This window comes from Triticum dicoccoides, chromosome 3A, assembly GCF_002162155.2.
Source record: "Triticum dicoccoides isolate Atlit2015 ecotype Zavitan chromosome 3A, WEW_v2.0, whole genome shotgun sequence".
Lineage (NCBI taxonomy): Eukaryota > Viridiplantae > Streptophyta > Magnoliopsida > Poales > Poaceae > Triticum > Triticum dicoccoides.
Window position 1 is genome coordinate 183,315,121 of NC_041384.1, and position 144,179 is coordinate 183,459,299.

Here is a 144,179-nt window from a genome sequence, read left to right on the forward strand (position 1 = left end):
ACATGGCCAAAGAAAGTTTATCCCTACAAAATCATATAGTTTAGTCATGTTTCATTTTTGTCACACAAGAATGCTCTCATCATGCACAACCCCGATGACAAGACAAGCAATTGTTTCATACTTTAGTGATCTCAAACTTATAAACTTTCACGCAATACATGAGCGCGAGCCATGGATATAGCACTATGGGTGGAATAGAATATAATGAGGGGGGTTATGTGGAGAAGACAAAAAAAGAGAAAGTCTCACATCAATGAGGCTAATCAATGGGCTATGGAGATGCCCACCGATTGATGTTAATGCAAGGAGTAGGGATTGCCATGCAACGGATGCACTAGAGCTATAAATGTATGAAAGCTCAACAAAAGGAACTAGTGGGTGTGCATCCAACTTGCTTGCTCACAAGACCTATGGAACTTGAGGAGGCCCATTGTTGGAATATACAAGCCAAGTTCTATAATGAAAAATTCCCACTAGTATATGAAAGTGATAACTTAAGAGACTCCCTACTATGAAGATCATGGTGCTACTTTGAAGCACAAGTGTGGCAAAAGGATAGTAACATTGTCCCTTCTTTCTTTTTCACTCATTTTTTTGGGCCTTCTATTTTTTTATGGCCTTTATCTTTTTTGTGGGCCTTCTCTTTTTTTATGGCCTTTCTCTTTTTTATTCCTCACTTGGGACAATGCTCTAATAATGATGATCATCACACTTCTATTTATTTGCAACTCAATGATTACAACTCGATACTAGAACAAAGATGACTCTATATGAATGCCTCCGGTGGTGTACCGGGATATGCAATGATGCATGAGTGACATGTATGAAAGAATTATGAACGGTGGCTTTGTCACAAATACTATGTCAACTACATGATCATGCTAAGCAATATGACAATGATGAATGTGTCATAATAAACAGAACGGTGGAAAGTTGCATGGCAATATATCTCGGAATGGCTATGGAAATGCCATAATAGGTAGGTGTGGTGGTTGTTTTGAGGAAGATATAAGGAGGTTTATGTGTGATAGAGTGTGTCATATCACGGGGTTTGGATGCACCGGCGAAGTTTGCGCCAACTCTCAATGTTAGAAAGGGCAATGCACGGTACCGAAGAGGCTAGCAAGGATGGAAGGGTGAGGATGCGTATAATCCATGGACTCAACATTAGTCATAAAGAACTCACATACTTATTGCAAAAATCTACAAGTCATCAAAAACCTCGGCGCTACGCGCATGCTCCTAGGGGGATAGATTGGTAGGAAAAGACCATCGCTCGTCCTCGACCGCCACTCATAAGGAAGACAATCAAATAACACCTCATGTTTCAAATTTGTTACACAACGTTTACCATACGTGCATGCTACGGGACTTGCAAACTTCAACACAAGCATTTCTCAAATTCACAACTACTCAACTAGCATGACTTTGATATTATTACCTCCATATCTCAAAACAATCATCAAGCATCAAACTTCTCATAGTATTCAATACTCTATATGAAAGTTTTATTATTCTTGGATGCCTAGCATATTAGGATTATTTGAGCAAATTACCATGCTATTTAAGACTCTCAAAATAATATAAGTGAAGCATGAGAGTTCATCTATTTCTTCAAAATAAAGCTACCACCATGCTCTAAAAGATATAAGTGAAGCACTAGAGCAAATGACAAACTACTCCGAAAGATATAAGTGAAGATCAAATGAGTAGTCAAATAATTATGCAACTATGTGAAGACTCTCTAACATTTAATAATTTCAGATCTTGGTATTTTATTCAAACAGCAAGCAGAGCAAAATAAAATGACATTCTAAGAATGGCAAACATCATGTGAAGAAGCAAAAACTTAGGATCAACCGAAACTAACCGATAATTGTTGAAGAAGAAAGGTCGGATGCCAACCGGGGCATCCCCAAGCTTAGATGCTTGAGACTTCTTGAAATATTATCTTGGGGTGCCTTGGGCATCCCCAAGCTTGAGCTTTTGTGTCTCCTTAATTCCTCTCATATCAAGGTCTCGCTAAATCTCAAAAGCTTCATCCACACAAAACTCAACAAGGACTCATGAGATAAGTTAGTATAAACCATTGCAAAACCTTATCATACTCTACTGTAGCAAATCACTAAAATTATTATTCAACATTGCATACTAAATGCCTCTGCATATTTAATAGTCCTATCCTCAAATAGAATCATTAAAGAAGCAAACATATGCAAACAATGCAAACATAACAGCAATCTACCTAAACAGGATAGTCTGTAAAGAATTCTGCAACATCCATACTTCCCTAGCTCAAAAAATTATGAAAGAAAATTCCCACTCTAGTAAATTTATCAGAGCTTAATAGGAAAAAGGTTTCAACATTTTATCACATTCTGACTTTTCTAGGGAATTATTGCAACAGCGGTAAACTTTATGTTTTCAAACAGCAACATGTGTACTTGTAACATAGGCATAGTAAAGGCTATCAATGCCACTTTTATTGAAATAAAAGATGAAAAACATTGTTCTAAATAACAGCAAGCAAATCCTAACAAAATAAACTGACGCTCCAAGCAAAACACATATCATGTAGTGAATAAAAATATAGCTCCAAGTAAAGTTACCGATGAACGAAGACGAAAGAGGGGATGCCTTCGGGGCCATCCCCAAGATTAGGCTCTTGGCTGTCCTTGAATATTACCTTGGGGTGCCTTGGGAATCCCCAATCTTAGGATCTTTCCACTCCTTATTCCATAGTCCATCGAATCCTTACCCAAAACCTGAAAACTTCACAACACAAAACTTAAAGTAGAAAACTCGTGAGCTCCGTTAGTATAAGAAAATAAATCACCACTTCAAGGTACTGTAATGAACTCATTATTTATTTATATTGGTGTTAAACCTACTGTATTCCAACTTATCTATGGTTCATACCCTCCGATACTACTCATAGATTCATCAAAATAAGCAAACAACACATAGAAAACAGAATCTGTCAAAAACAGAACAGTCTGTAGTAATCTGGATCAAACATATACTTATGGAACTCATAAAATTATCAAATAAATTGCTGGACCTGAGGAATTTATCTATTAATCATATGCAAAAATATTTAACTAAATATCGCTCTCCAAATAAAAATGGCAGCAGTTCTCGTGAGCGCTAAAGTTTCTGTTTTTTACAGCATGATCAACAAGACTTCACCCAAGTCTTCCCAAAGGTTCTACTTGGCACAAACACTAATTAAAAGCATTAAACCACATATAAACATAGGATAGATGAATTATTTAGTACTAAACAGGAACAATAAGCAAGTAACTAAAATAAAGTTGGGTTGCCTCCCAACAAGCGCTCGTTTGACGCCCCTAGCTAGGCATGCTGATTTCAATGATGCTCACATAAAGGATAAGAATTGAAACATAAAGATAGCATCATGAAGAATATGACTTAGAACATTTGAGTCTAACCCACTTCCTATGCATAGGGACTTTGTGATCAAACAACTTGTGGGAACAATAATCAACTAGTATAGGAGGGTAAAACAAGCATAACTTCAAAACTTTAAGCACATGTTCCTACAAGCATATGTTCCTCCCTCATAATAATTTTCAGTAGCATCATGAATGAATTCAACAATATAACCAGCACCTAAAGCATTCTTTTCATGATCTACAAGCATATAAATTTTATTACTCTCCACATAAGCAAAATTCTTCTCTTGAATAGTAGTGGGAGCAAACTCAACAAAGTAACTATCATGGGATTGAAAATTGAAATCAGGATGACAAGTTTCATGGTTATGATTATTCTTTAAATGATACGTTTCATCACAATAATCATCATAGATAGGAGGCATGCTTTCATCATAATAAATTTGCTCATCAAAACTTGGGGGACAAAAAATATCATCTTCGTCAAACATAGCTTCCCCAAGCTTGTGGCTTTGCATATCATTAGCATCATGGATATTCAAGGAATTCATACTAACAACATTGCAATCATGCTCATCATTCAAATATTTAATGCCAAACATTCTAATGCATTCTTCTTCTAGCACTTGAGCACAATTATCGGAATCCTTATTTTCATGATAGATATTAAAAAGATGAAGCATATGAGGTAACCTTAATTCCATTTTTTTTGTAGTTTTCTATTATAGACTAAACTAGTGATAAAACAAGAAACTAAAAGACTCGATTGCAAGATCTAAAGATATACCTTCAAGCACTCACCTCCCCGGCAACGGCGCCAGAAATGAGCTTGATGTCTACTACACAACCTTCTTCTTGTAGACGCTGTTGGGCCTCCAAGTGCAGAGGTTTGTAGGATAGTAGCAAATTTCCCTCAAGTGGATGACCTAAGGTTTATCAATCTGTAGGAGGCATAGGATGAAGATGGTCTCTCTCAAGCAACCCTGCAACCAAATAACAAAGAGTCTCTTGTGTCCCCAACACACCCAATACAATGGTAAATTCTATAGGTGCACTAGTTTGGCGAAGAGATGGTGATACAAGTGCAATATGGATAGTAGATAATAGTTTTTGTAATCAGAAAAAATAAAAACAGCAAGGTAACTAATGATAAAAGTGAGAGTAAACGATACTGCAATGTGTGGAAATAAGGCCTAGGGTTCATACTTTCGCTAGTGTAAGTTCCCTCAACAATGATAACATAATTGGATCACATAACTATCCCTCAACATGCAACAAAGAGTCACTCCAAAGTCACTAATAGCGGAGAACGGACGAAGATATTATGGTAGGGTACGAAACCACCTCAAAGTTATTCTTTCCAATCAATCTGTTGGGCTATTCCTATAAGTGTCACAAACAGCCCTAGAGTTCGTACTAGAGTAACACCTTAAGACACACATCAACCAAAACCCTAATGTCACCTAGATACTCCAATGTCACCTCAGGTGTGGGTATGATTATACGATATGCATCACACAATCTCAGATTCATCTATTCAACCAACACAAAGGACCTCAAAGAGTGCCCCAAAGTTGTACCGGAGAATCACGATGAAAAAGTGTGCCAACCCTATGCGTAGGTTCATGGGCGGACCCTGCAAGTTGATCACCAAAACATACATCAAGTGAATCACGTGGTATCCCATTGTCACCACAGATACGCACGACAAGACATACATCAAGTGTTCTCAAATCTTTAAAGACTCAATCCAATAAGATTACTTCAAGGGGAAAACTCAATTCATTACAAAAGAGTAGAGGGGGGAAGAAACGTCATAGGATCCAAATATAATAGCAAAGCTCGCGATACATCAAGATCATATCACCTCAAGAACACGAGAGAGAGAGAGAGAGAGAGAGAGAGAGAGATCAAACACATAGCTACTGGTGCATACCCTTAGCCCCGAGGGAGAACTACTCCCTCCTCATCATGAACATCACCGGGATGATGAAGATGGCCACCGGAGAAGGATTGCCCCCTCCGGCAGGGTGCCGGAATGGGTCTAGATTGGCTTTCGATGGCTACAGAGGCTTCTGGCGGCGGAACTCCCTATCTATTATGCTCCCTGGTGTTTTTAGGGTATATGGACATATATAGGCGGAAGAATTACGTCAGGGGGGCCACGAGGGGCTCACGAGGTGGAGGGCGCGCCCAGGGGGGTGGGCGCGCCCCCTTGCCTCGTGACCTCCTCGCAGATCCCCCGACGTGAACTCCAAGTCTTCTGGGCTTCTTTCCTTCCAAAAATGAGTTCCATGAAGTTTCAGGTCAATTGGACTCCGTTTGGTTTTCCTTTTCTTCGAAACCCTAAAACAGGGTAAAAACAGAAACTGGCACTGGGCTCTCGGTTAATAGGTTAGTCCCAAAAAATGATATAAAAGTGTATAATAAAGCCCATAAACATTCAAAACAGTAGATAGTATAGCATGGAGCAATCAAAAATTAAAGATACGTTGGAGATGTATCATTTATAAACCATAGAGAAGTTGGAATACAGTAGGTTTAACACCAATATAAATAAAGAATGAGTTCATTACAGTACCTTGAAGTAGTGTTTTGTTTTCTTTCGCTAACGAAGCTTATGAGTTTTCTGTTAAGTTTTGTGTTGTGAAGTTTTCAAGTTTTCGGTAAAGATTCGATGGACTATGGAACAAGGACTGGTAAGAGCCTAAGCTTGGGGATGCCCAAGGCACCCCAAGGTAATATTCAAGGACAACCAAGAGCCTAAGCTTGGGGATGCCCCGGAAGGCATCCCCTCTTTCGTCTTCATTCATCGGTAACTTTACATAGAGCTATATTTTTATTCGCCACATGATATGTGTTTTGCTTGGAGTGTCAATTTATTTTGTTAGGATTTTCTTGCTCTTATTTAGAACAATGTGTCAAAACCGGCGGATCTCGGGTAGGGGGTCCCGAACTGTGCGTCTAGGCGGATGGTAACAGGAGGCAGGGGACATGAAGTTTTACCCAGGTTCGGGCCCTCTTGATGGAGGTAAAACCCTACGTCCTGCTTGATTAATATTGATGATATGGGTAGTACAAGAGTAGATCTACCACGAGATCAGACAGGCTAAACCGTAGAAGCTAGCCTATGGTATGATTGTATGTTGTCCTACGGACTAAAACCCTCCGGTTTATATAGACACCGAAGGGGGCTAGGGTTACACAAGGTCGGTTACAAAGGAGGACATACACATATCCGTATTGCCTAGCTTGCTTTCCACGCCAAGTAGAGTCCCATCCGGACACGAGACGAAGTCTTCAATCTTGTATGTTCATAGTCCAACAGTCTGGCAAAAGGATATAGTCCAGCTGTCCGGAGATCCCCTAATCCAGGACTCCCTCAGTAGCCCCTGAACCAGGCTTCAATGACGATGAGTTCGGCGCGCAGTATTTGTCTTCGGCATTGCAAGGCGGGTTCCTCCTCCGAATACACCACGGAAGAATTTGAATACAAGGATAGTGTTCGACCCTGCAAAATAAGTTCCACATACCACCGTAGAGAGAATAATATTTCCACAAACCTAATATGCTGACACGTTTTGGCAACACTACATTACGCCATGGCCCGGTAATTATTCGAACCGTTTCCTTTAATTAGCCCCGCACACCATGCGAGGCAGTTTCTTGACACGTCTTGTCAAAGCAGAGATCGTGTTCCCCTTATTACGGGATTCTCATCAATACGGGCGTGGGTAACTCAACCGCGCCATCGATTACGGCGCTTGGGGGATAAGCGAGTTTTACCAGGCTAGTGGGGGTGCATAGTTTCGGCCGTCCATATAAGGGGATAAGGATTCACCTTTTCATCCACGCCTTCTTCCTCCTTTGCTCATCCATTTTCGCACACTCGAGCTCCAGCGCCCAAGTCCGCATTTCCCACCTCGACCTTCTCCAACTATGTCCAGAGCGGGAGGCAGGTGGATGGTCTCCTCCGTCACGAAGGGACACATCAAGAAGCTGAGGAGAGCCGGATACCTGCCCGACGACATCGCGCACCGGCTCCCAGATGAGGGGCAGCTCATCCCCACCCCCAGGCCCCATGAGAGGGTAGTGTTCCTTACCCATTTCCTCCACGGACTGGGATTCCCTCTCCACCCATTCGTCCGGGGGCGCATGTTCTACTATGGCCTGGATTTCCACGATCTGGCCCCGAACTTCATCCTCAACATCTCAGCATTTATCATTGTGTGCGAGGCCTTCCTCCGCATCAAGCCCCACTTCGGCTTATGGCTGAAGACCTTCAATGTCAAGCGAAAGGTAGTGAGTGGCCGCCAGGCGGAGTGCAGAGGCGCCATGGTGGGCAAGATTCCCAACGTCACATGGCTCGAGGGCTCCTTCGTGGAGACCATAAAGGGGTGGCAATCGGGGTGGTTCTACATCACCGAGCCGCGTGACCCTAAATGGGCAGCGGCCCACGAGTTCCGATCTGGCATCCCCATGCGGCTCACCTCCTAGCAAGAGAAGAGCCTGTCCTGGGGTAGTTCGGGAGAGCTGACCGGACTCCAAACATGTATTAAAAACATGGTGAACAAGAAGCTCAAACTCATCAAAGTAGTCCAGGTCATGCTCATCCGCTGGATCCTCCCGTGCCAACAATGGGCTTTCAACTTGTGGGAGTTCGACCCGGCCCAGCACCGAACTCTAAACAGGCTCTTCGACACAACTCATGAAGATGCCTGGAAGGTCCTATTCAAGGGTGCCGAGGTTCCCCCTCCCACTACCGAGGATCGCGAATTCTGCGCGAAGCGCTAAGCCAGCGCAGTTAGCTATTTTACCTCTCACAGGATACTTGTTTTTCATAGTTTGACTCTATGCGGGATCTAAGCTCCTGTACCTTTGACAGGACTGGCAGGAGACGGCCGGACAAATCGACTGTCCGGCTCCTTTTCCCGAAGGCCAAGCAGACGCTCTCCTGACGAAGATGCTAACTCTGGTTCCTTACAAGGTGCCAGAGAAGACTAAGAAGGCCAAGGGAACCCGAAAGAGTTCCCGACGCCAGGCGTCATCAGACTCACCATCCGATAACTCTGCGACACACTCCTCCCCGAAGACAAGGAGGAAGAAGAAGATGCTCCCCCTTCAGTTGGGGGATACAAGAAAAGGAAGGTCCCCCCAACTGGGGAGGCCGAAGGGTCCAAGAAGGGAAGGACTCTCCTTCCGGACAGTTCCACCACCGCCGCCGAAGGCGAAGACGAGTGGCTGCCCAGGGCCAAGCCCCTAGGGAAGTCGTAAGTATTTGGATACCAGAGTAACTCATAGCATTCCTTTGTCGCACTGCTTCTCCTAATGCCGAATCATGATTATGCAGACCACCCCAAGCCCATATCGACGTATCTTCCTCAGACGGCTCCCTGGAGTCGTCGGATATGGATAGCGATCCTCTTCTGACCGCCACCTCCCCTTGCCCTATGGACAACGCCGAGGTGTTGTCTCAAGAGGCACCGGGTCGAGGGGAGACAGTCCCGAAGGCGCCTCAAGGCGACCTTCTGGACTGCGGGAGCAGAGGGAACAAGGCCCCCGAGAGCTCCGAGTTCGGCCCTCAGCCGAACATCGCGCCGGAACCTCCAGTGGTTCTGGACTCGGGCAGGCGGCCTCCTTCCAAGAGGGGCAAGACGCCTGTGCCGGTGACCTCTGTCCCACCAGAGGCACCGGACAATCTGCTGGGAGTGCTTCGCAGTGCTTCCATCGATGAAGAGCACCACACTATTATGAGTGCGGTGGTTCAGAAGGTTCAGTACGCCAAGAGCGGACTGACTGAAGCCTGTGCCAGCCTTCTAACAGGCTTTGAGGTAAATTTTTGAAATATGGGAAAAATATTACCGCATAGACAGTAGCCCCTAATGCTCTGTTCGGTGTTCGGAAAGAAAATCCGAGCAGAGGATCAAACAATATCATAGGAGTCTAATATAAGTATGTCAATATGCGTATGCAGGCTTCGCTGCTGGCATCTGCCGCACTGACTGCGGAGGTCGCCACACTGAAGCAGGACCTCGAAGGGTCTGAGAAAGAGCTTGGCCTTACTAAGAGGCAGCTTGAGGAGAACAAAGGTAAGTAGTACCTAGTCTATGGCTATATATATAAAAAGAATGTGATTGCAAAAATGATAGGATCATCATGAATTTGCCAGGGGCCACGACCGAAGTGGCGACCCTTACGCAAGCGCTGTTCGAGGCCGAAGATAAAGCGGCCAAGGAGTGCACCGAGCGGGAAAGGCAAGAGGCTCGGGTGGGCGAGGTGCAGCAAGAGCTCCAGGCTCTCGTGACGAAGCACAAGGTGTTGGAGCTTGACTCAAAGACGCGAGAGTCTGAGCTTGCCGCGGCCCTCGAGAGCGCAAAGAGTGCCAAGGCCGAAGCCCAAAAGGCTCTCCAGGAGATTGACACGATGAAGAAAATAGCAGCGGGTAAGGCATTCTATATGCAAAGCAAGCATGTGGAAGTAAATTACCTATTACTTACCCGAATCCGGAGCTCTCCAGGAGCATTCGTAGATTTTCCCCGCAGCGTGTCGGATGCCGCACAGCTTTACCAGGCCGAGGAGGGAAGCTCAATGGAGAAGCTATTCTGGTCTCAGTATACTGGGACCGAACATCCAGTGCCTATGAGAGACCATCTGAAGCAGCTGGTCGAGCTACACAAGGCGGCCGAACAGGCCATGAAGGGCTTGATAGTCCGGCTGTGGCCTGACGACACCCTTCCAAACAGCTACTTCGGCCTGGTGAGGCGGCTTGTGGATGCCTGTCCATGGCTGGAAGTCATCAAGCGGTCCGTCTGCATCGAAGGTCCACGTCGGGCTTTCGCCCATGTGAAGGTGCAATGGGCCAAGCTAGACGCCGTGTAGCTGATCAAGGAAGGACCACCGTCGGGCAAGGAGCATCGCACCCCCGAAATTTATTATGAGGGTGTCCTGAAGGGTGCCTGTCTTGTGGCGAACGAATGTTCAAAGGATGTAATATTTGAGTAAACTTGCTCGTGTGATCTTGTATGATGAAAACTTGTTTCATATGCGCTATGCAACGCTTGTTTGAATTAAAAATATTACCTTCTGTTTGGCTGTTTATCCAATCTGAGAGATGGCTAGTCCTCGGCTTTTGCCCCCATGCCACAAGTGCTGGGGTGTTCGGGATAAACCTGAGCACTCTTGTTCCCATTTTTGGGTCCTTCGAGGGAGGTGCTCAGCACAGTGAACAAGGCAACCGAACTAATAATGCTTTAACACTCTCACTTAGCCATATAATTCTATAATTTTAAATTTCGGCAAAGCCCCTGGTATTTGGAAGGCTGAATTCGGGGCGCAATACACGCCTTTAAGCCAGACAGGGCCGGCTCCTCGCTCTAAGCGGCATAAGTCTTTATGGACTCAAAACCTCGCCGAACAGCGACCAGTCTCTTGCCTTATCATGACAGTCAGTTTTAGCTTTCTTACTGAGGTGCTTAGCCCAGCAGAACCGGGGCACAACCGCAGTAGTTCTCCTAGTGCTACCTTAGCCGATAGAGCGGAACATAAGGTACCAAAACATAGGAGCCGGGCAAACCCAACATTTGACCAAAGACATGATTCGGAGCTGATGCATATAATGCTATAAGTTCGGGGTGCCGCACTTGTGGAAGTGTTCAGACTTCTCACACCATAATGTGGGGTACTTGAGCCCCTGGTGTATTGGTCGTACCAAAGTGTACGGTTGCAAGGCGTCATTAATGAACACACACACACACATATATATATATATAACAAGAATGCAATAATGGTTGTAATGTTATGCATTGTTTATTCAAAAAGGTGCGTTAAAGCAGAATGATACAGATAGTGCAATGAGAAAAAAGTAGGACTATGTCCCTTCCAAGGGCAAGCTGAGGAATAGTATTAAAGCAAAAATTTCACTCGTTATCGTAATCCACCTGCGAGTTCCGTGGTGTGACGTAGCTTTTTGCCTCCTTGGTTGCTGCATCATGTGTTCGGCAATCATGCTGCCGGACAGGGTTTCCAGAGATTAAAGTCCTGAAAGAGAAAATTAACAAAGCGGGAAGCCCCTAGTGCAGTTTAAGCCGCGTATTGGGGCGTGCCGTAGTTGTGCCCCCTCCCCGCATGTGCCCATGGTATTTTTAATGCGTAATTATGTACGCGTGGCACAAATTTTGTTGTTTGTCTTGGGCCGGGGTGGGGGCCGCATTGCTACGCGAGCTCAGATCATGCCGGGCGGTCTAGTTGCCGATTACTCCGAGCGCGCTTGAAGATGTCCGGGTCTTGAAACGTCGAACTCGTGGATTGCCTTGAGAGGCTGCTTTGCACTTCTACTGGGAGGGCCGCAGTGTGCTCCTCCTTGCGGAGAGAGCGCTCTGTGTTTCCATTAACTGTGATGACCCCCCGAGGTCTTGGCATCTTGAGCTTGAGGTATGCATAATGCGGTACCGCATTAAATCTTGCAAATGTGGTTCACCCGAGCAGTGCATGATAGCCACTGCGGAACGGGACTATATCGAAGATTAATTCTTTGCTTCGGAAGTTATCCGGCGATCTGAAGACCACTTCCAGTGTAATTGAGCCTGTGCAATGGGCCTCTACACCTGGAATGACGCCTTTAAAGGTCGTTTTTGTGGGTTTGATCCTTGAGGGGTCTATACGCAGTTTGCACACTGTGTCTTGGTAAAGCAGGTTCAGGATGCTGCCGCCATCCATAAGGACTCGAGTGAGGTGAAATCCATCGATGATTGGGTCTAGGACCAGTGCGGCGATTCCGCCATGATGGATACTAGTGGGGTGGTCCCTGCGATCGAAGGTGATCGGACAGGAGGACCATGGGTTGAACTTTGGGGCGACTGGCTCCAACGCATATACGTCCCTGAGCGCACGCTTCCGCTCCCTCTTGGAGATGTGGGTTTGTCAGGACCCCGACTCAATGCCACATCGATCTAGCATGTAACACCTCATATCACTTTGCGGCCTCACGCATGGTATTCCCACGGGTGTCGCCTTACCTTTGCCCGGGACCGTTTGCGCCTATTGGCACACGTATATGACAGTGTCGCTAGCATCCATATGATAAGGAGCCCGACTGACATGGCTAGTCGTAAACCCAAAGTGGCACAGACTTACAGGGACAGGCATCCATGACCCAGCATTGAACGTGTCGGTCATCAGCGAGTGAATCCAGGCTGTAGCACTGGGCTAGCAGGACTCCGGTGAACCGGGCTGTAGCGGGCTAACAGGACTCCGGTATTCATCGCATGACATTTCCCCGAAGGGACAGACACAGGAACGAAGAAGGACACATGCCGGCCAGCCTAAGTGTTCCGGAGCAGTAGCAAGCTACCATGGCTCGATGGAAACACTAGGAGACATTTCCCGGTAAGAGAGGCTACTAAGGATAAACAACTAGATAGTCAGATCCCACACATACCAAGCATTTCAATAACATACACACAATATGCTCGATATGTGCAAATACAACATGGCATCACAACATGACTCTACGACTCAAGTATTTATTCAATAGGCTCCGAGGAGCGAGATATTACAAACATGGGTCTCATGACCCGACAATCAGAGCATACAAGTCAAAGCACATGCGGAATCTTAGCATGTCTGAGTACAGACATCTACAAATGAAAAATGGCTGAGAAGCCTGACTATCTACCAGATCCTGCCGAGGGCACAAGATCGTAGCTGAGGTAACAAGCTAAACGTCGAAGTCCACGCGGTACTACTAGCGAGACTGAAGTCTCTCTGCAAAAACATAAATTAAGCAACGTGAGTACAAATGTACCCAGCAAGACTTACGTCAGATCTATCTACATATGCATCATTATCAACAAGGGGGTGGTGGGGTTTAACTGCAGCAAGCCAGCTTTGACTCGCTGGCTATCCTAAACTACGACTGCAAGTAACTCTTTTGAGGTGGCGCACATGAGTCCACATATTCACCATATCAATACACCACTATGGATCCGCTCCCGTCTCCCTACGAGAACGCCATCCATAGCACTCACGCTTATCTTGCGTATTTTAGAGTATCCACTTTCACTTGTCTATGAACTGTACAAGGGGTCCAAGTTTCCATATCCGAGGAATCTGGCTATTCGAATAGATAATGATAACCCTGCAGGGGTGTACTTCTTCACACACGCTCTCGCCACTTATCGCCCTGTACACGTCATGTACCTCGGCAACCTTCAAGCGGAAGCCGGGCGAGGGAGTCGGCCACGACCTGACTAACCGAACAAGTCTCTAGTCCAGGTTTATCGCCTATTCGGGTTCCATCCGCAAGGAGATCCGGCCGGGGTGTCGCTCACGGCCCCAAACGATGTGAGCAGGGTTCCCAAGCCCACCATCCGGGTGCCACTTGGTACATCGGGCCACTGTGCCTAGTCTGTCCCAAGCCCACCTGTACCGGGTGCCACTTGGTAGACTACTAACACTACCTACAAACACCAGAAACTAGTTACAACTCCTGGACAGAGATCATGTTGATTAATAAGTCGAGAGGGGTCGAGTTACCGGAACCCAATGTGTGGTAGTAACTGGTCATGGATCACAAACACAGAACTCAGTTCCTGAAGACGGCTGCAATGAGACAACCCACCATGTACTCCTACATGGCCTCTCACCGCTACCTTTACCAAATCATGTTCACACACTTAGCTCACACACAGTAGGACATGTTCACACACCTCTGATTCATCCCCGATGAATCAGACCTGACTCAACTCTAAGCAGTAGCAGGCATGACAAACAAGCATGAATGAGTAGGCACATTAGGGCTCAAACAACTCCTACTCATGCTAGTGGGTTCCATCTATTTACTGTGGCAATGACAGGTCATGCAAAGGATAAAGGGGTTCAGCTACCGCAGCAAGTAACAGATGAACCGGTGTTGTCCTAATGTAGTAAAAGAGAGCAGGGGCGAGAGAGTGGGATTTTATCGGAATGAACAAGGGGGTTTTGCTTGCCTGGCACTTCTGAAGATAATATAGCTCTTCATCGGTGTCATCGATCTCATCGTCGGAACATCGTCTACCGAGAGGGGACAAATACCGACAAACAAGGAAGAAACACAATCAATGCAATGCACAATATGATGCATGATCATGACATGGCAATATGCTGTTGATTGGGCTAATGCAACTAGCAGCAAGTTAAATGGAGTTGGTTTGAATCCAGGATTCAAATTCAAACTCCACATGTGGTTATTTAAATGCCATTTAATTGAATTGTCCTGACCAGTAGGCATAAGTTGTTCTAACATGCATGAAAATAGTACAGATGGATAGATTGGATTTTTCTGATCATTTTTCATATATAATTTATCTCATTTGGAGTTACGGTTGATTTTCTATGAATTTTAGAAGTTTATACAATTTTCTGGAATTTTTTGAATAAAAATAAATCCAGAAAACATTACTGCGTCAGCCTGACATCATCATGACGTCAGCAGGTCAACAGGGGCTGGTCCGGGTCAAACCTGACAATGGGGTCCACACGTCAGTGTCTCAGACGAGTTTGTGTCCCTGACATGTGGGCCCAGTCAACGGCCACGTCAGCGCGGTCAAAGCTGACGCGTGGGGCCACTGCAATTAGATTAAACTAAACAGGAGTTAAGCTGTGATTAATTAGGGGCGTGGGGCCCATGAGTCAGTGGCCTAGGGGGTTGGTTAGTGTGGGGGGGTTAGCCGCTAACGACGGCCACGTCGGATTCGCCGGCGGTTGGACGACGGCGACGACCCAGAGCGGCGGTGGCTCGCCGGAGTTGCGCCAGAGACGACGGATCGACGCGCCAAGGGCACCAGGAGGTAGCCCGTGGCCGCGCGCATCCAGGGGAACCAACGGAAGGGTGCGGGGTGGACGGAGTTCGCCGGAAGCGAGGTTGTGGCGGCGGCCGGAGTTCGGGCGCCGATGAAAACGACGAAACCGTGCACGGGAGGATCTACGGTTAGCACCTACGTGTTCTATGAGAGCTCACGAACCCAACGGAGGCATGCACGGGACCAAATGGCCACCGGAGCCTCGTCGGCGATAAGCGCGTGCGGCGGCGTGCTATCGGGGGAGAGAGGCGCGGCCGCTACGGCATGCTAGAGAGAAAACGGAGAGGGGGAGGATGATCAGGAGCTCACGTGGAGTGCAGTGGTGGCCTCGGCGTGTTCGGGGAAGCTCGGACGGCGACGAGTCGACAATGGAGATCCGTGGCGGCCGACGATGAAGAAGTGGTCGGGGACGGCGCGTTGGAGCTCTTCCGGCCATGTGAGCTGACGGAGAGGACGAGGGTGGCACAGCGGAGCTCGGGGGCGTGTCGGAGAGGCTTCGGGATGGCTGCGGCCGTGCGAGCGCTGGTCGGCGGTGACGGGCTCGAGAGGGAGAGGGAGCAGAAGAGGGGGAAGAGGTCGGGAGAGAGTGAGAGAGCAGTCGGGGCTGCGTGGCGTCGTCCGGGGCGTTCCAGGGCGACGAGGAGGGCGCCAGGCAGGCAGAGAGGGAGGTGGCGTGGCGCGGCGGAGCGCGCGCGCGTCGGGCACGCTCCCATCCCCCTGTCGAGGATGAAGACGACAGAGGAGGGGGGGCTGGGCCGGTCAAGCTGGGCCGGCTGGGCTGCCAGGTGAGCAACAGGTAGGTCTTCTGCTCTTTTTTAATTTTTCTTCTGTTTTGTTTAATTTACTTCCTTTTGCCACTGTTTTGAATTTAAAATAATTCAAACAATGCCAAAAACTCCTCTGAATATTTTTATTTTGCTAGATGGACTTTTCCAAAAGCTCATAAAATATTTCAGGGGTATTTGAAATTATATTCTAATTATATGAATATAATTCAAATTCAAATAGCTAATGATTTAAATTCAAAGTCCCAAGATTAAGTCCTTAAAAATGTTCAATATTTTGGTTGGGGCCAGAACCCTTGCCAAAAATTATCAAACATTTAAGAAGAGCATTTTGGAACAATGAATGAGATTTTAGGGTTTTTGCCCTTCTTTTATTTAAGTTTTTGAGGCTTCCAAATTTCCTTAGTTCAAGTTTCAAAATTTTAAACATGATGCAAACACTAGGCAGCACCAGAAGCTAGGGATGTGACAACTCGCCCCACTAAACAAGAATCTCGTCCCGAGATTCAAGCATAGGGTAAGATGAAGGGGAAAACGCAACTAACGAAATCTTCACGATCCAGGGTGCACTTCAAAAGAACGTTGATTTGATCACCATCATTGTGTTGATGTCTTGCTCTGAGAATGCCAACCGACATGACAACGAGAGGGGAAAGAAAACTCTAGAAGGATCGAACTTCTCGAAGGTCGAACAACTCACGGAATGAGACATAGAACCATCTCTCGGGTTGAGACACGAGATACACATCAAGAGGGGTGGAAAGAAACGGATGACGAAGGTTCACTAGGTGGACAACAATTCCACACTTAAGAAGGTGGTAAACGATTGTCAACATAGCGAGGAGTTGAGTTTCCATGATGCCATAGCGGGACATCCTGGAGGAGGGTGATTCGTAGATTATTACCTTAAGTGGCAAAAAGAATTACCTTTGATTCAGAGATCATTGAAACTCTTTATACCAGTCTAAGGCAATTCACAATCGATCATTTGAAGGAGTCCGAGAGAATGGCATACCCGGATTAGAATGGATGATGTGGATTACCTTGTTGAAGACAACACAAGGGACGATTTTGCTTATCATTGGAAATGGGTGGGACCCAAGATAGGATGGCACAATGACGGTGCAAGCTGGAAACAAAACACAAATGCTGGAAATGATTCTGATAACTGGGGAGGAGCTCAGCAGTAGAGAGTGATTCCACTCTTGGAGTGGTTATAGCATAACCGAAGAGACTAGGAGCAATCCCAGTTAGTGCCGGCGATAATACCTAGTGCTTGTGCGTGCTCTCAAGAACTTGAGCATTTCCACAATCATCAAGGTTTTATCAACATCCGTGTCAAGGATCCTGGCAACACATCATACTACCATGAGGAATAGTGATGGATGATGCAGATGCAAAGGAAGATAACACTTTCTCAGATTTCACCTTAGCGAGACCAAGGGGACAGAATCTGGATGATCGACCGAGAGACATTTAGCACTCCGCTACTAATGTTCTCCTTGATGTTCTACTGCAACCCATTCATTAAAATGGTTTGGTTCCCAGAACATCAAGTAAAAGGTTGGACTTCAGGAGCACAAAAGAAAATTCATAAGGAACAACTAGGGGGGTAAATCCTACGAAATCCTTATGGGGAGGTGGCCAACTTCCTCAGTCAAGATACTATAATAATAGGTCTCCCGGATGGGTGTGTTGGCCACGACATCCACCTTACCGGTTATCGAGGGACCAATATTATAGTTCTTGGGAAATGTTCCAACCATCAAGTCTGCCTGAGATTCAGAACTGGTTGGTGTCAGAATATTCCAGACTCATCAAGTCTAGAAAGAAAAATGAAAGTTGGCAACACAAATCGACGAGATGACGTTGCGAGATTCTCGGGGAATGAACTACAATAGCAAGCTCCAAAACATGAGCTGGTTCTGCTACAAACATGTGAACACGTTGTCCCAGACAAAACATTATCACATGGTAGTCTTACAATAAAACACTACCGAGTTCACGTGGGGAACCATAATTGAGGATATTGAAGTCCTTGCATAAGGCATGCTCTTAAGAAGGAACTTCCTTTCCTTGAACAAATCAATCAGTGGCTTGGTGTGCTAGGGGATACATATGGAATGAAGATGATCAGTCTTTCAGACCATAGAATACTTTGCACATGCATGACTGACTTGGGATGATTCTAGAGGAGCAAAAACAAACTTTTCTCAAACCCATGGCGGCAACTTGCACCAAATGCACATGAATTAGAGGAAGTCACTTCTTTCATCGAAACATATGCTTCATGCACGGAACATGAAGATAATGCTTATAGTAGTTTCCAATAATAGCTTAATGTTCAACAAAATCATGGAGGAGATAAGGATGTTGTCAATGGGCTCAACAACAATTCATCCGGGTTCCCTTTTTAAAAGGAATTCCATAGTTAAGTGAACACGGTGATAGCATTGGTCAGACCAAAGAATATAATGGTGTATGCTCGAGGAAAAACCACGAGTAAGACAACATTACAAATATCGTTGGTTCTGATTTGATTTGACGATAGCCCATACTCAATCAAAGGTTTGGGTAAGATAATAGATCCAACAATTGTTCACAAGGACCAATTGATGAAGATATCATCTTTCTTCAACACACACACACACACAAAAAGATATCGCTTAACATGAACTAAGTCGGACAAGCTTTTATCTTCCAACTCTCCAAGTTGTTGTTTAGCTTATCCAACTAGCTCAGGATATCCAACACGGATTCTTGGAGAAGGGGTGGTTTACAGGAATAAACCAACTTGATCACGAACTCAACATAGCGGTCAGGTGACAACTTGGTGATACTTTAGAGAAGATATTCGAAAAATCACGAACCACCAATATGTTATTAAGCTCGGGAACGACCTTGCTTTTCAGGGCAAGATGATATGATCAACAGAGCAAGGTATTGACACAATCCCAATGCATTGATCAGAGGGCGCACCAGAAATAAGGACTAGGTAGCACGATCAGTCTTAGAATGATGACTCAATAATTAGCACGCTAAGAATGAGGTTGTTGTCCATTTAACTACCAAGCAACGGAGTTGCTAGCAGTATTGATTTCACACATCACGATTCACTTGTCGACATTCCGGTTGCAACAACACGGGAACCGAGAAATGAATAATGATGGAGAGAAGTATCACTGTGTCAAGAGTTCATAGGATGGTGTGCAATTCCCATGACATTCTTGATATAAAGACGGTAATACTCCAAGGTAGAACATAACAAAAACTGGATTAGTATTTTGATCTGCGGAGTACAACTGTTAAGACCCAATCCTGGGTATGGATGAGGTACTGGAGTTTGTTTCTCCTAGTCATTCCGGAATAGAATGGCTTGACGGACCACAAGAATAATAAGCATCGATAACACGAATGCACAATTACTCTTGACTATCAACGGATAGACGAGGGTCAGAAGACAACTAAAGAGGGACAACTCAAAGGAACATACGATTTTCTGAGTTGTGGATGCATGGTTTAGCATGTCGAACGAAGTTCAACATATTTCTTCCGGATAACCCATGCAGAAAGGTAGAACTGGCAGAGCCATAATATATAATGGAGAAATCATCAAGAGCACTCTGGTTGTGATTGTTCAGTTCAACGAGGAACTTCTGCCATAAGTAGTTCATGGTATTTGGAAGAAGAAGATACCACAGACTTCAAGGACTATCGCAAAGGTTACTAATATCCTAAGGGAACTAGCAAATACCATCAACATGGAGTAGGTGGAGTGAATCTCGGGTTCAAGAACCTAGGAATAGAATACCTACTACTAACTGGCATCACGGGATGCTTTCGAGAATGATAGCCAGAATCATCACACTGGGATCACAAAACATGGCTAGACTACTAGATGATCCCCTGAGACACCTAGGGTCATAATAATAACTCCAACATAAATGTCGAGGCAATAGAGTACCTCAACTCACCGTCTAGTGTGGTTAATCTGGCCATAAAGGACATCGGGAACGAAAAGAAAGGATTTGCAAATGCATCAGACTATTTAGAAACCTGGGATGACTCGGACAGCGTAACGGCTGTAAATGCTCAGAAAAGACTTGAGATATTCACAAAAATGGTGGCATAACCACTCGGAAGCACAATATCAAGGTTTCGAGATCAACAGTTAACGTACGGAAGTAGTAGAAACTAAACTCAAGCTTAAATCCAACAATCTTATAAGTCTACGGATTAGTAACACGTGATCCTGATAGAAAGAAGAGATAGCCTAGCTCTTAATCCCCATAGGAAAGATAAGATGACTCAGATCAGAAGGGCATAAGGTATAAGGAGTAAAAAGAGCCTTACGTTCCATCCCACAATCAATTCCCTTATATAACTAAAGAATTTCTAGACTCAACTTCGACCAATTTGGCTTGGTAATCCTACAGGCAGTCAAGCTCTGATACCAAAGCTGTTAGGACCCCGACTCAATGCCACATCGATCTACCATGTAACACCTCATATCACTTTGCGGCCTCACGCACGGTATTCCCACGGGTGTCGCCTTACCTTTGCCCGGGACCGTTTGCGCCTTTTGGCACACGTATATGACAGTGTCGCTAGCATCCATATGATAAGGAGCCCGGGCTGACATGGCTAGTCGTAAACCCAAAGTGGCACAGATTTACAGGGACAGGCATCCATGACCCAGCATCGAACGTGTCGGTCATCAGCGAGTGAATCCAGGCTGTAGCACTGGGCTAGCAGGACTCCGGTGAACCGGGCTGTAGCGGGCTAACAGGACTCCGGTATTCATCGCGTGACATTTCCCCGAAGGGACAGACACAGGAACGAAGAAGGACACATGCCGGCCAGCCTAAGTGTTCCGGAGCAGTAGCAAGCTACCATGGCTCGGTGGAAACACTAGGAGACATTTCCCGGTAAGAGAGGCTACTAAGGATAAACAACTAGATAGTCAGATCCCACACATACCAAGCATTTCAATAACATACACACAATATGCTCGATATGTGCAAATACAACATGGCATCACAACATGACTCTACGACTCAAGTATTTATTCAATAGGCTCCGAGGAGCGAGATATTACAAACATGGGTCTCATGACCCGACAATCAGAGCATACAAGTCAAAGCACATGCGGAAGCTTAGCATGTCTTAGTACAGACATCTACAAATGAAAAAGGCTGAGAAGCCTGACTATCTACCAGATCCTGCCGAGGGCACAAGATCGTAGCTGAGGTAACAAGCTAAACGTCGAAGTCCACGCGGTACTACTAGCGAGACTGAAGTCTCTCTGCAAAAACATAAATTAAGCAACGTGAGTACAAATGTACCCAGCAAGACTTACGTCAGATCTATCTACATATGCATCATTATCAACAAGGGGGTGGTGGGGTTTAACTGCAGCAAGCCAGCTTTGACTCGGTGGCTATCCTAAACTACGACTGCAAGTAACTCTTTTGAGGTGGCGCACACGAGTCCACATATTCACCATATCAATACACCACTATGGATCCGCTCCCGTCTCCCTACGAGAACGCCATCCATAGCACTCACGCTTATCTTGCGTATTTTAGAGTATCCACTTTCACTTGTCTATGAACTGTACAAGGGGTCCAAGTTTCCATATCCGAGGAATCTGGCTATTCGAATAGATAATGATAACCCTGCAGGGGTGTACTTCTTCACACACGCTCTCGCCACTTATCGCCCTGTACACGTCATGTACCTCGGCAACCTTCAAGCGGAAGCCGGGCGAGGGAGTCGGCCACGACCTGACTAACCGAACAAGTCTCTAGTCCAGGTTTATCGCCTATTCGGGTTCCATCCGCAAGGAGATCCGGCCGGGGTGTCGCTCACGGCCCCAAACGATGTGAGCAGGGTTCCCAAGCCCACCATCCGGGTGCCACTTGGTACATCGGGCCACTGTGCCTAGTCTGTCCCAAGCCCACCTGTACCGGGTGCCACTTGGTAGACTACTAACACTACCTACAAACACCAGAAACTAGTTGCAACTCCTGGACAGAGATCATGTTGATTAATAAGTCGAGAGGGGTCGAGTTACCGGAACCCAATGTGTGGTAGTAACTGGTCATGGATCACAAACACAGAACTCAGTTCCTGAAGACGGCTGCAATGAGACAACCCACCATGTACTCCTACATGGCCTCTCACCGCTACCTTTACCAAATTGTGTTCACACACTTAGCTCACACACAGTAGGACATGTTCACACACCTCTGATTCATCCCCGATGAATCAGACCTGACTCAACTCTAAGCAGTAGCAGGCATGACAAACAAGCATGAATGAGTAGGCACATTAGGGCTCAAACAACTCCTAGTCATGCTAGTGGGTTCCATCTATTTACTGTGGCAATGACAGGTCATGCAAAGGATAAAGGGGTTCAGCTACCGCAGCAAGTAACAGATGAATCGGTGTTGTCCTAATGCAGTAAAAGAGAGCAGGGGCGAGAGAGTGGGATTTTATCGGAATGAACAAGGGGGTTTTGCTTGCCTGGCACTTCTGAAGATAATATAGCTCTTCATCGGTGTCATCGATCTCATCGTCGGAACATCGTCTACTGAGAGGGGACAAATACCGACAAACAAGGAAGAAACACAATCAATGCAATGCACAATATGATGCATGATCATGACATGGCAATATGCTGTTGATTGGGCTAATGCAACTAGCAGTAAGTTAAATGGAGTTGGTTTGAATCCAGGATTCAAATTCAAACTCCACATGTGGTTATTTAAATGCCATTTAATTTAATTGTCCTGAACAGTAGGCATAAGTTGTTCTAACATGCATGAAAATAGTACAGATGGATAGATTGGATTTTTCTGATCATTTTTCATATATAATTTATCTCATTTGGAGTTACGGTTGATTTTCTATGAATTTTAGAAGTTTATACAATTTTCTGGAATTTTCTGAATAAAAATAAATCCAGAAAACATTACTGCGTCAGCCTGACATCATCATGACGTCAGCAGGTCAACAGGGGCTGGTCCGGGTCAAACCTGACCAGTGGGGTCCACACGTCAGTGTCTCAGACGAGTTTGTGTCGCTCACATGTGGGCCCAGTCAACGGCCACGTCAGCACGGTCAAAGCTGACGCGTGGGGCCACTGCAATTAGATTAAACTAAACAGGAGTTAAGCTGTGATTAATTAGGGGCGTGGGGCCCATGAGTCAGTGGCCTAGGGGGTTGGTTAGTGTGGGGGGGTTAGCCGCTAACGACGGCCAGGTCGGATTCGCCGGCGGTTGGATGACGGCGACGACCCAGAGCGGCGGTGGCTCGCCGGAGTTGCGCCAGAGACAACGGATCGACGCGCCAAGGGCACCAGGAGGTAGCCCGTGGCCGCGCGCATCCAGGGGAACCAACGGAAGGGTGCGGGGTGGACGGAGTTCGCCGGAAGCGAGGTTGTGGCGGCGGCCGGAGTTCGGGCGCCGATGAAAACGACGACACCGTGCACGGGAGGATCTACGGTTAGCACCTACGCGTTCTATGAGAGCTCACAAACCCAACGGAGGCACGCACGGGACCAAATGGCCACCGGAGCCTCGTCGGTGATGAGCTCGTGCGGCGGCGTGCTGTCGGGGGAGAGAGGCGCGGCGGCTACGGCATGCTAGAGAGAAAACAGAGAGGGGGAGGATGATCAGGAGCTCACGTGGAGTGCAGTGGTGGCCTCGGCGTGTTCGGGGAAGCTCGGACGGCGACGAGTCGACGATGGAGATCCGTGGCGGCCGACAATGAAGAAGTGGTCGGGGACGGCGCGTTGGAGCTCTTTCGGCCATGTGAGCTGACGGAGAGGACGAGGGTGGCACAGCGGAGCTTGGGGGCGTGTCGGAGAGGCTTTGGGATGGCTGCGGCCGCGCGAGCGCTGGTCGGCGGTGACGGGCTCGAGAGGGAGAGGGAGCAGAAGAGGGGGAAGAGTTCGGGAGAGAGTGAGAGAGCGGTCGGGGCTGCGTGGCGTCGTCCGAGGCGTTCCAGGGCGACGAGGAGGGCGCCAGGTAGGCAGAGAGGGAGGTGGCGTGGCGCGGCGGAGCGCGCGCGCGTCGGGCACGCTCCCATCCCCCTGTCGAGGACGAAGACGACAGAGGAGGGGCCAATGGGCTGGGCCGGTCAAGCTGGGCCGGCTGGGCTGCCAAGTGAGCAACATGTAGGTCTTCTGCTCTTTTTTAATTTTTCTTCTGTTTTGTTTAATTTACTTCCTTTTGCCACTGTTTTGAATTTAAAATAATTCAAACAATGCCAAAAACTCCTCTGAATATTTTTATTTTGCTAGATGGACTTTTCCAAAAGCTCATAAAATATTTCAGGGGTATTTGAAATTATATTCTAATTATATGAATATAATTCAAATTCAAATAGCTAATGATTTAAATTCAAAGTCCCAAGATTAAGTCCTTAAAAATGTTCAATATTTTGGTTGGGGCCAGAACCCTTGCCAAAAATTATCAAACATTTAAGAAGAGCATTTTGGAACAATGAATGAGATTTTAGGGTTTTTGCCCTTCTTTTATTTAAGTTTTTGAGGCTTCCAAATTGCCTCAGTTCAAGTTTCAAAAATTTAAACATGATGCAAACACTAGGCAGCACCAGAAGCTAGGGATGTGACAGGGTTGTGTATATCATGTTCACCGTCCGCACTTGTGGGGGGTACCTCTTCTGTTCTCCGGTGTTCGGCTGCCGGGGCTCTTCCTCGTCATCGCTATGTGGCCCCTTATCTTTGTTTTTGGCAATTAACTTGCCGGCCTACTTGAATACCCAACAATCCCTATTGGTGTGGTTGGCTGGCTTGTCGGGGGTGCCGTTTATTTGACACGAGCGATCGAGTATGCGGTCCAAACTGGACAGGCCCGGAGTGCTTCTTTTAAATGGCTTTTTCGACGTGGCCTGCCATTGCCGTCCTTGGTATCTGAAGTACCATGGTTCTTTGATATGTTATTACTGCAAGCCAGCCAGCTGTCTTCTCCCGCACAAAAGCGGGTCATGAGTGTCGTGAGGGCTGCCATAGATTTTGGCTTTTCCTGACCAAGGTGCCGGGCTAGCCACTCATCGCGGATGTTGTGTTTAAAAGCTGCTAAGGCCTCTGCATCTGGACAGTCGACGATTTGATTTTTCTTTGTTAGGAACCGTGTCCAGAATTGCCTGGCCGATTCCTCTGGCTGCTGAATTATATTGCTTAGGTCATCGGCGTCTGGTGGTTGCATGTAAGTGCCCTGAAAGTTGTCGAGGAATGCGGCTTCCAGATCTTGCCAGCAGCTAATGGACTCTGCTGGCAAGCTATTAAGCCAATGCCGCACTGGTCCTTTGAGATTTAGTGGGAGGTATTTGATGGCGTGTAAGTCATCACCGCGGGCCATGTGGATGTGGAGGAGGAAATCCTCGATCCACACCGTAGGATCTGTTGTGCCGTCGTATGATTCAATATTTACCGGTTTGAAACCCTCTGGGATTTTATTATCCATTACTTCGTCTATGAAGCATAGGGGGTGTGCAGCGCCTCTGTACTGGGCTATGTCGCGACATAGCTCGAATGGGTCTTGCCCGCTGTGTTCGGCCCGGCCGGATTTACTTTTACTGTATCCGGCGTGACGTTTATCGTCTTGCATAGTGGCGCACCCTCATGATCCATAGATTGATCTTGCATGTTTTGCTTTGTCCTCCAATACATCTTGCATGTCTGGTGTATTTCCCTATGCCTTCTTATTTGAATGGCGTCGGGGTGCAGGCTGAGTTTTTGGCTGGAATGCCTCTATATCGCGGCCACGAGGTGGCCGATCAGCCGCGTCATCCGCTTCTTCCTCAGTTGGGGGTAGCAACCTGCATTTTGGGTAGCTCTTCGAGGGGCGCTTGAGTTTATATTCCTCGGCCGCGAGGACTTCAGTCCATCTGTCAGCTAGCAGATCTTGATCAGCTTGAAGCTGTTGCTGCTTTTTCTTAAGGCTATTTGCCGTGGCTATAAGCCGGCGCTTGAAGCACTCTTGGTCGACGGGATCCTCTGGCACGACGAATTCGTCATCATCGAGGCTTGCCTCGTCTTCGGAGGGGGGGTAATTATCATCCTCCGCCTCTCCATCTGCCACTCTCTCTCGAGGGCTGGCTCCTCCATCCTCCTGCTCTAAATCTTGCTAGAGGGGATTGTTGTTGTCTTCGGTACTATCCGGAGTGTTATTATCTCCTGTGTCAGTATCACCACTTTTTCTTTGGCGGGACTTAGAGCGGCGCCGCTGACGTTGGCGCTTGGGTTGCTTCTTGGAGGGGTCATCCTCCGCTGTCTCATCGCCATTGCCTTCTTTGGGTGTGTCCACCATGTATATATCATATGATGAGGTGGCTGTCCAGTTCCCTGTGGGCAGTGGTTCCTCTTCGTCTCCCGCATTGTCGTCCATACCGTCAATGTCTTCGGAGTCGAAGTCGAGCATGTCGGTTAAGTCATCGACAGTGGCTACTAAGTGGGTGGTGGGTGGGCCACGAATTTCTTCGTCGTCCGCATCCAATCTTGCCGGACATAGTTCGGCCAGGATCCTCCTGACAATGAGAGAGACCTTAATGAGTTCAGTATGTCGCCAAAGGGCGAGTGCTGAAAAATATCCGTGGAGGTAAACTCCATGATCGGCGCCCAATCAGATTCGCTAGGAACGGGCGCCGGCGGTTCGGAGTTGTTGGCCGGAGAAGGATCCGGCAGTTTGACAACACGGCTCTCGTGCAGGGTAAGGTCGATGTTTGGCTTGTTCGCCGATGAGGATAAGGCTTCCGTGGCAGGGTCCATCCACCCGTCCATGGACGGTGCAACTGGCTCCAAATTGAGGGTCGGAGCGGTTGCCGGTGCGATCTCCTGAACACTGTCTGATGGTAGAGCTAAATCATACTCATCGTTACTGTGTGACGCACAAGGCAGAGGCTCGAATCCATCGAAGATCAAGTCTGCGCGGATATCGGCCGTGTAGTTTAAGCTTCCAAACCTGAGCTGGTGGCCAGGGGCGCAACTTTCGATCTGCTCCAGATGGCCAAGCGAGTTGGCCACCAGTGCGAAGCCGCCGAATACAAAGATCTGTCCAGGGAGAAAAGTCTCACCCTGGACTGCATCGCTATCGATGATAGAAGGAGCCATCAAGCCTAACAGCGACGACACAGAGGAGCTCTCAATGAAAGCAACAATGTCGGTGTCAAAACCGGCGGATCTCGGGTAGGGGGTCCCGAACTGTGGGTCTAGGCGGATGGTAACAGGAGGCAGGGGACACGAAGTTTTACCCAGGTTCGGGCCCTCTTGAGGGAGGTAAAACCCTACGTCCTGCTTGATTAATATTGATGATATGAGTAGTACAAGAGTAGATCTACCACGAGATCAGAGAGGGTAAACCCTAGAAGCTAGCCTATGGTATGATTGTTTGTTGTCCTACGGACTAAAACCCTCCGGTTTATATAGACACCAGAGGGGGCTAGGGTTACACAAGGTCGGTTATAAAGGAGGAGATACACATATCCGTATTGCCTAGCTTGCCTTCCACGCCAAGTAGAGTCCCATCCGGACACGAGATGAAGTCTTCAATCTTGTATGTTCATAGTCCAACAGTCCGGCTGTCCGGAGACCCCCTAATCCAGGACTCCCTCAGTAGCCCCTGAACCAGGCTTCAATGACGATGAGTTCGGCGCGTAGTATTGTCTTCGGCATTGCAAGGCGGGTTCCTCCTCCGAATACACCACGGAAGAATTTGAATACAAGGATAGTGTTCGACCCTGCAAAATAAGTTCCACATACCACCGTAGAGAGAATAATATTTCCACAAATCTAATATGCTGACACGTTTTGGCAACATGACATTACGCCATGGCCCGGTAATTATTCGAACCGTTTCCTTTAATTAGCCCCGCACACCATGCGAGGCAGTTTCTTGACACGTCTTGTCAAAGCAGAGATCGTGTTCCCCTTATTACGGGATTCTCATCAATACGGGCGTGGGTAACTCAACCACGCCATCGATTACGGCGCTTGGGGGATAAGCGAGTTTTACCAGGCTAGTGGGGGCGCATAGTTTCGGCCGTCCATATAAGGGGATAAGGATTCACCTTTTCATCCACGCCTTCTTCCTCCTTTGCTCATCCATTTTTGCACACTCGAGCTCCAGCGCCCAAGTCCGCATTTCCCACCTCGACCTTCTCCAACCATGTCCGGAGCGGGAGGCAGGTGGATGGTCTCCTCCGTCATGAAGGGACACATCAAGAAGCTGAGGAGAGCCGGATACCTGCCCGACGACATCGCGCACCGGCTCCCAGATGAGGGGCAGCTCATCCCCACCCCCAGGCCCCATGAGAGGGTAGTGTTCCTTACCCATTTCCTCCATGGACTGGGATTCCCTCTCCACCCATTCGTCCGGGGGCGCACGTTCTACTATGGCCTGGATTTCCACGATCTAGCCCCGAACTTCATCCTCAACATCTCGGCATTTATTGTCGTGTGCGAGGCCTTCCTCCGCATCAAGCCCAACTTCGGCTTATGGCTGAAGACCTTCAATGTCAAGCCAAAGGTAGTGAGCGGCCGCCAGGTGGAGTGCAGAGGCGCCATGGTGGGGAAGATGCCCAACGTCACATGGCTCGAGGGCTCCTTCGTGGAGACCATAAAGGGGTGGCAATCGGGGTGGTTCTACATACCGAGCCGCGTGACCCTATCTGGAATCCCCATGCGGCTCACCTCCTGGCAAGAGAAGGGCCTGTCCTGGGGTAGTTCGGGTTAGCTGACCGGACTCCAAACATGTATTCAAAACATAGTGAACAAGAAGCTCAAACTCATCAAAGTAGTCCAGGTCATGCTCATCCGCCGGATCCGCCCGTGCCAACAATGGGCTTTCAACTTGTGGGAGTTCGACCCGGCCCAGCATCGAACTTTGAACAGGCTCTTCGACACAACTCATGAAGATGCCTGGAAGGTGCTATTCAAGGGTGCCGAGGTTCCCCCTCCCACTACCGAGGATCGCGAATTCTGCACGAAGCGCCAAGCCAGCGCGGTAAGCTATTTTACCTCTCACAGGATACTTGTTTTTCATAGTTTGACTCTATGCGGGATCTAAGCTCCTGTACCTTTGACAGGACTGGTAGGAGACGGCCGGACAGATCGACTGTCCGGCTCCTTTGCCCGAAGGCCCAGCAGACGCTCTCTTGACGAAGATGCTGACTCCGGTTCCTTACAAGGTGCCGGAGAAGACTAAGAAGGCCAAGGGAACCCGAAAGAGTTTCCAACGCCAGGCGTCATCAGACTCACCGTCCGATAACTCTATGACACACTCCTCCCCCGAAGACGAGGAGGAAGAAGAAGATGCTCCCCCTTCAGTTGGGGGAGACAAGAAAAGGAAGGCCGCCCCAACTAGGGAGGCTGAAGGGTCCAAGAAGGGAAGGACTCTCCTTCCGGACAGTTCCACCACCGCCACCGACACCGGAGGGGGCTAGGGTTACACAAGGTCGGTTACAAAGGAGGAGATACACATATCCGTATTGCCTAGCTTGCCTTCCATGCCAAGTAGAGTCCCATCCGGACACAATATGAAGTCTTCAATCTTGTATCTTCATAGTCCAACAGTCCGGCCAAAGGATATAGTCCGGATGTGCGGAGACCCCCTAATCCAGGACTCCCTCAATAACCTTTACTATGCCTATGTTACAAGTATACATGTTGCTGTTTGAAAACAGAAAGTTTAACGATGTTGCAATAATTCCCTAGAAAAGTCAGAATGTTATAAAATGTTGAAACCTTTTGCATATTAAGATCTGATACATTTACTACAGTGGGAATTTTCTTTCAGAGGTAGGGAAGTATGGATGTTGCTGCATTCTTTACAGACTGTCCTGTTTAGGCAGATTGCTGATATGTTTGCATTGTTTGCATATGTTTGCTTCTTTAATGATTCTATTTGAGGATAGGACTATTAAATATGCAGAGGCATTTAGTATGCAATGTTGAATAATAATTTAAGTGATTTGCTACAGTAGAGTATGATAAGGTTTTTGCAATGGTTTATACTAACTTATCTCACGAGTCTTTGTTCAGTTTTGTGTGGATGAAGCTTTTGAGATTTAGGGGGACCGTGATATGAGAGGAATTGAGGAGACACAAAAGCTCAAGCTTGGGGATGCCCAAGGCATCCCAAGAAAATATTTTAAGAGGTCTCAAGCGTCTAAGCTTGGGGATGCCCGGTTGGCATCCCACCTTTCTTCTTCAACAATTATCGGTTAGTTTTGGTTGATCCTAAGTTTTTGCTTCTTCACATGATGTTTGCTATTCTTAGATGTCATTTTATTTTGCTTTGCTTGCTGTTTGAATAGAATACTAAGATCTCAAATTATTAAATGTTAGAGAGTCTTCACATAGTTGCATAATTATTCGACTACTCATTGATCTTCACTTATATCTTTCGGAGTAGTTTGTCTTTTGCTCTAGTGCTTCACTTATATCTTTTAGAGCATGGTGGTAGTTTTATTTTGAAGAAATAGATGAACTCTCATGCTTCACTTAGATTATTTTGAGAGTCTTAATAGCATGGTAATTTTCTTAAAATCCTAATATGCTAGGTATTCAAGAATAATAAAACTTTCTTATGAGTGTGTTGAATACTAAGAGAAGTTTGATGCTTGATGATTGTTTTGAGATATGGGGGTAATAATATCAAAGTCGTGCTAGTTGAGTAGTTATGAAATTGAGAAATGCTTGTGCTGAAGTTTGCAAGTCCCGTAGCATGCACGTATGGTAAACGTTGTGTAACAAATGTGAAACATGAGGTGTTATTTGATTATCCTGCTTATGAGTGGCGGTCGGGGACGAGCAATGGTCTTTTCCTACCAATCTATCCCCCTAGGAGCATGCGCGTAGTACCGAGGTTTTTGATGACTTGAAGATTTTTGCAATAAGTATGTGAGTTCTTTATGACTAATGTTGAGTCCATGGATTATACGCACTCTCACCCTTCCATCCTTGCTAGCCTCTTCGGTACCGTGCATTGCCCTTTCTCAGATTGAGAGTTGGCCCAAACTTCGCCGGTGCATCCAAACCCTGTGATATGATACGCTCTTTCACGCATAAACCTCCTTATATCTTCCTCAAAACAGCCAACATACCTACCTATTATGGCATTTCCATAGCCATTCCGAGATATATTGCCATGCAACTTTCCACCATTCCGTTTATTATGACACGCATCATCATTGTCATATTGCTTTGCATGATCATGTAGTTGACATTGTATTTGTGGCAAAGCCACCGTCCATAATTTTTCATACATGTCACACTTGATTCATCGCAATCCCGGTACACCGCCGGAGGCATTCATATAGAGTCATCTTTGTTCTAGTATTGAGTTGTAAATAAATAGAAGTGTGATGATCATCATTTTCTAGAGCATTGTCCCAAGTGAGGAATTAAAAAAGAGAAGGCCCCCAAAAAGAGAAAGGCCATAAAAAAGAGAAGGCCCAAAAAAATGAGAGAAAAAGAGAGAAGGGACAATGCTACTATCCTTTGCCACACTTGTGCTTCAAAGTAGCACCATGATCTTCATGATAGAGAGTCTCTTGGTTTTTCACTTTCATATACTAGTGGGAAATTTTCATTATAGAACTTGGCTTGTATATTCCAACAATGGGCCTTGAGGGAGTCCTGGATTAGGGGGTGTCCGGACAGCCGGACTATATCCTTTGGTCGGACTGTTGGACTATGAAGATACAAGATTGAAGACTCCGTCCCGTGTCCGGAAGGGACTTTCCTTGGCGTGGAAGGCAAGCTTGGCGATACGGATATGTAGATCTCCTACCATTGTAACCGACTCTATGTAACCCTAACCAAATCCGGTGTCTATATAAACCGGAGGGTTTTAGTCCGTAGGACAACATACACATCAACAATCATACCATAGGCTAGCTTCTAGGGTTTAGCCTCTTCGATCTCATGGTAGATCTACTCTTGTACTACCCATATCATCAATATTAATAAAGCAGGACGTAGGGTTTTACCTCCATCGAGAGGGCCCGAACCTGGGTAAAACTTAGTGTCCCTTGCCTCCTGTTACCATCCGGCCTAGACGCACAGTTCGGGACCCCCTACCCGAGATCCGCCGGTTTTGACACCGACATTGGTGCTTTCATTGAGAGTTCCTCTGTGTCATCGCCATCAGGAAGGATGCCTCGCCCCGTCTTTAAAGATGACACCGTTGCTAAGGGAGCTTTATCTGTCGGCCAAACCCTTCGGCTAGGTGGTTTTCTTATAACCGCCTGTTCGGCTTCTGCGCCGACGATGACCTCTCGAGCCATCGAAAACAATCTTCATGTCAGCTCGGAACTCGCTGAGCAGTTAGATCCAATGGAGCTCTCCTCCATAAACGAGCTCTTGGATCGCTTCGCCGCCCTGGGAGTCGCCACGGATTACGACCAGATTGGGTCTAAACCCGATCTGAGAGAGATTAACTCTCCCCAAGTCACCCATCACGTTGCCGTGGTAGAGGGACAGTGCGGCGACCCTTCATCTATCTTAAAGACTCGCTACGTCCGGATTCCCGATCCCTCCAAGCCGGATACCCGCGGAGGGGAGGATATCACTCAAGACCTGAATTTAGAGTCAGGCGACGGGCTAGATTCATTGGACAACATCCAGGAATCCAAATTTTCGAGTTCGGAAATTTCTCGGCCTCTGAGCCTTAGATGGGGTGAGGCTTCGGATTTAATTCCATCCACCACCCCAACATAAGCGATCTATCCAAAATCAGGCAAGAACCCGATGAAACAGTACATCATTACTGGGCCAGATTCCTCTTGGTTAAGAACAGGCTAAGGGACTGCCGCGAGGAAGACGCAGTCTCAACCTTCTGCAATAATTGCACGGACAAGGGAATACTGGATGCCATAAGTCGCCGTGATATTACAACTTCGCTAACTTGGCGTCCATTGTACGAAAATACTGTGCGATGGAAAGCTCCTGGAAAACCGAAATAAAATTTTGGGACAATCCGGCCCTGAATACAAACCGAGTCCGAAATAAAAGGGTGCATCATCACCAGTCACCCAGGTCAAGCACTAAAAAGCAAAAACCCTCTACAGGGCATGGAACCGTACTGGAAGGATGGCTTAATGGACCCTGTAAAATTCACAGTACAGAGGATGCCACACAAACTCACAACCTTAGAGCATGTTGGATACTCCGGCAAGTGGCCAAAATTGGCGAAAATCTCCTAATTTCGGAGGCCACAGAAAGCCACCCCAGAGAGACCAATATGGTATTAACAGTCTTCGAGACTTTCGCATCAAATAATATGCAAAAAAGGACACTCCGCAGCCTTGCCGAAGTCTACCAAGTAGCAACAATAAACCCATGGAGTGACACAACTATTACCTTTAACGCCAGTGATGAACCTAAATCCCGAACAGCCCGAGCGCCAGCCACATTGGTCCTCAGTCCAATAGTGGATGGCTTTCGTCTTACCAAGGTACTCATGGACGGCGGCAGCGGATTGAACCTCATTTATGAGGAGACCCTTCAAAAAATGGAAATAGACTGGAACAGCATTGAGCGAAGCAGCACAACCTTTAGAGGAATAATCCCCAGTCGGGAAGCGCGCTGTATAGGAAAAATCACACTAGATGTGGTGTTTGGCATGCCGGATAATTGCAGGTCCGAAGAGGTCACGTTCCAGGTGGCTCCGTTCAGCAGCGGTTATCACGCTCTGCTAGGGAGGGAAGCATTTACAGTCTTCCAAGCAATACCCCATTACGGGTACATGAAGCTCAAGATGTTCGGGCCTAACGGGATCATCACTCGCTAGTGATCCGGACATATCACTCCGCGCCGAAAACAAGACAGCAGCACTGGCCCTCGAGGCACTATTCGAAGCCCTAGTGGCTGAGGAGCTAACTACGCTACGCTCTATGGTGAATAGGGACAATGTGGTACTCGACAAAAGATCCAAGTCCACCTCCTTTAAACCGGCGGACGAAATAGTCAAATTCCAAGTCCATCCAACGGACACCAATAAAACAGCTTCCATCGAGGCATAGTTAAACCCTGATGTCGACGCCGCATTGTGAGAGTTCCTACGAGAGAACTGGGACATTTTCGCCTAGCACCCTTCAGACATGCCAGGAATCCCACGCAGGCTGGCCGAGCACAGCTTAAATATCCAAGCAAGATTCAAACCTGTCAAACAGGCTCTTCGGCGCTTTTCTGAACCTAAGAGACAGGCCATGGGAGAGGAGCTAGCAAAGCTATTGGAGGCCGGATTCATCAGAGATATAAAACATCCATACTGGCTAGCCAACCTGGTGATGGTACCGAAGAAGGACAAATCCTGGTGCCTGTGTGTTGATTTTAAAGACCTTAACAAGACTTGTCCAAAGGATCCCTTCCCCCTCCCCCGCATCGATCAAATTATCGACGCTACCGCAGGATACGATTCGTTGTGTTTCCTCGATGCATATTCTGGCTACCATCAAATTAAGATGGCAGAACCAGACCAAGCCGCAACGGCATTTATCACACCATACGGGCCATTCTGCTTCAACACAATGCCCTTCGGGCTCAAACACGCCGGCGCAACATATCAGCGCATGATTCAGACATGTCTGGCAAGCCAGATCGGCAAAACAGTGGAGGCATATGTAGATGTTGTGGTCATCAAAACAAGACATGTTGAATCTCTAGTAGACGACTTGAGGCTCACATTTGATAACCTCCGAACATACGACATCAAGCTCAACCCGGAAAAATGCGTTTTTGGCGTTCCAGCCGGAAAGCTCTTGGGCTTCATAGTATCCGGTAGAGGAATTGAAGCAAATCCAGCCAAGATCCGAGCTCTGTCGCAATTGGATATCCCAAAGGACCTCAAACAAATACAAAAGTTAACCGGATGCGTGGCGGCTCTAAGCCGCTTTATCTCCCGCTTGGGAGAAAAGACCCTACCCCTTTACCGCCTCCTTCGGCGCACCGAACACTTCAAATGGACGGATGCAGCCACGGCCGGACTCAACGAAATAAAAGCCATACTGGCAACAAACCCAGTCCTGGCCGCGCCAAACATTGGCGAACCAATGCTATTATACATTGCAGCAACACATCAGGTTGTAAGCGCAGTACTCGTCGTCGAACGAGAAGCGGACGGACACAAATTCCCCCTTCAAAAGCCGGTCTACTACATGTCCACTGTCCTCACTCCCTGCAAATCACGGTACCCGCATTATCAAAAGATTGCGTACACGGTATTCATGGCATCACGGTACCCACTTTCAAGAGTGTTCAATAACAGTAGCCTCGGAAGTACCACTTAACGATATTATAAACAACCGTGATGCAACGGGCCAGATTGCAAAATGGGTCATTTAGCTCCTCCCGTTCGATATAACTTATAAGCCTCGACGAGCCATCAAATCGCAAGTCTTGGCCGACTTCGTCGCAGAATGGACGGAGGCCGAACTCCCTAAAGAATACGACACATATTCAAATTGGATCATGCATTTCGACGGCTCCAAGATGTTGGCCGGACTGGGGTCTGGCGTCGTTTTGACGTCCCCCACAGGAGACACAGTTCAATACATACTACAGATTATGTACACGGACTCCAACAATGCAGCCGAATATGAGGCCCTTTTACATGGTCTCCGGATGGCAGTATCCATGGGCATCCAACGCCTAGAGGTGCGCGGGGACTCGAAACTCGCAATATCCCAAATAAATGGAGACTTCGATGCCAAGGATCCAAAAATGGCAGCCTACCGCAACGCCATCCTAAAAATGTTAGCTCGGTTCGAGGGGCTCGAATTTCACCATATATCCCGGGAAAATAATCAGGTGGCAGATGTCCTGGCACGCATCGGTGCAAAGAGTGATGTAGTCCCCCCAACATCTTCTTAGAAGGGCTGTTCAAGCCATCCGTAGTATGGGAAGGGGAGCCGAACAATAACAGCCTGGACCCAACCGCACTGCCCGACACCGAACATTCTGACACAATCGGAGGCTCTGCCAACGAAATAACACCTTCAGCCCACGTAATAATGGCCGTCATCGCCCCGTGGACAGAACCATTCCTCGCCTACCTTACTAGGCAGGAACTCCCCAAGGACCAAAATGAGGCACGCTGCATAGTGCGGAGATCTAAAGCCTACAGAGTCCACGAGGGAGAGCTTTGTAAGAAAAGCACTACCGGAGTCCTTCAAAGGTGCATCTCCGAAGAGGAGGGGTGGAACCTCCTGGCTGAAATTCATGCCGGACTCGGCAGTCATCATGCTGCAGCCCGGTCCCTTGTAAGCAAGGCCTTCCGTATAGGCTTTTATTGGCCGACGGCCCGGGCAGACGCTCAGGACTTAGTCCAACGATGCACCGGTTGCCAGCTCTTTGCAAACCAAAGCCATATGCCACCCACCGCCCTCCAAACTATCCCCATTACTTGGCCCTTCGCGGTCTAGGGGCTTGACATGGTTGGACCCCTTAAAGGCGGAACCCACAAGCAAAAATACTTACTGGTCATGGTGGATAAGTTCACCAAATGGATAGAAGCCAAGCCTGTTAAGACGGCCGAATCCGGACCGGTGATAGACTTTATATCTGGGGTTGTACACCGTTACAGCATCCCCCACAGCATCATCACTGATAACGGCACGAACTTCACGACCAATGAGGTAAAACTCTGGTGTAAAAACATGGGCATCAAGCTCGATTATGCTTCCGTCTATCACCCACAAACTAACGGCCAGGTCGAACATGCAAATGGTCTTATCATGAGCGGCATCAAACCCAGATTAGTGCGGTCCCTCAAGGAATCTAACACGCACTGGGTAGAGGAGCTCGACTCCGTACTCTGGGGGCTGCGGACCACGCCGAATCGAACCACCTGATACACACCATTCTTTATGGTGTACGGTGCAGAGGCAGTTTTGCCTTGCGGCATAATTCATGACTCACCTCGAGTGCGCATGTACGAAGAAAGATAAGCCGAACTCGATCAACAGGACAGCTTGGACGCATTGGAGGAGGAGCGTGACGTGGCAAAAGCCCGTTCCGCATTCTATCAACAGCAGGCTCGAAGATACCAAAGCAGAGAAGTACGGGCCAAAAATTACAACGTTGGCGAATTAGTTCTACGACTACCGGACAAGAAAAAGGACAAACTCAAGCCCAAGTGGGAGGGTCCCTTCATAATTGACCAAGTCCTGTGTCGGTGTCAAAACCGGTGGATCTCGGGTAGGGGGTCCCAAACTGTGCGTCTAGGCCGGATGGTAACAGGAGACAGGGGACACTTTGTTTTACCCAGGTTCGGGCCCTCTCGATGGAGGGAATACCCTACTCCTGCTTGATTAATATTGATGATATGGGTAGTACAAGAGTAGATCTACCATGAGATCAAGGAGGCTAAACCCTAGAAGCTAGCCTATGGTATGATTGTTGTGTATGGAGTTGATTCTGTCCTACGGACTACAACCCTCCGGTTTATATAGACACCGGATAGGGTTAGGGTTACACAGAGTCGGTTACAATGGTAGGAGATCTTTGAATATCGCATAGCCAAGCTTGCCTTCCACGCCAAGGAAAGTCCCATCCGGACATAGGACGGAGTCTTCAATCTTGTATCTTCATAGTCCAGGAGTCCGGCTGAAGGTATAGTCCGGCTACCCGAACACCCCCCAATCCAGGACTCCCTCAGTAGCCCCTGAACCAGGCTTCAATGACGACGAGTCCGGTGCGCAAATTGTCTTCGGCATTGCAAGGCGGGTTCTTCCTCCAAGTCCTTCATAGAAGATTGTAAACACCAAGGGTAGTGTCCGGCTCTGCAAAATAAGTTTCCACATATTGCCATAGAGAGAATAATGTTAACACAAATCAAATCTGCTGACGTATTCTGTAGTGCGCCATCACACTACAGCCAAGTCCTTTACTCGAATCGTTTTTACTTTCCCACCTCAGCATCTTTTGCGAGGCAGTTTCCTTGGCACGTCTTGTTAAAGCAGAGATCGTGTACCCTTTTTACGGGATTCTCATCAATACGGACGTGGGTAACCCAACCACGCCATTCATCACAGCGCTCGGAAGGCAAGCGAGTTTTATTAGGCAGGAGAGGACGCATAACCGCATCCGCCTATATAAAGGGATAAGGATCCACCCTTTTTACCTACGCCATCTTCCTCCCTTGCCTTCCCATCTCTCGCGCACCCGAGCTCCAGCGCCCAAACCCGCACTTCCCACCTCAACCTTCTCCAGCAATGTCCGGAGCGGGAGGCAAGATGGTCTCCTCCGTCACGGAGGGCAAAGTCAAGAAGCTAAGGAAGGCTGGGTATCTGTCCAAGGACATCGTGCACCGGCTTCCCGAAGAGGGGCAGCTTATCCTCACCCCAAGGCCCCATGAGAGGGTAGTATTTCTCCTCCACTTCCTCCGCGGACTGGGTTTTCCACTCCACCCATTTGTCCGGGGGCTCATGTTCTACTACGGCCTGGATTTCCATGATCTGGCTCCAAACTTCATCCTCAACATCTCGGCATTTATCGTCGTGTGCGAGGCTTTTCTCCGCGTCCACCCCCATTTTGGCCTCTGGCTCAAGACTTTCAACGTCAAGCCCAAGGTGGTGAGCGGCAGCCAGGCAGAGTGCGGAGGCGCCATGGCGGGCAAAATGGCCAACGCCCTATGGTTCAAGGGCTCTTTCGTGGAGACCCTAAAGGGATGGCAATCCGGGTGGTTTTATATCACCGAGCCGCGCGATCCGGAATGGACTGCAGCCCCCAACTTCCGATCCGGACCCCCCACGCAGCTTATGTCTTGGAAAGAGACGGGCCTGTCATGGGGTGACGAAAAAGAGGTGAGCGGATTGCAAACATGCATCCGGTCCCTGGTGAACAAGCCAATCCGGCTTGTTAATATAATCCAGGTTATGCTCGTCCGTCGGATCCTCCCGTGCCAACACCAGGATTTTAATCTGTGGGAGTTCGACCCGGCGCAACATCAGACCCTCAGCAGGCTCTTCAACACAACGTACGAAGACGCCTGGAAGATGCTATTCAAGGGCGCCGAGTCTCCCGCATCCGCTTCCGAGGACCGCGGATACAGCTCGCAGCGTCACGCTAGCAAGGTATGCCATCTACACCTTTTACAGGATGTTTAAGCTTTTTCATAGTTTGACTCTATGCGGGATCTAAACTCCCTTACCTTTGACAGGCTTGGCTGGCGATGGCCGAACCGATTAACTGTCCGGCTCCGCTGCCCGAAGACCCAGCCCCAGCTCTACTGGCGAAGCTGCTGACTCCGGCGCCTTATGTGGTTCCGGAGAAGAAGGCCAAGAAGAAGAAGACCACGGGGACTCGAAAGAGTGCCCGTAACGTGGTGGTGTCGGACTCGTCATCCAGTGAGTCTGAGGCGCCCTCCTCCCGTGAAAACGAGGAGGAGGAAGAAGAAACCTCTCCCCCTCCAGCGGGGGGAGGAAAGAAGAGGGAGACCGCCCCAACTGGGGAGGCCGAGGGGTCTAGGAAGAGGAAGACCCCTCCGCCGGACTACTCCCCCGATGCCGAAGAGGACGAAGAGGAGTGGCCAGACAGGGCCAAGCGTCCGGCGAAATCATAAGTTCGGATATCAGAGTAACTCATGATGTTCCTTTGTTGCGCAGCTTTCCCTAATGTCGATCATACTTATGCGGTCCGCCCCGGGCCGAACTCAACGAGTCGTCGAGCGGCTCCCTGGATTCATCGGACGCGAACTCCGTTCCGCCCGCTGTCTCCCCCTGCACTGCGGATGACGCCGAAGTGGCGTCGCGACAAGCTCCGGGGCAGGAGGAGGTGGTCCTGGAGGAGCCGCAAGGCGACCTCCCGGACTCCAGGAGTAAAGGGGACAAGACCCCCCCAGGTCTCCAAGTCCGGCTTTAAGCCGGACACCGTGCCGGAATCTTCAACGATTCCGTACTGCGGCAGGCGAACTCCTTCCAAGAGGAGCAAGCCTTCTGGGCCGGCAGCCTCCGTCCAACCGGAGGCGCCGGACAATCTGCTGGTGGTGCTTGAAGGCGCCTCCATCGACGAGGAGCACCGTACTATTATGAGTACGGTGATCCAGAAGGTCCAGTCCGCCAAGAGCGGGCTGAGTGAAGCTTGCGCTAGCCTCCTAACAGGCTTCGAGGTAAGTAAAAATATGTAAAAATATTACCGCATAGAAAGTAGCCCCTGATGCTCTGTTTGGCGTTCGGCAAGAAAAGCCGAATAGAGGATCTATTTAAATTTCACAGGAGTCTAATAACAAAAAGTCAATATGCGTATGCAGGCTTCGCTGCTAGCCACCGCCGCACTGACTGCGGAGGTGGGTGCCCTGAAATAGGGACTCGAGCGGACCGAGCAAGAGCTCGGCCTTGCCAAGCGGCAGCTCGAGGAGAAAGAAGGTAAGAAATACCTTACAGAAAAAGGTGCCTATAGAGAGGCGTGATTGCAAAAAATAACAGGATTGTACTGCTTATTGTAGGGGCCACGACTGAGGTGGCGACCCTCAAGCAGGCACTGTCTGAGGCCGAAAAGAAAACGGCCGCGGAGTGCACCGAGCGAGAGAAACTTGGAGCTCAGGTCGGCGAGGTGCAGCAAGAGCTTCAGGCTCTCGTGAAAAACATGAGAGTTTGGAGCTTGAGTCAAAGACCCAAGCGTCTGAGCTCGCGGCGGCCTTTGAGACTGCCAAGTCTGCCAAGACCGAAGCCGAAAAGTCCCTCTGAGAGTTGGAGGACATGAAGAAGATAGCAGCGGGTAAGGCATTCTTTATGCAAAGTAGAAACATAAAAGTAAACTACTTGTTACTTACCCGAATCCGGAGTTCTCCAGGGGCATTCGCAGATCTTCCGCGCAGCGTATCCGATGCCGCCGCATTCTACCGAGCTGAAGAGGGCAGCTCGACGGAGAAGATGTTCTGGTCTCAGTATACTGAGGCCGAACACCCTGTGCCCTTGAGCGACCAGCTGAAACAGCTGGTCGAACTCCACAAGGCGGCCGAACAGGCCATGAAGGGCTTCATAGTTCGGCTGTGGCCCGGAGAGGCCCTGCCTGGGAGCTACCTCGGGCTGGTGCGGCGGCTGGTGGAGGCCTGTCCAAGGCTTGAGGTCATCAAGCACTCCGTCTGCATCGAAGGTGCCCGTAGGGCCCTTGCCCATGCAAAGCTGCACTGGGTAAGCTAGACGGTGAAAAGCTTGTGAGGGACGGGCCGCCATCGGGGAAGGAGCATCACAAGCCGGAGAACTATTATAAGGATGTTCTTGCGGGTGCCCACCTTGTGGCGGATGAATGCACCATGGATGTAATTTTTGAATGAATTTGCTCGTGTTTATCCTGTGCGCTGAAAACTTGTTCATATGCGCTAAGCAATTCTTATTGAATTTAAAATATTATTTTCTGTGCGGCCGTTTATCAAAAATTGAGAGATGGCCAGTCATCGGCTTCTGCCCCCATGCCACTAGTGCTGGGGTGTTCGGTGATAAACCTGGGCGCTCTTTTTCCCATGGTTGGGTCCTTCGAGGGAGGCGCTCAGCACGGCAAACCAGGCAATCGGACTATAATGCTTGAACACTCTCACTTAGCCATAGAACTTTGTAATTTTAAATTTCGGCGAAGCCCCTAGTTCGGAAGACCGAGTTCGGGGCGCTATCCACGCCTTGGCTGGGGTCATCCAGCTCCTCGCTCGAAGCGGCATAAGTCTTTAGGGACTCAAAAAAACTCTCGAACAGCGACCGGTCTCTCGCCTCATCATGACAGTCAGTTTTAGCTTTCTCCACTGAGGTGCTTAACCCAGCTCAACCGGGGCACAATCGCAGTGGTTCTCCTAGTGCTACCTTAGCCGATAGAGCGGAACGTAAGGCACCAAAACATAGGAGCCGGGCAAACCCAACTATTGACCCAAATCATGATTCGGAGCCGATGCATATAGTGCTATAAGTTCGGGGTGCCGCACTTGTGAAAGTGTACGGACTTCTCACGCCATATTAAAGGGTACTGAAGCCCCTGGCGTACTTGTCGTACCACAGTGTACGGGTGCAACATGTCATTAATGAACATATATAAAGGAGATTATAATGCAAAAGATAGACAAAAAGCTATGCATTGTATATAGAGAGGCTATTTATAAAAGCCGAACGATACAAATAGTGCGGTAAGCAAAAGATATTGCACTATTCAGTATGTCCTTACAGGGGCAGGCCGCGAAATTGTATTTAAAGCAGGTATACCTCTCGTAACAGAGACCACCTAGGGTTTCCATAATGCGGCATGGCTTGTCTGCTTCCCTGAATCTTGCATCGTTTGCACGGCAGTCGAATTGCCGAACAGGTCGTCCGAAGTATGGAGTCCTGGAAATAAGAAAAATTTAAAAAAAAAAGAATCCGGCAGCCCCTGGTATGGTTTAAGCCGTATTTTGGGCGTGCCGCTATTGTGCCCCTTCCCCTGTGCCCATGGTATTTCAAGGGCGTAGTTATGTACGCGAAGTACAGGTTTCGCTATGTCGCGAGAGCTGGGGTTGGGGCCGCATTGCTACGCTTGCTCAGAGTGTGCCAGGCGGTCCTGCTGTAGGTTACTCCGGGCGCGCTTGGCAATGTCTGGCTTTTTAATGGCCGGACTAGAGAATTGCCTAAGAAGGCTACTTTGTACCTCCGCTGCGAGAGCCGCCGTATGCTCCTCCGTACGGAGGGAGCGTTCGGTGTTTCCATTGACCGTAATTACTCCTCGAGGGCCTGGCATCTTGAGCTTGAGATATGCGTAGTGCAGCACTGCATTGAATTTTGCGAATGCGGTTCGTCCGAGCAGGGCATGATAGCCACTGCGAAACGGGACTATATCGAAGATTAACTCTTCGCTTCGGAAATTATCCGGGGATCCGAAGACCACGTCAAGTGTTACTGAGCCTGTACAGTTGACCTCTACACCTGGTATAATGCCTTTAAAGGTCGTTCTTTTGGGTTTTATCCTTGAGGGATCTATGCCCATTTTCCGCACTGTATCCTGATAAAGCAGGTTCAGGCTACTGCCACCGTCCATGAGGACTCTTGTGAGATGAAATCCGTCGATGACTGGGTCAAGAATCAATGCGGCGAAGCTGCCATGACAAATGCTAGTGGGATGGTCCCTTCGATCAAAAGTGATCGGGTAGGAGGACCATGGGTTGAACTTTGGGGCGACTGGCTCCATCGCGTATACGTCCTGTAGCGCATGCTTCCGCTCCCGCTTGGGGATGTGGGTTGCGTCTATCATGTTCACCGTCCGCACTTGTGGGGGAAAGCCCTTCTGTCCATTGTTGTTCGGCTTGGGCTCCTCATCGTCGCTGTGCAGCTCCTTGTCTCTGTTTTCGTCCCTTAACTTGCCTGCCTGCTTGAACACCCAACAATCCTGTTGGTGTGATTGGCTGGTCTTTCGGGGGTGCCATGTATCTGGCACAAGCGATTTAGTATTCGGTCCAAACTGGATGGGCCCTGATTATTCTTTTTGAATGGCTTTTTCCGCTGACCGGATTTATAACCTTTGAATCCGGCGTTGACTGCCGTGTCTTCATTGCCGTAGCTGCTAGCGCAGCGTTTTTGCTTATTCCGACGTGTCCTGCCACTTTTGTCCTTGGTAACCGAATTACCAGGGTTCTTTGATAAGTTGTTACTGCGAGCTAGCCAGCTGTCTTCTCCCGCGCGAAAGCGGGTCATGAGCGTCGTGAGGGCTGCCATGGATTTCGGCTTTTCCTGTCCCAGGTGCCGGGCAAGCCACTCATCGCTTATGTTATGCTTAAAGGCTGCTAGGGCCTCTGCATCCGGACAGTTGACTATCTAGTTCTTCTTTGTTAGGAACCGTGTCCAGAATTGTCTCGCCGATTCTTCTGGCTGCTGAATTATGTGGCTCAAGTCGTTGGCATCCGGCGGTCGCACGTAAGTGCCCTGGAAGTTGTCGAGGAATGCGCTTCCAGGTCCTCCCAAGAACCGATTGAGTCTGCTGGCAAGCTGTTGAGCCAATGACGGGCCGGTCCTTTGAGTTTGAGCGGGAGGTATTTTATGGCGTGTAGATCATCGCAGCGTGCCATGTGGATGTGAAGGAGATAATCCTCGATCCATACCGCCAGGTCTGTTGTGCCATCGTATGACTCGATGTTTACGGGTTTGAAACCCTCTGGTATTTTATGATCCATTACTTCATTCGTGAATCATAGCGGGTGTGCGGCGCCTCTGTACTGGGCTATATCACGATGCAGCTCGGAAGAGCTATGTCTGTTGTGTTTGGCCCAGCCGGATTTGTTGTATCCGGAGTGAAGATCATTGTCACGTGTCGTAGGGCGCCTGCGCGATCCGTAGATCGATCTTGTTTGTCTTGCCTTATCCTCCAGTATGTCTCGCAGGTCGGGTGCATTTTCCCGTGCCTTAGTTGAGCGGCGTTGGGGCATGGCTTGGGTGGAGGGACGAGAGGCCTCTCTGTCGCGGCCGCGAGGTGGCCGGTCTGCCATGTCATGCGCTGGTGATATAGGTGCTTCCTCCTCTGATTGGGGTAGCGTCCTGCGCTTCGGGTAATTCTTGGAGGGGCCTTCGAGTTCGTACTCTTCGGCCGCAAGGACTTCAGTCCATCTATCAGCTAGCAATTCTTGGGCAGCTCTAAGCTGTTGCTGCTTTTTCTTGAGGCTGCTTGCCGTGGCTAAAAGCATGCGTTTAAAACGTTCTTGTTCGGCGGGGTCTGATGGTACGACGAATTCGTCGTCATCGAGGCTTGCCTCGTCTTCGGAGGGAGGTGTATAGTTATCATCCTCAACCTCTCGGTCTGCCACTCTTTCATGAGGGCTGGTTTCTCCATCTTCCTGTGCCGAATTTTGCTGAGGTGGGTGTTCTTCGGCGCTATCCGGGGTAGTGTTATCTCCCGTGCCGGAATCACCGTTTTTGCTTTGGCGGGATTTAGAGCGGCGCCGCTGACGCCGGCGCTTTGGCTGTTTCTTGGGGGCGATATCCCCCACTGTTCCATCGCCATCTCCATCTTTTGGAGTATCCACCATATATATGTCATATGACTAGGTGGCCTTCCAGCGCCCTACAGGTGCTGGTTCCTGTTCGTCTCCTATATCATCGTCTATGCCGTCGATGTCTTCGGAGCCTAAGTCAAGCGTGTCGGTTAAATCGTCGACAGTGGCTACAAAGTGGGTGGTGGGTAGGTTTTGAATTTCCTCACCGTCCGTATCCCACCCTTGCTGACCGTAGTCCGGCCAGGGCTCTCCTGACAATGAGAGAGACTTTATGGAATTCAGGATGTCGCCGAAGGGCGAGTGCTGAAAGATGTCCGCGGCGGTGAACTCCATGATCGGCGCCCAATCGGGTTCGATCGGCAGGGGCGCGGAGGGCTCGGAGCTCGGAGAGGAATCCGGCTCCTCGGAGTCACGGGCTATGCGGAGTGCGGGGCTGGAGTTTGGCTCAATTGCCACTGAGATCGCAGCCCCTGAGGCAGCGTCCAACCATTGATCCTCGATCGGTGTAGTAGGCTCCGAATCAATGGTCGGAACTGATGTGTGTGCGGCCTCCAAGGCGCTGTTCGGTGGCAGAGCTATATCATGCCCATCGAGACAGTGCGGCGCGCTTGGCTGTGGCTCGAATCCGTCGAAGATCAAGTCCCTGCGGATGTCAGCCATGTAGTTAAGGCTTCCAAACCTGACCTGATGGCCAGGGGCGTAGCTTTCGATCTGCTCAAGGTGGCCAAGCGAATTGGCCCGTAGTGCGAAGCCGCCGAAGACAAAGATCTGTCCGGGGAGAAAAGTCTCACCCTGGACCGTATCGTTGTTGATGATCAACGGAGCCATCAGGCCTAAGGGCGACGACACAGAGGAACTCTCAATGAAAGCACCAATGTCGGTGTCAAAACCGGCGGATCTCGGGTAGGGGGTCCCGAACTGTGCGTCTAGGCCGGATGGTAACAGGAGACAGGGGACACTTTGTTTTACCCAGGTTCGGACCCTCTCGATGGAGGGAATACCCTACTCCTGCTTGATTAATATTGATGATATGGGTAGTACAAGAGTAGATCTACCACGAGATCAAGGAGGCTAAACCCTAGAAGCTAGCCTATGGTATGATTGTTGTGTATGGAGTTGATTCTGTCCTACGGACTACAACCCTCCGGTTTATATAGACACCGGATAGGGTTAGGGTTACACAGAGTCGGTTACAATGGTAGGAGATCTTTGAATATCGCATCGCCAAGCTTGCCTTCCACGCCAAGGAAAGTCCCATCCGGACACGGGACGAAGTCTTCAATCTTGTATCTTCATAGTCCAGGAGTCTGGCTGAAGGTATAGTCCGGCTACCCGAACACCCCCTAATCCAGGACTCCCTCATCCTGACTGGTGGAGCGTACCGCCTACGGGATGCATCGGATAACCGAAGAGCCAAACCCATGGAACACAGCACGTCTCCGAAAATTCTATGCCTAGCACCGGACTCTGTGTTCGTCTCCTTCCTCTATCCATTTTTTATATATTTTCTGTCTTACATTTCTCTTCCTCTCTCTCTCTTATAGCCTCTAAAGGCTCATAAAGTGATGCACTATCCACGCTCATTAAACCTGGGGGCTTGTTTAAACAGAAGCTTATTCATATGGGCTTCATGCCTAACACATGTGTCACACTTCCGCATGTACCTTTTATTCACCATTAGATGCATCGATATGACTTAAGTTTTGGCCAAGATGGGTTGCCTGGCTCCTGTGCTTACCCCTACGTTCCCGATTGTTCGGCTAGGTGGTAAAGGGAGCACCTCTGTGATTGTTACTGCCAGGTCAGCCGGACGTGTACCTCAGACTGGGTGAAGCCGAAAGCTAGCGTTCTTAAGGGAATATTCGGTCGGTGAACTAAAGATGATCTTTTTTTATCTATACGCCCCCAGATGTTTTTCCTGCATTTCTTTTCGCAGCATGGACATGCACCTTAGGGCATGCCTCCCAGGGAAAGGAACCCCTAACGGAACTATTCTCCCTGGAAGATGTTTCTTACTAACCATGTAATATAACATAACTAGTCGGGCACTTGTCTGTTCAAGCCCTAATGACCCCTACGCCTGGTCTCCATGCATTCCCCGGTTCCTATATAACCGTATGGGAATTCGGACACACTCCGGACCGTCAGGTCCCGAGGCTGAAGCGAAAAGGTCGGCCATGACAAATGATCTACAATCCGGCTAGAAGGCATTATAAATGTCAATTAAATTACATAGTCATTTTGACTAGTTGTATTCCTCTTCAATACCATCTAACATGCTATCTAATTTACAGTCCTGCTGGGAATACTTTGCGGCCAACTCTACTTGGCTGTATACTAATCTTACAGGGATCTCCTTCCCATCGGGCCCTACAGGACCGACCTCGGCCATGTGGTTGGGGTCAGCCTTTGCGTACCGCGTCTTCACCATGGCCCAGGCCTCCCTAGCGCCTTGACGGTAGGCTGATATCTTCCACAATCGGAAGCGCCGCCGTGCTCCCTTTAGCTTCTCTGCAAGCTCTCCAAGACCTCCGGGCATGCAGACGAATGGCCACAGGGCCTGGGCGACGCCTTGCATCGCCTGCCAAACTCGATCGAGCAGTTGCGAGAGCTCGGGAAGAAGGTCACCCGTAAAACCGGGCATCTCCTCTGCAGGACGACCTGTTAGCACACCTACAGACATTGCTCTGTTAGTCGACTTCCCCGCCGAACTATCTTTCAAAGGTTCATTCAAGCACTTACTAAATATGCCGCGCCGAAGCCGCTGATTCTCCTTCACGGAATCTGATAGCTGGGCACGAACATCTTTCAGCTTGACGCCCAGCTTGGTGTTGGCATCTTGGAGATCGTTCTTCTCCCGCCTCACCTTTGTCAGCACCTTCTCACCAGCCTTTAGCTGGAGTGGGAGCTGTTGCCTTTCCGGATTCAATCCGGCGCCATCTGCAATTTCATTTGTCAGATTCGCACCAAAGCCGTGCTTCGCAAAATACTTATCTTTCGAAGTGTATATTACCAGAGGGGGTCTCCTTGGGCTCCCCTGCCACGGCTAGTGCGGCCTCAAGTTGGGCTTTGCACTCTTCCAGCTCCTTCGACAGTAGGGAATTCTTTTCCGTAAGAACCTGCATCACAAATGATCCTTAAATCAGTTATTCTAACTGTTTCAAGTCTCGGGGGCTACTGGTATATACATATAATTACCAGAATTTTCTTACCCGTGTGTCTTTTACATACTACTCCGTGGCTCTGGCTAGACCATTTTGAGCGGCACGGAGATACGCATCTCCCGAGTTGAAGGCATCTAACGCCCCTTGGGAGAAACAAGCGTCGCGAAGAATTATCCGGCGATGCCTGCGGTTCATGGCACTCTCCACCTCAGAGTTGGTGGAAGACAACCCATCCACATCCTCCGTCAGAGGAGCGTCCAGCGCGCGCCTTGCATTCGCCTCCGCCTCCTGACCAGGCTTTGGAGCCTGGCTGGTGGAGGCGCGATTGGCAGCCTCTCCAGATGTAGTCCGGCGAGGTCTCTTTGTCCTGAAAAGAGCATGAGTGTCAATATGCCTCGAAGGTATAACACCTGGGATAAGGGGGCGCGCCATACCTTTGCGCTGACGCCTCGATCCGGACTGCACTTCTTTTCTGCCCGCGGGGCCCTACGGCCCCTCGTTGGCTTGTCGCCGCAGGTTCGGCCTTCCGCCTTAAATACCTCCCCTGCAAAGTTTGGTTGCAATCAGGAAACTAAACACGAGTGGGCGGACACCTATTCGGGGTACTGGGACTTTGATCTCCGGTACCTGGGGGGTCAGGATTAGCCCTGGGTAATCGGCCGTAATGGCTAGCAAGGCGTTGTCCTTGCTCAATTGATGGAACACTCCATCAATCAGCTCCACAGATATGTCCGGATCCTCTTGGGAGGCTGGGTCGAGGGACCGTCCTGGGTCCTCGGGTTGTGGAGGAGGGCTGCTTATTTCCTTAACAGCCTGGCGCAGTTCCTGCATTGAAGTCGTCAGACTAAATATTTAACAATGGGAATACAAAACGGATGGACAAGTAAATACGGCCGCTTACCCAGCTTGGGGGATTGTGCATGGAGAATCCACCCTGAGGGTTGACGCGGAGAAATTCCTCCTCTTCTCCCTTATACAAAGTGGACAAGATCTTTAGTAGAGCGGTAGCTGAATCTGGCCCCTTACGGCCGTAGCGGGTGGCGTCGTCCTCCTCGTTGAAGTCCACATGGGGTGGCTTCTATACTGAAGCGGCTGCACCCCCCGCATAATGCATTCGGCCATAACCCCGATCATGGTTAGTCCGGAATGGGGTAACAATCTTATTCGGCCCATCAGGTAAATGATGTCCCTGTCACCTCCCCTCCGAGGGCTCCGTGGGCGCCAGCTTAGGCCCTTCTTTAAGGGAGCACTGTTGAATTCAGGGAGGCCGATCCGGACAGGATCCGGCAGCGGGACATCTTCTATATAAAACCACTCCAAGGGCCAGTCTTCGGACGCCTTCTTTGGGGTTCTGGACAGATATCCGGTCCCGGCGATGCTCCACACTTCGGCTCCGCCCACTTGATACATTGACCCCTTCTTGGAACGGGGCACGAGGCAAAATAGCTCCTTCCACAGTCCGAAATGACCTTCGACACCCAAGAACAGCTCGCAGAGGACTACAAAGCCCGCGATATGCAGTACCGAGGTAGGCGTGAGATTATGTAGCTGGAGGCCGTAGAACTCCAGCAACCCCCGGAGAAATGGATGGATTGGAAATCCGAGCCCCCTTATTAAGTAAGGGACGAGGCACACCCGCTCTCCTTTGGAGGGATTAGGGGCATTCTCTACTTTCTCTCCGCCGTTGTAGACGGCAAGACCGGCTTGAACCGGGACCATATAGGCTGGGGGGAGAAATCCCTTAGTCTGGAGTGTCACTAGCTCGCTATGCGTGATGGAACATCTCTCCCAATATCCAGGCTTAGGGCTGGAAGGGTGAGGGGAGGAGTTGCGACGACTGGCCATGGTGGAATGGACCTTTATTGGATGCGCTCTGATGAACACTCGCGGAGGGGAGAAGGTGTGGATTGGATCTAAATCCTCGTCCCCTTAAATAGGGAAGCTCATTTACGCGGCTAGGGATGTGAATGTAAAAACACTCAGACTTTTCATATTCGTTTGACACGTGGGAAGCGGCCATTATTGGGCATAGAAGCCAAGGAGCGCAACATCTACAAGAAACCGGACTTTATTCAAATAGGTACACGGAATTTGGAGGAGAACCCGCCTTTTAATGCTGAAGACAATCTGCGCGCCAGACTCATCGTCATTGAAGCCTGGTTCGGGGGCTACTGAGGGAGTCCTGGATTAGGGGGTGTCCGGACAGCCGGACTATATCCTTTGGCCGGACTGTTGGACTGTGAAGATACAAGATTGAAGACTCCGTCCTATATCCGAAAGGGACTTTCCTTGGCGTGGAAGGCAAGCTTGGCAATACGGATATGTAGATCTCCTACCATTGTAACCGACTCTATGTAACCCTAACCCCATCCGGTGTCTATATAAACCAGAGGGTTTAGTCCGTAGGACAACGTACACATCAACAATCATACCATAGGCTAGCTTCTAGGGTTTAGCCTCTTCGATCTCGTGGTAGATCTACTCTTGTACTACCCATATCATCAATATTAATCAAGCAGGACGTAGGGTTTTACCTCCATCGAGAGGGCCTGAACCAGGGTAAAACTTCGTGTCCCTTGCCTCCGGTTACCATCCGGCCTAGACGCACAGTTCGGGACCCCCTACCCGAGATCCGCCGGTTTTGACACCATTGCTAAACTATATGATTTTGTAGGGACGAACTTTCTTTGGCCATGTTATTTTGAGAAGACATAATTGCTTAGTTAGTATGCTTGAAGTATTATCATTTTTATGTCAATATTACCTTTTGTCTTGAATCTTTTGGATCTGAATATTCATACCACAATTAAGAAGAATTACATTGAAATTATTCCAAGTAGCACTCCGCATCAAAAATTCTGTTTTTATCATTTACCTACTCGAGGACGAGCAGGAATTAAGCTTGGGGATGCTTGATATGTCTCCAACGTATCCATAATTTTTGATTGCTCCATGCTATGTTATCTACTGTTTTGGGCAATATACGGCTTTATTATCCACTTTTATATTATTTTTTGGGACTATCCTATTAACCGGAGGCCCAGCCTAGAATTGCTGTTTTTTTGCCTATTCCAGTGTTTCGAAGAAAAGAAATATCAAACGGAGTCGAAACGGAACGAAATCTACTGGAGAAGTTATTTTTTGAAGGAAAGCTACCGGATGGACTTGGACCCCATGTCAGGAGCCAAGGGAGGTGCTCACGAGGGTGGGGGGCGCCCCCCCGAAGCTCCACTGACGTACTTCCTTTACCCATATATACTCACGTACCCTAAAACTTCCAGAACACAAAATAGTTCGGGAGTTCCGCCGCCAGAAGCCTCCGTAGCCACAGAAAGCCAATCTAGACCTGTTCCGGCACCCTGCCGGAGGGGGAATCCCTCTCCGGTGGCCATCTTCATCATCCCGGTGCTCTCCATGACGAGGAGGGAGTAGTTCTCCCTCGGGGCTAAAGGTATGTACTAGTAGCTATGTGTTTGATCTCTCTCTCTCTCTCTCTCTCGTGTTCTTGAGGTGGTACGATCTTGATGTATCGCGAGCTTTGCTATTATAGTTGGATCATATGATATTCTCTAGGGCTGTTTGTGACACTTATAGGAATAGCCCAACGGATTGATTGGAAAGAATAACTTTGAGGTGGTTTCGTACCCTACCATAATCTCTTCGTTCGTTCTCTGCTATCAGTGACTTTGGAGTGACTCTTTGTTGCATGTTGAGGGATAGTTATGTGATCCAATTATGTTATTATTGTTGAGGGAACTTGCACTAGCGGAAGTATGAACCCTAGGCCTTTTTTCAACGCATTGCAATACCGTTTACGCTCACTTTTATCATTAGTTACCTTGCTGTTTTTATATTTTTAGATTACAAATACCCATATCTACTATCCATATACCACTTGTATCACCATCTCTTCGCCGAACTAGTGCACCTATACAATTTACCATTTTATTGGGTGTGTTGGGGACACAAGAGACTCTTTGTTATTTAGTTGCAGGGTTGCTTGAGAGAGACCATCTTCATCCTACGCCCCCTACGGATTTATAAACCTTAGGTAATCCACTTGAGGGAAATTTGCTACTGTCCTACAAACCTCTACACTTGGAGGCCCAACAATGTCTATAGGAAGAAGGTTGTGTAGTAGACATCAGGGTGCCTTGAATCTGGCAAGGCCGATCGAGTATTCTGCCCAAACTAGATGGACCATCCTTGTTTCCTTTGAATGGCTTCTTCCGCTGACCGGGTTTAGATCCACTGAATCTGGCGTTGACCGCCATGTCTTCAGTATCTTCATTGTTGTTTTGACGATTGTGTATGTTGCACCGTGGCTTACCATTGGCGTCTCTGGCTTCGGAGGTGCCAGGTTCGCTGGTGTTGTTGCTTCTACAAGCTAGCCAGCTATCTTCTCCCGAGCAAAAGAGGGTTATAAGAGCGGTGAGTGCTGCCATGGACTTCGCATTTTCTTGGGCGAGGTGTCTGGCGAGCCACTCATCACGGACGCTGTGTTTAAAGGCCGCGATGGCTTCATCGTCCGGACAATCGACAATTTGGTTCTTTTTAATTAAGAACCTGGTCCAGAGTTTCCGGGCTGACTCCCCGGGTTGCTGGACTATGTGACTAAGGTCATCGGTGCTCGGAGCCCGAACATAGGTGCCTTGGAAGTTGTCTCTAAAGGCATCCTCCAGATCTTCCCAGCTACCAATAGAGTTTTCTGGGAGGTTGTTTAACCAGTGTCGTGTTGGTCCCTTGAGTTTGAGGGGGAGGTATTTGATGGCATGGAGATCGTCAATGCGGCCCATGTGGATGTGGAGAAGGAAATCTTCAATCCATACTGCGGGATCTGTTGTTCCATCATATGATTCAATGTTTACGGGTTTAAACCCTTCTGGGAACTGGTTCTCCATTACCTCATCAGTGAAGCATAAGGGGTGTGCGGCGCCTCTGTATCCGAGGACATCACGACGCAATTCAAATGAAGTTTGTATGTGGTTTTCGGCCCTGGTGAGGTTATGCCTGTCAGGCCAAGATTGACGCTTGTCTTCTCATGTTGGGGCACGCCCACTTGATCTGTAGATTGATCTGATTTGGCCTGCTCTATTACTCAGTGTCGGTGGGAACGACACCTATGGGATCACAAGAATCCCTACTACAGTTGCGGGGCGCGGGGTCGTGAGAAGAGCGAATCAAACAGATAGCACACGGTTCGTTTATCCAGGTTCGGGCCGCGAGGATGCGTAAAACCCTACTCCTGCTTTGGTGGATTGTATATCTATGTTCTTGAGCTAGCTATGGGGCGTGAGGAGCTCCAAAAAGCCGAATCCTCCTCCTGGTCGCCTCGGGCCTCCTTTTATAGGAAAGAGGTTGCCACAGTGGCACACAGGAGGTGGAAAGGGTACAATGATGTGAGCTTATCCCTTGCATTACATGACAAGGCGCATTTAATGCGTCTTTCCCAAGTGTCCTTGCTTTATGGGGGATGGTGGCGAGCCCTGTCTCGTCCGTCGTCGCTCCCTCTCGTGTCGACACGCGCCCTGGCCAGCGGCGCCCGCGGTGCCATGTAGGCAGGCAGGCAGCTGAGGTGGCGCAGTGGTGGGTCTCCACGAAGATCTGCATGCCGCCACGCAGGTGCCTGCCCAGCTGGTTGGGTCGGCAGCTGCATGCGAACGGTGGTGGAGGTTTGACTGGCGTGGGCCTGATGGTGGCCCTATGGGTGTTCTTGGCAATGGCCTTGCCGGGGCCCCGGCAAGGGTCTTGTCATGGCACATGCTGTCATCCCCGGCAAGGCTCTTGCCGGGGGCCTTGTGTTCCTCCTTGGCTGGGATCCCGCCAAGGATCATCATCTTCTAAAGGGTGTATCTGATCTTGAATGTCTTCACAAAGATCCGCATGCCACCATGGGGATGTCTCCCGAATCCTTGCCCCATGGGGGCAGTGGACTCAAGGGTGACTCACTCCATAGGTGTGGGGCGAGCTGCCACGGCAAGGGTCTTGCCTGGTTTGCTAAAACCGCCTCCCGGTAAGGATCTTGCCGGGGGGTCCTCTTCATCTCCTTTGCTCTTTGTGGTCTTGGTCTTGGTGTCGTTCTGCTTCTCCTGAGCTTCGGTCTTACCTTGGCTCACCTCCCTTGCCTTGCTCAGTGTGGTGGTGCCCGTGGCTCAGACTGTCCATGCACAGTTATAGGGGTACAAAAAGTGTACCCCTCTTTTTGTACACCGACAGGAGCCCCCGGGCCTAGGCCACACGTAAGCGCAATCGCGTCGTTGGGCTAGGCCCAAAAATGGTGTGCGGGCAGGCAGGGCGGTTTTTACCGCGGTAAGTCTCTTCGCGCGCTGCGCTTCCCATGCTTCCCGCGCGTGGCGCAGCATGGGGAGGCGTGTGTGACGTGGGCGACATGCATGGGGCTGAGCTCTGCATGCATGCGTCACGTCGTAGTAAAGGGGGCAGTTCGCGCCTTCCCCATAAACGGAGGGAGGCGTGGAGGCGCGGCCCATTTACTGAATGGGGCCAAGGCGTCCACTCCCCACGATCACGGGGTGGGGAGAGGTCGCCTCACCCGTCGCCTCGGTCCTGCATGCCTGCCACGTGGCTCTCATGCGCTTGGGGTGGCGAACGGTGGAGGCGGGAAACCGGGCCACCGCGGGCTGGGGCGGCGGGTCGGTCCCAGTTCCCTGCGCCTTCCGCGTCTTGATTGGCTGAGCGGGGCGGCCGAGCCCCCACTCCGCATTCTTTTCATCTCCTCTTTCCTTCAGCTTCTGCTCCCCCCTTCCATCCGCCATGGAGAGAGGGAATCCTGGTCCTTCAACGGTGGCGGCGAGGGTCGCCGCTCGACAATGCGTCCCTCCTTCTCCTGCACCCGCGGTGGCAGAGCCAGCCGCGAGGGGAAGGGGGAGGGGGTGAGGCCGTGGGCGAGGCCGAGGCGCTCGGGGAAGAGGAGGACGGGGCGGCGCGCCGGCCTCGCCTCCGCCAGCAGTTCCACCCCCCATGGAGGGCCACGTTGGGGATGAGCCTTGCGAGTTCTTCGTCAGGCTGCACCGGCCGCCTCGCCGTCGCCTTCGCCTCCCGACTCCATTCGCGCGGGAGATGGAGCTGGATCCGCCGGAGTCGCTGCAGCTGCACATGAGGGGCTGTGGGATCAGCGGCACGCGGGTCCGCGTCGACTTCCCCGCCCCTCACATGATGTATCTTTGTCGGGGATGGAAGACATTTGCTCATCCACCGCTTGACGGAGGGGCTCACTCTCCATTTTAAGCTGATGGAGGGTGGCCTTCTCTCCGTCAAGGTCTTCGGGTGTTTTGGGACCCGTGCAAGGTGCTGCGTGGAGAGCTCTTCTGATAGTGAAGACTCCTCCTCGGGCGGGAGTGACGAGGAGGATGGCGGCAGCAACGACGAGGGTAGTAGGCGGCAGGATGACGGGTCTGATTAGGTGTCGGGCGCCACTCTGTGCGGCACCGGCGACCACATCATCCGTGTCGCCGGCTCCCTGAAGTTCTCGGGGTCGTCTCCTTGGGCAGCTGGCGTTGGGAGGCTGCGGAAGAGGAAGAGGGCGGGTGGCAAGGCCGTCAAATCGAGTACGCGGGCACCGACGCCTTCGACGCGTGCCGACGTCCTTCCGCCTCATCTTCGAGCTCTGCTTCCAGCGCTGCCATCACCATCCAGCCTTCGGACGGCCACCGAGATGTTCTCTTGGTGTATTCTGCTACCCGTAGCTCGCCTAGGTGCCCCTTTTGCCCTTTTCGCCTCCTTGACCTGCCTCCTGAGGAGAGGGACAAGAAAGGGATTACGGGCACCTTATCTCTTTTTAGTTTGTAAGCCTTCGGGCCTTAGCTGAATTTAAAACATGTAATCCCATCATTCATGTTTTTCATTCCCTATGGACTGTACCTGAGTGGAATGTTTTTAATGAAAAAGGGATGCTTGCCGGGTCATTTGTTTGTGGGTAGAACCCACGACAAGGAGTAAATCCTTGATATCTTCAAGATAAACATTTCCTTGCCCGGCAACAGGCCTTGCCATCTCCCCACTTCGCTCGACCTTCCTCACGCCTTTGGCGGAGGCAGGGATGAGGCGGGTTCTGGCTCCTTGTTTCATCCTTTTGCTGCTGCGACTACGACCAAACTTGGCCCCAAGAACGAGCCCTAGGGCCTAGAGTTATGGGAGCACGGTAGCTTAGGGGAAAACGAGGTTTCACATACCTCAGTCCATAATGGAATGCATGGTAAGGGATGAAGAACTTATCTGAAGATGCAGCCCCCGGCAACCCTGGTTCGCCGTGGGTGAATCTTTGCTCTTGCAGCCACCGACAATGCTGGCTTGCCGGGGGCTAGATGCTGGTCTGTTCATCTTCTTCGCCCCCCCCAAGTGGTTCGGCACGGATATCCGTGTGTCCTGTGAACCAAAGAAGACAAAAGAAAGACAAAGAGATGCACACTCGACCTCTAAGCTAGGGGTTAGTCGCCGCTAAGCACTATCAACCCTAACCAAGGACGAGACTCGACCTAGCATGCATGCTATAACTTATGGCGCCAGCGCTTCATTTATTTATGCTCAGGGTCTGTGCCTGGCTTTGTATAAAGGGTTACATGCATCATCGGCAATGCTTGTAGAAAAGGTGGCTTGCTGGGGGGGGGGAAGCCGCGCCTCACGGGTAAAACTTGTGAAGATGCTCAATATTCCAGGAGTTACTCACCGGAACGGCATCTTCGGTCTCCAGGCGGACTGCGCTGGGCCTGGTGACTCGTATTACCCGATAAGGGCCTTCCCACTTTGGCGTCAACTTGTTGGAATTCTTGGCCGATTGAACGCGCCGAAGGACAAGGTCGCCTTCCTCAAGGCTTCGGGCATGAACCTTGCGGCTATGGTAGCGGCGCAAGGCTTGCTGGTAGCGTGCTGCTCTCACAGCCGCCCGAAGACGATCTTCCTCAAGGAGCATTGCGTCATCTTGCCGTAGTTGCTCTTGCTCAAGCTCATCATAAGCGAGCACTCGAGGTGACCCATATATGAGTTCAGTGGGGAGAACTGCTTCTGCCCCGTATACTAGGGCAAAGGGTGTCTGGCCGGTGGCTCGATTTGGCGTCGTCCTGATCGACCAAAGAACCGTCGGCAACTCATCAATCCAGCGCCTTCCACTCTTGTGCAGCCTGTCAAAGGTCTTGGTCCTTAAGCCTCGCAGTACTTCAGCGTTTGCCCTCTCAGCTTGACCATTGCTTCGTGGGTGAGCAACGGAAGCAAAACAGACTTTGCTGCCGAGGTCTTGGATATATTGCATGAAGGTGCGGCTTGTGAAATGTGTGCCGTTGTCGGTGATGACCCTGTTGGGTACACCAAAACGGCACACTAGTCCCTCGAAGAACTTGAAGGCTGACTGAGCTGTGACCTTCCTAACTGCCTCCACCTCCGGCCACTTTGTGAAGTTGTCGATTGCAATGTACAAGTACTCAAAGCCCCCGACAGCGCGGGGGAAAGGGCCCAGTATGTCGAGCCCCCAGACCGAGAAGGGGCAGGAGAGAGGAATGGTTTGAAGGGCTTGAGCTGGCTGATGAAGCTTCTTTGAATGGAACTGACACGCTTCACACCTGGTGACTAGTGTCGTCGCATCCTGGAGGGCGGTGGGCCAGAAGAAGCCTTGCCGAAATGCCTTGCCGGCAAGGGCCCTTGACCCGATGTGGGATCCACATATGCCTCTGTGTATCTTTGCCAACAGCTTCAGTCCTTCCTCCCGAGGGATACACTTCAATTTCACACCGTTCGGCCTCTTTCTATACAGGACGTCATCGACGAACTGGTACATGGTAGAGCGACGGGCTACTTTTTCCGCTTCTTCCTGCTCTTCACGAAGTTCCCCTGTTTGGAGGAATCGGACGGTATGCTGTGCCCACGCTGGAGCCTGGGGCTCGACGGTGGACTAAAGGCATTTCCTCCGCTATGGGCGCGGCTGTCTCGACCGCAAGATCTTGAGGCTTCGCCAGAGCTAGCCATCCCGTGGCGGGTTTAGTGTCCCCGGCAACATCCTTGCCGGCGGCTCCGAGCAGCTCGGCGGGAAAGTACTTGCCGGGTCCTAATTTCTTCCTCTTGTTCTGCTCTGTTGATGGATCAACGGATATTTGAGTTAGCTGGAGCACAAAGGTACCTGGTTCCACAGGTAGCTTGAGGGCAGCGCGTTTTGACAGGTAATCGGCGACATCGTTCTCCGCTCGGGGAACGTATTCAGCCTGTATACTGTCGAAATGCTCTTCCAGCTTTCTCACTTCATCGACGTAGGCCTTCATCAACGGGCTCTGGTAGTCCTTGTTGACTTGCTTGACAACGAGCTGCGAGTCGCCCCTGACGACGAGCTTCTTGATTCCGAGGTCCGCCGCGATCCTAAGACGGGCAAGCAGCCCTTCATACTCTGCCGTATTGTTTGTTGACACCTCCCTGGGGAAGTGCATCTGGATCACGTACTTGAGGTGATCTCCGGTGGGCGTGACAAGAAGTACGCCAGCCCCGCGCCGTGTAAGGAGAAAGCTCCATCAAAGTACATGATCCAACTACAACTTGCCTCCTTGCCGGGGAGAGCAGTCTCTTGGGCTTCTTTGTCAGGCGTTGCGGTCCATTCTGCAATGAACTCCGCCAGGACTTGGCTCTGAATCGTCGAAGTACTTTCAAACTTGAGGCCAAAGCTGGACAGCTCTATTGCCCATTCCACAATTCTTCCCGTTGCATCTGGATTGTGCAATATCCGTTGCAGAGGGAGGCGAGTGACGACAGTGATCTCGTGTGCCTGGAAGTAGTGATGCAGCTTCCTCGAGGCCATAAGAAGGCCGAAGAGCAGTTTCTGCACGCCGGAGTACCTTGATCTAGCTCCCTGCAGGAGGGAACTAACAAAGTAGACCGGGTGCTGCATCATTTTCTTCTTCGGCGGCACTTCAACTGGCTATGTCGTCTCTGCATTGGTGGTGTCGGGCTCTGTCGCTGCCATTACCTCGTCGTCAACCTCTCTCTGCGCCACTAGTGCGGCGCTGACCACCTGGTTCGTTGCCGCCAGGTATAGCAGCAACGGCTCCTGTGGCCTAGGCACAACTAGTATTGGCGCGGAGGAGAGGTACTTCTTCAAATCTTGCAATGCTGCTTCGGCTTTGGGCGTCCACTCCATCGGGCCTGCTTTTTCAGGATCTTGAAAAAGGGAAGGGCGCGCTCGGCAGACTTGGAAATGAATCTGCCCATGGAGGTGACGCAACCAGCAAGCCGACGCACATCCTTGATTCGCTTGGGTGCTTCAATCTGCTCTATAGCTTTGATCTTGTCCGGATTGGCCTCTATCCCACGCTGTGATACAAAGAACCCGAGAAGCTTGCCGGACGGGATGCCAAAGACGCACTTCTCAGGGTTCAGCTTGAGATTGATCTTGCGCAGGTTTGCAAATGTTTCTTGCAAATCCGGTATGAGGGTTGCCCTGTCCTTGGTTTTGACCACTATGTAATCCATATAAGCTTCCATATTTCTATGGAGCTGGGGTTCAAAACCAATCTGGACCGCCCTTGCAAACGTCAAAGCAGCACTCTTCAGCCCGAAAGGCATCCGCATGAAACAATACATACCACATGGGGTGATGAATGCTATTTTCTCTTCGTCTTCTCTTGTCATGAAGATCTAGTGGTAGCCGGAGTAGGCATCGAGGAATGACAACAGATCACACCCAGCTGTGGAGTCAACAATTTGGTCGATGCGCGGCAATGGGAAGGGGTCCTTAGGACAAGCCTTATTGATATCTGTGGAATCAATACACAGCCTCCACTTCCCATTAGCCTTGCGCACCACGACCGGATTGGCCAACCACGTTGGATGGAGCACTCCTCTTACCAAACCCGCTGCTTCCAGTTTCCGGATCTCCTTTGTGATGAACTCTTGTCGTTCCAAAGCTTGCTTTCTGACCTTCTGCTTGACGGGCCGCGCATGAGGACAGACAACAAGGTGGTGCTCAATCACCTCCCTGGGAACGCCGGGGATGTCGGAAGCTTGCCATGCAAACACATCGACATTCGCCCGCAGGAAGGTGACGAGCGCGTCTTCCTATTTGTCGTCAAGGGTGGAGCTTATGGTGAAAGCCCCTCCTGTGCCGTCCTCATTCACAGAAACCTTCTTGGTTCCCGGCGGTATGGCCCTGGGCTTCTTGTTTCCACCGGTGGAGCTCTCTGGCACGTCCTCGATGGGAGCGCTACACTCCAAAGAGGTGCGCTTGCTGGAGTGGGTGTCTGAGGTCTCACCGGTCTTCTTCTTCTTCCCTCCCGGGGTCCCAGCGGCAGGAGCAAGTGCCCTAGTGGCGGCAACTACTGCAACTGCTTGCTGGTATAGTTGGTCAGCGCAAATCAGTGCATCTTTCTTATCGGAGGGGGTGGTGATGATCGTCACAGGTCCTGGCATCTTCAGGGTGTTGTAGGCGTAGTGTGAGGCCGCCATGAACTTGTCCAGCGCTGGGCGGCCAAGGATCCCGTTGTAAGGCAAGGGGATCTTGGCAACATCAAATACGATCCTCCCCGTCCTCTAGTTCAGATTGCTTCCAAAAGTCACGGGCAGCGTGACCTTTCCCTTAGGTTGGCTTCTTCCCGGGTTGACCCCCTGAAACGTGCCCGTCTCTTCGAGGTCTCCATCAGGAATCTGCAGTTTCTCGATCACGGCAGACGAGATCAAGTTCAGACCGGCCCCGCCATCGACTAGCATCTTTGTCACCTTGAGGTTGCGTATTGTTGGTGAAACCAACAATGGCAAGCACTCGATCGCAGTAGTGCGATCAGGGTGATCCTCAGTGTCAAAAATGATAGGTGTGCTGGACCACTTCAGTGGCATTTGGGCATCAAACGACGGCTCTGCCGCTGTAATCTCTCGCGCCCACTGTTTAAGCTGGCGGTGAGAAGTATGTAGCGAGGCACCACCGTCGAAGCACATGGCCTCTGTAGCTTTCTGAAACTCTTGGTCGCCGGATTCGTCGTCCTCTTCGTGATCGTCGTCTTCTGGCTTTTTGTCACGGCCCCGGGCGGGCCTCTCCTGTTGTTTATCCTTGCCGCGACGGCCCGCCTGGCCATCACGCTTCTTGCTGGACCCCTTAGCACCGTCTTGGCCCTTTGCCTTGTCCCGCCTCTCATATTTAGCCCTCTGCTTCTCAGCGAGGAGCTAAACCTGTCGGCAGTCTTGGAGAGCATGGCCTTTGGTGCGATGGATCTTGCAGTATCGCTTGTCGGAGTTTCCTGGCTTCTCGGCAATCGCCAAGGCCCGGCAGGCGACACATCCGGCAATTTCCTTGCCGGGGTCATCTGCCTTGGTTTTCTTGGTGGAGCCGGTGTCATCAAATCCCTCGGCGGCAAGCACGGCTTTACCTTTGCGCTTCCTGTTGCGGCGCCAGCCCTTCTTCGCCGGGGCGGCAGTATCTTCATCTGAGGAGTCGGTTTCCACGCCGGCGTCTTCGCCGGGGTACTTCCTTCCCTCTTCAGCCCGGGCACATCTATCAGCAAGAACATAGAGTTCTGCTACATCTTTCACCTTGTTCATTGCCAGCTCTTCGCGCATCTTGCGGTTACGCACGTTCTGATGGAACGCGCTGATGATGGCGGAAGGGTGAACATCAGGGATATTGTACTGTATCCGGCTGAACCTCTGTATATACTTGCGGAGACTCTCGCCTCCCTTCTGGGGAATGACGTGCAGGTCGCTCGCCTGGCCATGGGCTTGGTGGCCTCCAGTAAAGGCGCCCACAGACTCATGGCACAAATCCGGCCAGGAGGAAATAGAGTCTACCAGCAAGTGCATCAACCATGACATGGCGTTGGGTTTAAGAGCCAACGGAAAGTAATTCGCAAGCACCTTATCGTCGCGGGCTCCGGCAGCTTGCATCGCAATGGTGTAGATGCTGAGGAACTCAGACGGGTGGGTCTTGCCGCTATACTTTTCGCCCACGTCAGGTTTGAAGGTGCGGTGAGTGGGCCACTGGAACTACCGTAGCTCACCGGTAAAAGCCGGACAACCTACCTCGCAAGGTAGGCCTCTAGGGCTCTCCGGTGCCGGGTGGTTCACAGCAGGCCCTGCTCGCCTGTCTGACTGGTGGCGCGCTCCGCGCCGGCGCTCGATAGTGGTTCGAGCGTCTTCATGTTCTCGTTCCCGAAGGACTTGGCGCTGGTCATAGTGGGTCCGCAGGTCGGACGACGCTATGGAGATTTTGTCGCCCATAACGTCGCGGCGGGCTGGCGTCCATGGTACCGGGCGAGGAGGAGGTGAGTGCACCGTGGTCGCGGCACCGCCGGCTTTCCTGCCACTGGTGCGTGGGACTCCAGCGGAGCATCGACCCGGGGGCTCCACCGGACTCGGTTCGTCTTTGTTGTCCACCGCAACAAGGCTTCGGATAGTGGGTCTCCATTCGTCGAGTTTCCCCGTAGTGGGAGGAAAATCGAGGAGCAACTGCGCGAACGCCAAGGCTTCTGCTGGCGTTGGTGACAGCGAAACCTGCACGGATCACGACGCGCTTCGACTTCTGACCATGTCAGAAGGAGCTCTATCATGACCCCGCGGTCGCATGCCATCTTCACCAGCGCCTCGGCGAGCGGGTGGGTCTTCTACCTCCCGGGAGTGGCGCTCGAGGCTCTTCCCGCGGCGACGCCCAGGGTCTTCGGCATGATTACGCCATTTGTCGCGCGCCGCTTGAGAGGAGCGCGCCGTCGGCACCGGCGTGGGAGTCTTGGAGGCCCTCGCATCGCCTTCGGGCGGGGTGGCGGCGATCTTGGAAGGCCCCGCGCCACCCGCGGAGGGCCTGGCTCCGTCTTTGGATTTGGCGGCATGCGGCCCGTTACCAGGCGCACGAACATCGCCGCCTCCCAAACTCCGGCTGCTGGGATGGTGTTGGTGTTCGCGAACGGCGCCCCGGGTCCTTTCTGTGACCGGTCTGCTGCTCGCCCGCGTCGGGACGGGATGTCCAGCTTCCGACGGGCCAACCGCGACCGTCGTCTTCTTCTTGGGCGCCATGACGATGAAGAAGCGTTGAACTAACTGCTAAAGCCGATTCTCATAACTATGCCCCCTACCTGGCGCGCCAAAGATGTCGGTGGGAACGACACCTATGGGATCACAAGAATCCCTACTACAGTTGCGAGGCGCAGGGTCGTGAGAAGAGCGGATCAAACAGATAGCACACGGTTCGTTTATCCAGGTTCGGGCCGCGAGGATGCGTAAAACCCTACTCCTGCTTTGGTGGATTGTATATCTGTGTTCTTGAGCTAGCTATGGGGCGTGAGGAGCTCCAAAAAGTCGAATCCTCCTCCTGGTCGCCTCGGGCCTCCTTTTATAGGAAAGGGGTTGCCACAGTGGCACACATGAGGTGGAAAGGGTACAGTGATGTGAGGTTATCCCTTGCATTACATGACAAGGCACATTTAATGCGTCTTGCCCAGGTGTCCTTGCTTTAACGGGGACGGGGGAGAGCCCTGTCTCGTCGTCACCGCTTCCTCTCGTGTCGACACGCGCCCTGGCCAGCGGCGCCCGCGGTGCCATGTGGGCAGGCAGGAAGCTGAGGTGGCGCAGTGGTGGGTCTCCAAGAAGATCCGCATGCCACCACGCAGGTGCCTGCCCAGCTGGTTGGGTAGGCAGCTGCATGCGAACGGTGGTGGAGGTTTGACTGGCGTGGGCCTGATGATGGCCCTACGGGTGTTCTTGGCAAGGGCCTTGCTGGGGCCCCGGCAAGGGCCTTGCCGTGGCGCCTGCTGTCATCCCCGGCAAGGCTCTTGCCGGGGGCCTTGTGGTCCTCCTTGGCTGGGATCCCGCCAAGGATCATCATCTTCTAAAGGGTGTATCTGATCTTGAATGTCTTCACAAAGATCCGCATGCCACCACGGGGATGTCTCCCGAATCCTTGCCCCATGGGGGCAGTGGACTCAAGGGTGACTCACTCCATAGGTGTGGGGCGAGCTGCCATGGCAAGGGTCTTGCCGGGTTTGCTAAAACCTCATCCCGGCAAGGATCTTGCCGAGGGGGTCCGCTTCGTCCCCTTTGCTCTTTGTGGTCTTGGTCTTGGCGTCGTTCTGCTTCTCCTGAGCTTCGGTCTTACCTTGGCTCACCTCCCTTGCCTTGCTCAGTGTGGTGGTGCCCGTGGCTCAGAATGTCCGTGCACAGTTATAGGGGTACAAAAAGTGTACCCCTCTTTTTGTACACCGACATTCAGGTCTTGTCGTAGATCATAGGTGTATCCTGGAGCCGCTGTCTCTCTGCCCTTACAGCGAGGTGGTGCGGGTTGGTGTTCGGCGTGGGTGGTTGCTTTGTCACGCCCACATGGTGGCCGATTTGGTTCATCAGCGCGGTAATGTTTTGACGGGTTTGGCTTGACGGCCTCGTCGTCGAATTGTGGCAGTAGCCGGCGCTTCGGATAAGTTTTTGTTGGGCGTTGAAGGCCATATTCTTCGGCAGCTAGGACCTGCATCCATCTGTCATTGAGCGTATCCTGTTCAGCTTGGAGCCGTTGCTGCTGCTTTTTAGGCTTCTCCCAGTGGCGATTAGCTGGCGCTTAAAGCGCTCCTACTCGAGTGGTTCCTCTAGCACGATGAAGTCTTCGTCGCTGAGGCTCACATCGTCTTCGGAGAGCGGTAGATAATTACTGTCCTCTGAGTCCTCGTTCCCGACCGGATTGTCGGGGTTAACTTGCCCCTGTCGGATCGTGCGTTCTGGCAAACCCTTGAGGTTTGAACACTGGGGTGCGCATGAAGATCTCTCTCTCTCTCTCTCTCTCTCTCTCTCTCTCGCTCGCTCACTCGCTCACTCTCGCAATGATCTCTAGGTATAGCTCGCCAAACCCAAGGAATAACAGACACGAGACTTTATACTCGTTCGGGCCACCGTTGTGGTGTAATACCCTACTCCGGTGTGGTATGGTGGATTGCCTCATAGGCTGAGGATGAACTAGTACAATGGATTGAACAACCTCCTGAGGAGAGGTGTTCTTGAGCTCGATGAGCTGGTGAGGTGGCCTTGATGGAGTGGATCTGATCCAAGATGTGCCGATCCTTGACTATGGTGGTGGCTAGCCCTATTTATAGAGGCCCTGGTCCTCTTCCCAAATGTTTAGGCGGGAAGGGATCCCACAACGGCCAATTTTGAAGGGAGACAACTAGTGCAAGTTATCCTGACAAAAGGTGGTCTTCGCCTGCCAAAGGCTCTGGTGGTGACACCGCCGTGGGTTCCGCGGTGACCTCTGTCCTGCCGTCCTGCTGGTCTTGGTCTTGTTCCACCGTTATGGAAAGCTTTGCTTGATGCCTCAGGACTCCTCTCCTGCGCTTGCCCCTTTAGCACCAAAGAGGAAACTAGCACCCTGCGCCCGCTGGCGCCCGTCTGGCCTTGGTCGTCACGGCTCACGTCACGCGGACCTCACGAGGTGCACCTTGCATAGATATCTCCGCTCCTCAGGAGCCAGCCTAGGGAGGCTGCCCCCAGGAGGTCTTGGCATCGTCCGCCTCATAAGGCTTGGCCCCTCGCGAGGATCTTTAGTGGTTGCTGACGAAGATGGGCCGTACCAGGCCGCTGGATGAGCCACGCCCTGGGCCGCAGGCAGGCAGGTCTGGGTACCCCCGTTCCCAGGACGCCGACAATCCCTCCTCCACATCGTCTTGTTTGGACATGGGCTCGACGGGGGCTTTGGGGTCTTCAGCACCCTCCGGAGTGTTATCATCTCCGGTGTCGGTATTGCTATCTTTTTCGCGACGTGATTTTGAGCGGCGCCACTGACGTCGACGCTTTGGAGGTGCTTCAGCAGATTTGTCCTCAACCGGATCCTTCCTGCCATCATCGTCATCCTCTTTGGGTGTATCCACCATATACACGTCATATGTGGAGGTGGCCGTCCAACATCTGGTAAGCGGCGGGTCCTGGCCTTGTTCTTCTCCGGCATCATCGTCCATGCCGTCGATGTCTTCGGAGGCGTAGTCTAGCATGTCGGTTAATCTTCGACAGTGGCTATGAAGTGGGTGGTGGGTGGGACGTAAAATTCCCCGCTCTTAGTCCCCAGTCTGGGTTGGGCGTAGTTCGGAAGTGATTCCTTTGTAATGGCGAGGGATCACATTAAGTCCAGAGCCTTGTTTAAGAGCGAGGTTTGGACGTGGAAGCGAGAGTCCGCGGGGTTGGCCGGAGTGAAAGCATCCTAGCCCTGCCTACTTGGCATGGACCTCGAGAGTTCGAATCTGGAATCCGGGGGTGAGTCCGGCCTTTCAATGATAGGGGAACCTGGACTGATTCTGAGTCCGCCATGGACACGATCGTCTGCGGCTCCTCGATAATGCGGTTTTGCAATGGAGAGTCTGGTGGGCTCCACACTCCCATCTTCGGACCTGATGGTTTGCTCCGAATCTAAGTCCAGAGCGATGGTTGAGGCCGCGGAACCTTCAAAGATCAAGTCTCCTCTGATATCAGCGACATAGTTTAGCTTCCCAAAACTGATATGGTGACCAGGGGCGTAGCTGTCGATCTATTCAAGGTGACCAATTGAGTTGGCATGCAGTGCGAAGCCGCCGAATACGAAAATTGGGCTAGGGAGGAAAGTCTCCCCCGATACAGCCATCGAACCTTCTGTCGACGGCACAGTGGAACTCTCAATGAAAGCACCAATGTCGGTGTCAAAACCGGCCGTTCTCGGGTAGGGGGTCCCGAACTGTGCGTCTGAGGATCGAAGGTAACAGGAGACAAGGGACACTATGTTTACCCAGGTTCGGGCCCTCTTGATGGAGGTAATATCCTACTTCCTGCTTGATTGACTTTGATGAGTATAGGAGTTACAAGAGTTGATCTACCCGAATCGTAATGCTTAAACCCTAGATGCCTAGCTTGTATGATTATGATTGCCTCTATGGAGTAAACCCTTCGGTTTATATAGACACCGGAGGGGCCTAGGGTTGTACAGAGTCGGTTTACAGAGAAAGGAATCTTCATATCTGAACGCCAAGCTTGCCATCCATGCAAAGGAGAGTCCCATCCAGACACAGGGGAAGGCCTTCTATCTTGTATCTTCACGGCCCATCTGTCCAGCCCATGTCACATATCCCGGACGCCCGGGGACCCCCTAATCCAGGACTCCCTCACCCCTTCCCCAGGAGACCGTTGGGCGCGAGCTGGACATGGAGGCGGCGGCGGAGATCGACGAGCACCAGCCGTAGTAGTACTCTTTGTTTTGTTTAATTAAGAGCGCTGGTCTTTAATTTGTTAGAGTAATGTTTAGATCAGCTAGCTCTGTTTAGTTGCTGAACTTGGTCGATTAAGAAGTGTGGGTGTGATGTAGTCTCCTTTGTGTACCCAAATTATGCAATGACATGGATGACCACTGTAACCAGGGAAATTCGAACCAAAATTTTTGACGTTCAAACTCATCACACACGGTTTAAGCTATCTGAATCATTTGTGATGTTCACATATCATACACAGTTCTGAATAAGGGACCATGTCAGATGACACTTTGTGCGCTAGTTTTTTCGCTGAAGTGATTCCAAAATTTTGGCTTCCGCGGAAATATCTACCTTCCCCCTCCCCCTTTGCAAAATCCACATTTCCCCTGTTTCCGCCTTCCTTTCCAAGTTGAAACCTTCACTCCTGTCTTGCAGCGCCGCCTCCTCGCCGGTGACCCTCCTTCACGCTACTCAGCCTCGCCTATCTAGGCAGGTAATCCACACCCGACCCCCATCCTCCTCCTCCTTCCACATCCCACATGCCCCGAGCGCCGGCGCGACACCTTCCACCCAAATCACTAACCCCTCCACCACATAAGTGCCGCCCTAAGCCATGGTGTGCGCAGTATAGCCAGGATCTGAAGGAGCATTTGGCAGTGGAGAAGCAAATTGCGGCCGCACGCGTGTATGAGGTCGCGATGGATGCCATTTGTGTCGTCCCCCAAATCTTGAGGAGCACGTCGCATTCGAGGCCACCGTCGACGCCTCGCGCGCCGATGACGCGACGCAGTTGGCTGTTTGGTTCAATTCTGTAATGTGATGTTCAATGGTTGTGGGTGCATTCTGTTATTGTATACCATGTGAGAAATAAATCGAATTTGGCTGTACTAAATACATGAGAAACAAATACAATTGCTATATTTCCAAGTCGTTAAGCATGCTTGGTTTGGTTAATTGTCTGATCTTCTATTATGAGTATGTTATATTGTGCAATGTGGTGCTCAGTTAACATTTGGTTCATTTGTTGTGGTGTTTAGTTAACTCTTTTGCTTGGTTCAATTCTGCAATGCGATGTTCAATTGTTATGGGGTGCATTATGTTATTGTATACCATGTGAGCAATATATTGAATTTGGTTGTACTAAATACATGAGAAACAAATACAATTGCTATATTTCCAAGTTGTTAAGCATGCTTGGTTGGTTTAACTGTCTGATCTTCTATAAGGAGTATGTTATATTGTGCAATGTGGTGCTCAGTTAATGTTTGGTTCATTTGTTGTGGTGTTTAGTTAACTGCTTGGTTCAATTCTGCAATGCGATGTCCAATTATCGTGGGTAGAATTTTGTATTGTTGTGCATGTGAGGAATAAATCGAATTTGGCTGCACTTAATACATGAGAAACATATACAAGTCCTAGATTTCCTAGTTCTTAATCATGCTTGGTTTGGATAAATGGGTTTTCCATGTGGCTTGAATTAATCTGATGAATCTGCAATGTGCTTATTTTTCATCAACATATTTTACTGATAGCATGCAAACCCTTACTGAACCTGATGACTAACTACCTTATATGTGTTACAGGGAAACAATGGGAAGCACCAAGGTTTACAATCAAGGTTAGCACGTGCATCGTACGTTGTCTAATAGCACATTATTGTGCAATTGCAGGAACCTTTCTAATATTTAGGTTTTTAACAATTTGGTCTTGCACATGTAGGTCCTGCTGTCAGAGGTTTTGACCCACTGTTCGACCCTTTTTGCATATGGGGAAATGAGTTGTCCATGAATATCAGCCAAGTCAAGAAACTTAGAAAGATTGTTAGGATAAAGAAATTAATGAGAAAAAACAACAAGATCTTTGTCTGCACAATGAACAAGACATCAGTTCACTACAGGATGGTACTAAATATTATACCTTGCCTTTTTTATTCCTTTGCCCTATTTCCAATATAGAGAAGATATTTATGCACATCCTTGTTTTCAGGCCTTTCCAAAGCAGTTCACTGATGATCACCTCTCAAACCACCTCTATGGTCAGGAGGCGAGGAAGGTATTCATACAACACCCACGGTTCAATATTGAAGTGTTCCTGAAGAGGACGAAGGATGGACGGTCAATCATCCACAGGCACTGGCCTAAAGTTACAAAGACCTTCAACATAAATGAAGGCTCAATATTCGCTTTCTGCTTCAGCGGTTTTCCATGAGATACATCTGTCTATGTACCGTCTATGATCCTAATTTCGAAAGGTTATATATGTTGCATGTGAAACTTGGTGCTAGTGTAGTTGTGTAATGGGGTAGCTGAGTGCTAAAGCTATATGATGTTGTACTCTGATGTATTTCAATTATGAAAATGAAATATATTGTGTTCTTAATATGAAATGTCAATTAGGTTAATAAATGGATTATTAATAATTGGATAATTAGCCTGCTAATTGGTTTTTTATTGCAAACGGTTATTGAGAAAACACCGTGTGTGATGCATTCAATAACACACACAGTTTCTAGGAATAAACCGTGTTGGATAATTGAACAATCACACACGACCTTCTCTTGAAAACTGTTTACGTTAGGCCACCTTGCGCAAATGTTTACGACATAAAAACTCTGTGATGGACAGCCTTTGCCACACAGTTTCTTCTACACACCGTGTGTGATGCATTCAATAACACAAAGGATAAAATTGTTAATATCGTTTGCAATGGCAACGCTATCACAAACGACTTAACGGGGAAAATTGTGTGTGATGTACCTGTGAACGGAAACGTTATCCTTGGAGCGACTGTGTGGGATGTACATACGAATGGAAACGTTTAGCAGGGACTGACTGTGTGGGATGTACTTGCGACCCGAAACAATTTCGCCTGTATAATTATACTTTTTACCTCTACTATACGTATTTCCGTATTTGTGCGCTCGCTGGTCGCACACTGATACGTCTCCAACGTATCTATAATTTTTGATTGTTGCATGCTATTATATTATCTATTTTGGATGTTAATGGGCTTATTTATAGACTTTTATATTATTTTTGGGACTAACCTACTAACCCAAGGCCCAGTGCAAATTGTTGTTTTTTTTGCCTATTTCAGTGTTTCGCAGAAAAGGAATATCAAAAGGAATAAAACCTTCGGGAGAGTTATTTTTGGAACAAACATGATCCAGGGGACTTGGAGAGGACATCAAGAAATCAACAAGGAGGCCACGAGGCAGGGGGCGCGCCTACCCCCCTGGGCGCGCCCTCCACCCTTGTGGGCCCCTCGTGGCTCCACCGACCTACTTCTTCCTCCTATATATATCCATATACCCCGAAAACATCCAGGAGCACCACGAAACCCTATTTCCACCGCCGCAACCTTCTGTGCCCAAGAGATCCCATCTTGGGGCCTTTTCCGGAGCTCTGTCGGAGGGGGAATCGATCACGGAGGGCTTCTACATCAACACCATAGCGTCTTCGATGATGTGTGAGTAGTTTACCTTAGACCTTCGCGTCCATAGTTATTAGCTAGATGGCTTATTCTCTCTCTTTGGATCTCAATAAAATATTCTCCTCAATCTTCTTGGAGATATATTTGATGTAACTCTTTTTGCGTTGTGTTTGTCAAGATCCGATGAATTGTGGGTTTATGATCAAGTTTATCTATGAACAATATTTGATTCTTCTCTGAAATCTTTTATGTATGATTGGTTATCTTTGCAAGTCTCTTCAAACTATCAGTTCGGTTTGGCCTACTAGATTGATCTTTCTTGCAATGGGAGAAGTGCTTAGTTTTGGGTTCAATCTTGCGGTGTCCTTTCCTAGTGACAGCAGGGGCAGCAAGGCACGTATTGTATTGTTGCCATCGAGGATAAAAAGATGGGGTTTATACCATATTGCTTGAGTTTATCCCTGTACATCATGTCATCTTGCCTAATGCGTTACTCTGTTCTTATGAACTTAATACTCTAGATGCATGCTAGATAGCGGTCGATGTGTGGAGTAATAGTAGTAGATGCAGAATCGTTTCGGTCTACTTGTCGTGGACGTGATGCCTATATACATGATCATGCCTAGATATTCTCATAATTATGCACTTTTCTATCAATTGCTCGATAGTAATTTGTTCACCCACAGTAATACTTATGCTATCTTGAGAGAAGTCACTAGTGAAACCTATGGCCCCGGGTCTATCTTTTATCTTATAAGTTTCCAATCTATTTTATTTCACAATCTTTACTTTCAATCTATGTCATAAAATTACCAAAAATATTTATCTTATTATTATTATCTCTATCAGATCTCACTCCCGTAAGGGACCGTGAAGGGATTGACAACCCCTTTATCGCGTTTGTTGCGAGGTTCTTATTTGTTTGTGTAGGTACGAGGGACTTGCGTGTAGTCTCCTACTGGATTGATACCTTGGTTCTCAAAAACTGAGGGAAATACTTACGCTACTTTGCTGCATCACCCTTTCCTCTTCAAGGGAAAACCAAGGCAGTGCTCAAGATGTAGCAAGAAGGATTTCTGGCGCCGTTGCCGGAGAGATCTATGCACAAGTCAAGACATACCAAGTACCCATCACAAACTCTTATCCCTCACATTACATTATTTGCCATTTGCCTCTCGTTTTCCTCTCCCCCACTTCACCATTGCCGTTTTATTCGCCCTCTTTTTTCTTCCTGCCTTTTGTGTGCTCATTCTTTTTGCATTTTGTTGCCATCATGTCTGAAACTGGGGAGGTTATTGTTGATAAGGATAATAATATGGAAAACCTTGATGCTATTGATGATCCTCTTGAAAATCCTACTATTTTACACACTAAAAAGTTTCGGATTGGTAGCGGTAATATTATTGGGAAGGCTGTTATTCAAGATTTCTTTACTTGTGACGATGCTTTACCCACCATGAGCGGGTCTATTCTTCATAAAACTAGTAGTCTCGCGGATGCTATATCTTTTCTCATAGTTGAACTTGAAATACAATTTTTACATATGCATCCTCCAATACAAAGGATTTTCCTAGAATTTTCTAATATTGAGCATTCTTCTGTTAAGCGAGCAGTGACCATCTTTTTAGCTCATGAGTTCAGATTTATAATAAAAGAGGCCAATGAAATTTTTGCGCATTATAGGGTGGATGTCGGCCGTCCTCCCATAGAAGCAATCCTTTTTTATCAAGAAGACATTATGCGTTTATGATCTTTAGATCATGTTGCTTTTAATGAAAACTTAGAAAAAAGGTTCCTACCGATGTTCTTGCTGACAGGATCTCTAAACTTAATGAAAATTTTGCTATCCAGAATAATGGGTTAGATTTTTCCCTTGAACAAAGGCTCATGACTTTTTGCCAAAAGAATGCTTATAATGATGAATTGGTTGTGCAATATGAGGGGCCAAAGGAGGAACCAATACCTCCTGAGCTTGATCTTGGGGACTTTTGTCCCATTAAATTTAGCACTTTTGATAACTTTTGCTTGCCACAAAGAAAGTTTGCTTCTGAACGTAGGGAGTATGAGATGAGTTTTCGCGATTTACCTAATCATTATCATGGCAATACCTAGATCTATTCTTGCTTTTATGCCTAGCTAGGGGCGTTAAACGATAGCGCTTGTTGGGAGGCAACCCAATTTTATTTTTGTTTCTTGCCTTTTGGTTCTTTTTAGTAATAAATAATTCATCTATAATTTGTTTATATGTGTTTTTATGCTTTTAATTAGTGTTTGTGCCAAGTAGAACCTTTGGGAAGACTTGGGGAAAGTCTTTGCGGTCTTGCTGGAAAAAACAGAAACTTTAGCGCTCACGAGATTTGCTTCCATTGTTTACTGGAGAGTGTTATTAGGTTGATTATTTTTGCAGATGATTAATAGATAAATTACTCACGTCCAGAAATTTATTTTAGAATTTTTGGGGTTACAGAAGTATTCGAAACCTACAGATTACTATAGACTGTTCTGTTTTTGACAGATTCTGTTTTTCGTGTGTTGTTTGCTTATTTTGATGAATCTATGGCTAGTATCGGAGGTTATGAACCATAGAGAAGTTGTAATACAGTAGGTTTAACACCAAAATAAATAAAGAATGAGTTCATTACAATACCTTAAGTGGTGGTTTGTTTTCTTATACTAACGGAGCTCATGAGATTTTCTGTTTAAGTTTTGTGTTGTGAAGTTTTCAAGTTTTGGGTAAAGATTTGATGGATTATAGAATAAGGAGTGGCAAGAGCCTAATCTTGGGGATTTACAAGGCACCCCAAGGTAAAATTCAAGGACAACCAAAAGCCTAAGCTTGGGTATGCCCCGGAAGGCATCCCCTCTTTCGTCTTCTTCTATCGGTAACTTTACTTGAGGCTATATTTTTATTCACCACATGATATCTGTTTTGCTTGGAGCGTCTTGTATGATTTGAGTCTTTGCTTTTTAGTTTAACACAATCATCCTTGCGGTACACACCTTTTGGGAGAGACACACATGAATTGGTACTCTATGTGCTTCACTTATATCTTTTGAGCTAGATAATTTGCTCTAGTGCTTCACTTGTATCTTTTAGAGCATGGTGGTGGTTTTATTTTATAGAAATTATTGATCTATCTTGCTTCAACTATATTATTTTCAGAGTCCTTAGAACAGCATGGTAATTTGCTTTGGTTATGAAACTAGTCCTAATATGATAGGCATCCAAGATGGGTATAATAAAAACTATCATAGAAAGTGCATTGAATACTATGAGAAGTTTTGATACTTGATAATTTTTTTCAGATATAAAGGTGGTGATATTAGAGTGTGCTAGTTGAGTAGTTGTGAATTTGAGAAATACTTGTGTTAAAGTTTGCAAGTCTCGTATCATGCACGTATGGTAACCGTTGTGTAACAAATTTGAAACATGAGGTGTTCTTTGATTGTCTTCCTTATGAGTGGCGGTCAAGGACGAGCGATGGTCTTTTCCTACCAATCTATTCCCCTAGGAGAATGCGCATAGTGCTTGTTTTTGATGACTTGTATATTTTTACAATAAGTATGTGAGTTCTTTATGATTAATGTTGAGACCATGGATTATACGCACTCTCACCTTCCATCATTGCTAGCCTCTTCGGTACCATGCATTGCCGTTTCTCACCTTGAGAGTTGGTGCAAACTTCGCCGGTGCACCCAAACCCCGTGATATGATATGCTCTATCACACATAAACCTCCTTATATCTTCCTCAAAACAGCCACCATACCTACCTATTATGGCATTTCCATAGCCATTCCGAGATATATTGCCATGCAACTTTCCGCCGTTTCATTCATGACACGCTTCATCATTGTCATATTGCTTTGCATGATCATGTAGTTGACATATTATTTGTGGCAAAGCCACCATGCATAATTTATCATACATGTCACTCTTGATTCATTGCCCTTCCCGGTACACCGCCGGAGGCATTCATATAGAGTCATATTTTGTTCTAGTATCGAGTTGTAATCATTGGGTTGTAAATAAATAGAAGTGTGACGATCATCATTAATAGAGCATTGTCCCAAATAAAAAAAGAGAAAGGCCAAAAAATAAAGGCCCAAAAAAAAGAAATAAAAAATAACTAAAAGGGGGCAATGCTACTATCCTTTTTCCACACTTGTGCTTCAAAGTAGCACCATGATCTTTATGATAGAGAGTCTCTTGTTTTGTCACTTCCATATACTAGTGGGAATTTTTAATTATAGAACTTGGCTTGTATATTCCAACAATGAGCTTCCTCAAATGCCCTAGGTCTTCATGAGCAAGCAAGTTGGATGCACACCCACTTAGTTTCTTTTGTTGAGCTTTCATACATTTATAGCTCTAGTGCATCCATTGCATGGCAATCCCTACTCCTTGCATTGACATCAATTGATGGGCATCTCCATAGCCCGTTGATTAGCCTCGTTGATGTGAGACTTTCTCTCTTTTTTTGTCATCTCCACATAACCCCTTATCATTATTCTATTTCACCCATAGTTCTATATCCATGGCTCACACTCATGTATTGCGTGAAAGTTGAAAAAAGTTTTAGATTACTAAAGTATGAAACAATTGCTTGGCTTGTCATCGGGATTGTGCAAGATGAGAGCATTCTTGTGTGATGAAAATTGAGCATGACCAAACTATATGATTTTGTAGGGATGAACTTTCTTTTGCCATGTTATTTTGAGAAGACATGATTTCTTAGTTAGTATGCTTGAAGTATTATTATTTCTATGTCAATATTAAACTTTTGTCTTGAATCTTTCGGATCTGAATATTCATGCCACAATAAATAAAATTACATTTAGAATTATGCTAGGTAGCATTCCACATAAAAAATACTATTTTTATCATTTACCTACTCGAGGACGGGCATGAATTAAGCTTGGGGATGCTTGATACATCTCCAACGTATCTATAATTTTTGATTGTTCCATGCTATTATATTATCTGTTTTGGATGTTAATGGGCTTATTTATACACTTTTGTATTATTTTTGGGACTAACCTACTAACCCAAGGCCCAGTGCAAATTACTGTTTTTTTGCCTATTTCAGTGTTTCGCAGAAAAGGAATATCAAACGGAATAAAACCTTCGGGGGAGTTATTTTTGGAACAAATATGATCCAGGGGACTTCGAGTGGACGTCAAGAAATCAACAAGGAGGCCACGAGGCAGGGGGCGCGCCCTCCACCCTCGTGGACCCCTCGTGGCTCCACCGGCCTACTTCTTCCTCCTATATATATCCATATACCCCCAAAACATCTAGGAGCACCACAAAACTCTATTTCCACCGCCGCAACCTTCTGTACCCAAGAGATCCCATCTTGGGGCCTTTTTCGGAGCTCCGCCGGAGGGGGAATCGATCATGGAGGGCTTCTAAATCAACACCATAGCCTCTCTGATGATATGTGAGTAGTTTACCTCAGACTTCCAGGTCCATAGTTATTAGCTAGATGGCTTCTTCTCTCTCTTTGGATCCCAATACAATGTTCTCCTCGATCTTCTTGGAGATCTATTTGATGTAACTGTTTTTGCGGTGTGTTTGTTGAGATCTGATGAATTGTGGGTTTATGATCAAGTTTATCTATGAACAATATTTGATTCTTCTCTGAAATCTTTCATGCATGATTGGTTATCTTTGCAAGTCTCTTCGAATTATCAGTTTGGTTTGGCCTACTAGATTGATCTTTCTTGCAATGGGAGAAGTGCTTAGCTTTGGGTTATATCTTGCGGTGTCCTTTCCCAGTGACAACAGGGGCAGCAAGGCACGTATTGTATTGTTGGCATCGAGTATAAAAAGGATGAGATTTATATCATATTTCTTGAGTTTATCCCTCTACATCATGTCATCTTGCCTAATGCGTTATTCTGTTCTTATGAACTTAATACTCTAGATGCATGCTGGATAGCGGTCGATGTGTGGAGTAATAGTAGTAGATGCAGAATCGTTTCGGTCTAGTTGTTGCGGATGTGATGCCTATATACATGATCATGCCTGGATATTCTCATAATTATGCACTTTTCTATCAATTGCTCGACAGTAATTTGTTCACCCACTGTGATACTTATGCTATCTTGAGAGAAGTCACTAGTGAAACCTATGGCCCCGGGGTCTATCTTTTATGTTATAAGTTTCCATTCTATTTTATCTCGCAATCTTCACTTTCAATCTATATCATAAAAATACCAAAAATATTTATCTTATTATTATTATCTCTATTAGATCTCACTCTCGTAAGTGACCGTGAAGGGATTGACAACCCCTTTATCATGTTGGTTGCGAGGTTCTTATTTGTTTGTGTAGGTACGAGGGACTTGCGTGTAGTCACCTACTGGATTGATACCTTGGTTCTCAAAAACTGAGGGAAATACTTACGCTACTTTGCTGCATCACCCTTTCCTCTTCAAGGGAAAACCAACACAGTGCTCAAGAGGTAGCACACACGAACTCATTTTGCCAAGCGTGTGTGCGAGGAGGGCATATCCCTGACGGTTTCTAGCCCTAGAACATCGGTCCCACCGAGTTGTTCCAGTCGGTCCCACCAAGATTCCTAACGTTCACATGAACTGAATCGGTCTCACCGAGTACTTATATTCGGTCTGACCGAGTTGGATCAAATGTGTGTAACGGTTGGGTTTTGTGTGGAGGCTATATATACCCCTCCACCCCCTTCTCCACAAGAGAGAGAGAGACATCAGAACGTGCCTACACTTTCAGCTTACTTTTTCTGAGAGAACCACCTATTCATGTGTTGAGATCAAGATATACCATTCCTACCACAAGAATCTTGATTTCTAGCCTTCCCCAAGTTGATTTCCAATCAAACCATCTTTCCACCATATCCAAATTTATGAGAGAGAGTTGAGTGTTGGGGAGACTATCATTTAAAGCACAAGAACAAGGAGTTCATCATCAACACACCATCTATTACCATTTTGGAGGGTGGTGTATCCTAGATTGGTTAGGTGTCGCTTGGGGGCCTCCGACAAGATAGTGGATTAGAACCAAGAAGTTTGTAAGGGCAAGGAGATCGCCTACTTCGTGAAGATCTACCTGAGTGAGGCAAGTGCTCCGTGGGTGATGGCCATGGTGGGACAGACAAGGTTGCTTCTTCGTGGACCCTTCGTGGGTGGAGCCCTCCGTGGACTCACGCAACCGTTGCCCTTCTTGGGTTGAAGTCTCCATAAACGTGGATGTACGATAATAGCGCCCATCGGAACGACGCCAAAATCTCCATGACATCATTGTGTTTGCACTCTCCAAACCCTTCCCTTTACCTTTGATACGTCTCCAACGTATCTATAATTTTTTATTGTTCCACGCTATTATATTATCAACCTTGGATGTTTTATATGCATTTATATGCTATTTTATATGATTTTTAGGACTAACCTATTAACCCAGAGCCCAGTGCCAGTTTCTGTTTTTTTTCTTGTTTTAGAGTATTGCAGAAAAGGAAAATCAAACGGAGTCCAATTGACCTGAAACTTCACGGAACTTATTTTTGGAACGGAAGCAATCCAGAAGACTTGGGGTGCACGTAAGGGAAGCAACGAGGAAGGAACGAGGTAGGGGCGCGCCCTCCACCCTCGTGGGCCCCTCGTGGCTCCCCTGACGTACTTCTTCCTCCTATATATATATATATATATATTCATATACCCGAAAAACATGCGGGAGCACAATAGATCGGGAGTTCCGCCGCCAGAAGCCTCCGTAGCCACCGGAAGCCAATCTAGACCCGTTCCTACACCCTGCCGGAGGGGGAATCCCTCTCCGGTGGCCATCTTCATCATCCCGGTGCTCTCCATGACGACGAGGGAGTAGTTCTCCCTCAGGGCTGAGGATATGTACCAGTAGCTATGTGTTTGATCTCTCTCTCTCGTGTTCTTGAGGTGGTACGATCTTGATGTATCGCGAGCTTTGCTATTATAGTTGGATCATATGATGTTTTCTCCCCCCTCTACTCTCTTGTAATGGATTGAGTTTCCCCTTTGAAGTTATCTTATCGGATTGAGTCTTTAAAGATTTGAGAACACTTGATGTATGTCTTGCCGTGCGTATCTGTGGTGACAATGGGATATCACATGATTCACTTGATGTATGTTCTGGTGATCAACTTGCGGGTTCCGCCCATGAACCTATGCATAGGGGTTGGCACACATTTTCATCATGATTCTCCGGTAGGAACTTTGTGGCACTCTTTGAGGTTCTATGTGTTGGGTGAATAGATGAATCTGAGATTGTGTGATGCATATCGTATAATCATACCCACAGATACTTGAGGTGACATTGGAGTATCTAGGTGACATTAGGGTTTTGGTTGATTTGTGTCTTAAGGTGTTATTCTAGTACAAACTCTAGGGTTGTTTGTGACACTTATAGGAATAGCCCAACGGATTGATTGGAAAGAATAACTTTGAGGTGGTTTCGTACCCTACCATAATCTCTTCATTTGTTCTCCATTATTAGTGACTTTGGAGTGACTCTTTGTTGCATGTTGAGGGATAGTTATGTGATCCAATTATGTTATTATTGTTGAGAGAACTTACACTAGTGAAATTTTGAACCCTAGGCCTTGTTTCAACGCATTGAAATACCGTTTGTGCTCACTTTTATCATTAGTTACCTTGCTGTTTTTATATTTTCAGATTACAAAAACCATTATCTACTATCCATATACCACTTGTATCACCATCTCTTCGCCGAACTAGTGCACCTATACAATTTACCATTGTATTGGTGTGTTGGGGACACAAGAGACTCTTTGTTATTTGGTTGCAGGGTTGCTTGAGAGAGACCATCTTCATCCTACGCCTCCTACGGATTGATAAACCTTAGGTCATCCACTTGAGGGAAATTTGCTACTGTCCTACAAACCTCTGCACTTGGAGGCCCAACAACGTCTACAAGAAGAAGGTTGTGTAGTAGACATCAAGCTCTTTTCTGGCGCCGTTGCCGGGGAGGTTAGCGCTTGAAGGTATATATTTAGATCTTGCAATCGAGTCTTTTAGTTTCTTGTTTTATCACTAGTTAGTTTATAATACAAAATTAAAAAATGGAATTAATTTTGCCTCATACGCTTCATCTTTTTAATATCTTTCGTGATTATAATGGAAAGGAAAATTGTGCCAAAGTGTTAGAAGAAGAATGAATTAAAATGATTGGCACTAAATCTTTGAATGATGAGCATGATTGCAATGTTGTTAGTATGAATTCTTTGAATATCCATGATGCTAATTATATGCAAAGCCACAAGCTTGGGGATGCTACGTTTGATGAAGATGATATTTTTAGTCCCCCAAGCTTTGATGTGCAAATTTATTATGATGAGAGCATGCCTGCTATCTATGATGATTATTGTGATGACTTGTATGCTATAAACAATAATGATATCCATGAAACTTGTCATCATGATTTTAACTTTCAATTGGATTATGCCTCACATGATAATTATTTTGTTGAGTTTGCTCGCACTATTATTCATGAGAAGAATTTTGCTTGTGTGGATAGTAATAAAATTTCTATGCTTGTAGATCATGAAAATAATGCTTTAGGTGCTGGTTATATTGTTGAATTCATTCATGATGCTACTGAAAATTATTATGAGGGAGGAATATATGCTTCTAGGAATTGCAATAATATCAAGTTTCCTCTCTATGTGCTTAAATTTTTGAAGTTCTGCTTGTTTTACCTTCCTATGCAAGTTGATTCTTGTTCCCACAAGTTGTTTGCTCAAAAAATCCATATGCATAGGAAGTGGGTTAGACTTAAATATTCTAGGAATATTCTTCATGATGCTCTCTTTATATTTCAATTCTTTTCTTTTATCTGAGCATCATTCAAATCATCATGCCTAGCTAGGGGCGTTAAACGATAGTGCTTGTTGGGAGGCAACCCAATTTTATTTTGGTTCCTTGCTTTTTGCTCCTGTTTAGTAATAAATAATTCATTTATCCTCTCTTTAGATGTGGTTTTATGTTTTAATTAGTGTTTGTGCCAAGTAGAACCTTTGGGAAGACTTGGGTGAAGTCTTTATGATCATGCTGTAAAAAACAGAAACTTTAGCGCTCACGAGAATTGCTGCTATTTTTTATTGGAGAGTGATATTTAGTTAACTCTTTTTGAAGATGATTAATATACAAATTCCTCAGGTCCATAAATTTATTTTAGAATTTTTGGGGTTACAGAAGTTTGCATTAGTTACAGATTACTACATACTATTCTGTTTTTGACAGATTCTGTTTTTCATGTGTTTGTTTACTTATTTTGATGAATCTATGACTAGTAAAAGAGTTTATAAACCATAGAAAAGTTGGAATACAGTAGGTTTAACACAAATATAAATCAAGAATGAGTTCATTACAGTACCTTGAAGTGGTGTTTTGTTTTCTTTTGCTAACAGAGCTTACGAGTTTTCTGTTAAGTTTTGTGTTGTGAAGTTTTCAAGTTTTGGGTATAGATTTGATGGACTATGGAATAAGGAGTGGCAAGAGCCTAAGCTTGGGGATGCCCAAGGCACCCCAAGGTAATATTCAAATACAACCAAAAGCCTAAGCTTGGGGATGCCCCAGAAGGCATCCCCTCTTTCGCCTTTGTTCATCGGCAACTTTACTTGGAGCTATATTTTTATTTACCACATGATCTGTGTTTTGCTTGGAGCGTCATTTTATTTTATTTAGTTTTGCTTGCTGTTTGAATAAAATACCAAGATCTGAAATTATGAAATGTTAGAGAGTCTTCACATAGTTGCATAATTACTCGACTACTCATTGATCTTCACTTATATCTTTTTAGAGCACGGTGGTGGTTTTATTTTATAGAAATAATTGATCTCTCATGCTTCACTTATATTATTTTGAGAGTCCTTTAGAATATCATGGTAGTTTTCTTTGGTTATGAAACTAGTCCTAATATGATGGGCATCCAAGAGGGATATAATAAGAACTTTCATATAGAGTGCATTGAATACTATGAGAAGTTTGATACTTGATAATTGTTTTGATATATGGAGATGGTGATATTAGAGTCATGCTAGTTGAGTAGTTGTGAATTTGAGAAATGCTTGTGTTGAAGTTTGTGATTCCCGTAGCACGCACGTATGGTGAACCGTTATGTGATGAAGTTGGAGCATGATTTATTTATTGATTGTCTTCCTTATGAGTGGCGGTCGGGGACGAGCGATGGTCTTTTCCTACCAATCTATCCCCCTAGGAGCATGCGCGTAATACTTTGCTTTGATAACTAATAGATTTTTGCAATAAGTATGTGAGTTCTTGATGACTAATGTTGAGTCCATGGATTATACGAACTCTCACCCTTCCACCATTGCTAGCCTCTCTAATACCGCGCACCTTTCACCAGTATCATACACCCACCATATACCTTCCTCAAAACAGCCACCATACCTACCTATCATGGCATTTCCATAGCCATTCCGAGATATATTGCCATGCAACTTTCCACCGTTCCATTTACTATGACACGCTCCATCATTGTCATATTGCTTTGCATGATCATGTACTTGACATTGTATTTGTGGCAAAGCCACCGTTCATAATTCTTTCATACATGTCACTCATGAGTCATTGCACATCCCGGTACATCGCCGGAGGCATTCATATAGAGTCATATTTTGATCTAAGTATTGAGTTGTAATTCTAGAGTTGTAAGTAAAAAAGAAGTGTGATGATCATCATTATTAGAGCATTGTCCCAGTGAGGAAAGGATGATGGAGACCATGATTCCCCCACAAGTCGGGATGAGACTCCGAACGAAAAAATAAATAAATAAAAGATGCCAAAGAAGCCCAAATAAAAAATAAAAAAATAAAAAATAAGAGAGAAAAAGAGAGAAGGGACAATGCTACTATCCTTTTACCACACTTGTGCTTCAAAGTAGCACCATGATCTTCGTAATAGAGAGTCTCCTATGTTATCACTTTCATATACTAGTGGGATTTTTTCATTATAGAACTTGGCTTGTATATTCCAATGATGGGCTTCCTCAAAATGCCCTAGGTCTTCGTGAGCAAGCGAGTTGGATGCACACCCACTTAGTTTCTTTTGTTGAGCTTTCATACACTTATAGCTCTAGTGCATCCGTTGCATGGCAATCCCTACTCACTCACATTGATATCTATTGATGGGCATCTCCATAGCCTGTCGATATGCCTAGTTGATGTGAGACTATCTTCTCCTTTTTGTCTTCTCCACAACCACAATTCTATTCCACCTATAGTGCTATGTCCATGGCTCACGCTCATGTATTGCGTGAAGATTGAAAAGGTTTGAGAACATCAAAAGTATGAAACAATTGCTTGGCTTGTCATCGGGGTTGTGCATGATTTAAATATTTTGTGTGGTGAAGATGGAGCATAGCCAGACTATATGATTTTGTAGGGATAGATTTCTTTGGCCAAGTTATTTTGAGCAGACATGATTGCTTTGTTAGTTTGCTTGAAGTATTATTATTTTTATTTCAATATTAAACTTTTGTCTTGAATCTTATGGATCTGAATATTCTTGCCACAATAAAGAAGATTACTTAGAGAAATATGTTAGGTAGCATTCCACATCAAAAATTCTGTTTTTATCATTTACCTACTCGAGGACGAGAAGGAATTAAGCTTGGGGATGCTGATACGTCTCCAACGTATCTATAATTTTTGATTGTTCCATGCTATTATATTATCAACCTTGGATGTTTTATAAGCATTTATATGCTATTTTATATGATTTTTGGGACTAACCTATTAAGCCAGAGCCTAGTGCCAGTTTCTGTTTGTTTTTCTTGTTTTAGAGTATTGCAGAAAGGAAAATCAAATGGAGTCCAATTGACCTAAAACTTCATGGAACTTATTTTTGGAATGGAAGCAATCCAGAAGACTTGGGCTGCACGTAAGGGAAGCAACGAGGAAGGCACGAGGTAGGGGGGCGTGCCCACCCCCTGGGCGCGCCCTCCACCCTCGTGGGCCCCTTCTGGCTCCCCTGACGTACTTCTTCCACCTATAAATATCCATATACCCAAAAAACATGCGGGAGCACAATAGATCGGGAGTTCCACCGCCAGAAGCCTCCGTAGCCACCGAAAGCCAATCTAGATCCGTTTCGGCACCCTGCCGGAGGGGGAATGCCTCTCCGGTGGCCATCTTCATCATCCCGGTGCTCTCCATGACAAGGCGGGAGTAGTTCTCCCTCAGGGCCGATGGTATGTACCAGTAGCTATGTGTTTGATCTCTCTCTCTCTCTCGTGTTCTTGAGGTGGGACGATCTTGATGTATCGCGAGCTTTGCTATTATAGTTGGATCATATGATGTTTTCTCCCCCCTCTACTCTCTTGTAATGGATTGAGTTTTCCCTTTGAAGTTATCTTATCAGATTGAGTCTTTAAAGATTTGACAACACTTGATGTATGTCTTGCCGTGCGTATCTGTGGTGACAATGGGATATCACGTGATTCACTTGATGTATGTTCTGGTGATCAACTTGCGGGTTCCGCCCATGAACCTATGCATAGGGGTTGGCACACATTTTCATCATGATTCTCCGGTAGAAACTTTGTGGCACTCTTTGAGGTTCTATGTGTTGGGTGAATAGATGAATCTGAGATTGTGTGATGCATATCGTATAATCATACCCACAGATACTTGAGGTGACATTGGAGTATCTAGGTGACATTAGGGTTTTGGTTGATTTGTGTCTTAAGGTGTTATTCTAGTACAAACTCTAGGGTTGTTTGTGACACTTATAGGAATAGCCCAATGCATTGATTGGAAAGAATAACTTTGAGGTGGTTTCGTACCCTACCATAATCTCTTCGTTTGTTCTCCGTTATTAGTGACTTTGGAGTGACTCTTTGTTGCATGTTGAGGGATAGTTATGTGATCCAATTATGTTATTATTGTTGAGATAACTTACACTAGTGAAAGTATGAACCCTAGGCCTTGTTTCAATGCATTGAAATACCGTTTGTGCTCACTTTTATCATTAGTTACCTTGCTGTTTTTATATTTTTCAGATTACAAAAACCATTATCTACTATCCATATACCACTTGTATCACCATCTCTTCGCCAAACTAGTGCACCTATACAATTTACCATTGTATTGGTGTGTTGGGGACACAAGAGACTCTTTGTTATTTGGTTGCAGGGTTGCTTGAGAGAGACCATCTTCATCCTACGTCTCCTACGGATTGATAAACCTTAGGTCATCCACTTCAGGGAAATTTGCTACTTTCCTACAAACCTCTGCACTTGGAGGACCAACAACATCTACAAGAAGAAGGTTGTGTAGTAGATATCAACCTTCATATGCAATGTTTTACTTTCCACTGCTACACTCTTAGAATTGCAATGTGTAGGTTGATTGCTTGACTTGTGCTAAATTGCTAAAATCTGCCCACAACTAAAATTGGGAAAAGGTTAGATTTTTATTTGGTCAAGTAGTCTAATCACCCTCCTCTAGACCTACTTTTGATCCTACAAGTGGTATCAGAGCTTTGGTCTCCATTTGCCTTGATTTCCATAACATTGGTGATCATAGCCTTGGTTTCACAACCTAGGAGAGTATGGCATCTAGCAAGGAAAATTACCACCATAGAGGTCCTTAGTTTGATAGTACTAATTTTGCTAGTTGGAAGCATAAGACGAGAATGCATATTCTTGGTCATAACCCCACCATTTGGGCTATTATGCGCATTGTCTTGGAAGGTGATTTCTTTGAGGATGGAAAAGAATTTAACAAAATCAGCCACCTTGAGAATGCAAAGGAAATTTGGGATACTTTGGTTGATATACACGAAGGTATCGAGTCCGTCAAGGAATCCAAATTGGATGTGCTTCAAAGTCAACTTGACAATCAAGATGAAGGATGGTGAAGGGGTTGCTGAGATGTACTCTAGGCTTGCTATCACCACAAATGAGAATGCTGGCTTAGGAAGCGAGGAGATGACCGACAAATTCATCATCAAGAAGATCCTAAGAGCCTTGGATGGAAAATATGATACCGTGTGCATCTTGATCCAAATGATGCCCAATTACAAAGATCTCAATCCCACAGAAGTCATTGGTAGAATTGTTGCTCATAAGATGTCACTCAAGGATAAGGAAGAGCTCCACAACAAGTCTAGTGGTGCTGATAAAGCTTCAAGTGATGCTCCTACAACATCAAGTGAGAAACAAGTCTTCAGTGAAGAATTGAGTTTAATGGTGAAGAACTTCAACAAATTCTACAAGAATAGAAGAAAAGAGAGAAGTTCCAAGTAAAGATCCTACAATGACAAAAGATCTTCTAGCCATGATCGTAATTTCTACAATTGTGGAAGTCCCGGACACTACTCCAATGAGTGTATGGCTCCCTACAAGAAAAGAGAAGATTCACATAAGAGGAGAAGTAAAAGAGTTGAATCATTACCAAGAGAGAGAAGGAGTAGACACGATCATTATGAACGAAGACCCTCTCGTAGAAGCAAGGATTCAGAAAGGAAGGACAAGTCATCAAAGAGCTACACAAGACAAAGACATCAAGCTCACGTTGGTGAATGGGTATCCAGTTCTGACTCCGACAGCTAATCCAGGAGAAGCTATCACTCTGAATCCGAATATACTCAAGATGAAGATGTTGTCGGACTTGCACTTGTGTCATCCAACTCCTATGGCATATTTGACTCACTAAATGAAGGAATTGGAAGATGCTTCATGGCTAAAGGCCCTAATGTATTAGACCCTAAATATGTTGATTTCAATAGTGATGAAGATGATTTGCTAGGGGATTATGATTTACTTGTTGACAACACTAGTGACGAAAACTATGATGAAATTGCTAGTATTCATGCTAATCAAGATGAAACGAATGACAATGATAAGGGGATGGAGCGTCTAACTAAAGAACTAAACACTCTTAAGTTAGCTCATGAAACAACTCTAGAGGATCATAAAGAGCTTCTAAGAACTCATGAGAAGCTACACTTCGAGAAGCTAAATTTAGAGCAAGAGCATGGGTTCCTAAAAGCAATCAATGACGATCTTCGAAAAAAGAGTTCTTCTCACATTGCCAAGCGTTTACTCTTGTCTACTTATATGCCACAAGTAAAATCTAGCAATAAGAACAAGAATGATTCTTCCTCTAGTAGTAACAATAATCAAGCCAAATCCAATAATGTTGCTTCTAGTAGTTCTCTTGATTCCACTAACGATTCTCTTAGCCAAGTTGAGTAAGAAAATAGCTTATTGGAGGGAATTATAGAGAAATGTTTACAAGAGCCTTGCCGGAAGTAAGCAATTTGAGGAAATTGTACGCAAGCAAGGAAGGCACCGGAAAAATTAAGGTGTTGGTTTTGAACAAAAGTTCAATGCCAATGGAGTTGAGTGAGAATAAGATCAATACCCCAAGACGAAGTGTGTTCCTCAACAAGAGAAGTATGACCGCACTCCTTTCAAGGGAACACAAGATCAAGATGATCTTCAACCACAAGACCACAAGCTAAAAGGTAAGGACAAGCTTCAAGAGGAGATTGATTCATTTGAAGAAGCTCCTAAGGCCATGGTCAAGTGGGTTCCCAAGACTACATCAAGTTCTACTTCATCAAGTACGACTACAACTACAAGGATTCTCATCAAGTTGATGTGAATCCCAAAGAATAAGAACTAGAGAGTTCTTGAGGGTGACTCCGCCAACATACTTCACTCATATTCAGTTTGGCAAGGACAAGTGCAATCAATTTCCATATCTTGCACTAGTTCATGGAGTCACAAAGCCTCTTGTTGGTAAGACAAGGGACAAGGTAACCTAATGCTTTCATGAACATCATCATAAGTGTTTTCACTCTATGTCTATGGATATCCTTGTATGTTCCTTGTGGGACTAACCCATGTAGGTATTGAAAGTGCAAAACACTCCAATGGATTGCTCCAAATGATCTACATCAACATTGAGCATCCACATCTTCAACATCTACATGAAGTCATCATCGACAAAACCCAAGGTTAGTTCATCCCTCTTAGGGGGGATATCACATCTAGGGGAGCTTTGCTCTAAAAATTGGGCAAAAGCAACTCTAATGATGTGAACACAACAATGCTTTATGTAAAAGTGGTAACCCCACTTGTGCTTAAACGATGAGTATGACCTATGATCAAATGTTCTCATTTAACTCCTCAGCCAATATACTCATATATAGATGACCTAGTCATCGCCAATTGCTTGATAGATGCTAGAGTGTATGTGCATGCTTTGCCACATGTTTTATTTGCTATCTTATTGTGTGAGCATGTTTATTGCATAATTTTCTCCATTCGAGGACATCCATTTGTTGTTTTGATTGTTTGGTTTTTCTTTTGCCAAATGGATGGACAAGAATGCCTAAGTACTCCCTCTAGCTATCTATGCCTTTTCTCGTCTCAAACTCTATTCATGCTACATCACAAAGTTTGAACAAGTCACTTTTGGACCCTCCGGGTGAGGAGCACTTGGAGCGACGGATCCGTCAAGGGCTTAACTTCCAAAACCTCTTACTGATTTTCGGTCAGACCAACTCATACAATTTGGTCTCACCGAAATCAATAAGTTGATCTAGGTTTTCATCTCGGTGCCACCGATTAGAATGATTTGGTCACACCGAGTTGTAGCAAGTGCTTGCTATTTTGCATCTCGGTGCCACCGATTCGTTCCAGTCGGCACCACCGACAGCACCTGGGTATATATATCTCGCGTACCCATATGGTTGAAAATTACTTCAAATTGCACGAGCTCGCGCCCCAGCACTGCCGCCCCCTTGGTCTCCGGATCGTTACCATCCTTGCCAGTGAACCTCCGCCGCTGGTTTCCACTGCCGTCAAAGGAATCTTCACCGCTATTTCCACCATAGCAATCCATCACCAAGTTAGGCTACAGATTGACCCTTTGTGCTTTCCATTTCTCTGGTTCTTGCACAAACTATAATGCCTTTGTTCTTCCCATGTATGAGATCAACATATCCACCAAACAAATTCCTTAAAATAGATTTGATGCAAAAACTTAGGGTTAGGTTTTCGCCAAACCCATCTCAGACCGACCGATCTAAGGATTTCGATCACACTGATTGGCCCTGCGCATTGCACAAGTATAACTCGGTCTGACCGAAGTGTACTGATCGGTGAGACCGAAATCAGTTTCTTTGTGAAACCCTAACATCTCGGAGTCACCGAACTGCATTTTCCTCTGACCAAAACTGCATGTTTAGACTCTGTTTGTGCTTCGGTGTCAGAAAGTTTGTCAAATCGGTATCTCCAAAATGCTTTCTGCACAAAACTAAATTTAAGTTTTTGTTTCATTTTTTACAAAAACAAGCTATATTTTGTGATGCTCATCTACTCTATCCACATCCATCTATTCACAGGGCCAGTTGCAGCTATGTCAAAGGCCAATGCCAGTTAGAATAAGTCTGAAGAGCAGCTCTATCTCAGTGAGGGCACTAGTCCCTCTTTTAGCTATGATGAGGAGAGCAGGAGCACTCCCATCAACTTGCCTAAGGCAGCTACTAGGCAAAGGAAGAAAAGAACATCTGAATCTGAAGATGAAGATTTTGTGATTGAGGAGGAAGTGACCTCCAAGAAGAGGGTGCTCAGAAAGGAGTATGCTGCTGCTGCTGCCACAAAGCCAGGCCTTTCCAAGAAGGGTCCTGCTAAGAGGGATCCTATGTCTAAAGCTAGGCAAACCACTGTAGCTCAAGAGCCAACATAGCCAGCAAGTGGTGCTAGAAAAGAGAAGAAAGAGTGTAAAAGAGGAAGACGATGGAAACTAGTAGATCCAATGGCAGAATTTGAGAGACACTCTTCTGAAGAAAAAGAAGAAGAAGAAGAGGAGGAGGAGGAGGAAGATCCTGATGCACCTCCTGCCAAGACATAGAAGCTGATGGTAGATGCTATCAAGACTGGGGCTGCACCTTCAAAGCCCGAGTCTGCCCCCAAACCTTCAGCTCAAGCTCAAGCCCCCAAGACAACATCTCCAAAGAGATCAACAAGGAATATATCTGCTCCAGAAAAGAACAGGGCCCCGGTGCCTAAAGTTCGAGAAGAAGAAGAGCCACTAGTGCTCAAGAAACTCAAGCCCAAGATCCCAGATCAGAATGACGATCATCCTGTGGTAGAGAACATGAAGTTGAGAAAGTATGCAGGTCAGAGACAATGTAGGAAGACTGATCCTTATTCCATTAGGAGAAGGAGTGATGTAGACTATTGGTTTCACACCAAAGAACAACATGATTTCTATGAGACTGTCCTATTGGACAAGAAACCCATTGTTTGTGACATGGAATGGATAGACTAGAAATACATTAACTCTAATGAAGATTACTTTCCTCATGTGCATGACAGCTTTAGGATGAATGGTGTTGACAAGTTTGTTGGTCAGAAGTTGACAAAGTGGAACAATGAAATGATAATGCAGTTCTACTCCACTGCCCACTTCTACCCCGATGGTAAGATAGTGTGGATGACAGAAGGCACCAAATATCAGTCAATAATCTCATAATGGGCCAAGTTAATCAATGCCCCCGAGGAAGCTGAAGATGATCTTGATGTGTACGGTAAGCCTAGGAAGGATCATAACTCCATGGCTAACATGTACAAGCCAATCCCTAATGCAACATTGGACACTCACAAGCTTGGATCCATATACTATCTGCTTGCTGGTTTGACCACCATGAACACTATCTTGAGGCACACGCTTTTTCCCAAGTCAGAAGATCATAGGATGATTCATGGTCACTCCATCAATCTTCTTCACTTTTTTGATATTCCACAGGAATTAAAAGTGATGAGCTTGATTGTTGAAATAGTTAAGAGGACATCAGCCGACCAGAAGAGATCTTGTGGATATGCCCCTCACATTCATACTTTGATCAACTCCAAGATGGGAACTGGGACATATCTACTTGACAAAGAGCATCCTCCCCTGAGGCCAGACTTTGAGGACAACAAGGTTGTCATGGATGCTTCACATCCTACTTGTTGATACGTCTCCATCGTATCTACTTTTCCAAACACTTTTGCCCTTGTTTTGGACTCTAACTTGCAGGATTTGAATGGAACTAACCCGGCCTGACGCTGTTTTCAGCAGAATTGTCGTGGTGTTATTTTTGTGCATAAATAAAAGTTCTTGGAATGACCTGAAAATCAACGGAGATTAATTTTGGAATATATAAAAAATATTGGCAAAAGAATCAAGACCAGGGGGCCCACACCCCGTCAATGAGGGTGGGGGCGCGCCTACCCCCTGGGCACGCCCCCTACCTCGTGCCCCCCCTGGTGCTCCTCCGACCTCAACTCCAACTCTATATATTCATGTTCGGGGAGAACAGAATAAGGGAGAAGGATTCATCGCGTTTTATGATACAGAGCCGCCGCCAAGCCCTAAAACCTCTCTGGAGGGCTGATCTGGAGTCCGTTCGGGGCTCCGGAGAGGGGAATCCATCGCCATTGTCATCATCAACCTTCCTCCATCACCAATTTCATGATGCCCACTGCCGTGCGTGACTAATTTCATCGTAGGCTTGCAGGACAGTGATGGGTTGGATGAGATTTATCATGTAATCGAGTTAGTTTTGTTAGGGTTTGATCCCTAGTATCCACTATGTTCTGAGATTGATGTTGTTATGACTTTGCTATGCTTAACGCTTGTCACTAGGGCCCTAGTGCCATGATTTCAGATCTGAACCTATTATGTTTTCATGAATATATGTGAGTTCTTGATCCTATCTTGCAAGTCTATAGTCACCTATTATGTGTTATGATCTGTTAACCCCGAAGTGACAATAATCGGGATACTTACCGGTGATGACCGTAGTTTGAGGAGTTCATGTATTCATTATGTGTTAATGCTTTGGTCCGATACTCTATTAAAAGGATGCCTTAATATGCCTTAGTTTCCAATAGGACCCCGCTGCCACGGGAGGGTAGGACAAAAGATGTCATGCAAGTTCTTTTCCATAAGCACGTATGACTATATTCGGAATACATGCCTACATTACATTGATGAACTAGAGCTAGTTCTGTGTCACCCTATGTTATAACTGTTGCATGATTGATTTCATCCGACATAATTCTCCATCACCGATCCAATGCCTATGAGCTTTTCATATATTGTTCTTCGCTTATTTACTTTTCCGTTGCTACTGTTACAATCACTATAAAACCAAAACTACTACCGTTACTTTTACCACCGTTACCACTACTATCATATTACTTTGCTACTAAACACTTTGCTGCAGATATTAAGTTTCCAGGTGTGGTTTAATTGACAACTCAGCTGCTAATACTTAAGAATATTCTTTGGCTCCCCTTGTGTCGAATCAAAAAATTTGGGTTGAATACTCTACCCTCGAAAACTGTTGCGATCCCCTATACTTGTGGGTTATCAAGACTATTTTCTGGCGCCATTACCGAGGAGCATAGCTCTATTCTTTGAGTCACTTGGGATTTATATCTGCTCGTCACTATGAAGAACATGAAAGATCATAGAACCAAGATTTTTCCCTCAACTACGAGGGGAGGTAAGGAACTGCCATCTAGCTCTGCACTTGATTCACCTTCTGTTTTGAGTAAACTTGCGACACCTACTCCTGCTATTCATTCTGATATGTCGCATGTTATTGATGATGCCACTTCTGCTATTTATGATGCTTATGATGAAACTACTTCTATGCTTGATACTACTATGCCATTATGTGAATTTCTTGATGAACAACTTGCTAGGGCTAGAGAGAATGAATTTATTGAAACTGATAATATTGATGAAAGTGATGATGAAGATTCTCCCCGTAGATATGAATTGCCTGTTGTGCCTGAGGGTTATGTTATGGATGAAGAAACTGCTAGAGACTTCTTAGCTTGCAATGATAGATCCGATCTTAAGAAATTATTAGCTAAGCTTAAAGAAAAGTCTTTGAATGCTAGAATGAAATATGACCCTGCTTTTGCTACTTCACCTATCTTTATTACCGATAAGGATTATGATTTCTCTGTCGATCCTGAGTTAATTACTTTGGTTGAATCTGATCCTTTCTATGGCTATGAATCTGAAACTATTGCGGCACATCTTACTAAATTAAATGATATAGCCACCCTGTTTACTCATGATGAGAAAACTCGCTACTACTTTATCCTTAAGTTATTTCCGTTCTCATTAAAGGATGATGCTAAAACATGGTTTAATTCTCTTGATCCTAGTTGTGTGCGTAGTCCCCAGGATATGATTTATTACTTCTCTTCTAAATATTTCCCCGCTCATAAGAAACAAGCTGCTTTAAGGGAAATATATAATTTTGTGCAAATTGAAGAGGAGAGTCTCCCACAAGCTTGGGGGAGGCTTCTCCGATTACTTAATTCTTTGCCTGATTATCCTCTCAAGAGAAATGAAATAATTGATATCTTTTATAATGGACTAACCGATGCTTCCAGAGACTACCTGGATAGTTGTTCTGGTTGTTTTTTCAGGGAAAGAACTGTTGATCAAGCTGAATTGCAATTGAATAATATGTTGACTAACGAAAATAATTGGACGTTTCCTGACCCAACTCCTAAGCCAACTCCAAAGAAAAGGGGTATTCTATTTCTCAGTCCTGAAGATATGCAAGAGGCAAAGAAATCTATGAAAGAAAAAGGTATTAAAGCTGAAGATGTTAAGAATTTACCACCTATTGAAGAAATACATGGTCTTGATAACCCGACACAGGTAGTAAAGGTAAATTCTCTATATAGATTTGATGAAGGTGATATTCCTCGTAATAAGTCTGCTAGCCAATGCTTAGATGAGTTTGATAATTTTATTTTTAAACAAGAAAACTTCAATGCTTATGTTGGTAGACAATTGAAACGCAATGCTGATATGCTTGAACACTTGAGTGATTATATGGCTAGTGTTAAAGGTGAACTTAAACTTATTAGTAAACATGCTTCTATGGTTACATAGAACAAGTACTTAAGGCTCAGAATGATTTGCTCAATAAATTAAATAATAAGAAAGATGATAATGATGTTAGAGTTATGACTAGAGGGGGTAAAATGACTCAGGAACCTTTATATCCAGAGGGCCATTCTAAGAGAATTGAGCAAGATTCTCAGAGAACTAATTTTGATGCACCTAGTCCTTCTAAAAGGAAGAAAAAGAAAAATGATAGGACTTTGCATGCTTCTAGTGAACCTATTGTTGACACACCTGAGAATCCCAATGATATTTTTATTTCTGATGCTGAAACACAATCTGGTAACGAACATGAACCTAGTGATAATGTTAATGATGATGTTCATGTTGATGCTCAACCTAGCAATAATAATGATGTAGAAATTGAACCTATTGTTGATCTTGATAACCCACAATCAAAGAATCAATGTTATGATAAGAGAGACTTCGTTGCTAGGAAACATAGTCAAGAAAGCGAACCATGGGTTCAGAAACCCATGCCTTTTCCTCCTAAACCATCCAAGAAAAAGGATGATGAGGATTTTGAGCGCTTTGCTGAAATGATTAGACCTATATTTTTGCGTATGCATTTGACTGATATGCTTAAAATGAACCCTTATGCTAAGTACATGAAGGATATTGTTACAAATAAAAGAAAGATACCGGAGGCTGAAATTTCCACCATGCTTGGTAATTACACTTTTAAGGGTGGAATACCAAAGAAACTTGGAGATCCAGGAGTACCAACTATACCATGCTCCATTAAAAGAAACTATGTTAAAACTGCTTTATGTGATCTTGGAGCCGGTGTTAGTGTTATGCCTCTCTCTTTATATCGTAGACTTGATTTGAATAAGTTGACACCTACTGAAATATCTTTGCAAATGGCTGATAAATCAACTGCTATACCTGTCGGTATTTGTCAGGATGTGCCTGTTGTAGTTGCAAACGTTACTATTTTAACGGACTTTGTTATTCTTGATATTCCCGAGGACGATAGTATGTCGATTATCCTTGGTAGACCCTTTTTTAATACTGCAGAGGCTGTTATTGATTGCAACAAAGGCAATGTCACTTTTCATGTTAATGGTAATGAGCATACGGTACACTTTCCGAGGAAACAACCTCAAGTCCACAGTATCAATTCTATTGGAAAAAATCCAACTATTACTATTGGAGGTTTTGAATTTCCTCTTCCTACTGTCAAGAAGAAATATGATATTCTTATTGTTGGGGACATGCATATCCCCGTTGAGGTAACCTAGTGTTATTCGAAAATTCTCCGGTTTCATGTTATTCGAAAAGAGTTTGTTAACAAGACTTGATCAACCTTGTTAGTGGATTCCTTTTGATGAGCATGAGATGGATGAATTTAGAAAACACAACTCTCTATACCTTCTTTTTACTTTCTGTTATTTACATTAAATAAAGCAAAAATAGTATTTTTTTTGTCTGTTTTCTGAATTGTACGTGCAATAAAAAATACCCCAAAATAAAAGTTCTCTAAATGCCCTGAAAATGAAATATGATTTTTTTTCCAGAATATTTAAGAATTATTGGCACTCAGAACATAGCAGGGGGAGTAGCCATGTGCCCATGAGGGTGGAGGGCGCGCCAACCCCCCTGGCGCGCCCCCTGCCTCGTGGACCCCATGTGGGTCCCCTCCACTTATTCTTGCACCCACACACTTCGTCTTGCTCCATAAAAAATCACTAGCCAGCTCAAACCCGAGTTCTAGCTCATCTTACTGTCATTTTCGATCTCCTTGCTCAAAGCTCCATTCACAAAATTGCTTTGGGGGATTGTTCTTTGGTATGTGACTCCTCCAATGGTCCAATTAGTTTTTGTTCTAGTGATTTATTTATTGCAAATTTTTGCTGCTTAGGTGACCCTGTTCTTGAGCTTGCATGTCAAATTTATGTGGTCAAAATAGTTTTAATGCATGATATGGCCTCTAGGAACTTGTAGCAGTAGTTGCTATCGATCTTGTTGAGTTTGGTTCACTTTTATTTTAAGTTACAAAAAATTTCAGAAATTTTCAAAAAAAGATGAAGAGATATTTTAGTGGTTCATCGAGCCGAAGCTCGAAGGATAAGCAAAGTGAAGAGAACAAGAAGCCGAAGTATAATCTACCTCATACTGCGGAGGTTCGGCCATGTGATGATTTCTTGAGAGAAGCTGGGATTTATGAAGATTTTTATCATTTGGCTGAGAATGCAGGCCTCACCGCCTTCCTCCACGACCAGTGTGAACAGTATCTCTTACTCGCCAATATTTTTATGCAAAATTTTCATTTCCATGCTAGGAGATCGCCACCTTAGGTGGAATTTTATTTATATGATGAGCATAAGGAGATGTCACTTTATGATTTTTGCCAGCTCTGTTTGATACCCTTTGCGGGCAGCATAGAGGAACCACATCGTAACGATGTGGAAGGGTTTATTGATACGATTGCTGTAGGGGAAACTAGAAAGGTTTCGCATGCAATAATCACTAGCACACATTTTCCTATTATGCGTTACTTCGCAATATTTGCTAGTAGATGTTTAATTGGTCGTGGGAACTGCGGAAACCTTAGTGCCCCCGATATTGTTATTTTGCGCCATGCCATGTTTCGTGATACTACTTTCAGTTTAGGCGCTATTGTTGCTAAACGGTTAAATTTGAACCGTACAAAGGGCCCCGTCCTCAGAGGTATCTTTGCCTCGCGCCTTGTTGCACACTTTAACATACCTATCAGGCATTTTGAGAAAGAGAAAAAGTTGATGCCTCCTATTGTTCTAGATTATAACACTATGGTAGCACATGAGTTTATTATTAAGGATAAGAATAGGATGCTTAAGTACAAATTAATATTTGGTAAAAATTATTGTGAGATTATCACCTTGCCTGCACCCTCTTTGTTTAACATATTTTCAGGCACGCACCTCATTTTGCCTGAGGCCATTCATGCGTACAGGGGCCAGATGTCAGCTGCAGAGCCTAAGCCGAAGCCACCATTTGATCATCATCGTCAGTCTGTTTATCAGTGGAATCCGGAGGAGATCGCCAACCAGTGGCAACCTGAGGACCCTTCTCAGTACGACCCCAGCTACAGTTTTGATCCATGGGCATAGACCAACTTAGGCCAAAAGCCTAAGCTTGGGGGAGTACGTATCTCTCACCGACATTACATTCATGTTCACACACTCATGCCAATTGTCGGTGCTCATACTTTTTCATTGTATCATCCATGCTAGTTATATTCTTTTTAAGCTTTCTTCTTGTGTGTTTGAAAAAACCTTAAGAAAAAACAAAAAAAATTAGTTGTAGCTTTTAGCTAGTTTACTTTCCATGCTTGTAGTAGTAATTAAAAAGAAAACCCAAAAAGATTTCTCGTTCTTTTTTGCTTGTTGGGAGCTTTCCCATGTAAATAGTTTTGTCTCTTTTCTTTTCTTTGGGGGTCGAGAGGAGAAGACCATAATTAAAATGTTAAAGTGGCTCTCATATGCATTATTGTTGATCTAACACAGAGCCCATATTACCTTGTCTTCTCTCTTGAGTTGAATGCTTGCAGATTCCAGCTTAGTCCAATGCACGTGCACTATTATTATTATCCACACTATTCGATCATGGAAGTGAAAGGTAATAATGACGATATATGATGAACTGATTGAGATGAAAAAGCTGGTATGAACTCGAACTCTCTTGTTTTTGTAAATATGATTAGTTCATTGTTCCTGATTCAGCCTATTATGAATGAAACATGTTTGCAATGACAATTAGAGATTATAGTTGCTTATGCCATGCTTAATTTGCTAGGAGTTTATAATGGTTTACCTTGCGTGCCAACATGCTATTAAAATGGTTGTGATGTGGTATGATAGGGTGGTATCCTCCTTTGAATGATTCGAGTGGCTTGACTTGGCACATGTTCACGCATGTACTTGAAACAAAATCAATATAGCCTCCACGATATTTATGTTCATGGTGAATTATATCCTACTCATGCTTGCATTCAGTGTTGATTAATTTTAATGCATGTTCATGACTGTTGTCGCTCTCTAGCTGGTCGCTTCCCAGTCTTTTTCTAGCCTTCGCTTGTACTAAGTGGGAATACTGCTTGTGCATCCAATTCCATAAACCCCAAAGTTATTCCATATGAGTCCACTATACCTTCCTATATACGGTATCTACCTTCCATTCCAAGTAAATTTGTATGTGCCAAACTCTAAATCTTCAAACAAACATTCTGTTTTGTATGCTTGAATAGCTCATGTATCAACTAGGGTTGTCTGTATCTTCCATGCTAGGTGGGTTATTCTCAAGAGGAGTGGACTCCGCTTCTCATTCACGAGAAAATGGCTGGTCACCGGGATGCCCGATCCCATGCTCCAATCAAATCAAAATAATTGCAAACAAAACTCCCCTGGGATTGTTGTTAGTTGGAGGCACCCGTTGTTTCGGGCAAACCATGGATTGATGCTTGTTGGTGGTGGGGGAGTATAAACTTTACCATTCTGCTTGGGAACCGCCTATAATGTGTGTAGCATGGAAGATATCGAGATCTCTCGGTTGTTATGTTGACAATGAAAGTATACCGCTCAAAATATTATTCACCTCTATTTCAAAACTGAGCTCTGGCACCTCTACAAATACCTACTTCCCTCTGCGAAGGGCCTATCTATTTACTTTTAGGCCAAGTCATCATCCTCTTATTAAAAAGCACCAGTTAGGGAGCAACGCCGTCATTTGCATGTATTATTGTTAGTTTACATTGAGTATGACTTGACTGGATCTCTTTTACCATGAGTTACAATGTCTAGTCAGTCCTTGATCTTTAAAGGTGCTTTGCATTTATGTTTTGCGGTCTCAGAAAGGGCTAGCGAGATACCATCTTGTTATATCATATTATGATTGTTTTGAGAAAGTGTTGTCATCCGAGATTTATTATTATTGCCCGCTAGTTGATTATACCATTGATATGAGTAAAAATGAGACCTAAATGTTATTGTGAATATGGTTAGTTCATAATCTTTGCTGAAAACTTGAATGCTGGCTTTACATATTTACAACAACAAGAGCAAACAGAGTTTGTAAAAAAATTTCTTTATCACTTTCAGTTTATCAACTGAATTGCTTGAGGACAAGCAAAGGTTTAAGCTTGGGGGAGTTGATACGTCTCCAACGTATCTACTTTTCCAAACACTTTTACCCTTGTTTTGGACTCTAACTTGCATGATTTGAATGGAACTAACCCGGACTAACGTTGTTTTCAGCAGAATTGCCATGGTGTTATTTTTGTGCAGAAATAAAAGTTCTTGGAATGACCTGAAAATCAACGGAGATTATTTTTGGAATATATAAAAAATACTGGCAAAAGAATCAAGGCCAGGGGCACACCCTGTCCATGAGGGTGGGGGCGCCCCCTGCCTCGTGGGCCCCCTAGTGCTCCGCTGACCTCAACTCCAACTCTATATATTCGTGTTCGGGGAGAAAAAATGAGGGAGAAGGATTCATCGCGTTTTACGATACAGAGCCGCCGCCAAGCCCTAAACTCTCTCGGGAGGGCTGATCAGGAGTCCGTTCAGGGCTCCGGAGAGGGGAATCCGACGCCATCGTCATCATCAACCTTCCTCCATCATCAATTTCATGATGCCCACCGCCATGCGTGAGTAATTCCATCATAGGCTTGCTAGACAGTGATGGGTTGGATGAGATTTATCATGTAATCCAGTTAGTTTTGTTAGGGTTTGATCCCTACTATCCACTATGTTCTGAGATTGATGTTGCTATGACTTTGCTATGCTTAATGCTTGTCACTAGGGCCCGAGTGCCATGATTTCAGATCTGAACCTATTATGTTTTCATGAATATATGTGAGTTCTTGATCCTATCTTGCAAGTCTATAGTCACCTATTATGTGTTATGATCCGTTAACCCCGAAGTGACAATAATCGGGATACTTACTGGTGATGACCGTAGTTTGAGGAGTTCATGTATTCACTATGTGTTAATGCTTTGGTCCGGTACTCTATTAAAAGGAGGCCTTAATATCCCTTAGTTTCCAATAGGACCCCGCTGCCACGGGAGGCTAGGACAAAAGATGTCATGCAAGTTCTTTTTCATAAGCACGTATGACTATATTCGGAATACATGCCTACATTACATTGATGAATTGGAGCTAGTTCTGTGTCACCCTATGTTATAACTATTGCATGATTGATTGCATCCGACATAATTCTCCATCACCGATCCAATGCCTACGAGCTTTTCATATATTGTTCTTCGCTTATTTACTTTTCCGTTGCTACTGTTACAATCACTATAAAACCAAAACTGCTACCGTTACTTTTACCACCGTTACCACTACTATCATATTACTTTGCTACTAAACACTTTGCTGCAGATATTAAGTTTCCAGGTGTGGTTGAATTGACAACTCAGCTGCTAATACTTAATAATATTATTTGGCTCCCCTTGTGTCGAATCAATAAATTTGGGTTGAATACTCTACCCCTCGAAAACTTTTGCGATCCCCTATACTTGTGGGTTATCACTTGTGCAGATGCCCAAGAGAAGATAGAGAAAGCAAAGCCTGCAAAAGTAGCAAAGGCAACGAGTGCCCCAGATGCTTCAGTTGCAAATCTCGACACCAAGCAAGATCAACTCAGTTATCTGCTTGAGGCCACTGTGAGAATTTAGGAGAGCTTTGCCACCTTGACTCAAAATCAGGGAAGTCTTGAGAGGATCATTGAGACTAAGTTGCATGACCTAGATGTTAAGGTCACTGAGATTCAAACTATTGTGGAGAAGCTTCAAGAGGATGCTGAGGACATGGATGATAGATGCACGACAGACACATTCCAGAGAGTGCCAAGGGCACAAAGATCATATGTTGTGCCAGTTGCCAAAGACTCCAGGATGACTATTTCAGCACCTGCAACACCTCCACTATCAACTCCTCCAACTCCACGGACTTATGCCAAGGCATTTGCAGATGGACTCCTCTCCACGCCGTCTACGCACACCGGAGCAACAAGCCAAAGACCCCTTCAGGAGCTCCCGGAGATCATTCCTAGAGTGTCGTATAGCACTATACGTTTTCAAACTTTTTGGTAACTTGTTGCCAAATGGGGAGAAAGTGTATAGATCACAGGCTACGAGAGAGATAGAGAGAGCCTCTTGTTTTTTGTTGGTTTCATTTGCCACTCTTTCTACTTTGGTTGTTTGGTTGTTTGATTCCTATGCTACAATTTGTGTTATGCTCGTGAGATACTTGTGTGATCATGTGTTTGATCATACTATGCTTAATGTGTGCTTGCATGCTTATATCCATGAATATTTGTGTATGATCAATCACTTGTATCCTTGGTGATGAGTGCATGTTATTTAACTCTTATCATTTTGAGCGCTCCATCAAGATGTATGCGACATGGAACAGTGACCCATCATCCTAATCGATTGTGCATTTGCATTCAAACACAAATTTTAAATAATGCACAAATATAGGGGGAGCTCCTGCTTATCACATACTTCTCAAAGCGATGATCTATTTCATTCATATTATCTTTTATCGAAGCTTTGATCTATATGTTGTCATCAATTACCAAAAAGGGGGAGATTGAAAGTGCAACTAAGCCCTGGGTGGTCTTGTTAATTCATAACAACATATAGCTCAATGAACTAATATTCATTCAAGCTAAATATTTCAGAAAGTTCAATGGATGGCATGGCATGGACTAGAGATGTGGACCCCTCAAAATGCTAAGGACACATGTTGGCAAAAGCTCAAGACTCCTAATTTCTATTTTAGTGATCCAAGATCACATTGAGTCCATAGGAAAGCCAATACTATTAAAAGGGAATGATGTGTTGCTTAATGGTCTACTTGCTCAACGTGCTTAGTGATATTGCTCCAAAGCTCTCAACCACTTTCTCATTTCCAAACATGTCCAAAACTCAAAGTCAAACTCGGCCCCACAAAACTATTCTATCCGGTGCCACTGAGTTCATTTGACCTAGCCACCGCAACAAACCCTATCACCTCGGGCACACCGATACGGATCTTGGTCTCATCGAGATGGCCCTGCAAACTCTCTATTTCCCTATTGTAACATTTCGGTCTCATCGAAATGAGCGATCGGTCACACCGAGTTTGCTTGACCAACTCTCGGTTTGCTCTTTGCTGAAATCGGTCTCACCGAGTTCAAGCAATTGGCTTCACCAAGATGAGGCTTTGCCCTAGCCCTAGCACATCGGTCCCATCGAGTTGTTCCAGTCGGTCCCACTGAGATGCCTAACGTTCACATTTGGAACTAAATCGGTCTCACCGAGTTCTTCTATTTGGACTGACCGATTTGGGTCAAATGTGTGTAACGGTTGGATTTTGTGTGGAGGCTATATATACCCCTCCACCCCCTTCTCCACAAGAGAGAGAGAGCCACCAGAACGTACCTACACTTCCAGCTTACATTTACTAAGAGGGAACCACCTACTCATGTGTTGAGATCAAGATATACCATTCCTACCAGAAGAATCTTGATTTCTAGCCTTCCCCAAGTTTCTTTCCACTCAAATCATCTTTCCAACATATCCAAATCTATGAGAGAGAGTTGAGTGTTGGGGAGACTATCATTTGAAGCACAAGAGCAAGGTGTTCATCATCAACACACCATCTATTACCATTTGGAGGGTGGTGTCTCCTAGATTGGTTAGGTGTCGCTTGGGGGCCTCCGACAAGATTGTGGAGTTGAACCAAGAAGTTTGTAAGGGCAAGGAGATCGCCTACTTCGTGAAGATCTACGCGAGTGAGGCAAGTCCTTCATGGGCGATGGCCATGGTGGGATAGACAAGGTTGCTTCTTTGTGGACCCTTCATGGGTGGATCCCTCCGTGGACTCGCGCAACCGTTACCCTTCGTGGGTTGAAGTCTCCATCAGCGTGGATGTACGATAGCACCACCTATCGGAACCACGCCAAAAATCTCTGTGTCATCATTGCATTTGCACTCTCCAAGCCCTTCCCTTTACCTTCATATGCAATGTTTTACTTTCCGCTACTACACTCTTAGAATTGCATGTGTAGGTTGATTGCTTGACTTGTGCTAAATTGCTAAAATCTGCCCACAACTAAAATTGGGAAAATGTTAGATTTTTATTTGGTTAAGTAGTCTAATCACCCCCTCTAGACCTACTTTTGATCCTACAGTTGCCTTGGGAGCCATTGGATGGAGCCTAGATAGCTGCCCAATCTCTCCCATGTGAGTGCCAGCCTTTGCAAGAGGGCTAGTGTTGCGCTCGATACTCTGTAACAGGAGCTTTCTTGCAATCTTCCCTAAACTGTTTCCTTTAAAGCCAGACCCATGTGGCATAAGCGTGCCGCAGCCACCATTGCAACATCACACATGCTTCAAACACATAGCCCTGCTGTAGACCCTTGCAACAACACAAATGTTTCACAAATATAGCCCCAGTTGCAAACCAGTGCACCTCACATGCACGTTTCAAAAAGAGGAAATTGCGCAAGGACACAACATTTCGGGATGAGGTAACAAAAAAATCACAACTCCAGGGGATTTAACCAGAAAATAAAATTCTAGGGGATTTAACCAGAAAATACAACTATAGGACTAACTGTTTTTTGAAAAATGAAAAATGAAAAAATAATCATATTTTCAAAAAACGAAAAATGTTTTTTAATTCTTGTATTTTTCAATCTTTTGAAATTTACTATTTTGTAACTTTGAATATATTTTTCCAGAGAGAGCTATGCTCGCCTCGGCTCAAGCCAACATGTCACTCTCATCACTTAACACGTAGGACCAGCACATCATATTTCTAATTAAGTGTGATAGCTTGGATTATTAGGGATGATAGACTACTCATATCAATATGGAATTCCTTCTTTTCCGGGAGCCCATTCGGAAAGAACTCCAAAATTAAGCGTGCTCAGCTTGGAGTAATTTCGTGATGGGTAACCGACCGAGAAGTTGCTCCCGGGTGCGCACAAGTGGGTACAAAGTGCGCAGAAAAGACTAGTATTGATCTGTGGGGTGATTCTAGATCTCGCCAGGAGTAATGACCACCGGCGGGTGTGTTCGGGGCGTTACATTAAGTGACTAAACGAAGCAATTTGTGTTTTTACTGATTAGTCATAGAGTTGTGTTTTGTTGTTAAAATCCCCTAGAGTTGTGGTTTTTTGTTACATCGGCCCCAAATGTTGTGTATTTGTGCAATTTTCTATTTCAGAAACATAGCAGCCATTGCAGAATGTTGCAAGGCCACACATGTTTTAGAACATAGCCTTGTTGCGGCTCCACCCTCTACCAAGACCCGTGGCACTGAAGCCCACCTACAACTTCCACTTTTACAACAGCACGGTGTTCGTCCAGGCATCTACCTTGTGAGGTAGGCATCGTAGTCCTCGTAGACCCATGCATTGGAAGCCTGGATGGAGCAGGGCCTACTACGTTGGGCGAGCACAGATCTGGAGCTTGTTGTGTAGGGAGCAGCCGATGCGAGCGAAGATAGAGAGAGATAGATGGATAGGAGAGAAATGGTTTCACGAAGCTTCCATCTCCTATACTCCACCTTCATGTGGTCCTTTTTGTGGAAACAATCCAACCAACCACTACGTGGCAGCCGAGCTGTTCGCCATATAACTTTATCGTTAAAGTTAATAAAAGGACGTCGATAACACACGTACATTTGTCCTAGGGACCTTCCAGACCGAACGGTAGTTCACTATGAGGGATCATTCCCCACGAATGATTTGTTTTTGACAGGGGAACCCCACTATGCGAATGCCTCCCCGTGGCTAGGCCTTTTCCCTTAAGAAAACGGAAAAGGAGCAAAAAGTCCAGTAACAAAACAAATGCAAAGTCCCAGATTTTTTTGACAAATAGAAGCCCAGTTTTTGCTCTACTATGGAAAAAAATGCCATCAACTTTCAAAGCAGAAAAAATGCCATGGAAAATTCCAAAAAAATTGCCATTCAAGTTTGACCAAACTATTTATGATTTTCCATGATATTAGTTTTTTAACAATGGAAAGGTTTGCAAACATATTTGATTTCTAATAAAAGCATGGAAAAGTTGCCATGGAAAAAATTCAAAATTGCCATGGAAAAATAATATGTTCGGAAAATGGCATGGACTAAAATGTTCTATATATATCAAGATCCATAGACTAAAAACATATTCCATGAACCATACACTATAAAAGTCATGATACATATGCTATAATTGCGATGGGAATGGCAACTTTGTTGGAGATGTACTATATACCATGATCCATAGTGTTGGGGATATTACTACTGGGCGTAAACCGGCCAAGAGTAGCCGGATTAACTTCATGAAGATTAGAAGCCCATGAAGATGTGAAGATGATGGCGCTTTACGAAGGCCCAAAGCCTAGAACAGAATTAAAGCCTGTAGATGTAAACCGACTTAATCATGTAACTTGCCTTGTAAGATAGGAAGTGGGGAGACCAAACCGGACACGTTTATGATCCGGTTTCGGGACTCTGTAAACCGGCGGGTGTCAACCTATGTATATAAAGGGACGACCCGGCAGTGGTTGAGGGACAGACAACAACTCGAGAGCCAGACAAAGCGGTTTCGCTCCCTGGCCTTCGAAACCCTAGCAATACCAATCACAACTAGATGTAGGCTTTTACCTTCCTTGAAGGGGCCGAACTAGTATAAAACTCCCCGTGTCCCCTTGTCCGGTTTAACCCCTTTAAGCTAATCCGTTGCGATGGCTCCATGACTAAGTCCTATCACAAGGACATCTGCCATGACAAACCCACGACAGTTGGCGCCCACCGTGGGGCTATCGCACGATGGTTTCGAGTTCTTGAAGGGCAGCTTTGATGGACTTAAGGGATACGCTGTGGGCCGGATGACAAAGAGTCGTCGCGGCAAGCTTTACATCGACAATGCAGGATGAGGTCCCGAGGCCGATTCAATTGAATATGGGTACCGGGTCCCCTTCGGTGGGATTCACGTCTTCATCGGCAAGATTGGCGAATCGGCTGCTGAGTCGGACATCTACACCGACACCATCGAGACGGCTCAGCGTGCAAGCCCTTCGCCGGTTCATCCTGTGGCGAAGCATGTTTTCGTAGGTGTCATCCATGGAGCGGAGTATGAGGACGGGCCGGCGTCTGATGGAGAGACCATTGTCTGTTCCGACGATGAGTCTTCTGGAGAGACCGAATCACTCTTTCAGTTGCAGGACGGCCGGATTAGTGGAGGATCTGATGCCAACAGTATTCCGGATTCCCCTGATCTCCCAAACCGGGCCGCCATCTTCATGGCCGGCACACAATCAGCACCTCATTCATCGGCTGCCGTAGCAATACTCTCCGGTTCAACAACGGCCACACCAGCAGGGGCAGGAAGCTCTGCACCGCCTCCAGCTCAAGTCCTGTCTAATTTGTTCGATGCTTTGGCAACATTGATGGCTGCAGAGGTGGATGCAACAGCCAGGGACCAGCACAACGCGGAGATTGCAAAGGTAAAGGATCAGATAGCTTAGGCTAAAGCGGACCTAGCGGCGGAGAACGCTAGGATGGCTACAGAACGGGCTGAATTGGAAGCGCAGGCCTACCGGATTAGGCTGGATCAGAATGCTTCCGAAGAATTCATGAGAAGAAGGTACCGATCGCATCTCCCATCGGGTTATGAGCCGCAAAATCTCTTCAACACACCAGGAACATGAGATAGTAACCAACCCATACTGAACCGGGCGGAGGCACCAGGAACAGGAGCGCCGGTTCAACTGCGCATGATGGACCCGCCTCGCCAGAACAACGTTGTGCCACAGTATGTGCCAACACCTCCCGGGCATTATTCCAACCCATTGGACAATATCATGGCCGCCGCTTCACGCCTGGCAGCCCTCCCAACCGACGGCGAGTCACCAGTTGCGATTGAGGCACGTCGGGCCAGGGATCTCCTTCAAACAACGTTAAACCAGCAGCAGGCATATTCACACAGTCGTGAGAGGATTCATTCCACTCCCCACCCAAGACGGAGCTATAGCAGACACATTGAGGATGAACCGGCTGTGTCAAGCAGTGGACGTCGCCGAAATTCGCCGCGAGGAAATAACCCGGCAGGGGGAGGTGCTAATGCGCAGGATGTTGTGGATCATGGCCGCGCGCGTCGGGAGGCCGAGTTAGCAGCTCAACACGGAGCATGACAACATACTCCGGTTCACCCTACCGCTTCAGTGGAGCCAGGTGTGGTATTCAGTTCCTTAGGGGTGTCGTGTCTCACCCCCGCTTTGCGTAATGTGAGATTGCCCAAGGACTTCAAGGGACCTCGTAAGGTACCAAATTACACCACCAATTTACAACCAGAGGCGTGGGTGGAAAGCTATGAGATGGAAATGGAGATGTTAGATGTGGATGAGGCAGCGTGTGCTAAATACTTCACCATGATGTTAGAAGGTACGGCTCGTACTTGGTTGAAGAGCTTACCAACTAACGTCAAAGATACTTGTAAGCAGCCAATGTCAATCGTGGATCTAGCCGCTTGTGTCCAAGAGGAAGGGGAGTCCACGACCGATTGGGTCAAGCAGGTCTCGGCAATTTTGCACTCATCAGATCGTATAAATGCAGATACCACAGTACTAACGTCGGAAGGCAATTGCCGTTTCCTGCCCCTCAAACAGAAGTTAGGAAGGCTCAAACATCATTGCAATGATATGTCAATGCTCATGGCCGCTTTGGTTAAGTACGCCGATTCAGATAATACCAAGGACCCGGATTCAGTGGAGGACAAACCGGGGAAAGGGAAGAAGAACGGCAACGCCAAGGGTCAGCAGCATAATCCGGCAGGCGATGGAAACAGTGGTAAGCGCAAGGCCGACAGTGGCTTGGACTTTATGGCTAACACCAATGCTTAGGATAATGGCCAGCGCCGCAAGGGCAAGCAGCCCCAGAGGGGCGGAGGTTCAGGCCCCAATTTGGAGCGCCTGTTAAATCAACCCTGTCTAAAGCATGGATCAAAGGAGAAGCCAGCATCACATCTTTGGAAGGACTATTATATCATGCGGGATTTCAAGAACTCCAATATGTTCCAGTATGATAATGGCTCGCCCGGTGGTTCAGGAGGTGGTTTCCATGAGCCGGGTTATGGAGGTAGCAGTTCCGGTTTAGGGTTTCTAGGCAACCAAACCGGACACATCAATCAAGGGCACCAAGGCCACCAGGGAGGTTACAACCATCAGGGGAACCAGTAGCAGCAGTCGGGTTACCAGAGCAATCCCAAGCAGCTAAATAGCGGGCAATATCATGTCTTCACTACTAGTTTGTGTAAGCGTGATTAGAAGCTTCACAAGAGGGAAGTAAACTCTGTCGAACCGGCAGTGCCTTAGTATTTGTGCTGGTCTGAGCAACCTATTTTGTGGAGTAGAGAGGGTCACCCACCCCGGGTTGACAATCCAGGTCACTTGGCCCTGGTGGTAGCCCCTCAAGTTGGGGGATACAAGTTTACTAAAGTGCTCATGGATGGGGGAAGTAGTATCAACATTCTATATTATGATACATTCCGCCGTATGGGGTTGACAAATAAGAATCTCAAACCGTCAAATACCATTTTTCATTGTGTGGTGCTTGGTAAGTCTGCATATCCTGTGGGCAAGATAGCCTTAGAGGTGGCTTTTGGAGATGATTATGATTCAAGGTCAGAAACATTGGCTTTTGAGGTGGTAAAAATCAGTCTGTACCACGCCTTGTTTGGGAAGCTGGCTTATGCTAAATTTATGGCGAGGCCGTGTTATGTCTATCTACAGCTTAAAATGCCAGGTCATAAGGGGGCTATCATAGTACATGGAAGCAGAAAGATCGCTTTGGAATGTGAGGAAGGTGATGCATCTTATGCTGAGTCAGTTTGTGCTACAGAGGAGTTGAAATTCTATAAGGAGCAAGTTGATCCGGCAGACATGACTTCTTTGAAAAAGCCAACTACGAAAAACGATCCAATGTTGAAGTTTAAATCGGCCGCAGATACTAAGATGGTTGACTTTGTTCCTGGCGATTCATGCAAACAGTTCAACATCAGTGCTAACCTGGATCCCAAATAGGAAAGCACGCTCATCGAGTTCATCCGTGAGAACTGGGACATCTTTGCATGGAAACCTTCTAACATGCCAGGTGTACCGAGGGAACTCGCTGAGCACACACTCAACATTGATCCTAAGTATAAACCGGTCAGGCAGTTTCTCCGCCGCTTCAATGAAGAAAGGCGTAAGGCTATCGGTGAAGAGGTAGCTCGGTTGTTGGCTGCAGGGTTTATCGTGGAAGGTATTTCATCCAGAGTGGTTGGCTAATCCGGTGCTGGTTCTTAAGAAAAACGGCACTTGGTGGATGTGTGTGGATTACACAGATTTGAACAAAGCTTGCCCTGCAGACCCCTTTGCCCTCCCTCGCATTGATCAGATCATTGATGCCACGGCGGGTTGTGACCATTTGTGTTTTCTGGATGCTTACTCTGGTTATCATCATATCAAAATGGCAGTTAAGGACCAGGAGAAGACAGCCGTCATCACTCCTTTTGGAGCCTTCTGTTATGTCTCCATGCCCTTTGGACTCAAGAGCGCCCAGGCAACTTATCAGCGATGTGTTCAGAATTGCCTTCATACGCAGATTGGGCGTAATGTCCATGCATATGTGGATGATATTGTGATTAAGTCCAGAAAGGAGGAAACATTGATAGATGATTTGAGAGAAACCTTTTACAACCTTCGGGTTTACAAAATGATGCTCAATCCGGAGAATTGCGTGTTTGGTGTTCTGGCAGGCAAGCTCTTGGGTTTTCTGGTGTCAAACAGAGGCATTGAAGCTAATCCGGAAAAAATTCAGCAATTACATCTTTGGCTAAACCGGCGTGTATCAATGACGTTCAACGTCTGGCAGGCCAGATTACAGCTTTAAGCCGGTTTATCAGTCGTCTTGGAGAGAAGGCCATCCCTTTATATCAGATGCTTAAGAAAATAGATAATTTTGTCTGGAGCGAGGCAGCTGATAAAGCGTTTGAGGATCTGAAGAAGCAGTTAGCTACACCGCCTATGCTTGCGGCACCGATCGATAAGGAGCCGTTATTGCTATATGTGGCTGCTAATGCCCGAGGTGTTAGCGTGGCTATTGTGGTAGAGCACAAGAAAATCGGCAAGGAATATCCAGTTCAACGGCCGGTTTATTATATCAGTGAGGTCCTCATTGAGTCAAAGCAGAGGTATCCACATTGCAGAAGCTAGTGTATGGGGTGTTTATGGCAAGCCGGAAGCTTAAACACTATTTTTAGGGCCATCCCATCACAGTGGTCAGTTCAGCCCCTCTGGGAGATATCATTCAAAACAGAGAAGCAACTGGCCGGATTGCCAAGTGGGCTACTGAGCTTGGACCTCATGGGATCAAATACGTACCCCGCACTGCAATCAAATCCCAGGCACTTGTGGACTTCATCAATGATTGGACAGAGTTACAGGCACCTGAAGAGAAACTAGATAATACATATTGGACTATTCATTTTGATGGGTCCAGACAGTTGGAGGGCTCGGGGGCTGGAGTCATACTAACTTCCCCACAAGGTGACAAGTTTTGTTATGTCCTCCGTTTAATGTTCCCTTGTACTAACAATGCAGCTGAATATGAGGCTTTGCTCCACGGTCTTCGGATGGCTAAGGAGATGAACTTAAGTCGGGTTAAGTGCTTCAGGGATTCAGATCTAGTGGCTCAACAGGTGTCTGGCACTTGGGATTCTAAAGACCCACTCATGGCTGCATATTGGCGAGAGGTGGACATAGTGGCTAGTCACTTCAAGGGTTATCAGGTGGATCATATAGACCGGTGAAAGAATGAAGCGGTGGACGCTTTAAGTCGTCTTGGTTCCCAGCATAAACCAGTTCCGCCAAATGTGTTTCTTGACGTATTACATAATCCGTCAGTCAAGGTACCAACCGAAGAAAGAGTTGGCTATTCCTGATCCGGAGGCTCAATTGGTGGCAGCTTTGCATGTCATACCGGATTGGACAATCCCATATGTGACTTACATGAACCGGGGCGAGTTACCAGATGATGAAACGTTGGCTCGACGGATAATCCGGCATTCCAAGTCCATGACCATACTCAACAGGGAGTTACATCGTTACAGTGTTTCAGGAGCAATTCAGCGTTGTGTTTCTCCTCAAGAGGGTTGTGAGGTTTTGCGAGAAATCCATGAAGGGCATTGCAGTCACCACGCCGGTTCAAAGTCTTTGGTTGCTAAAGCTTTTCGCCACGGTTTTTACTGGTTGACAGCGCATGCTGATACGGTGAATTTAGTTAAGCGATGTGACGGTTGTCAAAAATTCGCTCGCCGTGTGCACATTCCGGCTCAAGAGTTTAGGATGATTCTAGTAACTTGGCCGTTTGCGACTTGGGGGCTTGATATGGTTGGACCCTTCAAACGATCCAAGGATAAAAAGACCCACCTGTTAGTAGCAGTTGATAAATTTACCAAATGGGTGGAGGCAGAACCAGTCAGTAAGTGTGATGCGGCCACGGCGATTAAGTTCATCAAAAAGGTGATGTTCCAGTCTGGCTTTCCATACAGTATTATAACTGATAATGGTACTAATCTGTCAAAAGGGGAGATGGAGGAGTTTTGCCAACGTGAGCACATCCGGCTCGATATAGCATCAGTGGCTCACCCCCAGTCTAATGGTCAAGCGGAGAGGGCAAATCAAGAAATTCTACGAGGTATCAAACCCAGGCTTATGGTTCCTTTTAAGCGGACACCAGGTTGTTGGGTCGAGGAGCTACCTTCTGTGTTATGGAACATCAACACCACACCTAATAAGTCTACGAGTTATACACCTTTCTTCATGGTTTATGGAGCGGAGGAAGTTCTTCCTAGTGACATTCGTCACGACTCGCCCCGTGTGATAGCCTATGTTGAAGCTGATAATGAGAAGGCACGTCAAAATTCTCTGGACCTGTTGGATGAAGAGCGTGATCTTACAGCAGCACGTTCGGCGATTTATCAACAAGATCTCCTGCGTTATCACAGCCGCCGGGTTAAGACCAGAACCTTTCAAGAAGGTGATTTGGTGCTCCGGCTCATCCAGGATCAGACTGATATGCACAAGTTATCCCCACCTTGGGAAGGACCCTTTGTGGTCAGCAAGAATCTGCACAACGGGTCATACTACCTCATTGATGTTCGAGAGCACAAAGACTCACGTAAATCGGAGGAGGAGACCAAGCGGCCATGGAACATAGCTCTTCTTCAGCCTTACTATACTTGAGCCATAGGATCTTCATGTGTACATATTTATGACAATGTATATATTCTATAATAAATCGGAACCTCCGTTAAAGCGGGGTATCTGTTCTTTTTTACATCATGTGTGTGCTTACAAGTGTTTACTGACAAAGCGGAGTTTTTTGTTAATCCGGTCTCAGCAGCCACACGGATATAAAGAAAATCACTAGGGGGCTTGGTCATATCTGAACCATAGCTACACCTCTTGATCGGTTTGAAACCACGAAGGGATATCACTAGGGGGCTTGGTTGTTGTCACACCATAGCTACACCTCTTGATAGGCGTTTATGCCACAAAGAAAAGTATGTGAGGCCAAAGAGAGTGTTGCACAAAGCACAAACTCAAACATGGGCACCCACTGAGCACAACTCAAAAAGTTACTTGGGGGCTCTTTTTGCAAAGCAACAAAGAGTTTGAAAGGACCCATGTAATTGGCTATCAAGCCACGGCTTGGAAGCCTGGTGTATTCACCTAAAACCCCGGGTTAACCTGCCTTCATCAAGTAAGCCACTCCTATCCATGTAATCCTGGTATGACCCGCCGAATGTTTGACAAGTCAATCTTTTACTGACCCTGAACTTGTCAACGTTAAACTGACGATTGGTTAATTGGAGGCCCATCTTAAAAGGCTTTGTTAAATGGTTTAACTCAGAGGCCTCGCATCCCATGAAAAGCCTCGATTTGGAGCCTGGTAGCTCGTAAAAAGCCTCGAATATTTCTTGCTTGAATTTTCTTGGTTAATTCTTTTGCCCTTATTACGGTTCATCCAATGTTCTGATAATCTAGTGTCCTTGACCCGGCTTGGTTTTCAACTACAGGATGTTCATCCATGATTAGTTACAAACCAGCATTTTGTTGCTCCGGTCTGGTTTGACTAAATCACCAGTACTATCAAGGAAACCCGGTGGTTATTATATCCCGGTGCGGCTTATTATCATAATCCGACACAATAAGGATAGGGGTTATCAACATTCCGGATTGGTATTAACACCTTTGCCGTATACGCCGTTGGTCAACCGATGAGGTATGATGTACATATTACTTTCTATACAAACACTTCGATTATTCATCTAAGTATTGTATGCTTGTTGGGCATCATAACCCGTCCAGCGGTAAACCGCTGGATTCTTTTAAGTTCTTCTACCCAGGAGCACAACTCATCATGGGCTATGCATAAATGTATACCAAAAGGAGGAACAAGTTGTCATGAGGTATTACAAAACATGCTTGATGGCATGACAGATAAAGGAGCTTTTGGCTATCCTATTACAAGAAGTTTTCAAAGCGACTCGAATTGCGTTATTGTTTTTAAAAGTATCGGCACACACCAGCCAGTAAACTGGTGACCGGTTTAAGACGCTTCGTCTGGACGGCTTGATGGTTGAGGGTCAGTTGGTGTGGGCACTTCTTCATCCCTTCCCAGACACTGGAAATCAACCATCGACCAATCGATTCCAGTTAAAGCTTGAAATACTGCCTCTTCATGGATAAGATTGGACGGGTTAATATCAGGAGCGTAAGTATGCTTACGAATCGGAGGCACAAGTTGTTCAACTTCATGGATTTCGGCAGGCTGTCTTCTGCCTTCAGCGTCATAGGCCGGTTGAAAATGAGACAAGTCTGTGTCGTCGGCCAGCTTGCTGGCTATCAGCCGCATCTCTTTGGTCAGCCTCCGGAGGTCATCATTGTCTAAGTTTGAACCGTCCTCCTTCACTCCTGGGATCCTTTAATGATATCCTCCGCTTCAAGGTCTGGAATCCAGGCCTTGGCTCGAATAAGGGCGGTTAAAGCTCTAGCTCTTGCAGCTGCCTTTTTCAGTTCAACAATCCGGGCTGGTAACATGGCCAGCTTCTCAAGTTTTTCCTTTATCAGAGTTGGTGTTGGTTTGTTGTACGCCGCCATGCAAATAGCCCGCTGAGACCCAGAGTACAACTGTTTAGTCAAAGTATATGCCACTTTGAGCTTCATTCATATGTCTGTACCAAGATGAGCAATCCAAGTCCCTGTCACGGTTGAACATCAGCATTCTGATCAATGATAAGGTTCCATGGATTGCACCAAATACATAATGAGATACTTACAAAAGATAGCAGAAGTCATAGCGTTAATTTCCCGTTTTAAACTAGCTAGTTCCTCCACAACTGGTTGCAGGGCAGCCTTGGCATCTTCAGCACTTTTTGTTAAACCGGATTTTTCAGTTTCCCAATCAGCATGGTCTTTGTTGAAAGATTCTTTCATTTTTTCCATTGCGGCCAGGGCTTTTGTCAGCTCCTCTTTGGATTTGGCAGCTTCTTCTTGTTGTGACTTAACATTCTTTTGCAAGTCAATGTTTCGGGCATCTCTATTCCTCAGTTCAGCTTGCAACATTGAAGATATGTCAAACAACAGGGTACATATATGTTCTAAGTACAAAGCGTATAACAAGTTATGCACTTCGTACTTGGGGGCTGATGCCTATTTGCTCTAAATTACTACATTTTATACAAGTCTCCAAAAAAATGCAAGCATTATCCTTGACACTTGGGGGCTAATGTACGTCTGTTCAAAAATGAATGCATGGATTAAAACCCGGTTTAACTTGCAAAAGTTAAAACGGCCTTTGGGGGCTACACTGCAGAAAGCTATCTAATTGCTAAAGCATGAGTCTTGGTTCTTATTAGTGACTTGACATTTTGAGGATCAGTGAAGAAAAATTTAAAGTGCTATAAAGACCCGATTTATGATTAACATCATAAAACGACCCTTGGGGGCTACTTGGGCTAATATTTCAACTTTGAATTCACAAATAAAGGGAGAGGAGAATACCTCATATCGCTCTTTCATCAAATTCACCAAACCGGCTTCATAGTCCCGGTTTGAGTGCAAGCGGTTCAAGAAGGCAGAGTGAAGCTCTTCAGCATTGAGATGAGCATAACTTGCTAAATCACTGCTCCATTTGCCTTTTTCCCTAGTAGCCCGCTCTTCTTTGGCACTATGTTGAGCCAAGACTACGGGATGGCCTGGAGAGTTGTGGCCTATTCTAGTAATGGTAACGTCATCTCCTTGGCCTTCAGTGTTTTTGGCTGGTGATAATGGAGTCTCAACATCTCTCACCGGACTAGCCCGATTTGGCTCTGCCGGTTAAGTGTCAAGCGCGGCAGGCTCAGCATTTGTTGGTTCATCAGTATTTTGGCCTTCAAGGGGCGGTTCATCAGAGATGGCTTCAGGATGAGGGCCCTCCGGTTCACAAGTTTGTTCCGGTTCACCTCTTGGTTCTTCTTCTTCAGTGGCCAGGTCTTCAGGCGGATTGGTGACCCGAGCTTTTTTGCTGCGTCTGGCTTTGGCCCTGCAATCAAAACAAAAAGAGGGTTAACATCTTATTCAAAATTTGTGACGCATTGAAAGAAAAGGTTTTACAGTTTATCCGGCCACAGTTTTCAGAGGAGGGAGTTGAGTTGCTGTTGACTCGCCAGATGAAGAGGGAGGTGTTACCTGATAATTTGAATCGGACGGATTAAGAGGTTGTCTGAAATAACCTGCCTTGGGGTAAGAGTTGTCAGAAGTGGGAGAGACCTCAGACCGGCGCTTCCGCACTGGGGTGTCAGGTAAACCGGCTGAAGTGACCTGTTGGCCACTGTGCCGGGTTGTCCGACGAGCTTCATGTTGTTGCATCTTCAAAATAAATGTTGGATCCAAGTGAGCAAGAGGATGAGAAAAGCTTACTTTCCGGACTGCTTGATGGGTTTTTTGTGTTGGCTTAGAGTCTGAACTGTAGGAAAAGGTAATTACCTCTACGTCATCAGCTTGACTGCCTTCGGCGTCCTCCTGATGAAGGTCATTGTTAATGAGGTGCACGAAAAGGGAGCCAAGTGAGTCAAGTTCTACCCCAACTTCCGGATCGTCAACATCATCATCAAGCTCCATGTTGATCCGGTCTGCTGTTTTCCGCTTTGAAGTCCGCTTGACAGCCTTGGTTTTTGGACGGGATGGCTTGGCCGCCTTATCCCCGGCTGGTTTTGACGCTTTGTCTGCGGATTTCCGCTTCCAGAAAGGGTCATCACCCTATTTATACATAAGTAGAAAGAAGATTACAAGTTGAAACATATTAAGGACATCAAAAATTAAGAAGTATAGTGCTTACAGCAGGCAGTTTATTCTGAGTATAGAAGGGAAGCAAGCCAGTTTGACTACAGACTACTTCCGATTCATTCAAAATTTTCTTTACACCTTCGGTGACCTCTTCGTCGGTCACCTAAATGTTGCAATGGCGTTGTGGGTCTTCAACATCACCAGTGTACTCACACATTAAACCGGGGCGCCGGCTTAGCGGCAAGATGCTCAAAGATATCCAACAGCGCATGAAATCAACGCCTGTTAAACCATTGGCCGTGAAAGCCCGGAGCTTGGCGAGTTGAGGGGCATATTTGGCCCTTTCTGCAGAGCTTAAGCGTTGTGGCATTGGATGGGTGTTGGAAAGCCGGTGATCACGAAAGCCTGGGAGGGGATTCTCATCTTCAGGGGACATATCTCTGCAGTAAAACCAAGTATGGTTCCATTCCTTAGGGTGGCTGTGCAGTTTGGCATGAGGAAATTCAACTTCTTTCCGCTTCTGAATTGAGACACCACCAAGTTCAGTGTTGGGGCCATTTACAAATTATGTGCGCCGGTTTAGGTGAAAGAAGTCCCGGAACAGCTCCTTAGTTGGTTCTTCTTGTAAGTACACTTCACAGAAGACCTGGAAGTTGCATAAATTGGAGACCGAGTTGGGACCAGTATCTTGAGGATGAAGTTGGAAACTGGCAAGCACATCTCGGTAAAAATTTGACCCTGGCGGTTTGAAGCCACAGCCTATGTGGTCAACAAAGACAACCACCTAAACCTGCCTCGGGGTTGGAGGATTTTCTGCTCCTGGAACTCGCCATTTAATTTCAGTTTTCTTAGGCAAGGTGCCGATGCTGACCATATCGTTCAATTGTTCCTCCGTGACCCGGGAACGAGCCCAGTTGCAAGCGGTAAATTGCGTGGCCATTGTGGAACAAACAAGCTAGAAATGAAAGGCCGGTTTATAAATCACTCAGGATGACATACAAGATGCAATGGAGTAAAAGATATACTGATATGTGAAATTGCATAAACCGGAGATCAATGCAATAATGGATAACAAGGCAGTACCAGAACATGGGTACCCAGACACTGTTAAACCGGAGTATAACTATGGAGGTAAAGGGCTCTTCTGGTTTATCAGAGTGCTAATGGCATCGATTGCTTATGCAAAGTTAAACCGTCTATATTGGTGCGAGGAGTACAGATCTAAAAATAGCGAAGTAAGGGGAAAAAGATCTCACAGGTTTGTATAAATTTTTTGGATCTAAGGGATGACAGAAACTGGAATATATTTAGGTTCAAGCTTCGGGTACTTAAATAGTTCAGCAGATTCAGATAAAGAAGTTCTTGATATAAAGAGGGAGTTTAATGAGGAGAATACGATTATGGCTACAGTCGTGCAAGAATAACAGGTCCAGCCTAGCCTCGAATGCTATAGATAAGAAAAGAGAGGAACAACACTGAAGTTTTCAATGAACTCCGACGAACAGTGAAACCCTAAAAAGATAAGATCGGGGGTGGAAGTAAAAGAGGTTACCGGTGTCGCAAGAACGGTGGAGGGAAGCTGCGGTTTTCTGGTTCGATAGGGTGATGCAGCGGCCGACGGCGAGGCAGAGGCGAGGCTTGTCGATGGCGGCGGCGCTCAGAAGCAGAGACCTCGCGAGGAAGAAGAAGGGACGAAGGGGTAGCAGGAAAGAAAGGAAAAAGGGTCCCCAGCCCCTATTTATAAGGCGAAACGATACAACGGCAAGTGCGAGAATCGAGGAGCTCAAAAAATGGATAAGTAATAATGGTGTCACCTCGATGACTGGATATGCGTTAATGAAGGTAATCTTTAGCTTTAATGAACAGATGATGTTAGGGCAGTTTGTTAAAGGTCTGGAGCATGATGTCACGGCGGTTTACAAGATCAAGGTGAAAATGTAAAGGAGGAATTTTTCTAAGTGATGGAGATTGACATGAACCAGTTCAAACCAATCTGGGGCCTAATGTTGGGGATATTACTACTGGGCGTAAACCGGCCAGGAGTAGCCGGATTAACTTCATGAAGATTAGAAGCCCATGAAGACGTGAAGATCATGGCACTTTACGAAGGCCCAAGGCCCAGAAGTGAATTAAAGCATGTAGATGTAAACCGACTAAATCATGTAACTTGCCTTGTAAGATAGGAAGTGGGGAGACCAAACCGGACATGTTTATGATTCGGCTTCGGGACTCTATAAACCGGCGGGCGTCAACCTATGTACACAAAGGGACGACCCGGCAGCGGTTGAGGGACAGACAACAACTCGAGAGCCAGACAAAGCGGATTCGCTCCTTGGCCTTCGAAACCCTAGCAATACCAATCACAACTAGATGTAGGCTTTTACCTTCCTTGAGGGGGGCGAACTAGTATAAAACTCCCCATGTCCCCTTGTCCGGTTTAACCCCTTTAAGCTAACCCATTGCGATGGCTCCACGACTAAGTCCTTTCACAAGGACATCTACCGTGACAAACCCACAACACATAGACTAAAAAATGCATAGACTATAATTTCATGTCATGGTCCATAAACTACAAATGTAGACTGAAAAATGCAATGATCCATATAGTAAAATTTCATGATGCATAGACTATATTTTCCATGGTCCCATGCAAAAGAAATTTGCCATGTTTCAAAAAAAGGAAGAAAATTGGCCATGATACATATAGTAAAAATTACCACGATCCGTAAACTACATTTGCCATGCTACATGAAATTAAATTGCCATGGTCTAAATTAAAAGTAATTTTTGCCAGGTTGCAAAAGAAAAAGGAAACTTCCATGATCCATAAACTACATTTGCCATGCTCGAACAACTTAATTTGCCATGGTCCAATAAAAATTGTGATGGTATTAAACAAGAAACATGAGAAGTAAAACTAGTGATGCCATGGGCCATGGAAACTTTCTTCAAAAATGTTATATACATATCATCATTCATGGACTATAAAATGTCATGATCCATACAATATAATTCCCATGATACGTACGTTAAATTTTCCATGGTCCCATTCAAAAGAAAATTTTCCATCTTGCAGAAAGGAAGAAAATTTGCCATGGTCCACATAATTAGGAAATTGACATGCTCCATAAACTACATTTGCCATGATACATACACTATGTTTGCCATGGTCCCTTTCAAAATGAAAATTTTCCATATTGTAGAAAATGAAGAAAACCGGCCATGGTCCATATAATTAGAATATTGCCATGCTCCATAAACTACATTTGCCTTGATAGGTACACTAAGTTTGCCATGCTCCTGTTCAAAAATAAAATTTGCCATGTTGAAAAAAAGGAATAACATTTGCCACGTTCGATATAATTAAAATTTTCCATCCTCCATAAACTACATTTTCCATGGTCCCGTTCAAAAATAAAATTTTCCATTGCAAGAAAGGGATAAAATTTGCCATGGTCCATACAATTAAGAATGCCGTGCTCCATAAACTACATTTGCGATGATCCATTAAACTAAATTGCCATGGTCCAAACAAAAGTATTTTTGGCCATGTTGCGAATAAACGAAAATGGCACGCTCCATATACAACATTGCACATCTAAGTAGTACACATGATGGGAATTGTAAAATATCATTGCTCATTAACATGATGCCAACCGTAGAATATCATTGCACATTAACATGATGAAAAAAAGTTTGAATAATAGTCATGTAAATGAACTAAAATTAAACCATGGTTTAAGTTGCCATGGCAATGATTCTTAAGCCAACATGGCAGCTTCACGACGAGAGATAGAGAGAGAGAGAGAGAGAGAGAGAGAGAGAGAGAGAGAGAGAGAGAGAAATCGTGGTACATCCAGTTTCGCAAACAATCATGGCAAAAAATGAAAACTCTGTGTTTGTGACATGGATAAAGTTTCATGATTTTTGCCATGGCAAAAAGGATGTAACAAATTCCAACATGGAAAATTTGTATTGGGTGACATGGCAAATTTGTATCCAGTGAAATGTTTTGGTGGCATGTCAATAGTTTTAATATTTTTCCCATGGAAAAACATTTAAACTTTTTTGCCATGGCAAAAGTTGTATTAGTAGCAAAGTCAAACGAAAATTGAAAATAACAGGGCAATGATTCTTAAGCCACCATGGCAACTTCACAACAAAGAGAGAGAGAGAGAAGTCATGGTAATACTAGCTTCCTACACAATCAAGTCGAAAATTCATAAACTCCGTGTTTGTGACATGGCAAAAGTTTCAAGATTTTTGCCATGGCAAAAAGGTTGTAACAATTTTAACATGGCAAATTTGTATTGGGTGACATGGCAAACATTGTATTGGTGACATGGCAAATGTTATAACATTTTTGCCATGGAAAAATATGTAGGATTTACAAATTTCTCAATTTTCCATGGCAACATTTGTATTAGTTTCCACGTGAACAAAAGTATTTGTGTTAGTAGCAAAGACAAACAAAATTGAAAATACCATGGCAACAAGATTAAAGTTAGCCATTGGAATGCATGTAAAAGTTGCCATTGTGTTATTGCATGAATACGTAATTATTCTCTGATTAGTAGATGAAAAATAACAAAGTTATGACATCAAATATTCTTATGACTGGCCATGAGAAACAAAAAATGTTTAGTTCCAATCATAACATGAAATTGCCATGGCAAATGTTAAGACGAGGCAAATTTTGTGACATGCGAAAACTAAGATTTTTCATATGTCCATACAAAAAATGCCATGTTAGCATTTACTCTTACTTATGCCATTGAACAAAGAAACTAGCAATTTCAGAAACTTTCCAGCTAAATATGGCCAAAATGATGTATATCAAATAGTAATTTCGTGCCATACCCCATCTAAAACAACTGCCATGTTAAACAATAATTTTGCATGTTTCAGCAGCTAAATTCCTTGCCATACCCCATCTAAAACAATTTCCATGTGGTCTCCATTCTAGTTATCTTTTTGCCATACATGACAACAAATTTGACACAAAAAGCATGGTAAAAACCCTAAAACATGGCAATTCCAGTAATTTGAAAACATTGCAACTAATGTTGATTGCATGATTTTGAACATGGCAATTTAGTTGATTCCCGCTGACCTTCATGGGAGGGGATGGTTGATTCCATTCAAAAGAGACAGGGGGGTGGAGTAGGAAGAGAATGTAGATGTGTAGAGGGAGGAAGGTGCGGGGTGCTTCCTGAGGGAGTGATGTGGATGGAGTTGAACTTGCCAATGGAGAAGTATGCACAAGTGACGAGGAGCAAGCCGGTGACGAGGGCGATGTCGAAATTGCGTGGCTTGACGGTGCGGCGGATGGCCTTGAGCAGCCTGTCGGTGTAGTTAGTGGTTGCGTTCACCCAGGAGCATGGTGCTTAGTCCTGGCCGCAGCGGCAAGGATCACCTCAATTACGTTAGTGGATGCTTTCACACCGGAGCACGGTGCCTGGTGTTGGTCACGACAGTGAGGACCACGCGTTTAGAAGCGGACCCAACATCGGCCGTGTCGGCGGGTGAGTAGGCGGTGCTTGGCCTCTGCCCATGACGGCACCTCGGCTGGTTAGTGACGAGCTTGCAGAGGGAGGCAGACCCGGAGCGCGGTGGAGGGCCTGATTGTCATCATTGACGAAGATCTCATAGAGGGGGATGACCTCCAAGTTCACCGTAGTGAGTAGGCGGCGCTCGTCCTCCAACCACGACCACACCTCCAACCGGTCGCGCGTGGATCAGAAACCGCAGCAGCAAGGGGCTCACGCCGGTGAGGAGCACGCAGAGAGATTCGGCCTCGACCTGCTCGCCGTGGCGGTGGGCGCGAGCAAGCGGCGGGGGCGGTCGGTTTCTCTCTCTCTCTCTCTCACTAAGACGGGATGGAAAGGTAAAAAGTGGGTGAGTTGAGAGTGAGGACAAGGCTAGGAAAAATGAAGGGATTAGGGCATCTCCAACAGTAACCCCCAAAAATCCTTCCCCATACGTCCGCGGGTAGGGGGAACTAGTCCGCGGACACGGATACGGGAGGCAGCCATCCAACTGTAGCCGCATACATTTTCACAACAACTCAAACCAACTGGACGAAATTCGTTCAAACAAGTCTGAAATTCATATCAACACGACTGGATTTCATATAAACATATCAGGTTTCATATAAACATGACAAATTTCATTACAAATACATCAAAGCGGTCCTAAGCGGGCTCTGGAGTATAATTACTGCCTAATCTAAATGATCGCCAGCGTCCGGTACCTGTCTCCGGCCATCAGCCCTGAGAACTGAAGCATCACCGTCTCTAGTTCCGCCTCGGCGCTCTCCAGCTCCACCTCCGGAGCCTCAGGAACTAAAGTTGTCCGCCTCGACTTTGCCGCCGTGAATAATTGGCTCAAGATGCTCAGCCCACCAAGCTTGGTGCCGACAGGAGGGGCGAAATAGTGGCCTTCCTGGGACACAAGCGGTGGTGACCTACCGTGCACTACTCTTCCTCTCCGTCGGCGGCGCCCGCAGACGTGTCGGCGTTTCGTTATGGTCGTGGCACTGGGGCGCGGCCTCCTCGTCGTCGGTGTCGCTGAACAATGCCTCGCCCGCCTCAACGTCGCACCCGTTGTCGGAGGCCACCACCTCCGCCACCCACTGTCGGTACCACTAGTGGGCGAGGCAGATCTCGTGGACGGGGAGGTAGGAATTGAGCAGCTCCTCCTGCTCCTCCAGGTCCGCATCCTGCCTGACCGCCCTGCCGACGGTGACCTGCTCCTCCGCCTATAGATGCTCCTGGAGGAGGTTGTGGTTGTTGGGGAACGTAGCAGAATTTTAAAAGTTTCTACGCATCACCAAGATCAATCTATGGAGTCATCTAGCAACGAGGGAGAGAGGAGTGCATCTACATACCCTTGTAGATCACGAGCGGAAGCGTTCAAGAGAACGGGGTTGATGGAGTCGTACTCGACGTGATCCAAATCACCGAATATCCTAGCGCCGAATGGACGGCACCTCCGCGTTCAACACACGTACGGAGCGAGGATGTCTCTCGCGCCTTGATCCAGCAAGGAGGAGGGAGAGGTTGAGGAAGAGGGCTCCAACAGGAGCACGACGGTGTGGTGGTGGTGAAGCTGCAGTACTCCGCCAGGGCTTCGCCAAGCTCTTATGGAGGAGGAGAGGTGTTGGGGAGGGGAGGGGCTGCGCCTTGGATGTTGTGTGCAGCCCTACCCTCACCCCTCTATTTATAGGGGAAGGGGGAAGGGGGCCGGCCCCCTCTAGATGAGATCTAGAGGGGCGGCGGCCAAGGGGAGGGGGGCTTGCCCCCCAAGCAAGGGGGCGCCCCCTTTAGGGTTTCCCCCAAACCGTAGGCGCATGGGCCCTAGGGGGTGTGGCGCTCCAGCCCACTTGGGCTGGTTCCCTTCTCCATACAGCCCATAAGGCCCTCCGGAAGAGGTGGCCCCTCCTGGTGGACCCCCAAAACCCCTCCGGTGGCCCCAGTACAATACCGATATGCCCCCGAACCTTTCCGGTGACCGTATGACAACTTCCCATATATAAATCTTTACCTCCGGACCATGCCGAAACTCCTCGTGATGTCCGGGATCTCATTTGGGACTCCGAACAACATTCGGTAATCACATACAAGTCTTCCTAACAACCCTAGCGTCACCGAACCTTAAGTGTGTAGACCCTACGGGTTCGGGAGACATGTAGACATGACCGAGATGACTCTCCGGTCAATAACCAACAGCGAGATCTGGATACCCATGTTGGCTCCCACATGCTCCACGATGATCTCATCGGATGAACCACGATGTCGAGGATTCAATCAATCCGTATACGATTCCCTTTGCCAATAACCAACAGCCAAATCTGGATACCCATGTTGGCTCCCACATGCTCCACGATGATCTCATCGGATGAACCACGATGTCGAGGATTCAATCAATCCGTATACAATTCCCTTTGTCAATCGGTACGTTACTTGCCCGAGACTCGATCGTCAGTATCCCAATATCTTGTTCAGTCTCGTTACCGGCAAGTCACTTTACTCGTACCATAATGCATGATCCCGTGATCAACCACTTGATCACATTGAGCTCATTATGATGATGCATTACCGAGTGGGCCTAGAGATACCTCTCCGTCATACGGAGTGACAAATCCCAGTCTCGATTCGTGCCAACCCAACAGACACTTTCGGAAATACCTGTAATGTACCTTTATAGTCACCCAGTTACGTTGTGACGTTTGGCACGCCCAAGGCACTCCTACGGTATCCGGGAGTTGCACAATCTCATGGTCTAAGGAAATGATACTTGACATTCAAAAAAGCTACAGCAAACGAACTACACGATCTTTGAGCTAAGCTTAGGATTGGGTCTTGTCCATCACATCATTCTCCTATTGATGTGATCCCGTTATCAATGACATCTAATGTCCATAGTCAGGAAACCATGACTATCTTTTGATCAACGAGCTAGTCAACTAGAGGCTCACTAGGGACGTGTTGTGGTCTATGTATTCGCACATGTATTACGATTTCCGGATAACACAATTATAGCATGAACAATAGACAATTATCATGAACAAAGAAATATAATAATAACCATTTTATTATTGCCTCTAGGGCATATTTCCAATAGTCTCCCACTTGCACTAGAGTCAATATTCTAGTTACATTGTGATGAATCGAACACCCATGCAGTTTTGGTGTTGATCATGTTTTGCTCTAGGGAGAGGTTTAGTCAACGGATCTGCCACATTCAGGTCCGTATGTACTTTACAAATCTCTATGTCTCCATTTTGAACACTTCCATGAATGGAGTTGAAGCGACGCTTGATATGCCTGGTCTTCCTGTGAAACATGGGCTCCTTGGCAAGGGCAATAGCTCCAGTGTTGTCACAGAAGAGAGTCATCGGGCCCGACACATTGGGTAAGACTCCTAGGTCGGTAATGAACTCCTTCACCCAGACTGCTTCTTGTGCTGCCTCCGAGGCTGCCATGTACTCCGCTTCACATGTAGATCCCGCCACAACGCTTTGCTTGCAACTGCACCAGCTTACTGCCCCACCATTCAAAATATACACGTATCCGGTTTGTGACTTAGAGTCATCCAGATCTGTGTCGAAGCTAGCATCGACGTAACCCTTTACGACGAGCTCTTCGTCACCTCCATAAATGAGAAACATTTCCTTAGTCCTTTTCAGGTACTTCAGGATATTCTTGACCGCTGTCCAGTGTTCCATGCCGGTATTACTTTGGTACCTTCCTACCAAACTTACAGCAAGGTTTACATCAGGTCTGGTACACAACATAGCATACATGATAGACCCTATGGCCGAGGCATAGGGGACTACACTCATCTTTTCTCTATCTTCTGCTGTGGTCGGGCATTGAGCCGTGCTCAACCTCGTACCTTGCAATACAGGCAAGAACCCCTTCTTTGACTGATCCATTTTGAACTTCTTCAATATCTTGTCAAGGTACGTACTCTGTGAAAGACCAATGAGGCGTCTTGATCTATCTCTATAGATCTTGATGCCTAATATATAAGCAGCTTCTCCAAGGTCCTTCATTGAAAAACACTTGTTCAAGTAGGCCTTTATGCTTTTCGAGAATTCTATATCATTTCCCATCAACAGTATGTCATCCACATATAATATGAGAAATGCTACAGAGCTCCCACTCACTTTCATGTAAATGCAGGCTTCTCCATAAGTCTGCATAAACCCAAACGCTTTGATCATCTCATCAAAACGAATGTTCCAACTCCGAGATACTTGCACCAGCCCATAAATCGAGCATTCGAGCTTGCACACCTTGTCAGCATTCTTAGGATCGACAAAACCTTCCGGCTGCATCATATGCAATTCTTCCTTAAGAAAACCATTAAGGAATGTCATTTTGACGTCCATTTGCCATATCTCATAATCATAGTATGCGGCAATTGCTAACATGATTCGGACGGACTTCAGCTTTGCTACGGGTGAGAAAGTCTCATCATAGTCAACCCCTTGAACTTGTCGATAACCCTTAGCGACAAGCCGAGCTTTATAGATGGTCACATTACCATCCGCGTCTGTCTTCTTCTTAAAGATCCATTTATTTTCTATGGCTCGCCGATCATCGGGCAAGTCATTCAAAGTCCATACTTCGTTTTCATACATGGATCCTATCTCGGATTTCATGGCTTCCAGCCATTTGTCGGAATCCGGGCCCGCCATCACTTCTTCATAGTTCGAAGGTTCACCGTTGTCTAACAACATGATTTCCAAGACAGGGTTGCCGTACCACTCTGGTGCGGAACGTGTCCTTGTGGACCTACGAAGCTCAGTAGCAACTTGATCTGAAGTTTCATGATCATCATCATCAACTTCCTCTCTAGTCGGTGCAGGCACCTCAGGAACATTTTCTTGAGATGCGCCACTTACCGGTTCAAGAGGTAATACTTCATCAAGTTCTACCTTCCTCCCACTTATTTCTTTCGAGAGAAACTCTTTCTCTAGAAAGGACCCATTCTTGGCAACAAAGATCTTGCCTTCGGATCTGAGGTAGAAGGTATACCCAATAGTTTCTTTAGGGTATCCTATGAAGACGCATTTTTCCGACTTGGGTTCAAGCTTTTCAGGTTGAAGTTTCTTGACATAAGCATCGCATCCCCAAACTTTTAGAAACGACAGATTAGGTTTCTTCCCAAACCATAATTCATACGGTGTCGTCTCAACGGATTTTGACGGAGCCCTATTTAAAGTGAATGCGACAGTCTCTAAAGCATAGCCCCAAAATGACAGCGATAAATCGGTAAGAGACATCATAGATCGCACCATATCTAATAGAGTGCGATTACGACGTTCGGACACACCATTACGCTGAGGTGTTCCAGGCGGCGTGAGTTGTGAAACTATTCCACATTTTCTTAAGTCTGTGCCAAATTCGTGACTCAAGTATTCTCAACCACGATCTGATCGCATGAACTTGATTTTCCTGTCACGTTGATTCTCAACCTCACTCTGAAATTCCTTGAACTTTTCAAAGGTCTCAGACTTGTGTTTCATTAAGTAGACATACCCATATCTACTCAAGTCATCAGTGAGGGTGAGAACATAACGATAGCCACCGCGAGCCTCAACACTCATTGGACCGAACACATCAGTATGTATGATTTCCAATAAGTTGGTTGCTCGCTCCATTGTTCCTGAGAATGGAGTCTTGGTCATTTTACCCATGAGGCATGGTGCGCATGTGTCAAATGATTCGTAATCAAGAGACTCTAAAAGTCCATATGCATGGAGCTTCTTCATGCGTTTGACACCTATGTGACCAAGGCGGCAGTGCCACAAGTATGTGGGACTATCATTATCAACCTTACATCTTTTGGTATTCACACTATGAATATGTGTAGCATTACGCTCGAGATTCATTAAGAATAAACCATTCACCATCGGAGCATGACCATGAAACATATCTCTCATATAAATAGAACAACCATTATTCTCGGATTTAAATGAGTAGCCATCTCGAATTAAACGAGATCCTGATACAATGTTCATGCTCAAAGCTGGCACTAAATAACAATTATTGAGGTTTAAAACTAATCCCGTAGGTAAATGTAGAGGTAGTGTGCCGACGGCGATCACATCGACCTTGGAACCATTCCCGACGCGCATCGTCACCTCGTCCTTCGCCAGTCTCCGCTTATTCCACAACTCCTGCTTTGAGTTACAAATGTGAACAACTGCACCGGTATCAAATACCCAGGAGCTACTACGAGTACTGGTAAGGTACACATCAATTACATGTATATCACATATACCTTTAGTGTTGGCGGCCTTCTTGTCCGCTAAGTATTTGGGGCAGTTTCGCTTCCAGTGACCACTTCCCTTGCAATAAAAACACTCAGTCTCGGGCTTGGGTCCATTCTTTGGCTTCTTCCCGGCAGCTTGCTTACCGGGCGCGGCAACTCCCTTGCTGTCCTTCTTGAAGTTCTTCTTACCCTTGCCTTTCTTGAAGTTAGTGGTTTTATTCACCATCAACACTTGACGTTCCTTTTTGATTTCCACCTCTGCTGATTTCAGCATTGAATACACCTCAGGAATGGTCTTTTCCATCCCCTGCATATTGAGGTTCATCACAAAGCTCTTGTAGCTCGGTGGAAGCGACTGAAGGATTCTGTCAATGACCGCGTCATCCGGGAGATTAACTCCTAGCTGAGTCAAGCGGTTATGCAACCCAGACATTCTGAGTATGTGCTCACTGACAGAACTATTTTCCTCCATCTTACAGCTGAAGAACTTGTCGGAGACTTCATATCTCTCGACCCGGGCATGAGCTTGAAAAACCATTTTCAGCTCTTCGAACATCTCATATGCTCCGTGTCTCTCAAAACGCTTTTGGAGCCCCGGTTCTAAGTTGTAAAGCATGCCGCACTGAACGAGGGAGTAATCATCAGCACGTGATTGCCAAGCGTTCATAATGTCTTGGTTCTCTGGGACAGGTGCGTCACCTAGCGGTGCTTCTAGGACATAATCTTTCTTGGCAGCTATGAGGATGATCCTCAGGTTCCGGACCCAGTCCGTATAGTTGCTGCCATCGTCTTTCATCTTGGTTTTCTCTAGGAACGCGTTGAAGTTGAGGACAACGTGGGCCATTTGATCTACAAGACATATTGTAAAGATTTTAGACTAAGTTCATGATAATTAAGTTCATCTAATCAAATTATTCAATGAACTCCCACTCAGATAGACATCCCTCTAGTCATCTAAGTATAACATGATCCGAGTTAACTAGGCCATGTCCGATCATCACGTGAGACGGACTAGTCAACATCGGTGAACATCTTCATGTTGATCATATCTTCTATACGACTCATGCTCGACCTTTCGGTCTTATGTGTTCTGAGGCCATGTCTGTACATGCTAGGCTCGTCAAGTCAACCTAAGTGTATTGCGTGTGTAAATCTGGCTTACACCCATTGTATTCGAACGTTAGAATCTATCACACCCGATCATCACGTGGTGCTTCGGAACAACGAACCTTCGCAACGGTGCACAGTTAGGGGGAACACTTTCTTGAAATTATTTCGAGGGATCATCTTATTTAAGCTACCGTCGTTCTAAGCAAATAAGATGCAAAACATGATAAACATCACATGCAATCAAATAGTCACATGATATGGCCAATATCATTAGCTCCTTTTGATCTCCATCTTCGAGGCTCCATGATCATCGTTGTCACCGGCATGACACCATGATCGCCATCATCATGATCTCCATCATCGTGTCTTCTTGAAGTTGTCTCGTCATCTATTACTTCTACTACTATGGTTAACGCTTTAGCAATAAAGTAAAGTAATTACATGGCGTTTATGTTGACACGCAGGTCATAAATAAATAAAGACAACTCCTATGGCTCCTGTCGGTTGTCATACTCATCGACATGCAAGTCGTGATTCCTATTACAAGAACATGATCATCTCATACATCACATATATCATTCATCACATCCTTTGGCCATATCACATCACAAAACACTTGCTGCAAAAACAAGTTAGACGTCCTCTAATTGTTGTTGCATGTTTTTACGTGGCTTCTATAGGTTTCTAGCAAGAATGTTTCTTACCTACGCCAAAACCAAAACATGAATTGCCAATTTCTATTTACCCTTCATAAGGACTCTGTTCATCGAATCCGATCCGACTAAAGTGGGAGAGACAGACACCCGCCAGCCACCTTATGCAACTAGTGCATGTCAGTCGGTGGAACCGGTCTCACGTAAGCGTACGTGTAAGGTTGGTCCGGGCCGCTTCATCCCACAATGCCGCCGAATCAAGATAAGACTAGTAACAGAAAGATAATTGACAATATCGACGCCCACAACTGCTTTGTGTTCTACTCGTGCATAGTAACTACGCATAAACCTAGCTCTGATACCACTGTTGGGGAACGTAGCAGAATTTTAAAATTTTCTACGCATCACCAAGATCAATCTATGGAGTCATCTAGCAACGAGGGAGAGAGGAGTGCATCTACATACCCTTGTAGATCACGAGCGGAAGCGTTCAAGAGAACGGGGTTGATGGAGTCGTACTCGACGTGATCCAAATCACCGAAGACCCTAGCGCCGAACGGACGGCACCTCCGCGTTCAACACACGTACGGAGCGAGGACGTCTCCCACGCCTTGATACAGCAAGGAGGAGGGAGGGGTTGAGGAAGAGGGCTCCAACAGCAGCACGACGGCGTGGTGGTGGTGAAGCTGCAGTACTCCGGCAGGGCTTCGCCAAGCTCTTATGGAGGAGGAGAGGTGTTGGGGAGGGGAGGGGCTACGCCTTGGATGTTGTGTGCAGCCCTCCCCTCACCCCTCTATTTATAGGGGAAGGGGGAAGGGGGCCGGCCCCCTCTAGATGAGATCTAGAGGGGGGCGGCGGCCAAGGGGAGGGGGGCTTGCCCCCCAAGCAAGGGGGCGCCCCCTTTAGGGTTTCCCCCAAACCGTAGGCGCATGGGCCCTAGGGGGTGTGGAGCTCCAGCCCACTTGGGCTGGTTCCCTTCTCCATACAGCCCATAAGGCCCTCCGGAAGAGGTGGCCCCTCCCGGTGGACCCCCAGAACCCCTCCGGTGGCCCCAGTACAATACCGATATGCCCCCGAACCTTTCCGGTGACCGTTTGACAACTTCCCATATATAAATCTTTACCTCCGGACCATGCCGGAACTCCTCGTGATGTCCGGGATCTCATTTGGGACTCCGAACAACATTCGGTAATCACATACAAGTCTTCCTAACAACCCTAGCATCACCGAACCTTAAGTGTGTAGACCCTACGGGTTCGGGAGACATGCAGACATGACCGAGATGACTCTCCGGTCAATAACCAACAGCGAGATCTGGATACCCATGTTGGCTCCCGCATGCTCCACGATGATCTCATCGGATGAACCACGATGTCGAGGATTCAATCAATCCGTATACGATTCCCTTTGCCAATAACCAACAGCCAAATCTGGATACCCATGTTGGCTCCCACATGCTCCACAATGATCTCATCGGATGAACCACGATGTCGAGGATTCACTCAAACCGTATACGATTCCCTTTGTCAATCGGTACGTTACTTGCCCGAGACTCGATCGTCAGTATCCCAATACCTTGTTCAGTCTCGTTACCGGCAAGTCACTTTACTCGTACCGTAATGCATGATCCCGTGATCAACCACTTGATCACATTGAGCTCATTATGATGATGCATTACCGAGTGGGCCCAGAGATACCTCTCCGTCATACGGAGTGACAAATCCCAGTCTCGATTCGTGCCAACCCAACAGACACTTTCAGAGATACCTGTAATGTACCTTTATAGTCACCCAGTTACGTTGTGACGTTTGGCACACCCAAGGCACTCCTACGGTATCCGGGAGTTGCGCAATCTCATGGTCTAAGGAAATGATACTTGACATTCAGAAAAGCTATAGCGAACGAACTACACGATCTTTGAGCTAAGCTTAGGATTGGGTCTTGTCCATCACATCATTCTCCTAATGATGTGATCCCGTTATCAATGACATATAATGTCCATGGTCAGGAAACCATGACTATCTTTTGATCAACGAGCTAGTCAACTAGAGGCTCACTAGGGACGTGTTGTGGTCTATGTATTCACACATGTATTACGATTTCCGGATAACACAATTATAGCATGAACAATAGACAATTATCATGAACAAAGAAATATAATAATAACCATTTTATTATTGCCTCTAGGGCATATTTCCAACAGTGGTTGTAGTTGGCGTCGGCCTGTGCCTTCTGGAACTACTCCTCCTGCTCCTCCTGCACCATGCCCATATAACGGGCACGAGCCTCGCCGATGGTCATGGTGCAATGCACCGGTGAGAGTGGAGCGGAGGAGGAGGGTGCCGTGGAGGAAGAGGAGGGTGGCACTGGCTCGTCGGAGGAGGCATCCTCCATTTGCGCATCCTTCGCCTGCTTGCCGGTCTGCTAGTCAGGAGCAATGGCGGCCATGGCCTTCTTCTGCTCCGACATCAGCCTATCCCAGAGAGGTTTGGCGGCGGAGGGATTCATGGCAGGGAGTGGTGTGGAGAGGGATGACTGTGGATATGTCCGGGGCAGTGGTTTATATCGATGGGTGGTAGATGGACGGACGGGTGGCGCCGGAGGAGACGCCACGGCAACCACTGCCATCAATGCGGCGGCAGACGGATGGACGGATGACCGTCCTGCCATTTGAATGAGCGGTAGTCACCTCCAACGGGAAGCGGCGCAGGCGGCGCTCTCTTGGCCGGCATGCCTCTTCAATGTCGGTGCCAGTGAGTGGTCACGTCCGCTCTGGCCGGGCATGAATGCGGGCGCTGACGCTCTGGAGCGGCGCTGACCGAAAACACACGAGAAGGGGGATGGTTTTTTGGTGGGCCAGTGCGATCAGAAGCAGGCTTGAGATCAGACCGAACTCTCACAAATCTCCTTCATTTTTGTCTCCCATTTGCGAGAGAAATCGCATCTGAACCGCTCTACAAATCGATACAGGTTGGCGTTGGATGGCTTCCGTGGTGCGAAGCACGCAGTTCGGAGGTTTGCCGGTCCGTGTTGGAGATGTGCTTAGCTCGTTCACTCAGTCAGCTGCACAACCTGAATGTTTTCGTCTACTGACTTGGCACTGACACATCCAATTAGATTTGTGCAAAAACATGTGATGAAAGCTAGCACGTTCGGCCCCAAATCGAATAATTCTGACATTCAGGTGTTGTTATATTTTCTGTTATATAAAATCCATCCTTTATCGGGGGGAACATAAGTTGGATCCTGTCTCGGTTTATGCTGGATATATAGGTTTACCCATGTCTTATGAAGTCCGGGCTGATGTAAATTGGCACCCGCCGCCTTGGTTACTTCGTACATTGATCAACCCTAGCTTATCCTTGTTTCCCCTGGATGAATGAATAGGGAAGCCAGGATCAGCGCACTCTCCGACGATGTCCTTCTCGGCATCGTCCAGCTCCTCGACCTGCGCACGGCCGTCCATGTCGGCGCCATCGCGAGGCGTTGGAGGCACCTCCCTCGTCTGCTTTCGGACATCAACATGGACGTCGACGACGTGACACAGCGCCCCGAGGACACGGCGAATCACGTCATGGAGATGTACGCCGACGCGACGAAGTGGGGTTGCTGGCTCCCACGGAACACCGCACCATCAGGGGCATGTGCCTCGAGTTCTACCTGACCGACTACTCCCCTCACCTGCTGCACTCCATCGGCGACGCTGTCTCCGAGAGCAGGGCAGAGCGCTGGGAGCTCACTGCACGGACAGAGGCGGGCAACTATGCCAGCAAGGAGGAGCGTCAAGTGTCGCAGCAACGACTCATGTCATTCGTCGGCGCATGTCCGGTGGCGTTCCGTCAGCTCACCAGCCTCACCCTGCATAACGTCCTTCTCCGCAACTCGGAGGTCCATCATCTCCTCAACACCAGCGATCGACTCGAGGTCTTGTCCTTGCACTGTTGCAAAAGCGTTGGTGCGCCGTTCCTGCGGATCGACGCTCCTGGCTCATCGCTTGTCGCCCTCGAACTCCACTATTGCTACTACTTTGCGGTCTAGCTGACAAAGGTCCCAAATCTTGAGCGGGTTCTTGGAAACTCTAATAAAAGTTAGTATAAAGTTAAATCATCTATTTTAAAATGGAGGGAGTAGAATTCTCCCGAATATTTACTTCATGCTCCCTGTTGATGAAGGGAGGCGCGCCATGGTCGCGTGCCCGCCCAGGCCGCACTTCCACTCTGCGGAAGTGCTGCCGGAGTTCGTCGTTTGGTCAGAGAACCCAGCCGGCACTTGGCTTCAGCTCCCGCACTTCTTTGCCGGTGAGCTGCCAGCCACTGGTCCAGGCGGTCTCTGGATGTAGGCGGACGTCTGCTGTAGCAAGGCCTTGTGGGTCGCGGTCGAGGTCTACGCCGCAGGCAACGCAGCCCTGGCCCGAAGCTGGCAGACGTTTGGCCGTGCATGCGGCCTAGTCCGGCGGTGCTCCCTCCACTTCAAGTACGATGGCAACGCGACCCTCTGTGTGAGGGTGTTCGGGAAAGATGGCCGCCGCGTCGGGTGTTTCCCCGAGGACAACGACGGCGGTGAGGCGCTCGGCCTCGGTGACGGCCGTGACGAGAGTGAAGGCGGGCTCGCCCTCGGCGCCGACCATGGCTCGTCTAGCTACAACGACTCTTCTTCTGGCGACAGCTACGACCAGCCGCCACGCCCTCTTCGAAGGTGGCAGTGGGTCGTCTCGTCACCGCGCTTCAGTGAAGCGCGAGGAGGGGTCTGGCTGAGCTCAGGAGAGCGCGGCCCGTCCTCGCAACCTGCAGCGGGAGCATGTGCTGCTTTTGTTTCATTCTTCTTTTCCTTCCTGCATTAAGAGAGACAAGTATGGGGCTCCACTGGGGCGTGCAACAACTATGATTTCCAAGTGGATGTGTATGTTCATTGCTCTTGTGTTGTGTTGCAGCGTCAATGTTTCATGTATGCCCATAGGAATGACTTAGCTTGATGCGCCTGAAGTAGTTTCCACCTTGCAAGGTGCGCGTTCCCAGAGCCTCACGAGGCCTCCTATGCTCGGAAGGCGTTTAGGAACTGCAAAAATTTGTTAGGAAATTCTTATTCTTCTGTATCCTGGTCGCAGGCACTGCCGGCCATGACCCAGTGTTTCTCATCACGGTACCCGGGGGCACGGATTGAGAGGGGTGCGCCAGCTTGCGAACTCAAGCGAGGGTGCCTTGCGAAATACAAGAAAACGAAAACGCTCACGAGGGCACTTGTCCAGCCCCCTCTCGAGGCATGCGAGGGAGAGTACGGGTCAAAAAACGAGGAACCGAGAGCAGAAAAGGAGGCAAAAAGGCAATGGAACCAGGCCATCGAGGAACACCAAAAAGCAAATTCTCACTAAAAAGGGGCAAGCCAACTACGGAAAGCAAATGAAAAGCCGTGTCCGGCACCTAATCTAGTCTTCTTGTCTTCTCACCAGCACGGAGCTAAGTGATGCCATTAAGACGTGGGAGGGAGCCCCCGAGGCCCGAGGGCGGCACTCTTGAGACTCCGGGGCGTGTACAACCCCCCTCATTATTACATGAGAGTGTCACGAGCGGAGATCTTCACAGGCACTGGGCCTTGCTTCACAAGTGCCGGGCCTTTTGTCATGGGTAGAACTTCCGAAGGTGCTGAATGTTCTAGGCGTTCTGGATGGGGATCCCGTCCTGCGTCTCCAGGCGCGCGGCGCCAGGCCTGGAGACGTGGGCGACCCGAAACGGGCCCTCCCACATGGGTGAGAGCTTGTGCAACCCCTCCCTAGAGAGCACCCGCCTCAGGACAAGATCACCCACCTCGAGCGTCCTGGAGCGGACGCTGCGGCAGTGGTACCGCCGCAGCGCCTGCTGGTACCTCACAGCTCGGAGCGAGACTTCACGGCGGCGTTCCTCCCCCAGTACGAGGTCCATCCCCCGCATGGCGTCCTGCTGTGTTTCATCAAACGCCAGGACCCACGCGGAGCGATGCCTGACCTTGTGTGGGAGAACCGCTTCTGCTCCGTAGACGAGGAAGAATGGGGTCTCGCCTGTCGGTCTGGTGGCGGTGGTGCAGATGGACCACAACACGGACTGGAGCTCGTCTTGCCAGCTCTTGCCGCAGGCCTCGAGATTCTTCTTGAAGGTCCTAGTCTTGAGACCCCTCAGAACTTCCGCGTTGGCGCGTTCGGCCTGGCCGTTGCTCCTGGGGTGCGCCACGAAGGCGTAGCAGATATGCGTTCCCAGGTTAGCACAATATGTTTTGAAGAGATTACTAGTGAATTGTGAGCCATTGTCGGTGATGACGCGGTTAGGGACCACAAATCGGCTTACGAGGCCCGATGAACTTGACTGCTGATCCAGCTGGGATGGTGAGGACGACTTCCACTTCCGCCGACTTAGTGAATTTGTCGATGGCGACGTAGAGGTAGCGGTAACCTCCAAGCGCTCGAGGGAATGGGCCCAGGATATCCAGCCCCCAGACCACGAATGGCCATGAGAGAGGGATAGTCTGGAGGTCCTGAGCCAGCTGGTGGATCTGCTTGGCGTGGAATTGACAGGCCTCACAGGATTTCACCAGCTCAGCCGCGTCGTTGAGTGCCGTGGGCCAGTAGAAGCCGCTGCGGAAAGCCTTGCAGACTAGGGTGCGTGACGACGAGTGGTGCCCGTAGTCCTCGTCATGTATGTCAGCCAGCAACTCATTCCCCTGTTCCCTGGAAATGCATCTTAGAGAAACATCATTTGGCCGCTTCCTGTATAGCTCACCGTCCTGAATGTAGTATGCCGTAGCCTGCCGGGCCACACGCTCCGCATCTTCCTCCTTCTCCAGCAACGTGCCTTGCATCAGGTACACCCTGAACTCCTCGATCCAGCACCCCTCCTGAGGCTCGAGCGCTAAGAGGAGGCGCGCTCCTGAGGTCGGGCCGCAGGAGGGGGCTTCCGAGGCTGGTGGCTGGGGGAGTTCCTCCTGAGGTGGCGTCGGCTCCGCAGGCGGAGGTGCTGCCGAAGGCTTGAAGAGCCGCTCCTCGAAGACGCCAGGCTCTTGGGGTAGCCGCTTGGATGCTCTTTTGGCAATGTCGTCAGCCTCTTTCTTGGTGCCGCGAGGCACATGCTGTAGCTCCAAGCCAGGAACTGCTTCTCCATTTTGTGCACCTCCGCGAGGTATGCCTCCATGTGCTCATCCTTCAGCTCATACACCTTGTTGGAGAAGTTGACGATGAGCTTCGAGTCTCCCTTGATGGCGAGGTGTTTCACCCCCAGGGCCACCACAGACTTGAGGCCGGTGATGAGACCATCGTACTCTGCGATGTTGTTGGAGACCTTCTCGCTCCGCTGGAAGCAGAGCTGCACGACGTAGTAGAGTTTGTCCTGAGTAGGCGAGATGAGCACGGCTCCAGCCCCCGCGCCCTGGCGTGTGAACGCGACATCAAAGTACATGACCCAGCCATCCGATGCTTCACTCCCTGGGGAGAGGGATCTGTTCTCGCCTGCTTCGAGCTCCGGGGTGTCTGTCCATTCTACCACAAAGTTAGCAAGTGCAGCCCCCTTGATGACCCTGGTTGTGCTAAACTCCAGGTCAAACGCTTGTAGCTTGATGTTCCATTCGGCAACCCTTCCTGCAGCATTGGGGCTTCTGAGCACTCTTTCCAACGGGTAAGCTGAGACGACCTTGATGGGGTGACCCTGGAAATAGTGGCCCAGCTTATGCGAGGCCACCAGGAGCGCAAGCAAGAGCTTCTGAGGCATGGGGTATCGTGCTCTCGCATCTCGTAGCACTGTGCTGACGAAGTACACTGGGTGCTCGATGAGGGTGGGAGAGCCGACGGAGTTTATGGCTCCCAGGGGTTGAGGCGTTTCCCGTGGGTCCCCAGCTTCAGAGGCTCGACGACCAACCGGGGCAGCCGTTGTCTCAGGAGCATCGCCTTGGTGTTGTGCTGCCTCATCCGGCTTGGCGGCTCCATTTGGAGGGCCCTTGACCTGGGGCTCCTCTCTGAGGGCCACCAACGCTGTGCTGGCGGAGTGGGGTGTGGTAGACAGGTAGAGTACTAAGGGCTCGAGAGGACGAGGCGCCACCATCACCAGCGGGCTGGTTAAGTATCTCTTGAGGTCTTGAAATGCCAGGTCGGCCTCGGGGTCCACTCGAACAGACCCTTCTTCTTCATCAGCTTGAAGAACGGCAAGGCGCGCTCCCCCAACTTGGAGATGAAGCGCCCCAGTGAAGTCACACAGCCTGCAAGCTTCTGCATCTCCTTGAGGTTTTGTGGTGGGCTCATGTCTTCGATTGCCTTGACCTTCTCCGGGTTGGCCTCGACCCCCCTGTGGGACACGAGGAAGCCCAGCAGCTTGCCAGAGGGAACACCAAACACGCACTTCTCCGGGTTGAGCCGCAAGTCCACCTGGCGCAAGCTCGCGAAGGTTTCCTCCAGGTCCTGAATCAAAGTTATTGCCTCCCGAGACTTCACCACAATGTCGTCGACGTAGGCCTCAGCGTTTCTCCCGAGCTGCCGCCCCAAGGCAATGTGCATCAGCCGCTGGAAGGTCGCTCCTACATTGTGCAGTCCGAGTGGCATGCAAGTGTAGTAGTATACCCCTCATGGGGTCAAGAAAGCCGTTTTATCCACATCTTCCACCGCCATCTTGATTTGGTGGTAGCCCGAGAACGCATCCAAGAAACATAGCAGATCACACTCGGCGGTGGAGTCGACAATCTAGTCGATGCGCGGCAGCGGGAATGGGTCTTCAGGGCAAGCCTTGTTGAGGTTGGTGAAGTCAACACACATGCGCTCCTTCCCTCCTTTCTTCGGCATGACGACCGGGTTCGCCAGCCACTCTGGGTACCGGACTTCGCGGATGACACCTGCTGCTTCCAGCTTGCGGGTTTCCTGAACGATGAAAGACTGCTTCTCCGTGGACTGCAGCCTAGCCCTCTGATTCACAGGGCGCACATTGGGGCATACCCTCAGATGATGCTCAATCACTCCTCTCGGGACCCCAATCAGCTGCTTGTGCTCCCAGATGAATACTTCCTTGTTCGCCCACAAGAAGTCCACCAACTCCCTTTCCTGATCTGGGATGAGGTCGGCGCCTATAGTAAAGGTGGCGCCAGAGGCTCTGTCCTCGTCAACTGGTATCTGCTTTGTCTTGGCTTGACCCTGAGTGAATAGCTGCTTCTTCTTGGTCGGCGCAGCCCCCTTGGTCCTGGGCACGGCCTTGTCGGCCGGGCAAGCTACCGCCGTGGCCCTGAAGGCGAGTTTGAGGGCTGCCAAGGCTTCCTTGGTGTCTCCGGCCACGGTGAGGACGTCCTTGCTTCCTGGCATCTTCATGAGGTTGTAGGAAGGATGGGTAGCTGCCATGAATTGGGCCAGCGCCGGGTACCGGAGGATGGCGTTGTACGGTAAGCCGATGCGGGCGATGTCGAAGTCGATTAGCTCAGTGCGGTAGTTGTTGCGTGTGCCGAAGGTCATGAGGAGACGGATCTGCCCCAGGGGGTTGGAGGAGCCGCAGCCGACTCCGGAGAAGGGCTTGCTGGGGCGGAGCCTCTCAAGCGGTACGTGAAGGAGACTAAAAGCCTCCACGGAGAGCACGTTGAGGCTGGCGCCACCGTCGATGAGGGTCTTGGTGACGGCTACGCTGCAGATGGTGGGCATGCAAAGCATCGAAGGCACGCCCGAGCCGACGGTGGTGACTGGGTGATCCCCCGAGTCGAAGGTCAGGTCGGCCTTGGGCGCCGCCCAACCCGGGGGAGCCCCCTGCGACACGGAGGTGGCGCCGATCTAGCCAAAGAACGACTTGGTATGACGGTCCGAGGAAGGCGCCTATGAGCCACCGAGGAGAGCCACGACGAAGGGGGTGCTAGTCCCCCGAAGCGCGCGATGAAGAGGTCATGCGGCTCCTCCCAGGAGGCCACAGAAGATTCTGACAGATGGAGGAGCCAGGCGCGCGGCACGCCAGCGAGGGCCATTGGGAGCCAGTTGGCCATGACTTTATCGTCGCCTCGGCCTCCAAGACGGCCTCCTCGTATACCAGCAGAAAGGCCGCCGGATCCTCCGCACCATCATAATGGGGCGGCATCTCCGGCTTGAACTTGTATGGCCACCGCACCCGCCGCAAGGCGGGGGTGAAGGCCCGGAGCCCCACGATGCTGTGGGGGCGCCCGTCAATCCAGTCGGAGAAGTGGCGGCGTCCATGAGAGCCGGTCAGAGCAGCAAGGCTGTCGGGGGCAAGCTTTGGCGCACCCCTACCTGGCGTGCCAAATGTCGGATTTTGGGTTCCGGCAAAACCCTTGAGGTTCGAACACTAGGATGCGCATGAAGATCTCCCCCCTCTAGCTCGCACACATCATGATCTCACGGCCTAGCTCGATGAATCCAAAGAACACAAGACACAAGAGTTTATACTGGTTCGGGCCACCGATGTGGTGTAATACCCTACTCTAGTGTGGTGTGGTGGATTGCCTCTTGGGCTGAGGATGAACAGTTACAAGGGAAGAACAGCCTCCTAAGGAGAGGTTCTCTAGTGCTTGGTGAGTGTGGTGGCTTTGGTGGAATGAATCTGATCCAAGATGAGATGCCTCTCTACGGTGGTGGCTAGTCCTAAATATAGAGGTTCGGGTCCTCTTCCCAAATATTAGGCGAGAAGGGATCCTACAATGGCCAATTTGAAGGGGGACAACTAGTACAAGCTGTACTGATAAAATATGGTCTTCGCCTGCCAAAGGCTCTGGTGGTGACGCCGTCTTGGGCTCCACCTTGACCTCTGCCCTGCTGTCCTGCTGGTCTTGGCCTTGTTGCACCGATATGGGAACCTTTGCCTGATGCCTCGGGACTCCTTGCCTGCGCTTGCCTCTTTAGCACCAAAGAGGAAACGAGGACACTGCACGCGCTGGCGCCCACCTGGCTCCAGTCGTCATGGCTTGGGTCACAGGAACCTTGCAAGGTGTCCCTTGCCTTGATCTCTCCGCCCCTCGCAAGCCGGCCTGGTGAGGCCGCCCTCGAGGTGGTCTTGCATCGTCCACCTCACGAGGCTTGGCCCCACGCGAGGGTCTTGAGTGTTCGCTGGTGAAGATGGGTCGTACAGGGCCGCTGGTGGTGCCACGCTATGGGCCGCAGGCAGGCAAGTCCGGGGACCCCCGTTCCCAGAACGCCGACCGTAAGAGGCCTAGAGATTTTAGAGAAGTCTTTAATAAATCTCCTATAGAAACCAGCATGACCAAGGAAACTTCTTATACCTCTGATATCTTTCTCAATTGCATTAGCTTTAGCTTTATCAACTTCAATACCTCTTTCAGAGATTTTATGCCCCAAGACAATACATTCATTAACCATAAAGTGGCACTTCTCCCAATTCAAGACAAGATTAGTTTCTTCACATCTCTGGAAGACTCGATCAAGGTTGCTTAAGCAATCATCAAAAGAAGTTCCATATACAGAAAAATCATCCATGAAAATCTCAACAATCTTTTCAGAGAAGTCGGAGAATATAGCAGTCATACATCTTTGGAAAGTAGCGGGTGCATTACATAAACCAAAAGGCATTCGTCTATAAGCAAAGTACCAAAAGGTCATGTAAAAGTGGTTTTTTCTTGATCCTCTTATGACACAGGTATTTGCGAAAAACCAGAGTATCCATCTAGAAAACAAAAATGTGTATGTTTTGATAACCTTTCTAGCATTTGATCAATAAAAGGTAGAGGATAATGATCTTTCCTAGTGTCTTTGTTTAATTTTCTAAAATCAATTACCATTCTATAACCTATGATGATTCTTTGTGGGATAAGTTCATTTTTATCATTAGGAACAATAGTACTACCATCTTTTTAGGGACACAATGAACATGACTTACCCATCTAGTATCAGCTATGGGATAGATTATACCTGCTTCCAGAAGTTTTAATATTTCATTTCTTACCCCTTCCTCCATCTTAGGATTTAACCTTCTCTAGTGATCAACAACTGGTTTAGCATCAGGTTCCATATTAATTTTATGCTGGCATAGAGTGGGACTAATGCCCTTAAGATCATCAAGAGTATATCCAATAGTGGCACAATGCTTCCTCAGAGTTTTCAATAATCTATTTTCTTCATGCTCTGAAAGGTTAGCACTAATAATGACATGATATATCTTCTTTTCATCGAGATAAGCATATTTAAAAGTATCAGGTAATTGTTTAAGCTCAAACATGGGATCTCTCTTGGGTGGAAGTGGATCTCCAAGAGTCTCAACATGCATATTGTGTTTCAAAACAGGCATTTGTTGAAAGAATATCTCATCTATTTTGTTTCTCTCATTCATAAATGTATCATTTTCATGATCTAGCAAATATTGTTCTAAAGGATCAGTAGGAGGTATATCAATAGAAGCAATACCAATGATTTCATCTTTACTAGGTAATTCTTTATCACAAGGTTGTCTACGGAATTTGGAGAAATTAGACTCATGAGACTCATCACCAAAACTTACACTAACCGTTTATTTCTCACAATCTATCTTAGCATTAACCGTGTTTAAGAAAGGTCTACCAAATATAATGGGACAAAAATCATCTTGTTGGGACCAATAACTAGAAAATCAGTAGGGTATTTTATTTTTGCACACAAGACTTCAACATCTCTAACAATCCCAAGTGGTGTGATAGTATCTCTGTTAGTAAGTTTAATAGAAACATCAATATCTTCTATTTTAGCAGGTGCAATATCATTCATAATTTCTTGATATAAAGTAAATGGGATTGCACTCACACTAGCACCCAAATCACATAAACAATGATAACAATGATCTCTTATCTTAACAGAGACAACATGCATGCCCACAACGAGTCTATCTTTACCTTTTTCATCTGGTTTAGCAATTCTAGTGGCTTCATCACATAAATAAATAACATGCCCATCAATATTTTCAACCAGGAGATCTTTAACCATCGCAACATTAGGTTCAAATTTAATTTGTTCAGAGGGTGTAGGTGTTCTTGTATAACTTTTGTGAACCACAGCTGAAGCTTTAGCATGTTCTTTTATCCTAACAGGAAATGCTGGTTTCTCAATATAAGTAGTAGAAATATCTGGATCAACATTATAAGTAGTAGTTTCTTCTCTAGCTTCAATAGGTTCTACTATTTTTACTTCAACAGGAGGATGACATTTAAACCACTTCTCCTTAGGGAGATCAACATGAGTAGCAAATGATTCACAAAAAGAAGCTACTATCTCAGAGTCAAGTCCATATTTAGTGCTAAAATTATGAAAGGCATCGGTATCCATAAAAGATTTAACACAATCAAACTCAAGCTTCATACCTGACTCCTTACCTTCGTCGAGCTCCCAATCTTCATAGTTGCATTTAATTCTTTCCAAAAGATCTCATCTTAATTCAATAGTCTTCTTCATGAAAGAACTAGTACAAGAAGTATTGAGCATGGATTGATCATTACGAGAAAGCCGAGCATAAAAAATCTGAATAATAATTTCTCTTGAGAGCTCATGATTGGGGCATGAATATAACATTGACTTAAGCCTCCCCAAGCTTAAGAGATACTATCTCCTTCACGAGGACAAAAATTATATATATAATTCCGATCACGATGAACCAAATGCATAGGATAAAACTTTTTATGAAATTCCAATTTCAGTCGGTTGTCATTCCAAGCTCTAATATCATCACATAGCCTATAGCATGTCAATGACTTTCCCATCAATTAAAGGGAATACCTTCTTATATACTTCATCTTAGAGTAAACCTGCAAGCTTAAAGAATCCACAAACTTCATCCACATAGATTAGATCCATATCAGGATGTAGTGTTCCGTCTCTTGCATAAGGATTAGCTAGTAGTTTCTGTATCATACCCGAAGGAGTTTCATAATAAATATCTTTAGTAGGTGCAGTCGGTTGAGGGACAACTCTTTTTCCTTCTAGTCGAGGTGAAGATACTCGAACAAGCCCCTCAAAGGATTATTTTCCATAGTGACAAGTAATAGTAAATTTCAGCACGTAATATAAATTTTTCCTTACCAAATTCCACTCACCAAAGGCACTTCACTCCCAGCAACGGCCTAGAAAAGGGTCTTGATGACCCACAAGTATAGGGGGTCAATCCCAGTGCTTTCGATAAGTAAAAGTGTAGAACCCAACGAGGAGCGGAAGGAAATGGCAAACGGTTTTCAACAAGGTATTTTCTGCAAGCGCTAAAATTATCGGTAACAGATAGTTTGGTAGTAAGATAATTCATAACAGGTGTCGATGTCAAAAACCGGCGGATCTCGGGTAGGGGGTCCCGAACTGTGTGTCTAGGCGGATGGTAACAGGAGGCAGGGGACATGAAGTTTTACCCAGGTTCGGGCCCTCTTGATGGAGGTAAAACCCTACATCCTGCTTGATTAATATTGATGATGTGAGTAGTACAAGAGTAGATCTACCACGAGATCAGAGAGGCTAAACCCTAGAAGCTAGCCTATGGTATGATTGTGTGTTGTCCTACAGACTAAAACCCTCCGGTTTATATAGACACCGGAGAGGGCTAGGGTTACACAAGGTCGGTTATAAAGGAGGAGATATGCATATCCGT